General features: G+C 43.4%; 6 protein-coding genes and 1 pseudogene across 16 annotated transcripts; 5 read left to right on the forward strand and 2 right to left on the reverse strand.

Moving 5' to 3' along the window:
* Positions 1 to 12,573: 12,573 nt before the first annotated feature.
* Positions 12,574 to 16,751, reverse strand: zgc:153993 (uncharacterized protein LOC767645 homolog). Its single transcript, XM_027012266.2, has 6 exons — positions 16,396 to 16,751; positions 15,962 to 16,010; positions 15,668 to 15,829; positions 14,859 to 14,991; positions 14,385 to 14,489; positions 12,574 to 13,181 (listed from the first exon to the last, which is right to left on the reverse strand). The coding sequence occupies exons 1-6, from the start codon at positions 16,460 to 16,462 to the stop codon at positions 13,083 to 13,085; spliced, it is 615 nt and encodes a 204-aa protein (XP_026868067.1). The 5' UTR covers positions 16,463 to 16,751; the 3' UTR covers positions 12,574 to 13,082.
* A 6,197-nt stretch (positions 16,752 to 22,948) lies between these two features.
* Positions 22,949 to 47,372, forward strand: ano1a (anoctamin 1, calcium activated chloride channel a). 4 transcript variants are annotated; one of them, XM_035528964.1, is made up of 26 exons: positions 23,899 to 23,987; positions 24,508 to 24,586; positions 27,275 to 27,447; positions 31,465 to 31,785; positions 33,260 to 33,358; positions 33,454 to 33,605; positions 33,802 to 33,856; positions 34,201 to 34,252; positions 34,614 to 34,669; positions 34,756 to 34,797; positions 36,144 to 36,208; positions 36,466 to 36,600; positions 38,158 to 38,318; positions 38,823 to 38,905; positions 39,706 to 39,774; positions 40,191 to 40,265; positions 40,836 to 41,037; positions 41,166 to 41,277; positions 41,526 to 41,583; positions 41,857 to 41,957; positions 42,639 to 42,781; positions 43,735 to 43,887; positions 44,530 to 44,582; positions 44,798 to 44,976; positions 45,074 to 45,179; positions 45,298 to 47,372. In XM_035528964.1, exons 3-26 carry the CDS (start codon positions 27,340 to 27,342, stop codon positions 45,496 to 45,498), a joined length of 2,781 nt encoding a protein of 926 aa, XP_035384857.1. In that variant the 5' UTR covers positions 23,899 to 23,987; positions 24,508 to 24,586; positions 27,275 to 27,339; the 3' UTR covers positions 45,499 to 47,372. The 4 variants fall into 4 exon arrangements, with proteins under 4 accessions (XP_035384865.1, XP_026867712.2, XP_035384868.1 ...); XM_035528972.1 differs by lacking the exons at positions 23,899 to 23,987; positions 24,508 to 24,586 and adding an exon at positions 22,949 to 23,049; XM_027011911.2 differs by lacking the exon at positions 24,508 to 24,586 and having other exon boundaries at positions 23,645 to 23,987.
* Positions 47,373 to 47,817: 445 nt separating this feature from the next.
* fadd (Fas (tnfrsf6)-associated via death domain) lies at positions 47,818 to 49,487 on the forward strand. 2 transcript variants are annotated; one of them, XM_027011719.2, is made up of 3 exons: positions 47,818 to 48,050; positions 48,177 to 48,383; positions 48,747 to 49,487. In XM_027011719.2, the coding sequence occupies exons 1-3, from the start codon at positions 48,035 to 48,037 to the stop codon at positions 49,025 to 49,027; spliced, it is 504 nt and encodes a 167-aa protein (XP_026867520.1). In that variant the 5' UTR covers positions 47,818 to 48,034; the 3' UTR covers positions 49,028 to 49,487. The 2 variants fall into 2 exon arrangements, with proteins under 2 accessions (XP_026867520.1, XP_026867513.2); XM_027011712.2 differs by having other exon boundaries at positions 47,819 to 48,383.
* Positions 49,488 to 52,826: 3,339 nt separating this feature from the next.
* On the reverse strand, positions 52,827 to 71,919 carry pacsin3 (protein kinase C and casein kinase substrate in neurons 3). Of its 5 annotated transcripts, XM_027010558.2 has the most exons (12): positions 71,470 to 71,919; positions 71,292 to 71,363; positions 67,586 to 67,653; positions 63,479 to 63,576; positions 62,602 to 62,758; positions 61,823 to 62,058; positions 61,553 to 61,708; positions 59,836 to 60,011; positions 58,921 to 59,041; positions 57,680 to 57,813; positions 56,090 to 56,256; positions 52,827 to 54,185 (listed from the first exon to the last, which is right to left on the reverse strand). In XM_027010558.2, exons 4-12 carry the CDS (start codon positions 63,530 to 63,532, stop codon positions 54,067 to 54,069), a joined length of 1,320 nt encoding a protein of 439 aa, XP_026866359.2. In that variant the 5' UTR covers positions 63,533 to 63,576; positions 67,586 to 67,653; positions 71,292 to 71,363; positions 71,470 to 71,919; the 3' UTR covers positions 52,827 to 54,066. The 5 variants fall into 5 exon arrangements, with proteins under 5 accessions (XP_026866359.2, XP_035385596.1, XP_026866350.2 ...); XM_035529703.1 differs by lacking the exon at positions 67,586 to 67,653; XM_027010549.2 differs by lacking the exons at positions 71,292 to 71,363; positions 71,470 to 71,919 and having other exon boundaries at positions 67,586 to 67,761.
* A 684-nt stretch (positions 71,920 to 72,603) lies between these two features.
* csnk1g1 (casein kinase 1, gamma 1) lies at positions 72,604 to 94,130 on the forward strand. 3 transcript variants are annotated; one of them, XM_027012169.2, is made up of 13 exons: positions 72,604 to 72,768; positions 76,126 to 76,472; positions 77,833 to 77,873; positions 78,670 to 78,739; positions 85,878 to 86,029; positions 86,931 to 87,165; positions 87,337 to 87,422; positions 87,508 to 87,592; positions 87,755 to 87,903; positions 88,040 to 88,147; positions 89,381 to 89,488; positions 90,026 to 90,132; positions 92,295 to 94,130. In XM_027012169.2, the coding sequence occupies exons 2-13, from the start codon at positions 76,292 to 76,294 to the stop codon at positions 92,347 to 92,349; spliced, it is 1,377 nt and encodes a 458-aa protein (XP_026867970.2). In that variant the 5' UTR covers positions 72,604 to 72,768; positions 76,126 to 76,291; the 3' UTR covers positions 92,350 to 94,130. The 3 variants fall into 3 exon arrangements, with proteins under 3 accessions (XP_026867970.2, XP_026867978.2, XP_026867985.2); XM_027012177.2 differs by lacking the exon at positions 92,295 to 94,130 and adding an exon at positions 91,089 to 91,274; XM_027012184.2 differs by lacking the exon at positions 89,381 to 89,488.
* Positions 94,131 to 97,871: 3,741 nt separating this feature from the next.
* Positions 97,872 to 101,331, forward strand: rps17 (ribosomal protein S17). Its single transcript, XM_027010651.2, has 5 exons — positions 97,872 to 97,932; positions 98,409 to 98,560; positions 99,075 to 99,180; positions 99,323 to 99,388; positions 101,212 to 101,331. Exons 1-5 carry the CDS (start codon positions 97,930 to 97,932, stop codon positions 101,284 to 101,286), a joined length of 402 nt encoding a protein of 133 aa, XP_026866452.1. The 5' UTR covers positions 97,872 to 97,929; the 3' UTR covers positions 101,287 to 101,331.
* A 10,824-nt stretch (positions 101,332 to 112,155) lies between these two features.
* LOC113577977 lies at positions 112,156 to 112,914 on the forward strand (annotated as a pseudogene).
* The last annotated feature ends 5,087 nt before the right edge of the window (positions 112,915 to 118,001 follow it).

The raw sequence follows: 118,001 nt of genomic DNA on the forward strand, positions 1-118,001 counted from the left end.
GCTCTTAAGTGCTTTGAGAGGACAATAGGTGGTAATTATTAATGATAATAAAGGACCCCTTGTTGTTATGATTGCATGTAGGCAGTCATGCTGGTAGTCGTGAGCTTCCTCTCATGTTGGTACACAGGTAGTGTCTATGTAAAGGCCAGTGACCTCTCTGTCTAGTCTGGAGGTGAACTTGGATATCACGGAGCATCACATTACAAGCTTTAGATCAGGATGTTTTAAAGATAGAAATGAATCGGATAAACTAATTAAATTCCTTTCAAGAACAACATGACCCTGTGTGTGTGTGGGTGTGGGTGTGTGCGTGTGTGTGTGCGTGTGTGTGTGTGTGTGTGAGTGTGCGTTTTGTACATCTGTGTGGTGAAGTGTAATTTATAGAACGCTCAGCCTGCAGATCAGGTGGCCTCTATTAGCAGATCTTCCAGACTCAATTATGTTTAAGATTCTTCTTGTCCTTAATGTAAGCTTGTGCACTGTCACAAAAGTACATCAGATAGCCTCTTGGGAGACTGTGAGTATTTGTGTGTGTGTGTGTGTGTGTGTGTGTGTGTGTGTGTGTGTGTGTGTGTGTGTGTGTGTGTGTGTGTGTGTGTGTGTGTCTTCCAGGCTGCCTGGGACTTTTTAAGGCCTGATGATATATACAGCGTGCATTCGGTTTGCTTGTAACACAGTCATGGAGATTCATGACGGGTAGAAAGCTTTATTGCAGTGGAGCAGTTTGGAACAGTAATGTGTCGTTTGCAGTACTGGTTCTAAGCCAATGTTATGCCAAGACATACTTCAGGCATTGATTTGTGTGTGTGATATAATATAGATATCTAACCAAATATAATGTTTCTCTTTCTTTTTGATTCCATATACATTCAATATAAATAGCTGGTTCCTCATTATCACTTGGTTATTAACCAATTACCTGCCATGGTGAATGGTGAATGAGAGTCTATGGTGGTGTGTAATGTCCAGCGTCCCATATACACGTCACCTAAAAGCAGCTAATTTCACAGAGTAGCTGTACGTTGAATCCCACAGCCATTACTATGTATACTGCCCATCTCTCACAGCTTAGTATCCATCATGAGAGAGAGAGAGAGAGAGAGAGAGAGAGAGAGAGAGAGAGAGAGAGAGAGAAGACGAAGGTAGAGTAAAGCACAGACAGACGTAAGAACACATCTCTCACTGCAGGCAGCGGGTAATGATGTGTTCTAGGGACGAATAGAGTGAACCCGCTGAGACTCCCGTTCATAGCATTAAAGGCCCCTGGCTAGGGGTCTAACCCAAGACACCCCCACCCCACCCCAGGAGATCCAAATCCTGGGACGTTTCCAGGAAAGCTTTTCACTGACCTGCCATTTCTCTGGAGCACTGGAGAGAACAGGTGTGTGGAGAAGCTCTGGAGACCCTCCTCATTCTGGCGATGCCTGCAGATCCAAGAGAACATAGCAATGGTTGCCTTGCAGGAAATCCACCAGGCTTTTTAAAGAGCTCTGATTATTTGTGTTTGGTTGGGGCTTACAGTTATTTTGGCCTTTTTTGAAAATCCCCCGTAATGAAGGTAGGCCGAGATCCTTTCTGTTGACTGCTATTCCTGTACGCTTCAAATAAGCAAATGAATAAGGAATCTGTTTCATTTCATCTAACAGAGATTTAGCATGTAAGTGGATTCCGTTAAGCAAAGATATCCTCTAGTCTAAATATCACAGCACTACAAGGAAAAAAAGTGGAGCTGTTTAGATCAGCCCGGCGCTCTTTAGATAAACTGGTGGAATCAAATGACCATAAAACACCATTTTAAGCCAGTAATTATATTACTAGTGGTAACCTCCAAATGAAAGCAACATATTCTCAAGCCAGATCCCACATAATCACACGTAGCGTTTTATGGGCCCCACACTGTATTATTTTCTTGCAATAACCGCCATCCCTTCAAACGCTCAGTCACTGGCAATTTCATTGTACATGCACGATAAACAAGTCAGCTTTGCAATTAGCACAACACAGAGTGGTTAAGGAATACACACTTTTAACAGCTAAGACAAAGCCAGGGTCTATGAGCTTTGTGTATTGGGAGTTCTCCAAAGCCACTTGAATCTTTCATTATGTGATTAAGGGGCCTTCTCCAGTTGAGATGTCTCTTTTATTCTGTGGCTCCTAATTGGAGTCAGAGTGATTTAACAGGGTTTAATGGGGTCACAATGTAATGTCATGGAATGTTTTTGGGGGGGGGTTATATTTTTGAGATTGGTACATACGGTCACAATGTGTGTGTATCTGTAACATTCTGGGCGTGAATTTCTGGTAAATGATTTGACATCATATGAGAGAAATACTTACTGGTTAATCCTCTTTCTTGTAAACTAAATAATAGCATGCTAGTAATTGTCCACAGGCATCAGATATTTTATGAGGGGGGGAAGCACATAGCGACATGGTGAGTTACTGTTAAAACATGCCCATTAGAGGCAGGCAGAGAACACAGAGACATACCATATGGGTGGTAAACAAGGAATGATTAGACAGTTTCTTACAGAGACTGAATGGCATTTTCCTTAATCACTTCATCTTATTTAGATTTTTAAAAAGGCAAATATATATCCACGTGAATAGCCCTCCGAATTACTCCTGCAGTTGTGTTCTGCTTTTCAAAATAACCTGATGCAGGGTGCTTTGATCTTATCTAGTGTGTGTGTGTGTGTGTGTGTGTGTGTGTGTATGTGTGTGTGTGTGTGTGTGTGTGTGTGTGTGAAAGAGAGAGAGAGGGAGAGCTAGATTCAGAGAGCCAAAGGCAGCAAGAGGGAGACAGAGGCAGAGAAAAAGAGCACGTGCGTACGGGAGACAGGCGGCTGAGGCGGGCGACTTCTGGCTCTTGTTATTAAAAAACATTGTCATTAAGAATAAACACCCTGTCTGGGCCTGCCTGTGCATAAGGGGCTTCAAAAGGGACTCCCTAATTGTTATTATTGCTCAATGGGGCCATTAGAGCAGGGCAGAATCAAAGGGGAACGTGCAGTGCCCACATAAATGGGAGCTCGGCCCGGGGTCGAAGGAGATGTACAGGGGCCACCCTATGATGTCACTCAGCCCCGGCCAGCTTTCTCATGGGAAAAGTATCGCTCCTCGTCACTCGCCATAAAGGAGGAAAGGGAGCCATAACGGTAACAAGCGCAGCCAGCGCGGCCGTTTGAAGTGCCCACGTTATCTGTCCTCGTCTGGCCTTTTTGTGTTCCCATTCAGAGCGCAGACGTGACCAGCGAAGTAGGATACTCCGTCCTCGCCCGAGCACAAAAGTCTCTGCGCTAATTGCTGACACATCAAATAAGCAGCAGGGACGAATAGGATCCTTGCAACTACTCGAGGAAAAATAAAACGGCGCGTCGGCTAAAGCTAGTTAGAGGGGTTTTTTTGTGTGTGATTTTCCGTCTAAGACTAGGCTGGTGTCTGGGGAGGTGGTGGCAGGAGGCGGGGGATGGCTGAAGGACCAAGGAGGCGGTTATCACACAGGAAAGACCTCTTCACAGATTAGTTCTGCATCAGCAGCCATTCGCTATTGGATTTGGAAGCGGCCAATCCAGCTGCTGCGCCCTCTTTGTCTTCCCCAGGCAGGCAGGAACAGTGGCCAGCAAGCAGGAGAGGGCGGGAGGAGTGGGGGGGATGGACGTGGGGCCGAAAAAAAACCAAGCACGGATGGAACCTAACGTGCGTTTTCAAAGTGTAGCTCTTCTTCCCACTGTCACGGCCCAGTGACACGGTGTCTCGGGGCGCTGGGCCGCACCACCCAGAGCGAGAAGAAGCTGTCAGTTCGGCAGCCCTTTCAAAGGCGCATCACTTTTGTGCAAACAGGGCCTGAAAGTCACAGTCCATATACTCCCCAAAGCAAGCTTGCAGTCAAATAGCCATTGACTAGCATTGGATCAAATGTGATTTGTTTGGGATGCCCCCCTCCCCAACCCCCCACCTTTTTATTTATTTTTTTTTTGACCCCCAGCATTCTTGTTTCCCAATTGTGTCGTCTTTGTTGAGTGCCGAAGTTCTGCTGAAAGAGGAGATGGATGGTAGAGGGACCCATCTCGGCCGACGGGCAGGCTTGTGATCTGTTCTTTGAGCCTTCCATCGGATCTTGTCGAGGTCACGACCCAGGGCAGTTCGTCAGTGGCCACAGAGAGAACGGTGGCACCTTTATTCGTGTTAGCCTGTTAGGCTGGCCGTCACTTGAAAGCAGCAAGATAAACATATCTGCTGCCCGCGGTCCACTCTATCAATGCGGCTCGGCCTTCCAGCGGTGAACCATGCCGGTTGTCGCTCGGTGATAAGGAAGCTGTTGGATAGTCAGTGGCTGGATGATGGTGGGGGAGGGGGCTTCCGTTATCATAAATTACTTCCCAAGAACCTTCCAGATGGAATGTCTGTGCCGATGCTTGGGTCGCGTTCGTGAATGTTACCCATTCCAAAAAATAAAAATAAAAATAGACTGCACTGAAAGAGAGTCTCGAATAACCCCGTCACATCCGTGGACGTTGGTGGACAGGGACGGACACGCGGCCACTGGTGGATACAGAGATCTTAGGAGCGACAGCCGCTGTTCGGCCGTGGTGATATATTGCCGGCTTCAGCTGGTGGTCAGGGGGGGTTGCAGTTTTTCCCACCGAACTAAATATAAACACTATCAATATTCCACTGATACCTCCACTTAATGCCTCCCCATAGTGAAATCACCGACCTGCTGTCATTACAACCAACTGTTCAATAAGAGTGAGAATAAAAAAATTAGCACCTCGCTTGTCACAAATTCCCTACGGCTTTTTGGGCCTGGAGGTGCTAAACGTGGACCTCTCAGCACCGGGATGGCTTCTCCTGTTTCCCAGTCCCATGGAGGGCAAGGCTGTCTGTCCCAGCTGCACGCTCCGAGAGTCCTCCTAATCCCACGAACGCGGGTGGCGTGTGCTGAGGCTCCAGACGTGTGCAGGCAACTCCCTCGCCACTAAAAATACACACGCGGGCCATCCCCGGCCCCGACAGAAGGGCACGCTGCTTGACCATGAGAGGGTGGCACCTCTAAAAATACTAATTTTAGTGCCTGGGGCCGGTCTGTATGGGAGGAGTGGTAGGTCTGTAAGGGTGGAGGCGCAGGTCTGTAAGGGTGGAGAAATAAGAAGAGATGCATCATTCAGCGCATGTATAATATGTCTATATAGATTATATATAGATTCAATGCCTCTCTTCATAATTTTGGACCATGATTTGTTTATGGTCCAGATCGGACCAAAGCTTTCGGTGACACTGGGACAAGCGGGTCACGTGGAGCTGGACCAGTGCATGCATTTATTCCTTCAGGTTGCTGGTTTCTCACTTCAGGAAGTGAACTGCCTGTCCATCCTGACAGCAAGACGCAGTGCTTTCTCCAGACTCCCTGGATGGGATTAGCTGTGTGATAATCTCTTTGTTTGGAGTAGGCTTTGTCATCTGATTTGGGGTTATCTGGGGACAAAAAGCAAGAAGCACGTCGAGATGAGAGCAGGGCCTTTTGTCAGAGTAATAGGAAAATCCGGATTTAGGCCTCGCTGTAAAAATGTTTGCTCAGCACAGAAAGGAGTGTGTGTTTGTGCTTGTCAAGAAAAGATCACACAGTAGTGGAACAGTGATTTACTGCCTCTACTCCCACTGCAGTTTATCTTGGCCATTAATCCCCATCATTCAGATATAGACACTAACGCTGTTTAGAAAAGTCATTTCCAATGATCCTGTATGACTATTTCTCTCTGTTATATCATCAATAAGGCACAACACCTGTTGTCAGCTTTCAGACCTCAAACAACAGCCATGTTTAGGAATGTCGGATTAGTTATACTTTATTGTTGTGCAAAGGAAAATATAACAAGGCATTGTGTTCCCCTGCAGAGTATAGGTATTATATCCACTAGAGAAAGGGGGTCTGACCTCAATTTAAAGGCCTTTTGAGGTATTACCTGGGAAAGCAGTGGAGGGTCTGTTGGACAAGACCACCATGCAGCATGTCGGCCCCCCAGCAGTCTGCTGGACAACTATTGGAGGGAGGCAGGGGGCCATATTCTCCTCCAGTCTGGGAGTTAGTGCTCTGCCACCAGGAGGGAGGCCCGGCCACAGTGAGGAAAAATTATCCCAAATCCCCTAACACTAGCCCGCACAGCTGGCAAGAGGCACGGAGACAGTGGCTGAAAAGCAATCTTCAGCCAGCCTCCAACAACTGCCCCAAGCACTCAGCCCACCTCCCAAGCCCCATTCAGGGAGAGAGGGAGAGAGAGAGAGAGAGAGAGAGAGAGATAGAGAGAGAGAGAGAGAGGGAGGGAAAGAAGGAGGGAAAGAGGGAGGGAGCAAAGGAGGGAGAAGGGTAAAGCAAAGAAAGAGCGAAACGGAGAGTGAAGAGGGGCTAGGCACAGAGAGGGAGGATTATGGGTCAGAGAATGCACATTAACTCGTGTCAAACTTGATGAAGCTCAACAGGCTTAGCTACTCACTAGCCAGTAGTCCCGAAGCACGCTGCTGTACATTCCCTTTATATCACTCTAGGGGACACCGGTCTCTACCGACGAGGGTTCTGGGAATCTTGCCTGGTGCATCTGATAATGCGCCATGAGCTCATAGAACTGAAGACATTTGTTTGAGGGAGTGCGGGGGTGGGTGGGGGTGGGTGGGGGTGGTGGTGAAGGGGGTCTCTGAAAGCATGCTAAGGGCTAAAGGCTCCCCCTCAGAGGACATCTGAGTTGAAGGATTTCTCAGTGTCGATAATTTGTCTAGAATAACTGCTGTGAACTGCTTGCCTTTAAAAAGAGGAAGAAAAAAAAAGAACGAAAAAGAAACCCCCTCTGGCCAGGCCCACGTTGCTGTAGGTCTATGGAGAAGTAGCACTCCAGAACGCTCAAAGGGCTCTTTCTGTCAGAATGGAATTTGGAGTGACCACAGAACAGTTGTCTTTGCCCTGAATGTCCCTCCTGCCCAGTATAGATGGAGGTATGTTCATACAGCCTCATCTGTCGTTCTACGGTTCTCGAGCTCCTTCTCAGGCAGAAATGCTGCGGAACCATTAAAGCAGTGCATGTTTCTGCCGCAATTACCATGTTGGCCTACGGGTAACGGCATCTTGTGATGGTATAGGCTAAAGGAAATAACCATGTACAGAAGTTCAAGTGTTTAACAAATTTGCTAATTTAATGTCATTCTTCAGGAATTACATCGTCTCTACAAATTATTTTAGATGTCCATGTGTTGAAATTGTGCTATAGCTCCTTTGGCAGTGCTCAAGTATGACAAATTAACTCCTAAGGTCAAGGGGTCTTTACACAAACCAAATGAAGTGCACTTTAATGATGAGGCACACACAGAGAGAAGACCTGACTGAGATTAGCGTTGTGGATACGAGAGCTGCCTTTTTAAAGCCCAGTGGCTCGCCAGGTCATACTGACCTATAGACTGTAGTTAATGCTGACATCTAGTGGTTAAATTAGCGGTTTCTGCTACTTTTCGATCATTTCTAAGTCATAAATCAACGGAGAGAAACATTGTACTTATTCTTAGACATGGTTTTGTAAATAGCTCTCTTATGGAGACAAACATACATAAGCTAACTGTTCATAATATTTCATGAAAGTTAGGAAAGTTGTTTTGGACATTTTTTGCACCCATTTATGTCTGCTGTGCCAGTTTACTTTAGCACACAATTTCTGAAATGTGGAATTTTTGAATGGGGAACAATTGATTTCAGAAATGATCCTTTGTTTGCACATACATTGTAAGTATAGAAACTGAAGTGTAATGGCTAAATATCCCACTGTTTTATTTCTTCTGGTTTTGGACAACCATTGTCGGGATATACGTTACCCCTCGAAATCTATGCAATTTCGATCATTCATTACTCGTCCAGAGCGTTGGGTTTTTAAGTCAATACTTCCATGTACTGGATACAGTGACATTTGAACCTGCTTACCCGCTGACCTTTCAAGGACACCGGTAGCACCAGCAGACGTGCGCGAGTGTTAGCTCAGCTGCGGCCGTGGAGGGGGATGCGTCTCCGCACAGCCTGGGCTGTCCCCACAGGTGATTAGGAAACCGGCCTGTTACCAACACAGTATGAGCAGCTGGACACTCGCAAAGCTGCACTTGTAAACAGCAGAGCAGACTCTGCCAGTGTAGATGATGTTGGAAGAAGTGTATGAATTACTTATTACAAACAAAAGTGTATAGGGTAGAAATGTGCAAAAATGCCTTTCAGGAGCACGCTACAAAGGGCCTAGCCAATCTATATCCAGATATATAGATGTAGAGATATTGCAAATTGTAGTAAAATACACATGGTATACACTATATATATATATATATATATAGAGAGAGAGAGAGAGAGAGAGAGAGAGAGAGAGAGAGAGAGAGAGAGAGAGAGAGAGAGAGAGAGAGAGAGAGAGAGATTCTCTCTCAATTGTACTGAAGTACACAAGGTTTCCAGAAAAACAGGATATTTTGGACAGACGTCCTTCATCAGCTGTGCACACAAAGTGCTTCTGCTTGCACAGCTGATGAGGGATCTCTGTCCAAAATGTCCTGTTTTTCTGGAAATTTTGTATACTTCAACAGAACATTGAATATCTCTATATCAACTATCTGAAAACTTCTTCAGCTATATATATATATATATATATATATATATATATATATCCAAATTAACTCCTATATTTTATATATCACCATTATTTGATTTTATGTGAGCTTTCGGAGGAAATTCACAGGAAAATGGAAAAGCACACTCAAAAAACACTCAAAAACCCTCTTATTTTGATTTGCTTTACTTATTAGTTTTAATCCCGATTAAATGTCTACTGTTCCATGCTTTCTTAGGTAACCTTCCAAGCCCAGACATGGTTGAACGACCTCTTGCATGGCAATATTGATGTAGCGGGCCTCGTGTGAGCATGATGAAACTGGCGTGGGTTCCGGGTGGGTTTCAGAGCGGACCCGAGGCTCTCCTGCAGAACTCAGCGGCCTGGCCCTCCTCCTGCACACACAGCTGTGCAAATGGGCCTTGCACCTGATCAACAGGGGCACCAACTACAGACCAATAAGCAGGTCAATTCTTATCAGGTCCCTGTGCTGTTTTCATGGGCGAGAGTCAGACTTTCCACTGATGGCCAGTCACGTGCAGTATAATTAGTAGCATCTCCCTGCTCGACTGCAGTGCTGCAACTTCGTTTTAGCCACATAAAAGTTAGAAATATTTACATGTAGAAAATGTAGGCTACGTGTAGGTTACATGTAGGCTATGTAGTGCCATAATAATGATGCCGTCCTTAAGCTCTTTGGATGTGGATCTGATTATGAATATTTCATATGTAAGCATTTAAAAAGCATTATATATTATCAACTTACGAAGAATGCTTTAATTAGTCTTATAAGCGAACACATTTAAAGTTGGCAATTAGGCATTGTTTATAAATGTATTATTCATAGCTTACGTATAGTTCTTATGGAGTACTTCTGATCTTTAGTTAGCATTTCAGTGATGAGTGGCTTCTGATTGGACAGGAGATTGGAGGTTAATGGGATGTTATTTCCTTGAGGGAGCCACGGTGTCGTTAGACTCAGATCACAGGGGATGATCTTACCTTCTGTCTTCCTCTTTCCACAGTTTGGGTGAAACCCGTCTTTGCTCAGAGAAGGGCAACCATGGCAGTCATTTGTAGAGGACTGGTTACCAGAGTCAGATTAGAACAGGAGCTCCACGTACGGCACAGCTCAGCTCTGGAGACAGCCGGGCCGTGAGAAACGTTAACACGGTCCTCAGGCCTTAGTATGGGCGGTCAGTGTCATTCCCTGCTTGCTTAGAGAGCACCTCCAGTCATCCACAGCTTTTGAAGTAGTTTCATCCTTTATTTTATGACAATCTCTGAGTAAACTATGGAAGCAAAAGTTTGGATTCACCGAGAGGCACTGACCATAGCCTATTAGCCTGGCAAGAAGCACAGGTGTACAAAATCTTACAAGGACAATAGACTGATGTTTATTTTCCATTTTTCATCCTCCTCTGGGTATCTATGTATGTAACCTCTGTGTTGCCTTCCTGAACCCAGCATGTGTGTTCAGATACTCTGTGTTCGTAGAACCTCCTAAGCCAGTACCTGGTAAGAGGCTGCAGTCACCTTACATTGCACCTTACACTCTCAGTGGCCACACCACACAGGGACGAGGCCCTGTGAACGTTACGGTCCGGACAGCGGAGAGTCAATGCTCTTATGACATAGACTCCTAAAAGGAAAGAAAAACAACACGTGACCTGGCCACAGAAAACAAACTCATTGGCAACACCACCACCACCACCACCACCAACGTAGTTCACTAGGGGTTTCATCCTACTACATAAGAGTGTTATAATTAACTTAGTGGAATTTATGCATCATGGGAGGACAGTCAGGAGACGTGATATATAGCAGTGACTTTACGGTTGATGAGGAGGCAGTGATGAGACTCCTTGGGACAGAAAAAAAAAAAGGTCATACAGGCAACGCTAACATTCACAGCATTAACTATCTTCTGCTTGATAAGGCAAACCACTGAAAGAGCACTGAATGCAGGAAACAAATCACAGCAGACGTAGAGTAACACCACCAAGTTTTTACTCAATCACCTTGTTAAAGTTGTAACAATAAATGATGCCAACATGAACCCATCACCGTTTTTACACTAGCACCATAAATAAAGCATTTCCATTTAAAAATAAGCACATTTCTCAATTTAACCTCTTTAAGTATCATATCACTAATAAGTAACACCTGCATACGAGTGGTTTTCTTCAGTGTTTTACCCCATGTACCATTTTCTGTAACATAAAATTGCGAGCACTAAAACATCACATTCAAAGATTTTTTTTTTTAATAATTTAAAAAGATAATAAGCAAAAGATGCTACTTGAATTCCAGGGATGTTGTGGGTTTGTGTCTTTCTTCAAAGGCATAAGCGAGCTGAGCGTTCAGTGGGGAAGTGAAAGACCACCATCACCACACAGCTGTAGACATCTGGCCTTGAGTCCCAGTGAGGCAATTCCTTTTTGTGCAATGGTGCAGAAGCATAAAGCCCTGCAAAAATGCTTTTTGTTTGCAGTCAGTGATTTTCACGCACGACTCCAGCACGCAATCACGCATCTGCACCTGAGATAACAACTTTGCAGGCTTGTCTAATTAAAAGCTCCCATTGTAAGATCTACTGCTCTGGAAGTCCGAAAAAAGCCAAACTAAAGATAAACTTGACCACATTTACACCACAAACATCCATCTCACTTGTGCAGATCTTTGCTCTCCCAGAGAGCCTGCATCTCACTACGAGTTCAACCTGACACCTGGTGGTTAAAGCCAATCACTACAGTCAAGTGATGACCATGAACCTGAGCCAATTACGATAAAGTATTAAAAAGTAAATATATCTATCGCTAAGCATTTTAACCTGATAATTATTTCATGCTATACTATTCTAGGTCAATTTTAAAATACACTGATACCCATTAGGCTTTGTATTAGCAGGCTACTGAAGAGTGCGCAGGAGGGCCGTGTCAGGGCTCGAACCCTTAGCGCGTGCACTGCCCTTCCCCGAGCCTGTGTCGAGTCCATCTGCTTCCACTTATGCGAGTGCTGCCGAGAGCCCGGGACAAGGGAGGAAAAGGCCTCCCTTCGGCTCGCACATGGTGCCTTTCTAGTGGTATGCGAGGATAAAGGAAGCATGGACACACTGCAGAGCAGGAAACGGTGGAACAGTACACGTCCACATGCCACCGCTGGCCACTCCGCTGCCTAACTGTAGCTGATGTAACTGTAACGGGGCACATCGAAAGGAAGGCAGGCCTGTTGAGGAGGTGGGGAAACCGTGGGGGGGGGCTTGAAGTGCGCAGGCTGAATTGGCGGTAAATTTAGCTACAGCGAGAGCCTCGAGGCAGAACGTAGTAGTTCAAAAGCCTGATAATGCTGTCTGGTCGCGAGGAAAACATCAGCTCTATCTGCAGGCTAACAAGCGCTGTGCTGTATACCATCTGACTCATAGGACATTTACTAAGAAAATTCAACATTTCCCCCATTTATAAGAACCACCTAATTTATCAGAACATTTGATTACATTTATTACAACGTAAACAAAGACCAAGTACAGACAAACAGAACTGTCCAATTTTCCCCCATTTAGCATGATTAATTTGTATTCACATATTTTGCACATACAGTAGCTGTTTTCTTCCAAGTTTGTTATTATATATAAGCCTTATACATTTAATTTATTGCTCATTTTTCTCCCACTTTATTCTGTTTCCAAATAAACGTAGTCCACGTGTGAATGTGGAAGCTAGTGCCTGTCAAAACCATCTTATCCAAAGTCTCTACCTGTCACACGAGGTTCAAAGGTGAACTCCAGCTGCTGCACCCAGGCCAGATCACAGAAGGCTTTCGCTGGTTTATGAGGCGCGGACTGACACAAGCAATAAGACTAATATACAAACTCAGCTTTGGGTGTATCTTATCTTGGGTATATGTGTTATCTTTTGAAATAATAAACACAAACCCTGTCAGAACAAACTTCAGTTTCACACAGCTTCTGGCTATTTTTAATTATAAAATCTATACAATGTGTCCTTCAAATCTATGTAAAACCTTATGATGGGCTGTTCTCAGATCATTGATTACTTAGAGGTAGAGCTAAAACTTGATGGCACTTATTGGCTACAGGTTAAAACCTAAGGAGAAAGACTGTAGTCCCTGACTGTAAAACACTACATAGTGGAGAGTAAAATGTTAATAAATAGCTCAATGCATTACAGTATAAACACAGAGAATTGAAAAAAAAATATCAAAAGATGTGGTAGAGTCTCCATTGCATTGGCTCCAACATTCCTCAGCCAGCCTAATGACGCCATGTAAATAACCCAACAAGTTTACACACATGCAAAAATCACCTGAGGAATATGTGGTCTACGTATGTGTTGATCATTGATCAGTGATTGTATTATTGCTCGTCATATTAGTTTCCACATATGCAAATACGGGAATCAGTGTCTCGCCGTTTGGAGGACTTCAAACCATCTGGGGTCAGCGGGTCCTTCTCCAGTACACGACGGCCGCGACGAAGGCCACCGCGGCAACGAGGGCCACGGTGCGCCACCTGGACACGCTGCGGATGACGCCCTCCTGCAAAACACGGGGAAAGCACGAGCGTCAGTGCCGACGGAAGCCTTTGCTCCGTTCCACTCCCCTTTCGACACCCGTACCTGTGTTAATACGGAACCACGTTAATGTGCAACCACAGAATATTTGCCTGTGGTTTGCATGCGAGAGGCAGGCCTTTGGGGCGTGGCACCTGCCCAGACTAACAGTGTTGGGAAAAGGCATGCTAATTTGTGGAAATTTCAATGGAACAAGCCTTGCTTCTCATACTTCCCTTATTTAACCCCTGACCACAGACAAGAGTTTCTGTCGTAGATGCTGGTCTCTAGAACTCGGCTGCGTTAGGATGGCGAAAAAGAAGAAGCTGGTGTTTTCACTTGAACGAGATACTTGTGACATAACAGCCAGCTAAAACCGCCAATCTTGTGCACGCTCACACTCTCCACCCCTGGCCTCATGCACACAGCTGGGCTGAAAGGTCGAGGCCTGTTGCCAGGATCCTCAGCTCAAGCAGCATCCTCCATCCTCCATCCAGCACAGCATCCTCCATGACGCTGGGCCCGTTTGAAGACCCAGAGAGCGCTCGTACTGCTGCCTTTACGGTCACGTCTGGCGAACCTCTTCCAGGCATGGAGAGCTTTCTGGGCCACACATGCACACAGCGCATCGCTAAGGGTGGAACGGCCTGCTTCTCATGTCAGGCAGAACCATAAGCAGGAGTCAAAACAAGATATCTAGAATTTGCATAGCAAAGCAAAAAACCTGCCCACCCTCTGCTTCATTTTATCTGCCCTGCAGTAATTATTATGGTGGCAAGAAGCCTCACTACTTCTGTATGTATGTGTTTGTGTGTGTGTACACATTTCGTTAAACAAGTTGTAATTGGTTTCTGCAATTATAATGACTGTTGGAGGGGAATGAGGAGGCCTGCCAAGTTCACCCACACACAAGTGCTTGCGGTTCACATGTGACTTTTGTTTTTGTTTACTGTGTAATCCTGGGAGGGGGTAGCCATGATTATGTATACAGCACATGTGTGTCTGGTGCACAGTGGGTCAGTGGGTTTGGGCGTGTAGTCCTGAATGGAATGCGTCTGAATTTGCACCCTTTTGCTTCCTGGCACTTGAGTGGGTGCGTCTCTGTGTGTGGTGGCCTTCATCCGCGTCGACCTGTGTGGTTCTGTACGGGTGGCCAAACACACACACACACACACACAACAAAACTTACCCATCCTCCCTGCTGTCTGATCCATGAGGAAATGTTCTCCCTGATAAACTGTAATACCCAGCTAATGATGGTCCTGATGACTTCAAAGTGTTGCTGAGTCAGTGCCTAGGGGCAAACAGGGCGCTGGTTAGTCCAGTAGTTTCTGTGATGTCTATACAGTACGTTTCCTGTATCACTTTACCATGTTGGAACAATCATGAGGTCATTTCAAAGCAAGTATATGTACATGGCAATTACATGGCAATTAAACAACAAAAATAAACTGCTTTAGTAAATGAAACACAAATAAGACAAGTACCTCTTAAAAATATAAGGTTGCTCAGAAATGCCACCTGGTCATTCTTTATATCAAGTTGTTGGAGCTGCCATTATCCTCTGGGGCATCTCAAGCCAAATTCATGCACCCAAGCTGTTAGAGCCTGTCAGACCTTTAGCATGACCTAAACCTACGGCATTATGGTAGGAGAGCTTTACCTTGTAGATGAGTCGATATGCCAGGTGAAAGAGAGCCACCACACGTCCCCAGTTAATGCCATCTGTGAAGATATTCCTGGCCACCGTCATGAACACATCCTGAGCACAGTTGGCCTCCACGGTGTTGATCAGGCTGTCCACAGGCATAAGCTGATTAGTCCCAAGACCTCAGGACAGCAATACTCTGTGCATTCCAAATGAATGCTACATAATAACAATTATTAAAGAGTTGTATTTCAATATATTATAATTAATAAATAATTTAAATCATGTTATGATAAAATAAATAAGAGGGAAATCTGGATATGTTAACTACATATTAGGTAGATTAAAACTATATACAGCCACAAGTGCTATAGTTTCTCTAGTCATGACAGCTCAAGACAACTGATCTTCACCAGACTCTACAACAATTATAATTCAGCTAAATGCTTCTGAAATTGTGCCCTTGCTGTGGTTTGGGTCGGGTAGCCTTCTTGGAGGTGGTGATCACGCAGTATTTATAGTATTTCACTATTAATCAGAAGGCTGCCAGTTCAAGTTCCCACTGTTGAGCCCCTGAGGAAGGCCCTTAACCCTCAATTGCCCAAATTGTACTCAGTCATAATTGTAAGTCACTTTGGATAAAAGCGTCAGCTAAATGCCATAAACATACTGTACTATCCCCTGTTAATTTGATTTAAACAGGAGAACACTGAGAAATGTTTAGTGGCATGTTGCAACCAATAAATATGTAACAATGGCAGCTGAACTCGCACTTCTAAAACAGAAAAACCAAAACGAAACAAAAATTCGAGGGTAATTGTTACTGTTGAAGCTCAGCGTTGCGGTTCAGATCATCAGCGATCCTAAGGAGCTGATCGACGACCTCCTTCACATGGGGATCGGATCCCTCGTCGGCTGTTCCCCCGAGGGCCACCGGACTCACCTGCATGGCTGGGTTCTCCGCATTAAACCGCTCGATAACATACCTTCACACGAACACAAACCACAGGCAAATGAATGGACAGCGAGACAGGAAATGGGACCGCAACACACCATAATTTAATAAGTGAACATGTTTAAATATACAAATCTGCAATAAACAAATGTATACAATATACCCTCTCAGTACTATTGCGCCTTCCTCTATAATCCTATCATCCGTAACATCTGGAGGGAAAACAGAAAATTACAAAAATATTAATCAACTACATCACTTATATTCCTCAACATCTGTAAGTACCTCCGATATTTGTTTCCCTCTATTTGCAAAGCGACCCTTTCATCCAACAGGGAAACCTGGATCGACTACCACCTCTGGGTGTGACGTAACAACTTCCCAAATGTCATTCATTTGATACATTAGAGGGGCAGAAACTTGCGTAGACATCACAGAAACTAAGGCTGATCCAGACCAAAGACGCATTCCAGCATCCGCAACATTTTCCCTCTAATGTGTCGCCTGTGCGCCCTGAGCAGCACTCGGCCTATCTCGGCCCAGGCCGGAGAGGGGACGCCTGTGTCGACGTCTCGTTGGTTCGGTTCGAACTCTTACCTTCGCCGCCCGTGGCTCCTAACGATTCACCGTCGTCCGTTCTATCGTTTTCATGAGCGTCTGCCATTGTTGTGCTAATGTAAAGTTTTTTACGAGGCTGGACGGCCCACCCAGCCCGACTCTGCTTCGCCTGAGTCGGAGTGGAGATCTGATTTTTAATGACCGACAAACTCGCAGAGAAACAACAGAAAAACTGCTTTAAGCTGTCGTTGTCGGTAGCTAACTACGTCCACCGCTTTGGCGCACCATCAAAATAACTCAAAGTTGCTCAAAGTTAGGCGAGAGTGAAAGCGCTAGCTGGTAACTTCAGAAGTTTCGCGTCCGTTTAAGGCATAAAAACGAGGAAGTCGTACGGAAATGGGCCTGTGACGGCACGTTGGCCATGGTTTATAAGAAGAGGGCGGACGGTGTTTTACGCGTGTGTCCTCAGCTATTTATGGATCAGTTCAAATTGAATTCGTAACTTAAAACAGACTTTAGAGGTAGCCTGGCATTAGACTAGATTTCTATCGGAAACGCTGTTGGCACGCTAGTCTGCGTAGAATTCATTGCTGCTTAGAGGAAAAAGTCAAAGGATTTATAAAATTAGTTTGTTAATTTATTAATATGAATTAGCGTGTTCATTTATTAATATAAATGAGGTCGTTTAATCTTATTCTTGTCCGCACCGACTATACATAAAACAACTGTTAGACTGGAAAATCTTGCAATGAGTATAAAGGCATGCGTTCTCGCCATGTTCTGAATCTACTCAGATCTAGCATACCCAGGGCCAAAATTCACTTCTAATCAAGTTGTAAACCAAAAGCATCGTAAAACAAAGGTCATCTTTTCTTATTGGTAGAAGCATTACACTAAACGCATTCTGTTTCTTCCTATTAAGATGATATTAACTCTTAATTATTATTTTGGGAAACGAGGCCCCTAACACTTTTCAACCAGGAGCATTAATAAAAACATTTCGGCCAGAAGATGTCGCTGTTGACTCAGTAAACTGGGAAGCCCTGACATATGCCGCCATGTAACGTTGATATTGTCGTGTTTACTAAATTTTGCGGTGGAAAGAATCTGATAAACCTCCCGGACTGGGTAGCACACGGGATATACTTGTGATGTACTAAGTTAAGAATTGCTATGCGTATATATCAAATAGCAGCGGACCTAAACACTCATAGATCTGGCCACACCAAACTCATCTTTTATGCGGGTTTTCGGTCTTTCACAGAATGGACTTTTGTATTATTGGCATTATTCTTTGGTAAACAATGCAACCCTCAAACCTCAATTTCCTTATTACGTTCAACTGCCTAACTGGTTATATCATAACTCAGTAAAGCTCAGAGGCAAGCGAAATAGGTTGTGGCAGTGTACTAGTCCAGAAATCACACTTAGTACTAACTAGTGCTAGTCTAAATCTGATAGAGGATCACCATGACTAGGGAAGGAAAGCTGGGCCCATTCTATTGTTCATGTATTGGGATATTTTTGTCATTACACTGAATTAACTTTGATATGCTCAGTTATGCATCTAATTTAGTATGAAGCTCAATGTTAAATGCTGAGCCAGCAATGCTGAACAATTTTCAGAACTCAGTTTAAGTCCAGTTTTGGACAAAATTACTCATTACGGGGGCTCTTAGTCACAGATGAGATGTACTGAGTGTAATGGGTATACTGTGTGCACCCACATCTTAAAGATGGGTTTAATCCTGATCTCTCATAGCTTCTGGCCTTCTGGCTAATAAAGGGACTGTTTTATTATATAGTTCTGTGCCACAAACTGCACCAAAACTGACTGGTTAGTAGTTACAGATTTAACAGTGAAAATCAAAAGTCATAGACACAATGAAAAGATACAACCCAGGGCAGCATAAGGTAGAAACACTTGACATGAGAAGATGTCATCCCAAACACAGGAATCCCTCAGGCCAAGTCTGTCACGGCATACACAGGTGCTCCACATTGAGGTTTCACAGCCACTGTAGAACTCTTTGTCATGGGAAATGATGCAAGCCAGGCCCTTACCTAATATTTACTGTAACTGTTACCACAACTCTTACAGTCACATGCCCAGTGAATGACCGCAGTCGTGCACATCCAGATCATGCTGTCTGCACACACACAAAAGTCCCTACACCCTGATGCTGTACACCTGCATGGCGGAATCTGCCTGATGACTCCAGGTGTCTTATCTTCTCATTCCAATTCAAGCCCCCCATTGTGCCATCAGTTGTAGAGGGGGACAGGAAGTGTACATCATTTGGGAAACAGCTAATCAGCTAATGGTGCTTTTCGGGATAAGGAGGCTTTTGTGGAGGTGTTTTTGGTGGTTGATGCGGATGTGCCCCTTTCATGACATCTAGTTTTTAAATGTTTCCTTTTTAAGTAAATGTTTGATGAACTACAAGTGTAATCCTGTAATTAGACCATATTACTTTCAAGTAGTAGAAAAAAAGACTGTAGATTAACTTTTACAGCTGGGCAGAACGCTGATAAGCTACGATTCCTTGCATGGTCATTAGTGACTACTGAGTAAAGAAGAACTTGGCCAGTGGTAATGAATTCAGTAGACACAAACACCAAGTTGTGTCCTTTCAAATTTTTCCATTAAAATTTCCCTAAAATCTAAGCAGAAAGTGATGACTGGAATTTCATAAATAATCATACGTTTGGCCTTCTGGTGGCACTGTTTTCATTTTATCTAAGATAAAAAAGAATAAAATGAAAATAAACCAACAGGCCTGTTTTTATTAGAATGTGCTTTTGAGCCTCTGTCAGACTCTACAAATCAACAATCATGGAACAAACATCTAATGATAATACAAAGAATGTAAGCAATGATACAAAGAATGTACTTAACCTTACTGACCACTTTGCAATATGCATGGTGTCCTGATCCAAGATGACTTCTAAACATCACCACATGAATTCCCACCCTGTCCAGTCTCAGGCATTCTGAAGCAACCAGCTTTGGAGTGATATGTTTGCTTACCTGCTGCTCACACCTTTTTCACGTATGGTATTTCTGCGGGGTGTAATGCTTACTGTTTGATTAAAGCACTTTATCTTCACCTTTTCCTTTGAGTGTTGTTTGTGTATGTGTGTGACAGACAGAGTGAGAGAGAGAGAGAGGTTGTAAAAAAATGGTGGGAACTGGGCATACAGTTACACTGGGAGTACTAAAAAGGGCATCAGTTCAGCCATGGAAGCTCAGGGTCAAAAGGTCAGTACACTTAATATCCACCTAATTAAACTCCATTATCTGTGCGAGAAGTTATCATTTCACTGTTCCTTTCTTTTTAAAGCTTGATTTAGCAGCAAAAATGACCAATAACTGCTCTTAATGCATTATCATCTGTGTCATAATCAGTGTATAAGTCTTATCTCCTTTGTGTGTCCTTTTTTCTTTTTTGTAAAGTCTTCCTTAGTCAGTACTGTCCAAACTGTACCACCACTCTTAGACTGCTGTTGGTCAGTATCTGTTCTGTGTATCAAGTCGTCTTATCTTTTACGTAAATGCTGGTCTTTGCTTCCTGTACTGTTAAACACCATCAGGCACATATATCACATCTGTAAATGAACAACTGTGTCTGGCTCATTCCTCTGCCTTACACGCCATGCCCTTTTGCTTTGCTATTCGTTCATGCTCCTAAATATTGCAGTATACTAATTTAAGATTTAATTTGTCCCTTATTTTGCCTGAAGCCCATCAGGTCCATTCATCAACCTGTCTATTTCATGTTTAAGGCACTGATGATGACTGCTCCTATGCTGATGAACTCTAGTACTTATTGTTTATTGCACTGATCATTGTCTGAGACAGAGCTTTTTTTTGCACTTCTAGGCATAAGCATTGATCCCTGTATTTCAACAGTATTTTATTTCAGTGGTGTCTTGGAGTCTAACCTACTGTACTGGCTAGGATGTATTCTATGAATAAATGACAAAGCACTTTTGTAAGTTGCTCTGGGTAAGAGCATCTGCCAAATTCCATAAATATAAATGTAAATGAACCTGATGGGTTATTTACAAATAAGTTGGGTTTTCTTTAGAAATTTTCACTGAGAAATAATATGCTCATCAAAAAAATCCATTGTTCTACTATTACATTGTTAAACTGTACAAAAGTATTTCTGGAACTGTTATTATTATTCATCTCAGGTTTGACACAAACACTGAGCCCTGTAGTGGAGGAAAGCCCACTGGCTCTTTCCTGGCCCCAAACACAATAATCTTCCTTCCTTTGACCACCAGTAGTTCACAGCTAATGTTACACTTTCAAGTTCAAAGTGTAAATATGGCATCCCTTGTTTTGCATAAATCAATTAAAGCTTGGTTGCCAAACAGGTTGCCTGTGGGTTTACCTGAAAGCATTATAAATATAATCTGTCATGTAGAATGCCAAGAGATGAAAACTCAAAATGTTCAACTAAACATGAGTAATGAGGGAGTGACCTTGCTTACGACTGCTTCTAGCACATTGTGGAATGTAGCTCCTAATTTTTGTGGTATGCTAATTTATAATTCGTCTCTTTTGTTGCCCGAAGCTAGACGAATGTGGCGTTTACGGGCCTGTTTGTATTATCAGGACAGAGAATGAGACTGTAACGTTGGCCCGAGTGCCGCAGGGTGCAGAACAGGACGCACAGACTCCCTCGATTTAATGAGACGTTTAATGACATGGAACATACATGACACTTGTGGCACTCACACATAACAACGAACAGTGTAGACAGGAACAACGATATATCACGCTAACAATGGCGCCACACACACACACACACACACACACACACACACACACACACACACACACACACACACAGTAACAACGATCAACGATGAGGCACACACAGGCGGGGGTTTAAATAGACTGACAAACAACACGGAGGGTTTGGCTACAAACTATGGTGAAGCCCCCCTGCACGTGGCAGGCCGTACCACGTGACTCATGGGGAGGGAGCGTTCCATGAGAGATGCGCTTAACACGGAGGCAATAAGGCTAGCTGTGATAGTTTACTCCAGAAGCTGTGGAGTGGTCCGAATGTGGGGAGGGGAGGCTGGCATTGGAAATTGTCAGAAGGGCAGCTCATTCTGCAGACCGCACTGACGAGCAGAGTGTTGCTGGAACCCGGCCGCAGAGAGCTGGATGCAACAGATGGTGAAGGCAGAGGGTCTAACTGTCCCTCTATTCTGAAACACTCTCCCATAAGTTTGCGTTTTGTTGAATGTATTGACAAGAGAAGAAACTATTGTAAGATTTTGTCTATTGCAGTTTTGTTTATACCAAGGATGCTTTTTGGGTATAATAAATACATACAACATATTGGGTTGCTTTCGCTCCTGAAATTGAAAGGCCTGTTTTGGAGCCTTGCGGAACCATATCCGGGGTCCAGTTTCATGACAGTCAAAAGTCTATTCACTGGGTGTGGCCGAGTCTAGAAAAAAAAAACAAAACAGTAGCACCTTGGCAGCGTAGCAGGCAGTAGTAAGCCTAAGGCACTTTTTAATGTGTTCATATCTTACATGTATGTATTCATCCTTAAGAGTGAAAAATAGGCAATTATATAGCAGTTTTCTCATGTCTTCCTCATATATTTGTAAAAGTTGGTTTACAAAAATAAAAAATACAAAATAAAATAAAAATCCTTTGCATTTTAGCATGTTTTATTAAAGGTCTATATTTTAACTTACATTATTGTGGAAGTCTCTTCAAGTCTGTGCAGTTGGTCCATTAAAGTGAAGGCCAGTGCCACCCTCACGGTTAAGGCTGAAAGGTCAGCTATTTTGAGACAGTAATGCTGAATGTGCCTAAAAAGGTTAACAGCCCATGAGCAAGGCTTCTGTGAATTGATACATTATAACTCATATGATCGTAATACATAAGAAAACATGGAACATGGCGTGGTTAACGCAGGCTATTATTGCAAAATAGCTTGGGTTGTCTGCCATTACTACGTATTTTGTGAACTTAAGAATTTTAGGGGACTTACACTTAAATAAAATGCCTATAGACTTTGGCCACCATTTTATTTCGAGGCCTTCTGTTCATACAGTAAGCAGGGAACTAACAGCCAAACAAGAAATAGAGACACACACGACATTAATGTATTGCTGAAATGTTCAAAGTGTGCAATGGCATCACAGCAGAAGGTGGTGCTACTTTGTTCGTTTGTGGCTTTAATAAACTACCAGTAGGCCTTTATTAAAGCACGCGCGGAATTTTAACTCCTTCGCTATAACAAGCTCCTGACAGCCTCCAGTTTTGGAAAGTCACACAAGTCTGAACACGCCAGGTATAACCGGGAACAAGTATGCATTACGTTAAGTCATTATGTTCACACCTTGTCTGATACTGAATAATGTTTTCTATCGGATTCATTTGAAAGGATCCGCGAGTGGAAACATGCATATAGTTGGTTGGGTGTGTGTGTGTGTGTGTGTGTGTGTGTGTGTGTGTGTGTGTGTGTGTGTGTGTGTGTGTGTGTGTGTGTGTGTGTGTGTGTGAAAGTTTCGGTTAGTGGCGAGCCGTGCTGAACAAAGTTGTAGAACAGGTCGGCTTTTCTGCCCTCCCTCCTGGCCGTTGTCCACTGCGAAGTTGCCTGCGAGACTCCTGACGCGAATTCGCCGAGGTTCTTTTCATTTTCACAACACGTAAGCCTTTCCTCGATGTGTACTGTAATTTTATATTTCTGGATTGCAAATGAAATGCGTTTTATGCGGTAGCCAATATGTGGAGCAAAGAGAAATGCCACCTGAATTGTCTGTTACCATTTGACTCGTGATCACCGCTCAAAGCTCGCTCCTTGCTGTAATTTAAGTATAGACGTTGGGAATTAGCGCACATAAGACTTCCTATGTTCCTGCTATTTCTAGTGATGAATCAGGGGGTTGCTACGGAGCGCCCTCACGTGAGAACACTGCTCATTAACTTCATTTAGTTGGGATGCGTGGCTGGCTCAATTTTACTCGTTTTAAATAAATTAACGGCTTTTTGAAACTTTTTCGCCCCTAAGCAATGGTTTGGAGATGGTTTACATTCTACAGACAACTATTTGTAATATTTAAATAAATGGTCTGATTGCAATGTCATAGTCTGACTTCGAGTTACTTTAGATCATACTGAGTAATAGAAAGCTGGATAAACTGTATTTTCTGTGAAAGTCGACAGTCGTGGCCGCTACAAGCGGTATAGAGGTGGATTTCGCCTCCCGACGCGTGGGTGTTGCTGCTTTGCCTTTCTAAATCCTTTGGCTCGGAGTAGACTGCATAGTTGGTTGGAATTGTTATTTAGATGTTGTGCAAAACCATATTTAGTGGGTGGACCATCAACCAATTGGCAGGGTAACGCGCATCTTATCTCCATTAGTTATTAGAGAGGGGCTTATGCGAGTATCCTTTGCTATTACCCTGTGGTCATTGTCGAGGGTTTGAACACTATCGCCTAGGCACGATCCTGACCCTGAGCATTCACAGGGACCTAAACCAGACCTAAACCAGACGTGTGTTTGACTCTTGCACTCCAATGGAGGTTGAAGGCAATTCCAATACTGGGAGGACAGGCGCCAGTATTGGAGATGCGCTCGAATCTGGTGAGTTACGCGTAGTGCGGAATGCCTTCTTCTGGGAGTTTTTCTTTCTTTGTCTGTTTTTGTCGTTTATTTGGTCATTTTGATGCCCGCATCATTTACATATCACCAATTACACACCGACATTTCCGCCTTAAAAAGTACTTCACAAATACTTTTAGTGTACATTAATTCATATTTTGAAACGGTTTATTTCCATACCGAATAAGACAAGAAAAGGCTTTAAATATTAGCGTGAAAGGGCACAGTCTTGAATTTAGCATGGGTGTGCAAAACGTGCCAGCATTTCTGGAGATTATATATTAACACCGTAATCATTTGTGTGCTATGTGTGCATCGAATATTCTGTTATGAGATTAGCGAAGCCTGTATTACAAAGATAACCCGTCTTTTTAGTTCCAGCTCTCCTGTTGAAAGGAAAAGCTTGTCAGAGTCGCGCATTGCCTATAAGTCACAATATGTACCCACACAGCGAAGGAGGGAGACTGAAAAGCCGCTAGAAACCAAGCTGTGTTTTCCTCAGGAAGGACAGCGGTACCACGGGCAGGTGGTGTAGTGCTGGACCTGTCAGCAGTTGGAGGGATTCCCCGCTGCTCAGACCTGTACGGACGCGATGAACGCAGGGGGTATTTAAACACCATTGGCTGGTGGACGGAAAGACTGTGTGACAGAATTGGGATGTCTATATTGAGTACCCACATTTATTATGATCTCAAATGAAATGATAAGTGCTCACTTGCATGGGTTTGCTTTGGTTTGTGATGCTGATTTAAAACAAACAAAAAACAATGATAATAATTATCCATTGTAAAATGCTAAATAAGTAATGAAATGTATGTTTACATGGTATACTTGTAGGATACCAGAACTCCCCCAATACTAAATTCGCCTACACAGTGCTAATGTTAGTACACTTGGACCCAAGTGAATACTATAAGAGTTCATTCAATGCTGTGTTTGTTCAACACTGGTGTTTTTGCTGTGTATGCCTGGCAAATTCAAGGCGACATGTGTATTGATTATAGCTTACATGCCATTCTGTTTGTACTAAGGTCTTGGTGTTTGATTTTACCCTCATTGTGTCCCTTTAAATGCCATGCCAAATGTTTCAAGTAGTGAGCATTTTGGATGAATGTATTTTGTCTGTACTCTCACCAACAACATGATTTAAAACATTTTATTTAGAAACAGCAGCATCTGTCTATGGTGCATCTGTTACAGTTCGCATCAGCAGTCAGTCTGTATCACAGTGTCTAATGCACAGAAACACAACTAACTCATATTATTCTTATTTTCAATCCATGATAGGGATGAGTTAAAGTTGTTCAACTGCTGCCATTACAGCTGATAGTTTTAAAATATTAAAACTATGGATCATCATAAAACAGGACTTTAGGAATATTGAATGAGCAGGGCTATTCTGATTGAGCTAAGAAACCTTGGGAGAACCAAGACTTAGGAGGAAACCCATCCTCCATGTGAGACCCTGTTTGTAAATAGTCTATGCTATACTACATTATATATAGTCCATGTAGCCAGTTCAGTGTAGGTGTAGGAGTCTCAGCTACTCCAGTGGGTATAGGGTGGGCGAGCTGTTTCTGTGTCCATTGGAGTAGTTGGAGTGGGTGGAGGGATATGGCAGAATTAGTTTATCAGCGGGCATCACCAAGACATTGTGATTTGGGAAGTGTTACCCTCATACAATACCAGACCCAGACATGGTTCTTGGATACTTCTGTTATGATAATGGTAGTTATAGTAACGGTAGTTGGGAAACTGTGAGCCAGTGGTAAAACTGCAAGATTATTCAAAGCTATGGCTTCATACTTTAATTGATTATCTTTAAAAATGTCATAGATAAATGTTTCTAATTTCGTATAAAGGGGTTTAAATAATTACCAGTTAGTTTAGAGATAGCAGCATCAGTGTTACAAATTACATTCTCCTTTTATATTGAATTTACTTACCCCTTGGAATGGATAGTAACTCGTTATTGAACATGTACTTCTTGAAAAGTAAACCTCTACACTCTGGGTCAGATTAATTAAACTTTACGGTAACCGCGCCACGCAATGCAAAATGTGCGACAAGATATTTATTTCCTATTCATAAAGTTACCGGGGCGATAATTAGCGCGCCGGTTTCAACTTATCGATGCAATAAATTCTGTTGCCTTAAAATCCGCATATAGATGATCCAAGAAACAAATGATTGACCAACCCGTCGTGAGACCGATGATACGATGAAAACTACCAGTTGCATAAAAATGTAACTTTCATCAAGACGGGAATTGCATAGTTGCACTGAAATTATGACTTCCGCTCTTATAAATCAATGCACAACAGCAACATTTCTCTCCCCTCAGTCTATACCTATTTATAGTTTCTTACTCTATAACACCTGTTTGCATTTCTCATGGCAAAGGTGCGTAGAATTCTGAGATCCTTCTAAATCGAGTAATTTTCCACTTCATGTACTCCTACTATTGCAGTTGCAAAGCTTTGTCATAATGCTCACTTCCAGCAGACAATGTGTGCCTTTTAATACAGTTTCCCATTATCTAAATGGATGGTTGTATCGAATTTTGTTGATGACTTGCATGCCTGATCAAAAATTGTTAGAGAAAAGATAATCAATTCTACACCGGCGTTTCCGGAAATGTAGCGTTGGACAGGTTCGGGTAGTATTTTTGCGGAGAGTTGGTCTATTATGAATCGCCGACATCAAATGCAAATAATGAGAGCCAAAAGGCAGTCGCCAGAAATCATGCAAACAATTTTTAAAAAAAATCCACGTTTAGGAATGAGGATATGCTCGTGATACGGCGGTCACATTTGCTGTTAAGGTCACGTTATACATGTTTTATGAATTTGGGCCTATGTCTGTTTCCTGAAAATAGACCTACAGTACTTCACTCTGCAACACCTCGTCTCTAGAACAGCGAGTAAGGCGGCTATTGGCCGTAGTAACCTATGCATCTAGTACCTGTCACTGTATAAATGTCTCCAAACACATGCAGATACATTTTCATGGTTGTCCTGCAACATATATTTTCTGCCAGTGGGATTTCCAATACTGACACATATTTAAAATTCATAAACAAAACCTTTCCATTGATTTTCTAAATACAGATAAGTAATCTCTCTGAAGTATCTGTCAGTACAGATTCTCCAATGACAGTATTTTTTAGTTTAGTAGTAGACTTCAAAGACATCAGAATCAATATCTCCAAGAATTATTATAATATTTTATTCCAGTCAGTTAACGCATTCACTTTCTTCTCTTGTCAGGTAAAACCTTCTTGGTTCAGAGCAACCCGGAGGAGCAGCTCCCGGATCTGGGAGAGGAGGCCAAGATGTGGCAGAAAGAGAAGTATGACTTTGTTCCAGGTGAGGACAAGGACCAAGAAGACGTGAATCCCACAACAGCAGGGGACCTCGCGCACACTGAAGATGACAACATAGTAAGTCAGATCTGGTGAGGTACTACACCTCTCCATTAAATTCCAATTTTATTTAGCAATTTTGAAAAGCCAGTTTGTCGGTTGTCCTGACACCACTTTGAATGCTGCTGGTGAAACCGATTTGCAAGGCAAACTATGAATGGTGGAATATTTGTTGGTGTCTCTCATTGGTTGTTTTGGTTGAAGGCTCAGATACAAGCTGACATCATCTCGAGTATTTCTTCTTGTACAAGCTAAGAGGGTCGGTGTGATGGTTTCAATGTTGTAGCACTGGCCTGCTCATGCAAAGCAAAGACACTCTTAGCTAATCAAACCAATGCAAACTATTTTTGCAGGGGGGGTTTGGTCATTGTGCTCTGTTCTGCATCGTGTTTTGGGTCTATACTTTCTTTTTCCAATGCGCTTTGCCTGTTTGCTCACATGCCTTTGATTTTGCATTTAAATTTAGTGCTTTATTTGCATGCTTTTGATTTTCTCTGTCATTTTGCTTTTCACCAGCGCAAAACTGTGGAAACCCAAACCCTACAGAGGAAGTATGCAAACATAAAAATCAAATTTACCAGATGTACAAAATGCTGAATATAGTTAATTTTAGTATGTTTGCTAGCTTCAGTGCAGTGATTGCTTATGGACAATTGGTTTGGATCCCAATTACTGAGTACATAAACTCTATTCTGAATTTAAATGGAAAATAAAGATATGCGTGCAAATTTCCCATGGTAATGACTGCAGAAAAAGCACTTATTAAAGATTTAATAGACATACAAAATTCTAATTCAATGACTTAAAGGGGGGGGGGGGGGTCTTTGCAAAGAAACAGCTTCCAGAGATGTATTGCATGTCCTTATGTTCCCTATGAGGAAAAACATTTGTTCTATCTGTAGAATGGTTTCTTTTGAAAAACAGTTCCCTTTTTAGTTCAGCTTCATTGCAGTGTTGCCACCTTTCCTTCAGAAAGTCCGTCCCATCATGCAAATATGCTAAGACTATAGAATGGCCAATACACTACCAAACCATAAACTGTAATTTACTGATATTAACTCATAGTCCATCTGAAGGCAGAATCATGAATAAGTAAACCACTGGTTCCGAGACTATTTCCTAAACATCATCATTTATCCTCTCGCTGTCCCCGTCGACACGGCCATTTGTTCAGTGTAGAATGTGCAGATGTGGCGACGCTGTGATTTTCCGTGCAGAGAGCGCTGCTATATTGAGAAGCCAGGAGTGCAAGTGTCTCTCCAATGATGGATGTGCTGGCATTTTCACACTTCTAGTCTAGGAGGGGCTGAGGCTTGGCCGCTTATCCAAGAGTGATTACTGACTCATAGCTATCACCAAGCACCTGTTCGCTTTCAGATCTGTTCATGTTTGTCTTCTTTTCCTTATATGAAGCAGCCAATAGGTAATCTTACCTCTTTCATGTAGCCCTTGAGCAATCTGTCTCATTAATATGTGCCATTTCAAGCACACCTCCTGTTTTCCCCTCCAAGTAAACTTTTGGTTCATTAGTCACAGATCTTAAACCTGTGAGGTATATCTTTGCAAAAATGTACCAGGATTTAAAATAATTTGCTTTCTGAGCTCATTCTGTTGAAAAGCAAATCAAAAAATGCTTATGAAAAAAAAAACAAAAAAAACACAATGTTATTGCAGTGTTCTCTTTGAATGGGCCCATCATATCAGTTAGCAGTGATGTGCCTCCTGGTATCTAGGAATGTGCTCATGATCATATCTTGGGGGATGGGGAACATTATGAGAAAAACCTGGTGGACATATCTTTCTTCATTTGTTTAATCTGAATCAAAGTCATAACTGAACAACTGTGAAATTGCCCATTAAAAAAAAAAATGTTGGGTTTTTCAACCAAGGCTACAGCATCTTTGCACATTTGGCAGACAATCTTGTCTAGAGCAACTTATATAGTTATATATCAGATTGATAGTACATCTGCTCCCTGAGAATCAAACCCATAATGGTGGTATTGCTAGCACCATGCTACAGTGGCATGACCAGGTGAGCTACTGAAGCTAATCGAAAGCTCCTTATATTGTCACGACCTTCTGTAGGCTGGGAGGTCATAACATAGGCTTTGAATGGAAGAGCGGTAATAATGAATAATGCAAACTAGACAAACAGGTTGATGGCAAAGGTTAAGTGTATTTACAAGTTTTGGTATTCAGGGACAGAAATATACAAGAAACTGGTACTTCAGAGCTTCAGGAGTGGCCCAGGCCAAGATAACAAGCAAAACCAAACAAAACTTCACTAGTAACAAAAAGACAACTGACTAAACTAACAAAAAGAACAGAGATTAATCCACACCCACAGGACATTTTATACAAGCTACAAGAGACAACTATTAGCCAGTAGCCAAACCAATAAGGGACAAAGCAAACCATAAATCAAGGGGAGAATCCAAAGTCATACACACAAATCCAAGCAATCACAATATCAAAAAACAGACACCAAACCAAACACTAGCAGCACCAATCTCTTCTCTAACAAGCCCTAAGCTATGCCCTTTGCCCCTTCCTCTTCCTTTTCTATGGTCCTCAGATCAATGCAAAACCTGGTACGGATCAGGGTGGGGCACAATGGTGAGTCAGAGGCAAAACCTGGTACGGATCAGGGATGAGAACACTGGTGAGTCAAAGGCAAAAAAAGGGAAGTCTGACACAAACACACAGGTGGACTTCTCTCCAGAAGTTCCACATTAACAAATACATTAACAATTATAACAAATATAAAATAACAATTATAAAACATCAAATAAAACTAAGCACAGGGCTGATGCCCTGCAGCTACCAAATTCTCACTTCCCTTTTTGTGCAGGATATTCAAGTTAAACCCTTACACAATGAGGGACCAGTGCATACGACACTGGTTTGTGTTCGCCATGCGGCTAAAAAAGACGATGGGATAACGGTCAGTATATACCGTAATCGGCTGAGAATGTCCGTAAATATAGACTTCAAAATGCTGCAGCATTAACAAGAGAGCAAGTGCCTCTTTTTCTATGGTGCTGCACGATAATTGGTGCGTTACAATTTTTTTTTTTTTTTTGAGAGATAACAAACAGGGTATTCTAATTCTTGGGTATCCTCCAGCATGAGAATAGCACCAGCACCTACACTACTAGCGTCAACCTCCAATATAAAGGGCCGTGCAGTAAGAACAAGAGTATGGCATAATAAAGTTTTGATAGCATCAAAAGCATCATGGCGGACAGAGGGCCACTCAAAGGGAACTTTCTCACAGAGTAGGTTCGTTAGGGGTATAACAATTACAGAAAAATTACTACAAAAATGTCGGTAAAAACCAGCTTTACCTAGTAAACGTCTGAGACTCAGTTTGTTGTCCAGGACAGAAATGGACAGAATGGCCTGGAATTTGACATCCAGAGGACAAACCATCCCATGGCCAACCAGTATGCCCAAATAAGCTACCTCGCCCTTATCAAAATCACATTTGTCTAGATTTAAAACAAGTGACGCACCCTGAAAATTTCCACACAAAAAAAAAAATACATCATCCATGTAGGCTTCACAATTTGGGACATCATCTAGTGCAATATTCATAAGTCACTGAAAGGTTGAAGGTGCACTTTTGAGACCAAAAGGCATAACCGTGTACTGCAGGAATTCATCAGGGGTGGCAAAAGCTGAAACGTCTGAGGTGTGAAGAGTCACTCTGACATCCCAGATCTGAATAGCTTAAATGCAGGTTAAATAGAGTCTTGAGTAAAAGGTATAATTTCTTGCCATTACACTGACACAATATCATGATCTGGTGCCCATGTGTATGCCACCAGAATGCACACCAGTGAACCTCACATCCCTGTAAGGAGCATGAGCAGAATTCCACTCCTGTGCTCTCTCTTATGTACACAGGGTTTGAAAATGTGAAAGTCCCATACAGAGGGTTGCTTGGCAAATCGTCACTAGGACTATATAGTACAAAATCTAGAATTTGATAAGCTTTGTGTCTGCATCTCCCCTTTCTCCATCTCCAAAGTCGTTGAAGGGTCCACTACATTCGGACCTGGGGCCGTACTTTTGGGATGGGCAGCGGCGGATCGACTACGTCCTCACTTACAGCGTGGTGAAGGCCCCGCGGGCCCGGCGTGTGCCCTCCAACAGCTTCATCCGGAGCCTGAGGGAGAGCCTGAACCGTAGCTTCCGGCACACCCGGGCCGTGGCACCTCCTGAGAAAGACCCAGAGATCGACATGCAGGAGCAGAGGCTGGACCACCACGAGGATGACATGCACTTCCAGAGGGAGGAGTTTGAGCAGAAGCTGGCGGACATGGGTCTGGAGCTGGAGAGGGAGGAAGGGGTGAGTTCGCATGCCTTTCAGCTGCTTGGCTGTCTGCTTCGAACTGCGTTTGAGGTTTCTTTAGAGCTGGACTCACTCTTGTCCGGCAAGGGAATATGATTGGGTGCTGGAGTGTTCATAGCCTTGTGCATTGACAAGGAATATGACTGGGGAATAGGAAAGCTGGATACAGTGTCATTTGTCACAAAGGTCTGGTCATGTGTGGGTGTTGTGTTTCTGAGGACACATCCATGCATCATGTGGCTATGACTTATTTTTCTAAGACAAATTAAGTCAATAAATGATGCCGCTGTCATGTATTATTTGCTTAGTGATGCTAACATTACGATCCAGAATTAAGGGCTTTGTTTACACCTAATTTTTATTAAATGCCAGCACCGAGCTCCATGTGTCTTTTATATTCTTGGCAAGTGTCTGTGTGTGCTGCATAAATGCAGTGCTTTGGGGAACACTTCAGCAGTTCTGGCATTGTACACTAATATCACAGAGTGTCTTTTCAGCAGTAGTTCTCCGAACATGACTTTACACTAGCAGGGCTAAGCTCACATAAGTGAATCCTAGCAAACTGCAACAAACAGAAGAAACCCTAGGGACCAGCTTGCAAATATTTGTGGCATATTTACTCACCAGCCACTTTATTAGAAACATTCAGTGACCCCAGCTGTACAATTGCAGACTGTAGCTCATTTGTTAGAAAACACACCACATCAGCCAGTCTCTGGGCAATTCATCACTGGTAAATTTCCGACTACGGGATCTCTGCTGACTGCCGACAGTCCTGTGTTCAGGGCTGGAACTTTTAGTTATTAGCACTGGTAATTATTCATATATACAGAAATGGCAGGAACTACACAATTAGCTGACAGTTAGCTGATCAATGGACTGTAGAAGTTAATTAGTTGGAAGGCGAAGTGTATGCTTTTTACCAGTGACAAAACCTATATTAGTATAGTTAATTTTCCATAGTTTTCCATATATAATTGATCACCAATTCCCTTTAGTTTCTGGTTAACGCCAGTTTCTCTGGGATAATACTCATTTGTTGTGAACTAAACGTTCAGTTACATCATTCTTGTCACTTGATATTTACAGGACAAAATGCTGTGCCTGAATTGATGCTACATCACACACTCTTCCACTAATATACCTTTATTTTCCTCATTGACACTGAAGAATAGGACTTTTTTTGTTGTTGTTGACTTTGCTTGAATTTTAGTTACATGGAATCAGCTGTAACTGAAAATGTTCTGAACGTTTAAATACAAAAAAAGAAAGAGGACATGGAGATTCAGCTTGTGTTTGTGTTGTCTTTTCTTGGTCAACAGAAAAAGATAAAATGAGTCTACCTATTTCATGTTTTTATGTCATAATTTGGCCCGTTATATTACAGTGGAGGCGAAGTTAGGCCTGGCTCACCCTGCAGACTCCTTACAGCAGTGATAATGTTCTTCTTTGCTCTTCTGTGTTTTTTTAGACTAAAGTCCCAGGAGTGGGCTTCTTGAAGATCCACGCACCATGGAGCGTGCTCTGTCGAGAGGCCGAGTTCATGAAGCTCAAGATGCCCACCAAAAAGGTTTGCTCATTGCTGCCTGAAAATAACGTGCTTGGAGCATCGGGCGTATTTTACAGCAAACTCCAACCAGAGCTTTCCTGCTTGGAAATTTTCAGAAATATAGCGTCAATCCAGGAAGCAACATTGTAGAGAAAATCAATGTTTTTATCAACAAGATGACTGCACATTTCTATACCAGAGTGGAGGACAATCGCATGCACTCTGAAAAACATCTCTCCTACCCCTTCTCCAGGGAAAAGCAACACTTGTAAGTAACTCCACACTAGCCAGCAGAAGAAAAGATGTAATATATCAGGTTTCCAGAGCCACTAGAGTGAGAAATATTATCATTAATTGGCTAAGTAGCAGATTTTGGATAAAACAATTATAATAATCAACCTATAAAGGCAATTTAATACTGAGGACCACTCAGTATCCCATCAATGCCCTATGTTTCTACACAGGTTTGATCTCTCAGACAGAGATTCCTTCTTCAACAGCAAAATTCGCAGTTTAATCGTGAGTATCAGCAACTGCCAGTGGCGGAGTTCCTGTAGGGATTGATGATGTGAAGCACAGTGTCTGGTTTCACAGTGGACCTTCACTATCTCAGTAGGGAATGATGTCACCTCATATGTAGGTTGATCACACAGCACAACCTTGCAGACACACGCAAGAACAAGCCATTTATGTCGTCAGTCAATTGCATCGAATGCCAGTCGAATTCAGCTTGCACTGAGCCCTTACAACTCGGACCGAATTGTCTGAGGGTCATTTTACAGGATGTGTGTTAGCATGTCTCTTTTGAACAATACCATTTTGACCGTTGTTCTGTGGTGAAAACTCATGTTCTCCTTCATCAGGTTTTTGAGATCCTAAAACGAACAAAGTGCACAAAGGCCAAATACAATATAGGTGAGTAACGCCTTCACCTCCGTGCTGATTTAATGCCGTTGGTGGGTCTAGCCAATCATTCAGCCCATGATGAGCTATCGACTTAGCCAGTAATGGATCCACAGAGTGAGGTCATGCACCTCTGACCTTTGCATGTACTTTTATACAGGCCATCAGCCAACACACATCACCACAGTTCATACAGCTTGCGGTGAAAATGTCAATAATAGCAAAAGACTATTGCCATATTATCCCGCGAGACAGAGTGGAAGTCGGAGGGTGTGTGAAGTTGCTTGACACTCTGGTCTTAACGTTGGTGATGGCTTAAAGAAAGATGTGTGTGTGTGTGTGTGTGTGTGTGTGTGTGTGTGTGTGTGTGTAGGTATGAACAACCTAATTGCCAATGGCGTTTATACATCAGCCTACCCACTGCACGATGTAAGTAAAGTCAAAAATTGTTAAACAAACAAGCAAATAAATAAATTGTGTTCTTCATGTGTCTTTATAAATAATTCTTATTACAGGGAGAAACTGAGGGTGTTGATGTGGAGCCAAATGACAGAAAGGTAAGAAGAACTGAATGTATTCTCACAATGTCTTATAATACAGTACAACGTTAATAGAACAGAATACTGTGCTATAATGTAGTTTTGGCTTTCATTAATAGGAAATATTAAGGAAATATTAAGTCATATTTTGTTTACAAGACTGGGGGTTTATATCATTGGGATATTGCAAAAAGATCAGTAATTTACCCACTTTACCTTAAAATGATGGTAAATTGTCTCTATGCCTGTTACAAAACCAACTACATTCAAACGTACCTGTTAATATTTAAATTATTTAACTACTACATTAAATTACAGATATTATTTTTGAACAGAGTCAATAGGTCTTTGCCTTTGGTTACATCTTAATGCCCATTAAAAGACCCCCAGTGTTAGATATTTTCAGATATTTTATATAGATAGTTTCAAAACAGCACTCAGGTACTTCATGTCCTGAAACACTACTCAGCGTCTCACTACGTGCAGGAAATGGCTACTCTCCTGGATTTAAGCCGTGTGGCAATTGGCCAGTTGTCTATATGTATCCCTCGGTGACAGAAAGCCGATCGGGCTGTGGCCCGTGGGGCCTGTCCACAGCGCACAATCAGTGCAGCCCTCCCTTTAACAAATAATTGTCAGTGTGTGAGTGTCACCAAGGCAACAGGATAATTTCCCACTCCACCATCTGTGAGCAGCACTTCAGCTGGCTTGCTGGCGCGTCTCCACAAATATCAAGAAAAAAAGAAACAGAAAAATCCGTTTTCGACGTGCGAAGCAGCAGATTGCCAAATGTTGCAATTGTAAATGGGCTTGGAGGGAAGGAAGCTTATAGTTGTGTTACTATACAGACAGAGAAATAGAGTCATTTTAAAATGCCCTCCACTCCAATGGCTTTTGTTAGTTTTGTTATACCGTCTCTTGCTAGTGAGCCTTCCTCTTTCATGAAAATGGCTGGCAGATGGTCATATGTGCACTCAGCGAGCCTGATATGTGCACTCTGTGAGTGTGATATATGCACTCTGTGAGAGTAATATGTGCACTCTTTGAACTGCGTGAAACAAACACAGTTGTTCCACATATGTGCATAGCAGAGGAACTCAAAAGCGAACCTGCTGCATTCTTTCCCATTGTTATGTCCTCGAGGTGCAGAATAACAAGTCCATTACAGGCTATACAGGGGTTTTGTTTTTTGTTTTTTTGGTTTGATCATAGTTTTGAATTAATCACCACTGGCTTGCCTTCTTCTCACAGTTCCCATTATGTGGGGGAGTTCAGTCACCACATGCCTGAACTCTGTTGATAAATGGCTTAATTACTCTATATTCCTGATGTATGTCAGTTGAATTCTATTACTTTCTGCACAGCTCTTATATGAAGAGTGGGCCAGTTACAGCCTCTTCTATAAGTACCAGCCCATTGGACTGATCAGGTAGGAACTTTATCTCTATGTGTGCTGTTAGATACAGAGACGGCTGTTCCCTCTATATTCTTTATGCACAATATATGATTCCTTAACAGTGGGAACTGGCCGCAAAGTCTAAATGATTTAGGCGACCATTATGCTTACGCAGCCAATGCTGCAGTTAAGAGCTCTTGCTCTTAACCACTGTGAAAATTGTTCATTCACATTCTCTACCTCTTACTCTCTCTCTCTCTCTCTCTCTCTCTCTCTCTCTCTCTCTCAAGGAAATACTTTGGAGAGAAAGTGGGTCTGTACTTCGCCTGGCTGGGTGTGTACACTCAGATGCTGATCCCGGCATCGATCGTGGGCGTGATCGTCTTCCTGTACGGCTGTGCCACTGTGGATTCCAACATCCCCAGGTCAGAGGGCACAACTCACTCAGGCCTGACACATGTGACCAGAAAGCAGTGAGGGACAGCATTGCCGCTGCATCTGCCTTTCACCGCCTTGGTTGCACTTCATCCTCTCTCGGGTCCTCTGAGGGTGAGGAGTGTGACCCCATGTGCATGCCTCACCCCAGAGAAGCCCCCACAAGTGACACCAGCTCCCAAAGGCCCGTGCAACTGTGGACCTGACATTCCCAGTGTCGTGGGAGGGTATGGGTTGGTTCCAAGTGGCACACCTGTTATGTTCACTAGTGAACTGCCAAGTGCCTTAGAGCTTGGCACGATGCATCCGATACATTTTAAACTAGGTGGGGAACTTAAAGACATTGTCCTAATGCAAGTACGTTTGTGATCCGGCAAGTTGAAGATATCTGATTCACCAGGCTAACAGCCAGTGGTTAGCTGGAGCTTGAAGACAGCGGTAATTAGATAGACAAAAGTTGTTATGAAATTGTACGAGTCATAATGGACTCTATTATGGAACATAATGAGAGCTCTCAGCATGTGCGCTACATCCCCAGCACTTCCAAAGGTGCACTCAGCCCCATGCCAAAGGACAACATGCAGATCGGGACTTTAGAATAGACGCTGGCTGTCAGTATTCATGCAGACAAATGACAAACCTCCCACTGATCTTCTGAAGCTTTCACTGGCACACTGAGTGATTTGCTGCGTCATTACAGAATTACTTACAGAATTACTATCTTACTGTCTTATACGTTATCTTATAAGTTATTGTATGGTCTTGTGTTATAGGTCAACTTATGTTATAGGTTATTATGTGGTCTTATGCCATAGGTTATTATGTGGTTTTGTGATATAGATTATTATATGGTCTTATGTTATAGGTTATTATATGGTCTTATGTTATAGGTTATTATGTGGTCTTATGCCATAGGTTATCTTATGATCTTAAGTTATAGGTTATTATATGGTCTTATGTTATAGGTTATCTTATAGTCTTATGTTATAGGTTATTATATGGTCTTACATTCTAGGTTATTATATGGTCTTATGTTATAGGTTATTATATGTTCTTATGTTATAGGTTATCTTATGGTCTTATGTTAAGTGTTTTTTGCTTTATTTTAAAGTGCACATTTAAGTGCTCAGTGAATGAGAAAGGAGGTGAGTTTTCAGACACAGCCAGTGTCTCAATGGTAAAGATTGCCAGAGAATGTTCAATCCACCAACTTGGTGCCAAGACAAAGAAGAGTCTTGTTACACCTGTCATCTTTGTGTAATGATGTAATGTATGTGTTGTTTACATTGGCAAGTAATGAACTTTAAGCACTTCAAATCTGCATGCTCCATTCTGCCAAGGCAAAAGTACACACTTTTTTTCCCCCTTTCACTTTTCAAGAATAGGAATGGCGTATATATTTGATCAGAATATGTCTGCTCCATTTGTCATTTAAACACATTCGTCGAGATGCCAGACATGACTGTCGGCAGAAAGAAGAGTGACTCCCAGGAGCGTGGTGTGTCAGTGTGGTGTTCATCTCCTGTCTCACTTGCCCACATGCTCAGCATGGAGATCTGTGACGAGAGGAACAACATTTCCATGTGCCCACTGTGCGACCGTCCCTGCGGCTACTGGAGTCTAGTCACAGCCTGCGGCACCGCCAGGGCGAGCCACCTGTTCGACAATAGCGCCACTGTCTTCTTTTCCATTTTTATGGCGCTCTGGGGTAGGCTGCAGTCTGATCCGCCCCCCCCTTCTCTGATCTGAAAAACGCTTATGATGTTAGATGGAGTTTTAATTAGCTACATATGTGACAGACATTAGCGATGTTCCGGGACTGCAAGCTGAGCACTCTTTCTCGTCTATGTTCTCTCCCTTGTCTTACTCTCTTCCTGTCTCTCTTCTTTCTTTCTCTCTCCATCTTGGTCTTGTGGTTCTTCTTTGTACAAACCTAAATCCAAAGCTTATCCCTAGCTGAGCAGCTTAAGATTCCAAGACTTGGGGCTCTTGCCTAAAATGTGCCCTTTCAGATTCAGGCTTTTTAACAACATTCTGGTTATGTTCCCTTTTCCTGTTTTGGTTCACACCAGACAGACTTGAATGAGATATTGACATGTTGCACAATTTAATATGCATTTGCAATGTAAAATAATTAGTAGTAAATGGGATCTCTGGAGCCTTGTTTTCTCATGAACGTATGAGTTAAACATGGTGTGTCTGTGTTATTCAGCCACCATGTTCATGGAACACTGGAAGAGGAGGCAGATGAGACTCAATTACATCTGGGGTTTGACAGGCTTTGAGGAGGAAGAGGTGAGTTGAATGCTTTGCCATTAAAGGACAAAGATTGACCCCAAGAATGATCCTGTAATCTGTGGGAAGCATTTCCAGCAGTCGGTTTTGCCCTGGAGTCCTTTTTTCTGAGAAATAAAGTGTCTGCCCTGGTACTGATTTCTTTTTTATCCATGTGTTTTTGTACAGGAGGAACATAAGGTTTGACCTTTAAACACAAGGTTTATGTTCTCTCTCCCCACTCGTAGCTACTGCACACCAATAAACAGGTCCCCGAGTCTTAAACAGCTACCAGCTTCGCTCATTGCGGATTCCTTTGTGCAAAGTGTGTGTTTGCACAAAGGATACATTACCAAATCCCCATGGCCTAGATCTTCTCCGATTTTTAAAATGAATCAGGTGCTTGGTGTGTGTGTGCATGTGCACGTACGTGTGTGTGTGGAGGGTGTCTGAGTTACTCCTGCTCCCTTCTGCCGCTTTGCTGGAGGTCAAAAACTGCTCCCTTTTCACTGTCTGTCATTCAGGGTATCATTAGTGTCGAACACGGAAAAAAGCGCAACCAAAGGAACGGTGCTCAGTGCAGAATGAATGCCTCAGAGCGCACGCTAGAGTCCGCCACCAGATGCTAGGTTGCATGTGGTACGTGCTTGCTAAATGCTATCGCGACGCTTTTATAGAAACACTCAATCGCGCCGTCTGACGTAATCGCGCCCTCATGTGCGTCCGGTCCTTTCGCCGGCCTCAATTTTGATCAATATACGCCGCACGCCATAGCGTCCTGAAGCTCCCATGCCCGTTCTGAGCTGTGCTGTATCCCTCAGGACCACCCGCGAGCGGAGTACGAGTTCCACGTCCTGCAGAAAAAGCTGAAGAACGAAAACTCCTCAAAGGTAAGCCTCTGTCCTCTGAGGCCTTTGGGTGAAAAGCTCCCGTTACTCCCGCTACTCCCGTTATGAGCTTTGATCCACCTCCTCTTGACTGGCGATTTCATATACCGTTTATCAATATGGCCGGTGCTCCTGTGCTTGCCAGCTCTTGTGTGGCCAGAAAGCCTGGTGGTTCACTGGGTAACTGCCACCGTGAACACGCTGACCCAGTTAGGTGTGTGCCGAACTGAGATGTGAGCGCGTGAGAGTGAGTCATGTCCAGAAGCCACAGCCTGCTCTGGGTGCCTGGGCAGCGGGGTCACCATCCCTGCAGTCAGATCTCCTCACAAGCCTGCTGGATGACGGCCATGGCCGGCCGGGCATTCACAACAGAGCTGTGGAGCGTAAATAGATCTTACTTGTTTTTGTGCTTTTCCTAGGTCAAGCACCACAAGCTGACATGCAGAGACAGGATGCCAGCTTACATGACCATCCTGATCACCATGGTCTTCATGGTATGGTAACGATCTTCTCCCCTGAACCTACACCTGGACATGCAGCAATGCCAATTTATTATTAATGCTGTCGGAAACACTTCATTATTAGAAAAACATGGCGGGTGAATAGTTATAGGCTACAGCCAGTCTGTTGCTGTGCGCAGTTTCTGTTAGCTATCCCCCAACCCTTCATCGGTGGTCAGTCTCTGACCAGAGGCAACACCCCAGAACGCTGTTGGCTGCATAAGTTTTGGAGACTAACCACTAGCAGCTCATGCCTCTAGCAGCATTTATGTGACACTGCTGTGTTGAGAAAACTACATCAACCAAATAAGATGTGGTACTGCAGTCTGTAGTTTTACACATATAAAATGGATTTAGAAAGTCAGTGTACTTAGTAAAGTGAGCAGTGAGCGTAGATGCAAGGTGGGTGCTTTTCATAAAATGGGTGGTAAGTCTATATAGATTCTGAAATAATACAGCAAAATTGAATTACCTGACATTAACGGTTGTTATAGAAGGTAGAGTGTGGATACTTTCCTTTTGGGTCTTTTTTTTTTTACAGCAGTTGTTGCGTGCTCTGTACAGATTCTTCTCACCGTGGCCATCGTGCTTGGAGTGGTTCTGTACCGGATTTCCATCACAACAGCCCTGCAGTTGAGCTCGGCCTCCGCCTTCCGTTCCAACATCCGGGCCACGGTCAAAACCACGGCCGCCATCATCAACCTCATCGCCATCATCATCATGGACGAGATCTATGGAGTAGTGGCGCACTGGCTCACCGTGAAGGGTGAGCTCTCCTTTCTTGACCGCACTCAGATGATAGACTCTGCCACCTTACGTTCTGTGTTAATAAAATGAAATCCTGCATTCCACAAGCGCCAACTGACTGAAGTATTTCTGTCTGTGCGTCGGCAGAGGTGCCGAAAACGGACAAAAGTTTCGAGGAGAGGCTGATTTTCAAGACCTTCGTCCTGAAGTTCGCGAACGCCTTCACCCCGATCGTCTACCTGGCTTTCTTCAGAGGCAGGTGAGAACGTTCCCACCTGCCTGTCTCGCCCAGTCAGAGACGGTCTACTGCTCCTCGCCACGGCAGGGGTGGGGGAGGGGGTGGGGGTTCTATTTTGAGCCTCTCTGTAGCTTAATTATGTTTTCTCCATAGTGCTCCTGTTAATACAGTGCACGTATGCTATACGACCTGTTATATAAATTCGTGCGTGCGTTAATATGGTGGCAAGTAAAAACTTGCCTTGACCTCACTCTTTCTGATGCCCTCAGGCTTGTTGGCAGGCCAGGCAACTATCTGTACGTCGTGGGGTCCTACCGGATGGAAGAGGTAGGCGTTTGTTCAAGCTGATTCATTTTAAGTGCACAAGTCCACCTTTTCTATACCGGCACTCAGTCAAGCTGACCTGACATTGACTTGAAAAGACAGTTGTGTCATTCGTTGTCTGAAAGTGTACACCTACGTGCTTGCGGTACCACAGTCAGCGCGGGAAGGGTGGGGCTCGCAGTGCTGGGTTTTTTTCGCACCGATGTCTTAGCAGGTAACCCCAGCGTCACATTGTATCTGGCCGCCTGGCCGTTTCTCTGCTGCCCTACAATGCAGTGCGCACATGCGGGCTGCCTGATGGAACTGTGCATTCAGCTGTGCATCACCATGCTCGGCAAGCAGCTGATCCAGAACAACCTGTTCGAGATCGGCATTCCGTGAGTACAGCCCAAACAGACGTCTCTCAGAGTGTGGTGTGCAGTTGGGACTCACTTCCCTGCACCAGGACAGTGCTGGTCCAGGGTTTGGGGTTGGAGACTGTGAGAGGTGGGTGTTTGCCCTCTGCTAATATAATAGTGTATTTGCGAGTGCAGACCATGCCTTCAGTAGTGATTGGTATGGAGGTGACTGTGAGGAGTCAGGGTAGGTTGGGTGTCAGATTCATAACAGAGGAAATGAAGGGGAGGTTAGGGAGTATTAATAGGGAGGAGGAAGAATGGAATTCCCAGGCTTCAGTTATCCCATGTTATTTCCATGCAATATATATAAATAATAGACATAAGCATGTAGCAAAGCACATATAAAAAATGAATCATGTTTCATAACGGTTCAGTACAAAATTTATTTGATTTTCGATATTTTAAGAGACCTTATATTGATTCCACAGAGCTCCAATTATATAGCACAGAATGGTTTCACTCAGAAAAAATACAAACATTGTTCCAATCCAGGCAACTGAACGCCACATAGAAAACCTTAGAGGACATAACACGGACCCTCAGAGAAGGTTGATGGGAATACTGATGATATAGCTTTACATTTTGATATACTGTTTCAAATGCTCATTAGTTTTGTTTTCAATAATGTATTGAAATAGACTGAATGTCTCCATTTTATAGTAAACTGAAGAAACTCATCCGCCGTCTTAAGTCAAAGCAGAATTCTAAACAAGAAGAGGAGTTTCAGAAGACACTCGCTTGCCATCAGAAGGACTACTTCCTCAACCCTTATGTTGGCCTCAATCCAGAGTATATGGAGATGAGTGAGTCACTGCCTGCCCACACACACACACGGGAGCAGAATATACTCTGAAATGGTCGCCAAAGGAAACAGAAATCATTTTTTGTTTTGTTTGTTTGTTTTTTTTTCAGGAAAGAAGTTCTTATATTCTTGTAATTCCTTCTTTCCACGACTAACATTCGCTGGTTATTAAAGTCTTTTGAAAACCTCTGTAAAGTTCACATACAGCACAGAGAGATGCTCCGTCTACTAAAGGCCACTAATAGCAAACACAGGTTTTGGAATAGAAGTACCAGTGTGTGTATAGCACACACCATCTTTTCTTTGGTCTGTCGTCACTTTCCATCTGCATCTGAAGTGGATTTGGGTGGTGTTACCTAATCCAGCCCCAGACACTGGGTGCTGCCCTTGTGCTACCAGCTCTGTGGAACGGAGCGGCTTTCTGTGTGCCCTCTCGGCTCCATTTGCTTCGTTGCAGCGTGGGCTGCCCTCCTGCTAAGAGCGAGGCATTATGGGTCTAGAGGGGGGTCGGCAGTGAGGCATGACATTATGGGCTTTAGTTCTGGCACAGCCTTATCAGTAATCCGCCCCCGTCAGGCCCCCCCCCAACACACACACACACACACACACACACACACACACGCACACACACACACGCACACACACACACCGCTGCTACCTGCAGTAAGCCTTAGCTCATTATCAGCAAACGCAGCTACAGAAATGTTGCTTGCGGCACATTTATCAAGACGCAAAGTTTCACGTGTGCAATGTAGATTTGGAAAACAGCGTTGGCAGCTATTTGATGGCCTTAACCAAGCCCTTGGTACATATATGAATATTTTGGCAACTTGCCCATGCCATCTGATTCTTTCCTGAGCTCTGTACAGCGTGGTGCCCTGGGAGTTGGGCCTTTGTTTGAAGGATGTGTATAAGAAACGGCTGCTCTTGTATGTCCGTGTGCCCCGTGTCTAGTCATCCAGTACGGGATGGTGACTCTCTTTGTGGCTTCCTTCCCTCTGGCTCCTCTGTTTGCACTCCTCAACAATATCATCGAGATCCGCCTCGACGCCAAGAAGTTCGTCACCGAGTCCAGGCGGCCTGTTGCTGCTCGAGCCAAAGATATCGGTTAGTACTCCACGTCTGCGCTCCGCGTCTGTCCCATCTTTTTCAGGTAAGGGGGACAGTTGGACAGGGTCAAACTGGCTAAGGTGTGGTCACTATGAACGCACCAAGCCGCGCTTCTTGTTGAACACTCGTTGAGAGTGTCAGCACGAGGTGAATCAGCAAAGGAATGAACATGTTGCTGTTCCAGCTTTTGCGGTGTGGTGTTTCCCCGTTACTGCTCTGCCTGCAGTAACATAGGATTGTTCTCTCTAGAGATTTTCCATAAATAGTACAATGCATATCAAATCTGTTCAATTCAAGTCAGTATTCATTTGACAACCTCCCACTTACATAAGTTGTAACTGATTATACTAAATACTCAGTTCATCTTCTTAAAATAGTTATGATGATCTCAGATGTTTTATCACCTTTTACTTTTACAACAGTTATTTGTTTTGACATTATGAATCAAGATGATATCTCTTGGCAATTTGGAGTCATTGTCAATTTGGTCTAATATAGGTGGGTGAAAAATTTCTGGGTAATACTTTACCACCACCTTGTGGTGACATACTGGCATTGTTACATGTATTCAATATCAGAAAGGAGGAGTTCCTCAGTGAAAAACTGGCCTGTTTGTTTAAACCAGTCTCTGTTTTCCAGGTATCTGGTACAACCTTCTAAGAGGACTAAGCAAAGTTGCAGTCATAGTGAATGTAGGTTCTCAGTTCCTAATTTCTGTGCACACATACTGACAGAAATTAGTGCTAAAAAGTACCATCAGGTGACATTTATGATCAAATCAGTTATGAAACTCTCAACTGTTCACTGCCAACATTTTTTTCTCTAATTATTATTATATTGGTTGGGATCATAATAATGTTTGGGTTAGTGTTTGTAAGAGATTTCGTTGTTCGATGTCTCCCCTCAGGCGTTCGTGATCGCTTTCACGTCTGATTTCATCCCACGTCTGGTGTACCAGTACATGTACAGTCCTGATGGAACTCTGCACGGTTTTGTGAACCACTCCCTCTCCTACTTCAATGTCAGCGACTTCCAGAACAACACAGACCCACCACAGCCCGTGGGCTACAGAGTAGAGATTTGCAGGTGAAGGTCCAGATAGGATGAAGAGTTAAAGCACTGCGTTTTGGCATTGCATATGGTGTCCTTGTTGTGACCTTCACACTATGAACACTTTCTTTAGATACAAGGACTACAGAGATCCCCCGTGGTCAGACACTCCATATGAACTGTCGAGAGAATTCTGGAACATTCTGGCAGGACGCTTGGCCTTTGTCATCATTTTTCAGGTCAGTGAACGGCACTCGTCTCAAAGAAAGCATCGACGCCATTGTGTCCCAACTGATTTTGGCACTGGCCACTTTTCGGCTGTAGTTACGGTGCTCCCCTCTTTGTCTGTCCACCCAGAACGTAGTGATGCTGATGACCGACTTTTTAGACTGGCTGATCCCCGACATTCCCAAAGACATCAGCTTGCAGATCCACAAGGAGAAGAACCTGGTTGTAGAGCTGTTTATGAAAGAGGAGCAGGGCAAAAGGCTCCAGCGTAAAAGGCAGAGCACCGAAAGCCTGGTACAGTCCCGGCATGCACAGGCTAGCGACTGCTAGGCAGAGGAGGGAGCAGCACTCCCATTCCAAACCAGAGTATGCCATCACCAAGCCTGAGTCCAAATATAACACTACAGACAGGCATACGCACTGGAGCCAGAGCCAGATAGCAAAGGATGTTACAAGGCCGCCATCTTACTCGCACAGTGGAGCTTGGCTTGTTTTTTTGTTTTGTTTTTTGTGGAAAAAAATGCAGGGATATAGTTTTTATCAATATGCAAATCATGTAGTTTCAACGGCTTTGGCAACAGACGATGAGGAGTAATTTACTGTTTGTGTAATGCAGAGAATCAGATCTTTTATGTAGTTTGTGTGACTATTGACTTTGCATTTATAGGCAACAATTTATTTAATTTTATATCGATTTTATTTAAACAATATATCCAGTAAATATGAAATCTTTTTAAGATTGTCTAAAGACGTTTTACATGATGCCACTGGTACTAAATATGACATTCAAAGTAGTTCAAAATTGTTTGTAGTCATTTTAAAATAATTATTTTACAAAGTGACATTCTGTGAAATACTGTGCTTGGTAGTGGTAGCGACCTTTCAGGACAATTCAGACCATGACTGATGAACGTCAGAAGGCATGGAATATTTGAGAAAGCTTTTTATCAGTAAGCATCACATAAAAGGTTGCACAGTGATTTACTGCAGACTCTACTGTAAACTCAGCTGAGTTCTCTTCCCTGCATGTCTTGCTTCTGTGTCAGTCTAGCTGGAACTGAAAAAGAATGTTCATCAGGTATATGATCCTCATTTAATTCCATCACTCTGGCTCAAAAAAACAAAAAAACAAACAAACCTGAAATATAAGTACATGAGAAATTTTGCTGAGGTAAAATAAACAGAACACACTAGTTACAGCTCAAGAGGCCTTATCTTTCCTGGAAAGTAACTATGCTTTACAAACCTAGATTTAGAGGTCTTTAACCATGGTTTACTCCCCACCCTACACACACACAGACACACACACACACACACACACATGTAAAGTCTCTCCTGTTTTCTCTCTTTGTTTTTAAACAATTCAACAATTCCTTTGGTTTTAATCATAATCAATTTAAGGAACAATATTGTGCATGTGCATTACGAGGAAAACGTTATGCTTATAACACTTGGGAGACATTTTATACGATTATAAAAGTACTAAACTTGAAGTCAAATTTTATATGTATTTTGTTTGAACTCACAGCATTTTGTTCTCTTCAAACTCATCAAGCACAGCACTGTTTTTGAACTCTTGTTCAGTTAATCTTCTTCTGGCTTTTTCATGCCACCAGAGGTGTTTGTCTGTCATGACTAAAATACAGAATTTAAAAACATTGTAAGCACTGTTACATTGTCTACATGGTGTACTGATCTTCAGTACTTCTGAGAAAGAAATGGCTGTTTTGTCTTATTTTGAAGTGCTTCTCCAAATCTTGGCAAAAGTTCAAATCTACCACATTCCAATGACTATATCATCTGAATATATTACTATACACAACTGATTATTGAAGACAGACCTGCATGTTGTATCTTAGTTCACAGAATAAACAAATAATAAATAACAAATAATAATTGTATGATCCCAAACTGATTTTAAAGCTAATATGCAAAATAAAATAAAAGCAAAACATTTAATTTTGTTTAGTAAAGCTGACATTCTGATCCGCATGGAATCAGCTTTGTTTGCCCCTCATGTTTTTTTTCCCCTCCCGTCATGATTTACTTGTTTCAACTTAAAAGTCCCCAACTTTTACAAACCAACACTGAACGGTACTGTGCTCTGCATGATAGTCCCAAATGTAGTCCTTTCATCTAGTAGTTCATCGTGGTAAGCTTCAGTTCATGTCTTCATAATGAAAATAAAAACAGAAAACCCTGAATGTTTATATCTTTTGTATGCTTTTATTTTCAAATGGTGAGATAATGACAAAGATACCTCAAAGAAGAAAATAACAGACATTTTTACACAGATTTACATAATAAGGGCTTCAGATTTATGGCTACAAGATGTTTTTACAGTGACTATTCTTGTACAGATGCAGTGCTTGACAGGTCTATATCATAGACCTACTGTACCTACTGTAATATTGTTAAATGGTCTCATAGTCAACCTAGAGAGTAATCCCACAGGCCTGACCTCAGACGATCTTCATAGATGCTGCTTCATTTGAAGCATTTCCGCATTTCTTGTTTGCGGATCCCTGGATCATGAATTTCCTAAATGGCTAAAGAACCGAGAGGGACCTACTTGTTCTCACCGTGTCGGCGTGAGGGTTGAGTGAGTCACTGTCACTTTAAAGTTAGGAGGGACCGCTGAACAGGAAAGCGCTACAGGCGCCCCTCCGGTTTCAGTTCGCCAGTCCTACGTTCTTTGGGTGCTACATGTTACTCTGGGTAGCCTCCAGAAAAATTCGTAACTTTGGAAGTAACTCTTTAGGCGCTTTACTTTACGGTTTTAACAATTCAAGCGGACGCTGGAATTCAAATCGAAACCGAAACCAAAACCTTTGAACTCTGAAACTTCCATAAAGTTCTATATCGGATGGTAAGCGCCTTAGGTACGTTTCCAACTTAGTTGTCTTCTGCTTCCAGAAAAATTATGGATAGGTTTAATGTTATGTTGCTGCAAATATCCGACCGACTTGGAAGTGATAGCATTTCGAGACTAAAATTTTTGTGTAAAGACAAAATTGGGAAGAAAAAAACCGAAGACATCACAAGAGGGATCGAGCTGTTTGAGTACTTGATGGAGAGGGCAGAAATTGGGCCTGGCGACACGGTATTTCTACGCCAACTTCTCATCGACATCGGTCAGCAGACTGTGGCAGAAATAATCGATAACTATGAAAGAGAAGCGAGCATCGCCAAGCTGCCAGATGAAACGGAGCAAGGTTAATCACTTACCAACATGCCAAATGACCACTCACTCAATGTTTTCAGTTCACAGTGCCAGTGAATAGTTAAAACAGGTTAAACAGAGCATTGACTGGGGCTTTTGGTTACATTTTTATGTTACCAAAGGGAAAAAAAGATAAAAGAGCTCAAGGGCATAAATTTAAGTTAAGTTATCTTGCATTTGTATAGAAGCTTTCCTAATTAACAAATGTACACAAGTACTTCGTATCAAGTAAATTACTGCGGTTTTACTTAAAATTCAGTATAAAGGAGCCAAACAAAGTCCATTCCGTAATTCTCTCGTTTTGATTGCCTTACATTCGCTTGTTCGTTATATGAGGTCTGTGTCTCTGTTGCAGTGAAAATCAGCTGCGCCACGGACGTATTAGTTGATCAGCTGGGAAAGAAGTGGATGCAGTATGGACGAAAGCTTGGCATCAGCGACAGCAAGCTTGAAGGCATACAGGAGAAGCATCCTCGCAACCTGGAGGAGCAGGTTAGAGAGCTGCTCCGAGAGTGGAAGAAGACGCGCAAAGCTGAGGCCAGGGTGGACGACCTGCTCAAAGCACTGCGCGCATGCAGCCAGAACTACACTGCCGATCTTGTGGAGAAAAAACTCCAGAATCTCTGTATGCAGTGAAAGTTTCGGCGACGTTTGACCTCCGGCAACTTTCCCCGAGCGTCTGGTTGTACCTAGAAGCTGATGTATTGGGTTGCTTTGGCCAATTGTTCAGCAAAATGCAAGGCACTTTAACTTTGGGATATGTTAAAAGCGTTATTAAAATGGCTTACTGCGGGACTTAAGTGTGTGGGTTGCTTTACTCAGGTACTTTGGGGTTGGGGGAAATCTCAGTGTATTTAAATATGCATAATGTGAATCGATTCTGTTTACAAAAATACTTGTTTACTTTTTGTATTATACATTTAAAAGATTTTAAAAGTATATAAACAGTATATGCAATAATAAATAGAAGAGCTCCTTTAAATCTGAAGCATTGAGCTTTTCATTGGAAATTGTAATTGATTGGGAGACCCACATCCCTGAAACAATTTACTCTTGTACAATATATAATAAAGGAATAAAGTGATTGTTTTATGTCTGTCATTGTCTACAGATTTACACACCACTTACTGATGTTGATACCCTTTGTCTGTAGTAGTGCAGAGGTGTTTGATTTTTTTTAAATCCTGTTGACACCTGTGCTTTACAATAGTCTAGGCAGTCCAGAGAACAATATGAACATTACATGGGTATTTATTACTGCAATATTAGATTTGCAGTACTACTATCACAGACAGCTAAAAGTTACAAATAAGCCCTCTAACCAGTTTTCCAGTGTGCTGTGAGAATTCTGACCCATCGCAGACATGCCAGATGAGTTTTCTGTGAACACTGATAAATCATGGCATTAAAATGATCCATGTAAGTAATACTGGCCAACATACAAACTTAAGCCATGATTAAAAGCAGAGAAAAATACTAAATTTCCCAAAGACATATCTAGACATTCCACTATAAAGGAAATGTAATAAAGTTATGTAGAGAGTAGCTCCCTTCTGAATCCTGTAAATCCCCAACATGTTCCATCATGATCCAATAAACTGGAGTGATCTCACAAAATACATCTTAAGAAACACCAAGCATACCTGTAGCTGCAAATGTTGGGCCCTCAAAATGTAGGAAATAGATAATAGTCAGGTATAAACATGTTCAAAAATGAAAATTAAGCTTACCTTAATGGATGGAAGGGAAATACTCTTAACAGGTCAGGTAAATAGAGGCACATTGCACAAGCTGCACCATATCCTACCTTAACTTGAATCAGAATTGTCATGGCATGTTGAACGCTACTCGCCATAGAGCACTTTACTTAGAGTAAACAGAATAGATGTGTAGAATTTACACAAGAAATCTACAGCGTGTGATTCAACTACATTTACACTTCCTCCTGAAGGTGAATACACTATGTGCAAATATACAAATACAGTACTGGACTAAACAGTTAGTATAGTGTTAAATAAGTCGAGCTGATCACACTTTCTGAAACATCCTGTAGGATGAGCCGAACGATACAGATGGAGCAGACGATGTTTGCTCTGTTAGTTCTGAGAGTACGAGTTGTGTTATTTGTCCCTGGGGTGCAATCTTAGCCAGGCATCTTACAGATGGAGCGCTGCAGGTATTCAGGAATGGTACCTGATTGGGAGAGGCGGTAAGAGAGGTGTTTACCGAGGTCAGGGTGCATTTTAATTGCTTTAGTGGTGCTGAAACAACCTGCTTCCCTTCAGCTTCTTGGCCTTGCTACCCTTTGTCTAGCTGCAAAAATGTAAACTAGATCTGTAAACTTCAAGTGCTGTTATTAATGTACAGAGAGCAGAGAAAACAGGAAACCTAAAAGCATCAGATGTGCTCTTCACTGTTGGATGGGATATTAGATGGAATTATTGTAACTCATAGCGGTTTGTTAAGAACAAGGCTGAAATGGAGTTTATTAATGATTATGTGGATGTATCTGTAGCTAGTTGATTGACTGTGGACCTTTAAGATCATTACTAGCACAGACATTCTTAAACTGAAGGTCTACAACCAGTTCACATATTTACTGTGTTCCAGCTCCCATTGCACCTTATAATAAAGATCTCTGTATTAAGAACAAGCAATGCAAATTGAATCATTTGAGTTTGAATTGCTATAAAAAAAAAATTCATTCAGTCTAAAATGATCTTTAGTGTAAATATTTGTTTACTATTCTTTAATAATTTAAGCAGATATTGGTCAAAAATAAATATATGCACAGTATACTTTAGCCTACATGTAATTTATTATATACAACAGGAACTGGAAGTGAAATTAGTGTATGTTTCTCACTTTACACTTTTAAGGTAATAGGCTTCTGTAAGAAATTAAAGGGGAGAATTGATATTTTGAGTTACTTTAACACTCCGTCAACCTCTATAATGTCATTTTTACTCATGTGGGGTGTGGCATATCCGGACACATGGATTTGGTCTTGGTACAATGGTTGGCAACCTGCCACTCTTAATCTTCGTGAAGCAGCACTACCTCTAGAGTAAACAGGGTTACAGTGGAACACTCCTGCCGATTGGATCCCTGAGTCAGCAGACACTACGTATTATAGATCAAGGCCTATCCTAGATTATTCCTGTATGCATCGCTAAGGAAGAACAGAAGCTAGTAGCCACCCGTTAGCAATTATGTCATTTGTATTCGTGCAACCTTAGCAGCACTGGTGCTTTTGTCTGAATTTCTTGCAGCCACACCCTTGTCCTTGATGGAAAAATATCAACCTTGCCTCTTTCCCACCATACACCTGTGTATGTGGGCTCTGGCACACGAATGATGCCACGGTGCCACTTGCATTCATCCCACAGCTCTGGCGTCCTTTTGTGCTTTTTGAGCTCGGCCCTTCACAGCAATGTAATGAACATTTTTTTGTTTCTTTTGGGTGGAGCTAGGGCATGAGCAGTTTTAGTGGTTTATCTTAAGGCAGTTGCTGCCCTTGTTTGTAAAAGTAAGCAAATCATTAGTACCTTTCAGTGCATAGGCCTGGCTAATTTGAAATCAAAATGAACATTTTCTTATTTTTGGACAGTTCAAGCATGTCCTTCCAAATCAGATTTATTAAATTGTAATTTAATAAACAGCTAAATGCTAAATCTTCCAAACAATGCTCAATATGTCAGTTGCCCCTAAACCTTAGTTTGGGGCCAGATTGGTCCGTATGTGGTCAGGCCAGCTTAGGCCACCATGATAACCACCCGCCTATTGAAGCATGTGGGAAAGCTCCAGTGTGAGCACTTCTGCTGAATGTGTCTGTCCTTTGGAACCATTTGTGCTGGTTTGATTGGGCATGCAAATTACCCATGACAGTTTTTGTGATGCTGGAAAATGAACTAAAAAAATGTTTAAATCTCATACATTCCCAGGGGCACAGGTGGTTCTACAGCCAATAGTAAACTCTGTAAGGGGGTTTGATGTATTAGGAAATACATTTTTTGTGAGTACTGAGAAAATGTCAAACGTGAGTTTTCAATAGATTTAAAAATGTTTAGTTAATAAAACAAACATTCAACATTAAACTACTTTCCATTCTCACTTATCTTATACAATACAAAGTTATGTTATATTACTCTTTCCTTTCCCCAAACACTGATGGGGAAAATTAAGAAATTTTGGCAGACTTAACATTATTTTGAACTTGAGTGTCCTTTGTTTAATGACTTCCAACCATGCAAAATCAAAGGTCAACATTCCAGCAATATACGCTCAACCACAGATGGTGGAGGTGTTTAACTGCACAGTGCTAATCGCGTTTCCTCCAATTCCTGGATGACGTCCAATCCACTCAAATTGTGCACCAAGATGATTCGACACACACCACTGATTCCCTGAACCCTCCTGAGACATGAAGACAATGGTCAGTTCATGTGCGTTTATTTGGATTTTATATTGATTAGTATAGGATGTTCCAGTAGTTATAATACAAATCCTTATTCAGAGCTCTGCAGGCCAGAACATCAAAAACTGATTAATTCTTCTTACACATAGAAGAAATATATCCTCTGACTGACACACACACACACACACACACACACACACACACACACACACACACACACACACACACACAGCAGGCAAACATACACACACATGCAGACCTCCCCTGCTGTGCAGTTTGCCAATCGAATAAGTCAAAGTCATTTCTATTTAGTCTATTACGTTTGGCGGAAAAAGGAAGTTTTAGTCTCCAATTAAAAACAAAAAATTAATTTAAAAAAACTTAAAAGGTCTATTTGACTTTGGAACTCCTTTCCAAAAACAGAAATTACTTTAACATTTGGAAATTCAAAGGATGATAAAGGCCCTCTACCCATTTTGATTTATATATGTCTTTTCTGTACAAATCCACATTAAATCTATGAAAAATACCATTCACACTTCAATGAAAGGTTAGAAAAATGCATATGCTTTGTAGTCAGTATCAGGAACCCTACTGAAGCTCATCTTCTTATGACTTATAACTAGCATCTCTGCATAACCAGCCAAAGAAATTCATCCTAAGTTTCACCCAAGTGTCCTTGGCTGCCAAACATATTAAAGGAAACAATATGCACATGCCAACAAACGAACATTGGCCAAAACATGAATTCAAAGGAAAGCGAAGCAAATTTGATCCGATCAAAAATAAATACTTGAAATTAATGCGATAACTGACTAAAAAGACGACTGTGCAGGAAAGAAGTTACAGTAATCATCTGCTCTCCCAGTAACCTGTCATAGAGACACCCCATGTTTCTCTCCATGCAGTAGGTTAGGGTAAGCCAAAGGGTCAGCCTGGTGGCTAGTGCTACTGGTGATGCTACAGGAGACCTCCAGCTGTGTTCTGCTTTCCTCTCCGATGTCGTCCAGTGAAGGCTCTGTACCGGTAGCATCTCTGACAAAAGCGGAAGGATCTGAGTAAAAGATGGCAACGTGATCCTTATTGCTCTGGTCTGTCGACAAAGAGTTCTGAACTTCTGAGCTTCCATAGCTCTGGGAGGTTGTGGCCTCTGTGTGGCTGCCACTCCCACAACTTCCTTTTTGTTTTGTTTGTCTTATTCCATTTGGTGTGGCCTCCTTGAGGAGGGGTGGTGGGCATCACCTATGGACGGGGCTGGTCATCGTGAACCAATGACCTGGACGTAGTTAGCAGGGTAAAGGCCCACCGCACCGGTTTCCAGCTGCCCTTTACACCAGCCCTGCTCGTCCTCTTCCTCGAGTTTCAGCAGCTCATCCCCTGCAACACACCAGCAATGATGCAGAGATTACTCACATGTGTAAAACGCAGTATCAGCCAGGCCTAGAGTTGGTCAAAGTATAGGACAACAGTGGTTCCATTGCGAACCACTATTTGTTAAACTATGTTTGGAAAATAACATTTGAAAACTATGTGGGTAAAACAAAGTCACCACCAGGTGGCAGACAGCGGCACTGTTCACTCTGCAATCAAGCTTGTGCCACGAATCATGATGCTACCATTACGTGAAGATGATCATGGTTCCAATGAATCCTCTAGAGAACGTGAATGTCACCTGAAGCCAAACAACCGCTATAAAAATCCCAGGGTATCTGTCATTCTGCTCTGGTAACGTTAGAACAACAAACCCTCCAAAAACTAATTATAGTACTTATGAAATCCACAAGAAACAAATTACCAAGAAGACAACACACTTACCATAACCTTTAATGCACACACCTTCCCTCGGTACTTACAGGCTACATTTTTATTAAGCCACCCAACATACGTGCATTTCATAGGTGTACAGTTACAGACTGCAATCGAGTCTGTTGGCATGCACAATTGGTCAACCACTGCCAGTTCAGCACTAATCACATTCAGACTACAGTACCACTGTGGGCTGGATACCATTTGGATGGCAAACCATTGCCTACACATTGGTGACACTGACATAGTACGGGGTGTTGTGCTGGTCCCAGTTTCTAGGGCACAGCAGCATAAGGGTCGTGTTTTGGCCGATTGGTTGCCAGGGATTTTAACGACACGTGACTGCAGAGTGGAGACATTGGCCACTGATAGGTTGGAGAATAGCTTAAGCATGGCAACAGTGGGCTATTAGTCTCTTGATACACTTGATACATATAGCATCTCCATAAAAATAAATGTCTCCAACAGTTAGGGTGGGGAGTGTACTCGATCTGTACACACGTTTCTAGTTTAGACCAAGTTATGCCAATTTTCCCATCTGTGCTTCATAGTCCTGTGGGGTCCTTTCCCAAATGGAGACCTGTGGTCCAGTGCACATCAAACTTTCTTCAGTTAATTTTAACATCTTGTTTATAAACAAGCAAAAATACAAAACAACAACAAAATTAATGTTAATTATGCTAATCACAATAAAAATGTAAAAACAAAGGGTAACCAGTGAATTTGAGACAGGGTAGACTTCAGCGTTAAAAGTACAAAGGAATCATCCACTCTGAGCTTTACCCACCTACCTGCCTGAAGTTGTAAAAATTGTTCAGTTTAGGCTCAAAGCTGTGGTTTTACCATTTTTCACACGCATTTCTCTAAACTTCATACTTATAAAGTAACAGCATTCTAAATACGACACCCCAGTACACTGAAGATCATATTACACAAGTGTGAAAATGTGACATGCCCTTCTCATGGGCAGTAGCCAGTAAAGTAGTCAAACTGGTTTATCAGTTTGAAGACCGAGTCATTCGTTATCGAAGGTTAATGCATGCTTTTTCGAATGGCTTTGTGATGCTGTACATCAACACGATAAGACCATAAAAGGACAGATTAGGCTTTTCCGTCAGGTTTGTGTCTAGTCAGGGGCCCAGAGACACCTTGCCCTGATCTACAATACAACAGTCTCGAGAAAACCTGCGTGGATGTCCTTTTAGGTTTTTTGGTGGTTTATACCACAGAATCTAAGCAAAACACTCATGCTCCAAATCGTCTGGGTCTGATCGACGTGCCTTCTGACAGAAGGCCAGAACTGGTCTGGTCTGAGAGAAGAACAGGCGTGGAACATGCAGACCGTCTAGACGACTCCCACCACTCCGCAAGCCTTGAGCCGTGCTCAAACACATCTTGCTGAGGCCAGCATGGGTGTGTGTGTGTTTGCATATACATGTGTGCAGCATTAATAAAGCATTAGTAGGGATTAATACCTGCTTTAAAGCTCAGCTCATCAGACTCCTGCCCAGTGTAATCATACAGCGCTCTAACACGCACGCCTGCTACCTTCTCTTCATCTTCAGCCTCCATCCCATTGGCCGCGATGTACTTCTTGGGACTCTCTTCGTCAGACCAGTCCGAGGAGTAGTCTTTGGGCGCTCTGCGAACGACATTAAAAAAAAGCCATTTACAGTCACATTTGAACCTCCGTCAATGGAAAGCAACTTTTAATCACTTCTGTTTTTCATTTTAGAACATCATAAACATAGAAAGAAATAATCAAGAACCAAAGTAGAAATTTGGTAAAGCCATCGAGAAACAGGGAATTTTTTCTAAATATCTATATTTTTTTCTAATATCTAAATAATAAATGACTAGTAGTGAAAACATGCAAGAACTAATCCCCAGGGCTGGTGACGCAGCAGCAATGCGTCACCACAGACAGACAGAATGCGATCTCCAAATCCCAACATTCATTGCACCGTGAAGCAGTTCTCTCGACCGTCCTGAGGTCCCTAATGATTGGCTTATGAAAAGACCAACACCTCACAGGGCACCAGTGCAGAGGCTTCTGTCCACTTACACCATCACAGCCCTCAGCAAGCCCGTCATGGAACAGGATTCATGTCTTAAACTGACATAGGAAAAGCACCAGAGTGTGTACTGGTAAATGGTGACAAAGCATCTGGTCTGTTGCCCCCACCAATCATAAGGTCATAAAGTAAGTGTCTGTTCACTGACGTTCGCTGTGAAAAGTCACCAAAGGTCTCGTAGTGGGGATCCCCTCCATGCCACCTGTGGGTTGGAAAGAGTTACACACACACCAGACTAATAAGGGTGGCAGCTGCTGTGGTTTGGATACTTAATAACACACTCAAGCATACTTGACGTTCTGTCTGAGTATGCGTGCTTGGGCGTACGTGGTTGTGTGTATATCTATGTACCACCACCCACACAGCACATGCATGCATAAGCATGCATATGTGCACATGTACATGCACACACACTTTGTACTGAATAAGCTCATAAGACTGCTGCTGTAATAATTTGCTAGCTTCCAACTACAGCAGGAAGAAGCCTCCTCAGGGAACCAAGGTTACCAGGATAAGAAAAAACAAAACAAAACAAAACAAAACAAATAACAGCCAATTACACTGAAACGGTAAATTCCACAACAGGGTTCCAGATACAGCAGAAAAGACACTTCTGTAGGTTAAACTCTACCATCTCATAATGATGACAAACACGTCACCAGCACCCTTCAGAACAAGCAGCTCCAACATCTTTGTGATCTACAGCTTCTGAACAAGAAATTCAGGAAACTCTTCAAGTCTTCATCAAGGAGAAGCACTTAATCAAAGCAAAAGAAACAAAGCACAAATATATATATATGTGTGTGTGTGTGTGTGTGTGTAGGTAGGTGGGGGGACTGGCCATCCTATTAGGAGAAATGATAGAAAGCTATTTATTTATTTATTTATTTATTTATTTATTTATTTATTTATTATCTCCACCTGACACAATATGAGGCACAGTGAGTATCCCACCCAAACACAGAGAGAGAGGCCAACCGACTGACCGACCTGGTGGCGTTCTGTGGAGATGGAGGAGCTTCATCCGTAGCAGAGACGATGTTGGTCAAGGTGACCACGTCATCACTGGTGCGGCTATTCCTCTCTTTGCGGCCAATAGGGCGGTTAGCCTCCGGAGACCATTCCTGACACACACACACACACACACACACACACACACACACACACACACACACACACACACACACACACACACACACACACACAAAATAATGCAGCAACTTGCAAATACACAAAATTTACCACCATAGCCCCCCAGAGCCAAAGACAAGACTCCTAAGTCTAAAAGGCCACAGACTCTCTGGCCTGCCACATGCTGGGCCTCCATCCGGAGGCAACATGATAACTCCGTGAAAGCTGAATACAGGCAGGGTCTGACGCACACAAAGAGCTCAAAGGTGCTGGGGGAGAGATGAGAACAGATCCTCTGGACCCAAAATGCAGGCGCAGAGCGAGGCTTTGGCAATACAGCATGGAGCTCAGGGCTAGCTCCGTGAGCAGGAACCAGGCACCTCCTACTGCTTAAATTATGCATTCAAGGGGGTGTGTGTTTGGTCCGGCTCAAGCTGTGCAGACACAGCCACACAGCCACACACACACAGCCACACAGCGAAGATGTTGACTTTGCTACCATGCGTGTGGCATGTGTCTACAGCAGTGCTGAAAGGTGGTGTTCTCCTCGGGGTCGGTGCACTGGGGAAGAGGAGGAGAAAGGAGAGGAGGGGAGGAGGGGAGGAGCCGATTCTGGCAGAGCAAGGAAGATCTTGCATTCCAGAAAGCACTTGTGGGCCATGCCCAGACAACAGCGCATTCACTCTCAGCCCATTAGGATTCGCCATGCTTATAGCTCATGGCTCAAAATGGCTCAGCCAATCACCACTTGCATACAGCCGCACTGTTCCAGCTCCTACTGGAAATGTCATATCGCCTGCCTAAGCAAACGTTGGCATGTCAGAGCGTTTGTTCATGGCTGGAAAAATACTGGACTGACCTTTAGGGTCCACAAACATTTAATCTAAGATAGAATGGAATGGGTCTCCTAATTTTGCAGCTCAAACTGAGGTCTGTTCATACTGTACCTCAATCTGGGGGTTATTTATACTGTACCTCAGACTTGGGGTCATTTGTACTGTAGACTGGAGTCATGTCTGAACTCAAACTGGAGCCTGTTTATACTTTACTTTAAATTGGAATCAAGTCATACTGCCACACAAAGTCAATTCACACTGTACCTCGAACTGGGGCCAGTTCATGCTCATTCCGGGTCCATGGGTGTTCCTCCACCACCGCAGGTCCTCCGTGTCGCTGGCAGCATTGATGCTCTGCCTCAGATCACGGTACAGAGCCTTAAACCTGAGTGCAGACATCCCATAGACGCTATAGAATGCTCATTATTCCCTTCTGTTTTGAGGAACCAAAGTCAGCGCAGACATGCACAAAAATAACCATAGCTTTGTCAGTCTGGCTCATTCTCTCCATTCCAAAGCATTGGTCCTAACAGCAGTTATCAAAGCCAAAGTGCAGGCCCACACCACATTGCCATGAGTCATTGATGGGGCCTTTGTGGATACCAGGCGAGATGAAGAGAACACACCTTAAACAAAGCCAGAGATCAGAGGGGAGATTCCTGTGAGCAAATGACACAGGAGGATTAACTGCTCAGATGCTCGAGAGCAGCCAGGTAATCACAGCGGCAAAAATGTGGGATTATGTTGTTCAAAACAGTAACATACCTGAACATCAGTTACAACCACATCTATACAGAACAAATGAAGGCGAAAGGCAATATTGGTTCATCAGTTAAAGGCAAGTGCAAAACACAAACACTACCCGTGCCTCAACCTCTATCCCAAATGTCTCTGGTTAATAGACAACAAGAGGCGTAACATTCTTTTTTAAGTAAACAATGATAAAGTCTGTGGTCAAAGACACTTGCAGCTACTCATTAATTTTTAACATTTTTTAAGCGTTTCCACCAATTTCCTGCTTGTCACACATCACTGAGAATGATGAAAGCATGAGGGGGACTCAAACTCTGCTGTATGGAATCTGGGAAAAGGACACGCTTTCCAGCTGGGATTTTCCACCAGATCCGACCAGCTGTGGAACGTGACCGAACATTGCCCCTGAGAGGGCCACTCGCTCACCCTTCGTTGCTGGAGACGTCCAGATGCTGGTGAATGTCCAGCAGCACGTCCTTGAAGAAGAGCAGCCGCTTCTTTTCGGCATCCTGCGTGATCTCAAACACCTGCTCCATGTCCTCCATGTAGCGTGGGTTGCAACGGTTCAGCTCCTCCAGAGTCCTCTCATACCGCTCTTTGGCCTGATGCCACCCACACACACCCACACCCACACACACACACCCACACACACACACGAACTGAAGCTAGCTAGTTTTAAGGTTCGGTCAGTGTTTCAGTGACAAATCTAAATGTATGCATGGTTCATGGTGCATGGAGGGGCGGGGGAACAGAACAAAAAACAAACAAACAAACAAACAAAACAACAGGAAGCAGATCCCCTTCTCCAGCTAAAATAAATCTGTTCAACATGTACATCACAATGCTTTAGCAAGACATTTTAGCTGTGAGTTGCAGAATTTTGCTTGAAATAATCATTGCCAGTTGGGATAACTGGGAGCTTCCTGATGGTCCAAGAATTTGCTGGCACACTGTAACCATGTTCCTGGTTCATCTAGACAGTAAAGCCTCCTTTTGCTCATTAGCAAATGCTGCTTTTAGTAACATGTTCCAAGTTGAACATGTGAATGCATCAAAAACAATGGGTGTGTTTTTGGTTTGTTTTTTTGCATGGGGCTGGCACCAAATTTGTGAGTTTTTCATCTTGCCTCGGTGTTTCATCGCCTGGCATTCTGCCTTCATCGCTTTAGCTGATGGGAGAAGGGGTGCACTTAAGCTGTGTGCTTTCACTTTGGAAGGATGGAGTTCAGCTCAGCTAAGCTACTCTAGCACTGTAGTAAAGAGCCTCTCACTGCCATCCTGGGGGGCAAAAACTCCCAACTGGTCTCGGCCTGGAGTCAGACTGGAATGGAATCAGCAATCTCACCGGCTTCTGTAGGTTCAAGACAACTGAAAACTACCATTACACCGTTAAAGGACCAAACACTGTTAAAGGACATTCATGTTTTCTGTATTTGTGGGAGTGTTATTTCTGCTTGGGCTGTTGGAATGAGTACTAGTTTTAACTTGACTGCTTGGATATGGAAGCATTGTGAGGGTTTTCCCCTTCACTGTTGTTCACAACAGCTGAGAGCTTAAAGTATTTTTAAAAAAAGTAAATATTTCAGTGCATATGGGTTTAATGGAATTGTGTACAACTCTACACGGGAGTTTAATGGGTATGCTACATTCTGGAGCAGAGGATCTGTAGTGGTGTAGTACAGTATGTAAGAGAAACTGCATTTTTTTTTATTATGGTTTCTCTGCCAGAGATTGTGTCAGGCCTGCAGTCTGAGTGCAAACGGTGCTAATGCTTCCCACATCTTGTGCGTGTTGCCAAAATAAAAAGGTCTCATGGACGTTACATGAGTCACATCCATGAACTTACAACCCAATTACTGCCAATTACAGATTCATAAGAATGGCTGCCCCAATACTCAACACAAGCATGGTTACCAAACAAGCCTTGTCTTGCCCGGAGTTCACAGAAACTCTGGCATTTTACACTTCCACCCACTGCCTGCTCTGGCAGACTTTCAGCTCAACAAACTCCACTGTGCATATGCCTCACTTGCATCCATTCATAACATCAGGGACCAGGTATTAAACCAAAGCGCATAACCAAATACACAGGTAACCTTTGTATCCCGTGAGGCGCTGTAGGTAACATCAGCAATATTCCTACCTTCTCCGCTTCCTGCTTGCACTTCTCCACTCGTGCCGTGAATTTGTGCACCTCCTCCGGGGACTTGGTGGGGTCGGCCTTTGCGTGGGTCTCGCGTGTCTCCGCCGTCCTCTGCTCCTTCTGGGCCTGGTGGTAGCTCTTCTTTGAGGCCTCCACCTGTCACCAAGGGAAGGGAACAGTCAGTGGCCAGCCGCTCCGGGCTCAGAGGACGGGCTTCCGAGACACGTTACAATGCCCAAGAGACGAGGGCGGCGGTGGTGATGCGCTCACTTCCTTCAGCTTGCGGACCCAGGGTTTCTGAGCCTTGCGGAAGCCCTCGTCTGCCTCTTTGGTCTCCCGGAAGCCTCCCATTATCTGCTTGTGGTATGCCTCCTTCTGCCAGCTGCGGATCTTCTCGCTGTCTTCGGTGACCAGCCGTTCCTTCAGCTCCACATGAATCTCGCTGAGCTTGTCCGCCGCATCCATGAACGCATGCCAGGCCTTCTCCAGTGTGCCATACTGCGGGCCTGAGAGCAAGAGGTAGAGCCAAGCATAAAGCTCCTTAAACCAATAAGCTATTAGACTCATGCTAAAAAAGGCCCTCTAGTCTGAGAGATTTCAAGGTTTTTATGGTGTTTCCCTCACTGGTGGTCTCTGTGGTGCTTCAAAAAGCACCTCTAGGACACTGCAGTAACTCTTAAAAAATAAAAGGCATCTTTTATGAAATCGCGCAAACACTCCTTTGACACAGCTCCACGTCTCCGATGCGTCATCCTCTAAAAATAATGTGTGCGTCAGAGAAGAGTCTAAGACCCAAGAGTCCAGGATCCAAGTGGTAACATGGGCCTGAATGATTTGTTTTCGCCCTGCCCTTTCAAAGACAGAAATGACCTGAGCGTGCGCCTAATCCAAAGCCTCTAGTGGGAGGTAATCTTGTCCTCCATCTTCTCCTCTGTTCCCTTCTGTAGTGCCATTAATGCACTGCGATGCATGAGGGGGGAAAAAGGCGGTCCGTTCAGCCGGCCGGAACCCGCCCAGGTCACACAAGTGTGTAAGGAAGGCGGTGTCACCTTTCTCGACCACGCCCCTCCACTTCCTGGACCAGTCATATAGCTGCTGGGAGTAGGCCTTCTCGATCTTGGCTCGCTCCTGGAAGCAGCTGACCAGCTCGTTGCACAGTTTATAGCCGTCATCGACGCGCTTGACCGTGCGCTTGTAGTTCCCCGGCTACGCACAGGGAAAGAGAGTTACATTCAGAGAGGTACACTTTCTGGGCAAAGCAAGTATGAGCTAGTTCTCACCACATGCTGTAAGGTTTCCAGTTAATACAGGCCTGCCTTTCTTAGTGTTAACATTTTCAGATTAAAAAAAAAAAATCCCAGGGTTATACTGACAGATCTTGTCACCGTTAATCACGATTAAAATACTCCAGAACTAATTTCAATCCAACAAGCCCAACAACTTGCACTGACACATGTAGCCTACAGTGTGCAAGATCTTAAACCAACAGCCTTGCTATGACAAGCAAGCAGGCAAACTGCAGGGCTTTTTTTCCTCCTCCACAAGCATTTGGGAGTAAGCAACCACCCAGTCGGCAGCGTCAAGGGTGGAGGTTTTACTCCCACTCTGTCTGTCGCTCTCTCTCTCTCTCTCTCTCTCTCTCTCTCTCTCTCTCTCTCCCCCTCACACAAACAAAAAGATTTCCCACCTATGTGTACAAATGGACTGTACAAAAGCTTAATCTGGGAGTGCAACCCTAGGATAGATTACTTGTTCTGGCTACTGCTTTGTACACAAGAGGTATGTTTGTGTGTGCTTATGTGTGTGTGTGTGTGTGTGTTAGAGAGTGAGAGAGAGAGAGAGAGTGAGAGAGTGTGTGTGTGTGTGTGTGTGTGTGTGTGTGTGTGTGTGTGTGTGTGAGAATGCTTTACAAAAGGAGCCTCTCACCTCCCAGAAACTGCCATAGCTCCCAACGTCTTGCAGGTCACCGTTGGAAGACATTTGTTCGTCCTTGCAGCACAAAATGATGGCGGCTTTCAGTTAGACTACAGAAAGGGTAAAGAGGGAAGGTCTCAGAAGCTGAATAGCAAAAAAAAAAAAACCACACAAAATAAACAAACCACGTCTCCCAAAATAAACACAAGCACTCTAATGAACCCGCAAACATTAAATAAAGTGCCGATTTTGCAACTAAAACAAGTTCAGCCACATAGTGCCCTTCTGGCATACGGCCACCCAAGCAAGTCCAAAAAACTCAACCTGAACACAGGTGTAGTGCCTCAAGTCACCAGCGTAAACAAGCTCGAGTTTGCTACAGAGATGAGGTTGCTCTTACTGCGATGTAGTCCACCAACACTTCACCTTTGCTACCAGCATTCTTTCACACCTTAACATTTTGTAGATTCAATGAAGGATCCACCCTTGCCGAGAGAGAGACGAAGAGAGACGATTGAGTCGGCCTTACCTACAACCCAAACTGTGTGTAGGAGAGGGAGGAGTGTCTGCCGTCCTCTGGCTCGGGGTAACGCTGCTCAGGCTACTCGCCTGTTAGCGCCGCTGCCAGGCAGTCACCCTGCAACGTGTGTTCATATGCCCATCTGACACTTCCATCACTCGCCAAGCCAAAGGAAACTCCCGTGCGCCGCCTGCCTTGCTCACGCTCCCGAAATAACCCGTTTTATCATCGCGTCAGCTGCCGACTAGACCCCCTCGGCCTCCGTCCCAGAGTGAATTCAGAGGGTCGAAGCCAACGGCCCATGCGCAGACTTGTCGTGTGTGTTGTTGTACTTACAATGGCTCAGGGCCAGACCACGGCTCCTAGCTCTACCGGTGCAACCAAGGTCATTTGGGGTGGCCTCCTCACAGAGCCTCAACATGTGAGAGGAGGGGGCAGATGTTCATTAGTCCAGGCCAAGCATAAGCAGTGCTGATGGAATATGTAAACGTGCAAAAAGCTCTGAAAGCCCCGAAAAGCATCTGAATGGTGGCAGCTCTAGCTCTGCATCCAAAACTGCTCTAGATCCAACCAGACACAACATTACTGCTACTCTAACTCTCATTCCAAAATATTTTAACTATTCACAAATGCTCCTAAAGAAACATCTGAGATTGTGTCATTCAGGAAGTGGAAGTTTGCATCCAGCAATATGACTGCAATGGGTTTGGTTATGCTATAGAACAGTCCAATCACCTGTTGGTTTCTCACACCTTTATGATGGCAGTAGTCCCAGTCTTCAAGAGAAGATAAGATTACAGATCACGTGAGTCACTCTGGGTTGGGGGGGGGGGGGGGGGGAATGCTAAGAAATGGAGTTCAGATTACTTCCTCTGCTCTTCCTGTGCACAGTAGCAAGGTTGGGAAGAGGCAGTTGGAAAGCCACACCTAGTGCAGGCATTTCCCACAGGAATGCCGGGAAAGGAGCAAGCAAGGGAGGCCAGCTTCAGCCCAGTGAAGAGTGATCACCCTTAACAGTCAGTGGGCTGTGAAATTGTCAGGTGGCTGCAACCGGGAGCTTCAGGTGGAGAAAACTGCGACAGGGTTGTGTGATGAGGGAGCACCTCCATTTTCAGGGGCTTTGCAGGAGGCCCCTCTCTCTGTCTCTCACACACTCACACATCGCAGGACACCTCTTGCATGCCACATATTAATAGAAGCAGCTGCATCGTGCATCACACTAGACTCCGGAAATAACCAAAGCCCCCTGGAGCCATTGGAACTGGCTGGCAGAAACACGCAGTAAACTATTAACACACTGTTCCCCTTCCACAGACAACTGACTCAAACAGCTGCTTGCAGATGGGCTGAAGGAACTTGGCGGCCAGGTATAGAGACATGCTGGACATAAATGGCACAAAAGAACCCGGAGGCTGGCCAAGCATCACTGACGCACGTTTCCAAACGGCAAATACGAAATACAAGACCAGAGGGCAGAAGCTTTGTCCATAGAATCGCGGTTTCACATGACACTGCTTCCATATCAGCCAGCCACATCCAATGGTGCAGAGTTAGTCCATTCCCACTGAGAATGTGGCTAAGAAGAGAACGCAATCTAGGGACAGGTGTGTCCACAAAGACAATAATTACACAGGCTCTTTTCAGGCCAAAATGGTGCATAGGCAAGCATGTTTAGTGCATTCTGGGAAACCTAACAAAAGTTCAGAAAGGTTTTTGAGGCTTTCTGGGAATGAGGGCCAATTCTAACAAACCTTCCATTGGCCAAAATCCACTAACAGAATCTGATATTCTAAATGATTTTTTTTTTGGGGGGGGAGCTTTCAAAGTAGAAAGAATTGCCACAAAGCTCAATAAACCTCTGGCCATTATTTTAGTTTCATTCAATAAAACAGTCAACCAATTCATGTGCATGTGCCAGCTAAATGTCGTCAAAGGTTGAAGATCTAATTACAGCCCTTAAATTATAACTTTCATCCAAGAGTTACAAAAAAGGAGCTTCTAAAGTCTAAACTGTCACTGAAAGTTAAGGAACTATTATTTGAAAACTTGTTTTAAGTGCCATGACTCACTTTGCCTGCACTTATTCTGGAATGCTGCATAGGAGAAGTCCTTCACCACAACATGACACGGACTTGCTTAATATGTCTGTAATCATTTACACATTCCGATGAAAACCGAGGCCGTCATGCAGTCAGTCTGAGCTTTCTAGAAAAGTCTTCAGTATTGCTAAGAGGTAACTCAAGACAGTCATGCGTGGAGCGAAGGGGCCGCGCTTCCGTGAGGGGGCCCCCACCTCCCCTGCTGCTGGAGGATGTTTACGCTGCATCACTGGCAGGCTCGGCGTGGGCCTCCGCTGCACATCAGCGCTGAAACATCTCATGTTGGACCTGGAGTGGAGCATCCGCGGGTGACGCAGCCGGCTGCAATAAACCAGTGCAGTGTGGGACGAAGGTCAGGATTAGCTCACTGAGGGGGGACACTCGACAGCAAAAATGGTTTTCAAGGGTAGTGGAGGAGTATTTATGGTGGCAGTAGAAAGCAGTGCTATTGGCAGGCCAAAGCTGAGGCCTGGAGGAAAACAGATGGCAAACTGCACCACATTGGGAACCCATTACAGCCTTTACCAGATTTGTCAGATGTGGTTTTGAGAACAGAACTTGTGGCATGTGGTACTTGTTAGGATGGTAGTTGTATTCTCCCTCGCCTGCCGCTTCCCTTCTCCCCAGAGAAAATCTTTCATCAATTTTGCTATACCTGAAGTACACCTTAACCGCCGTGAGAAGACAGCACGAAATATCAAATCACACAAACACAGACTATTCAGAATTGTCAGCATGGCAGCCAAACAACCAGCAGAACAATGGCTTCCATTTTAGTGGAAAAAGGCCACTGGAGGCAGGGGGCAGACACACCAGTAATCCCCTACTGTGGGCAGGGGGCAGACACACCAGTAAACCCCTACTGTGGGCAGGGGGTAGACACACCAGTAAGCCCCACTGAGGGCTGACAGTCATTCATCTAATTAATGTATACAAGGTGGTGGAGCACCACAACAGGTAGCCTTGAATAGCTCCAATAATAGAACATGGAGCCTCCACTGAGATCAATGAGTTTCAAATAAAAATTGTCCAAATTGAATAATCACTCTGTCCATATAATGCAAGATGACGTTGTTTAGTGGTTTCACATTTAAGGACAATCACACTACCTCATTAAAAAAAGAAGAGCTGGTCAAAGGCATTTTATGAGCATATCCAGTAATGTCGTATGGGCGCATCTTAAGGAGATGAGAGCCATGTGGACTTCCATCAGCCAGCATCATCTGAACTACTGACATGACCCTAATCCTCACCAGTCACCAGAACCATCTGAACTACTGACACGACTCTATTCCTAGTCAGCAAAGTAGCAACACCCAACATGTAGAGAAGGAAGTTAGACTGTAATAAGCTGCCATGGGATCAGGTACAACACAAGCATCCAGAAGACAACAGTTGATGAAAAGCACGCAACGAGGACGATGCCATGAGCGCTGCCACTCCTGTCAGCTAAGAGAGCGCACTTCACATGGCTGCCCAGCAAGCACAAACAAAACTTACCCAAGTAGCGGTGAAACGTTAGGAGTTAGTAAATGTCTCCGTCCAGGTACGCTGTCTGTACAGTGGCCCTGCAAGAAAGGTGGAGATGGGCGTGGTGTTAGAGGTGCCGAACGCAAGAGGCCAGAGGGACAAGCTCGTCCTGCAACGCGGAGGATTACGCCACGCTGCCGTAAAGGCGGCAGCAAGTTAATATACACCCCTGGAACCCGAAGGTGGTACATTCCGAGGCAGCGAGTCAAATGCCACACATAGAAAAGCTGGATATTCTAAGGTACTGTAAAACTGCACCAGGACTCACTGTTAGTGCTCCCTGAACAGGAGCCGGTCACATGTTAACTGCCAAATTCAGAGTCATTCAATTCGCGCTCACAGGGCAAAGCATTAAAACCTGACAAAAAAATTAAATGGATAATGTCTTGTCACAATAAGCAAAAACTTTTTGCTTTCTAACAATTTTGGAAATCATGGCAATATTATATATAAAGTGGCGGGAACAATTTCAGCTAAACTTCAAATGAAACCTGACTACCACATGAAAAATGTCTCCAAAAAGCTTTTTTTTAAATAAATATCTAGGGATTACATGTAGCACCCCCAAAACCCTAAAACATGAGACATCACCCATTGCATTTACCACATTCTTCAAGCCTCTCAGGTTCAAACATGCTTCTCTCATTAGTCTCAGAGAACACAGCCAGCCACCCCCTCCCACCATAGCCTAGCGGCCCAAACCAATCCACAAAACACTCATCTAGAAACGCATGCAATCTGTACAACTGACTTCCGAAGCCTTCATTTGCATGTCATGCTGTGGTTGAGCACTTGAACAGGGAGCTGTGATCCGTGATGCCCTTTAACAATTGTGAATTAGGTCAAAGCTGAGCATGGAGTATTCTAGTGTTTTTAGAAGATGACTCGCAATTGCACTGGTGTCTCTGCTGTTCCCTGTAGTGACGGTGGGATGCTGGGCGCTGTAACAAAACCCTCTTTGTTCTCGACAAGCCTACATGGCGACCCAAAGTCCACTGAGCTTGCAGGAGTAGGGTATATTGAGCTATTCTAAAGGCTCAACACTGGGCTCTTTGACAACTACAGCTGGTTCACTGAACAGTTGCAGATTTGAAAATGTGGAAAAAGTGGCATGGAGAATACAGTGAGTAACTTTGCTCTGTAATATTCCTTTGAGTGTCACCAATGTGCACCAATGATTGTGACCTGGCTGACTACAGGGTTTAGGAATACAGGAAGCTCCTACAATCCACCAACAGAACCATGGCATCTGATCAGGACAAATGTTATCTGTTTACAATTTCCTGCTATGTGAAATCCATAATCTGTGTAGACAACATACCAAACACTTTTGGAATAGGAGCAGTCATCATTAACTTCAATCAATCTGCATGTCTTTTTCCATGTAAACCTACCCTACAGGTTTAGGCTTGTCTCTTTGGGTGCAGAACACCTTCACCCAAGTTCAGAAGAGCTCCACCAGTTCCTCACCAAGAAAAACGGTTTATAAATTCCATTCTCTCACAATAATCCACTGAATCATTCAGATAAGTTCTGTACCCATAGCTACACCAGAACAACAGCAATGTGAACTACAACAGAAGGCCTTTTCAAATGTAGGAACTTCTGGAATATTTTGAGCCAAAAAGCTGCTACCATGTTTAGCTAGTAGAGCAAAGCAATTACTAATACATCTACTGTAAAGAACAATGCTAACCACCAAGGAAGGTAAACCAAAGTAAAGGATATGTGGGAAGGTGAGGTGAGTGAAATTTACATACCAGCACAACCCCCAGAAACATTAACACTAGCTGCTCTCCAAGGAGAACCATAGCAGGTAAACTGACTGGAAGTAACTATAACTTAGCCATTAGTACTAGGCTTCAATAGAAAGTGTGAATGAATAACCAAGGGAAAAAAAGGCAGTTCTCCACTCCTGTTTCACACACATAGTACACACCCATTGTCACAACACCTTCTGTAACCTAGGGAGGTGTGGCACATAATTGGCATGGTATGATAAAATCCAAAATATCAGGACATTTGATAATATTAATTATACTGGCACAAGGCCCAAGCGGTACTACAAATGAGTCGGACCACACGATGGTTCAGGGGACCTTTTCAGAAACTCAGAGGGCATGATGTCTCCATCAAGACCAGTACAAGCCAGAGCTAAATGGCATAAATTGTTCCTTTACATACAGTATCTAGCATAAAAGTGACGAATGCACAGCAAGTCTCTTTTTAATGAGAGTATACCTAATGATTACACTTTACTTGGTGTTAAATGCCAAAGGTGTATGACGGTGATTGAACAAGAAAAAGGTCTAAATGTGCAACACAGGACTTTATAAGTGTCACAGCTGTAGAAAATAAGCACAAACCTTATTTTGACTTCATTATATATGATAGAATTTGGATCTGATTCCTTTCCAAAGCAAATTCCATATTTCCACCATTGGGTTTTACTGCCGCCAAAATATTCATGAGTGTTGGAATTATCTTTCTTTATGCAGGATCTTCGATATGTGAAGAGATTTGATATTCTTAGCCACTGTGCTCCTACCTTTGTTCCAGCCCAATCAGTTCAGATTTCAGTGTTTTGGGGTTTCAGAAACAGGCATAGAAGATAAGATAAATACCACTTTGTCAAATATATCGATGGGTAGTTGACATTATCAAGATCTGGTTAGATTTTTCCTGTTGAAAATCATGGACCTTTGCCTTAAAAGCACAGCCAAAATTCCATTTTGTTCTCATTTAACTTGAGCATCCAGTCTCAACTTCAAATGTTCAACAAACGTGCAGTCCAGAAGGTTAACTTTGTTTGCACTGTTGGCCAATGTGTGGCCAATTTGCAGTGTGTCCTAATAATCGATTTCAAGACCTTGTGACCCCAAGACCCAATAGTCAACAGTGATCCATTTCTTTGGACTATGGCTAACTGATCTTATGGCAAGTCTTTGGGTTTCTCTATGGTGATGAATAACTGGCATTTCACATGGAGCCTATTGCCACATTTTTGTGTCTTGGTGAAGTATGGCATGCCTGCATAGGAAGTCTACAACACTGTTTCTCCAGAAAGACATCCGTAATAAGAGTTTACTCTGTTATTTTATTACCAGTTAATTGTATGTGAACATGGACTTCATAGCCAACACAGATGCTGTTTAAATGTACTACCTCTCCATTTCACAATAAAACAACATTCTAAAGTCAATAATACCATAACTCATTGACATCGAAAGTGAAATAACTTGAGAAAGGGTCATTTTTGCACACATGTATGGGCCATATAAAAACTGGAGTGGTTACAGTGCTGTTGGTATCAAAGGAAACTAATTTTGGGTGGTTCCTGGTGAACACACTTCATAGGTTACACTGCCCTATTTACTTAATCATTATGTACTAACCCACATAGCTAATTGAATAGGAAAAATAAATAAATAAATAAAATATGAGGGGATTCTATATATATCCCCCCCCCCACCCGAATACATTGCAAACAAGTTACGAAGCTCATCAACACTGACTACACGTAGCTTTTTGTCAAACTAACACAAAACTACACTTCTTACTGTTGTAAATAAGCGATTACTTTCCGTCTAATTGTGAACGAATGAGGTCCAGTCGTTTGCTTGCGTAAAGCTCTCAATAGCTACTTTACAAGAAGTCTGTCTTGAAATCAACTTACTTGTAAGTTTGCAGGGAGCGACGACCCACCCAGGGAGCGCAGTCAACAGATCCTGCGCAAGTTTACTGCATGCTGGAACAAACAGCGGATTTATATAGTCTAAAGGTAAACCGTGTCAATGTCCATCGGTTCAGTATTCAGATGAAAATAACATTTGGAAAAGTTTAAGTGTAGGTACCTAGAGGCGAAAAAATTAGGATCCTTCCCTTCCTGCCATGGTAACGAAACTAAACGGAGAAATAATGTCCTGTGTAGCAACCAGTACGCAGGAGTTTAAAAAACCGTTAATGTACGCGCATGTAGCCTATAGGACTGGGCTACAACAAATAAAACACTTTTCCTTAACAGTAACCTATGTCAATTTATCAGGCCTGTAGAGCAGTCTTCGGCGATGTAATTAGATGTTGCGTCTCAGCATTATGTCCTTTGATCCAATTACAGAAATGAACCCTTTAGAGTAGAATAACATCCGAACGATGTTTCTTTTATCTCCGGAATTTACAACACTGGCAAAAATCATTACAGAGTGTTACAGCTCACACATAAACGATAAATAGGCCTACACAGATCCCAAATACTCCTGACAAGCTCAATCGTCCTCGATTCATCATCAGCAACAGGAAAAGACTCCAAAATCCTCTTATCCAGGTGTAGGAGCGCCCTCTGTGTGTTAATGAGAAGATAATGTGTGATCAACAGTGCGCAGTATTGCCCCCAAAAGGCACTGTGGACAGGATTCCACTTTAAACCCAGTCTCTTCGTTCGCAGCGGATTAAAAATGAATCTGTGAATGTTTTCGTACTATTTACAAATGTTGTTCAGTGTTTTCCCTCGGCCATAACGGTACCTAGTGGAATCACACTTCAGGTGTGTCAATGGGCCCGACCCACCTAGACTAAAGAAGTTAATATGCTTGACTTCACACTTCTGTTTTCTTTTTGCTATTAGGAAACATTCAAAGCCAAACAATCCCAATACAGAAGTATAAGACTTAAGCGTTTCATGAAAAAGTAGTCCAGCAGAGGGTGCTACATTCATAATAACTGGAAAACTAAAAACAAAAAACAAAACAGTTCTTATTATAGAGGGGAAAAATAGCTATAGTAAAGCCATTTTTACTACTTCTACATCTACAGTACACCACAGTTACTTCCCGTTATATGGTCATATAGAAAATGCATTAAACGTATAATGTCGTGTTTCCAGAGCTTATAAGATCACAGACTTTTACTTTGAATGCCAACGAAAGCTCGCGACCGGAAAGACCGTCTCGTTCAGCGCAGGTTCACTGTCCTCGGAAGAACAGTAAAGAAAGGAGGAGAGGAGGCAGCTAGCTAGCAGGCTAGCAAGGAGGGAACAGGCAGGGTTTTATTACGGATTTCATACACACACACACAGCCAGCGCCGAAACCTAAGCAATCGACTAAACAAGCAGTCATCCACACGACCTCGTCAGCTCTGTTTCAGCGCCGTGGAAGTAAGTTGGCTTGGATTGTTGCTATTTGACTGGATATTGGGGTCGCTAGCTAACGCCTCATAGTTAGCTTAGCAAGCTAATGATGGAGTGAATGTTAGCGTTGGTTGGTTAGCGTTAGCTGCTGTCTGACGAGCCTGTTTCATGTCGGCCAGCTGTCGTTAAATGAGTCTAAACCGTGTTGTTCGCGATCCACTGAACCGTGCTTGTCGATATACGTAGCGCTAGCTAAGCTGTCAGGTAACGTTGCCGTTCCGTGGAGTGTCGAGTGTACTCTCTCCTAACGCTAATGCTAGCTGGCTCGTTAGCAGACAGGTATTGTCGGTTTTACGCGGCCAGTTGGGTTAGGTGGGCTATTAAAGGTGCCAAGTTTCGCCACAAATGGAATCATAGTTTTGGTGTTAACCGGCCACGTAGAAGGAGCACAAAGGTAAACCGTTCCTGCTACTGTGTGTCTGCTTCCTTGCTCGCCTGCAACAGAATGTCTAATCTGCCTCTCCAGTGTCGTGAGGGGGCTTTTGTCCTCACCGGGGGGTTATTAAAGAGCAGGGCGCACAGCAGGCTCACGTTAGCTCACTCGCTACTTTATCAACTCTTTACAACCGACACAGGCGTATAATGTGCAATATTGCCACTTTTTCAGCAGTAGGGCTTGATGTAATGGCCACATTGTCTAGCGTCTTGATTTTGGTTTTGTCAAGGGAACGAAGGTTTACCTAAGTAGTGGAAATGGAAGTTGTGACAGTTTTTTTTTGTAAAGCCTGTCTGTAAGCATCGCAAACGTCTCATTACGTTAATGCTACCCAACGAGCAATCTTACAGTATGCATTTAGTCTGACATTTCGCTGTGGTTCAACCATCTGCTCAGGTTATAACATATGATTGCCATGTGGGAAGTTGAAAGTCACAGTCTTACAGATCTGTGCGTGATATTTTACGTTTAGCCATATTGCAAACATAAGGGGCATCTGAAAACTGCATGGTTAATAGGCATATGTGAGTTGAGTGTTTGTTTGGGGTCGTGGACAAAGCACTTTACAGTTGTTTGTTGTCAAAGCAACTCCAAGACAGGCCTTATAAAGATGCCCAATTTGGGCTGTTTATTAACTTCTCTTAGTATTTTGTTCTCCTCAACAGTTAAATCCATTCGTGAAGAGTATGTGCACAATCGACTCATTTTACTTTAGTAGTTATTCGCCTGTATTTCATTTGAACAAACCTAATTGCACAAATAATCCAGTTATTTGTAATGAGTTCGAGTGGCATTTACATGTATGCATTAAAAGAAAATCTTCGCATCACATTGCATTTCTCTCATTATGTTCATCATTTGTGAAGCTTATGCAAAATCTTGAAATCTGAATAAGGTATTCTTACATGTGCACTCTGTTTCTGTGCACACATTTTGCATATTCAGCAAAATGTGTATTTACTGAAAAGTTTACATGGAGAACAGGATACTAAAACTATTTTCTTGAATTTGTTCTCGTTTACCGAATATCAGTACCCTATTATGGGTCATATTTTTTATTTTCAACCATGGAAATCACCAATCCAGGTGGATGGTGACTGAGAATCTTGTCATGGAATAAACTGCACCTTTAGTCTGACAGTAAATGAGGCATCAGATTCTCCAGACTACATAAAAATATGTAGATCAATGTAAATATGATCACATAGTGATAAGATACTTCGGGAACATGGCCAAATATGCAACTTTGTATACGTTAACATTCTAGATTGCTTTTCTCACACATTGTTAAATCTTGGGGGCTTTCAGCTACACTTCTTTGTGATGTGTGAGTGCTCTGATAGTGATCACTGGCACTGCGATATCAAGATGAATAACACCATATGGATACTTTTTTTAAATTATTTTTTTAAACACTTTTTATTTCTGTAGCACCGAATGTTGAATCATCTGCCATACGTGCTTAAATTATTTTATTATTACACAATGTGACTCCAACCTACATAGTGCAAAGAACCTTATTGGTGTCAAATTTGCAGCCTTGTGCGCTCTCGTTCCCAGTTTATTGAGCTTGGCTAGGTTCTGGCACCCTCCCCCATGGTTTCTTCCCTTACCAAGGGGTCACAGGGAAGTAGTTGCTCACTGGTGGTGTCACTGTAGGAATCCCTCCCTGATGCTTGCCTTCCTCCTGAGCTAATCTTCTCTATAAAGGTTAATGACTGCAGGTCAGACTTTTAATGGCTATGGCGTGGAGCATCAATCTCACTCCAATGAGGATCACAACATATACTTAAAGTCTAGAAATATGATGCCGATTTTGATTGTTCTATTACGTTTGTTGAAAACCCCTAGCTTTTTTTCTAATAGGTAAACTAACCCTATGACTAACCTACAGAAAACTAAAGCATGCTATACCAGTCCAAGTCTCAAACCAACACATGTAATTGGGCTTAATCGGTAGGTAAAGATACTATGACTTTATTACCCACCCCCCATCAGCCTCTGAATTTCATGTATCTTGAAGCAGTCACGTCTGATTTATTTATTTATTTTTATTATTATTATTTTTTCTGTGCTATTACTAATTTGTCGCTTTTAAGAATACTGTTTGATTACCATCTTGACGGACTCATTAGAATGAAAGTAGCTGTGTTTGCTCCACTGGCTGCTTGTGAAACTTGTTCCTGTAGAGAAATCTATTTCTGGGTCCACACTCTCCCCATCCCGCACTCGTGGGTCTTGCTGTTTTGCAGTCATGTAGTCAGGGCTTTATGCAACTAGAGCTCCACAGACCTGCCTTCCAGAGTGACTGAGGCTCTGATGCAGAGATGTGTGCAAGTGGTGGAATTTATTATCCATCAACAAGTCGCTACAGCTCTAAACTTGCAGAATAGACCTAGTCTCTGAGACAAGTTATCTTGCATGAAAGTACATAGTATTGAATACTTTTAACAGATTTTTTTCTCCTGGGTTGGTGGAAAGCAATAGGCATTAACAATGTGAACAAATTCTTACAGGGAAATATTGCAGGGACCCACTTGTAAAAGCCCTTTCCATGACAATTGGACATGAATGCACTGTTTGTTCTTGGTTGTATAAAAAAGTTAGCTAGAACACCAGCATGAAGCATGTGCCGTAGCTTTTGTTTGCTTTTATATTTACATTTACAGCGTTTGGCAGACGCCCTTGTCCAGAGCAACTTGCAGAAGTGTTTTGTAATCTCTATCAAATGCGTATCCTCATGTGAACATGCATAGGTCACTGTTAAGAATACTGTCAGGCTTAATCCCTGGCTATAGAGTGGAAAAGACAGTAAAAGATATATTTATTTCTTTGTTTGTTTTTAAAGTACATAGCTAAGTCAACCCGTGCCCATTTTTTTCAAACAGTGCGGATGTCTACAAAGGGTGTCTCTTCAACCTGGCAGCAGTGACGGGCACAGTAGCAGTGGTGTGCCAGCACACGGGCGTCCCATGAGCTTTCTGTCGGCCTGAGCAGTGCACTGTGGGCACGGCCCTGGTTTCCCTGGAACTCGGCGTCCACGGCGCTGCTATCATGGATCACCCCAGAGAGAAGGAGGCTGAGAGACCAGCAAGGAGCAGTAAAGTGGCGCAAGGGCAGAGCCGGCACTCGCGGCCCTCCAGTTCTTCCACGTCGTCCGGTGTCCTCATGGTGGGACCGAACTTCCGTGTTGGGAAGAAGATTGGCTGCGGAAACTTTGGGGAGCTAAAACTCGGTAAATATCATCTGTGAGCTTTGGTACCCATCTGGCCAGTGCTGCACTGTGTGGGGATGCGCCATAATCTTTTTTTTGGAGTTCTGTCTTACAAAGTTCACTAGAAAAGTGTAAGAGTGAAGCAGTGTTGACTAATATTAAAATCAAAATAACAATGGTCACTTAGAACAGTTGAATAGTAGCACTGAGATGATTCATTGCAAATCTTGCAGGTTTCCTACACACATCCCGTAGCGGGAGGATCTCTTGCATGCTGCAGGCTATTATTAGTGCAGGATCCTTCGTTCATTCAGCTCATTCATTCTAGTGTACTTTGAGACCGTTTGGCAGCTGTAGGCCACCGTGTTGAGGCAAACTATGATTGACTCAAGATGCCATAGAGAAGACATGGGTGTATTCCCTTTCAGAGCTAGTGTGCCACCTCTGAAGGAGCCCTTACCCTAAAGCACTGTCGTTTCTGCTGTGGGAAGATTAGTGCGGAACATTTTTTGGGAGGACAAATATCGCAGCTGAATCACAAGTACTCCAGTCTGAAAGTGTTGTGCTATAAAAGTGCTGTGAGAACAGTATCAGTGAGAACAGGTTAGTTCTCCCAGCAGAGAATGAAGGTTATCTGGACAGGATAATATATGTATGGTTGTTTTGTTGTCGGTCTGTAGTTTGGCACTTTACTTCTAATACAGTGGTTTTAATACATCCAACACATTTAATGTTTTTGATTTTAGACAGTGTGTCTGCACTGTTAGAAACTTTCCACTGATTTATTTATAGAGCAGTAAGACAAATCTGTTTAAGGCAGTTTTCCCTGGAAAACAATGGAAGCTTTCTTGGAATGTTAATTTGTTATACATTTATTACTTTTTAAATGGTTGATTGTCACTGACCTAAACATTAGAAAGGAATGGGATTTGTCCACAGATCCATTCCATCAGACACGGACATGCGCTGAGAGAACAGCTGGAGTAGTAGACCTTTTAACAAAGCTAGTTTCTTTACCAAGGCTGGAAAATGGTGGCATCCCAGCCAGTGCCTGCCTGCATGAAATGTATCACTGTTCTGCTGTGCTTTCAATGCATGTGGGAGCCTGCTCAGGGCAGTGTTATTTTCATATCAGTTTGTGTTGTTTGTTTGTTTGTTTTTGTTTTTGTTCTCTCCCCCCCTTGGCTTCGGCTCTGCTCCTTCCAGGTCTGTTTTAAAGCCGGAATGTTTTGGGGTCACGCTAAGAGGTTCAAACTTCAAAGTGGTCCTGAAGTGTGAACCTGAAGAGTGCCTGTCACTGGTTTAGTTGTGAGTCACCCTTGCTGTTAACAATTGTGCTTTCTGTTGTAATTATTTGGGACCCTTTTTTCCCCCTTTTCAGGAAAGAACCTCTATACCAACGAATATGTTGCTATCAAATTGGTATGTATATTACAGTTTCTTGTGTCAACATGTTCACTGTAGGCTTGTGTAGTTTATAGTTTCTTAATAATTAGTAAGATATTGGCTTTTGCAACACTGTAGTGAAGTACACACTGTTCCAGAGGATTGGGATGTTTCAAACAGAGGTGCTGTGCAAGCAAAGTGCTTCAAAGTGCATCTCTACATATTTTACTATAGTACAAGGTCACATTTTGCCTCAAAAATAGAAATGCTGTTAAAGTTTGTTTTACATTGACATCAGTGAAATTAAATGAAGAATGAAGCAGAATTAAATGAAAGGGAAAAAATATCTAATTCAGCAATGATGAAAGCTGCAGCTTGCTTGCCAGCAAGTTGACCTCCCTTCCAAATGATAAACACTATGTCCGTGATGTTTTTTGCCATCTAATGAGAAAAGCATGGTACTAGGGGCTTTATTTCCAAAATGGGATCTCCTGATATGCAGAAGGACTGGGAAAGGCAGACTGCACAGGATCCCTAGACTTTGGCCTCTAGTGCATCATCAAAAAAACAGTGTAGCATTTGTTGGCACACACTACTTTTTAGGACTTCAGACTAAGGGGATTAAAGTTAAACAATAGCTGTTTCAAAACCTGACATAGGTAGGCTAACCTTGACCTTGGTCTCTTGAGAATGGATCTGGACCTTGGGTGACTGCCTTGGCTCTTTATGCAGAATATGTTTAGATTGTGATTGTCTATTGTTGAGTGCACAAATAGGTTGTATCCAGTATGATTTGCTTCTAATAGTTTTCCTTTAATTTTCACTGTTCTAGGAACCTGTGAAATCCAGGGCGCCACAGCTACATTTGGAATACCGGTTTTACAAAACATTAGGGAGCACAGGTAAGGTTTTGATGATTGTAATGTCCTTATCTTTGTTTTATGGTGTGTACCTTGCAGTATTTATTGGTTCACAGATTTAGTGAAACACCTTTTGTGTTGTCCTTCTTACTTCATGGGTAAAATTTGCACAACTGGTCACTATTGCATTGAGCTCTGGCATGTCCCTTAACTGAAATAGTCCGGATATGTGTTTATACTTGCATTCTTAAATGGGTTGGTTCACTTGAAATTAAAATAAAAGGTTAGTAGTGATTAATGCTGGCACTTGTGGGACATTGGTGTGGTCTTGAATGCCAGAGACCAGTGAACACACTGAGCAAGTTGTGCTCTGCTCTGCACTAGGAACAGCAGGCCATAAATGTGTTGTGAGGATAGGAGGAGGGGTAGGCTCCAGTGCCATCAGCCCCTCCCATAGATTGCTGGTCAGCTCTAACGCAGGTGCAGACACGCATCTCGACGCTGGGATGAGACATGCGGGCGATGCGAAAGTCATCCCTGCGGGGCCAGACAAATGACGAGCGTGCCTTTTGTTTCCTCTGGGATCCGGCGTGGTAAACCCGGGAAGCTTCCCGGGCATCGTGACACGGCACATCTCTCCGGTGGCACGCCGCTAATCCTTCTGCCGCTCGGCGAGGATGGTGAGCCAGCGGGTAGCTGGCAGCATGCTGCAGCCGCTTTGAAGTGCACACGCTACTCAGCACATTCTGGATTCAGATTTCAAATTCTATTGTGCCTTACAGCTGCCGAGGATGAAACCAGCACTTTTTATGGGCCTTGAAGCATCCAGGGAAGGGAAGAGGGAAGTGACATGTTTAGTTTGTCAGCTTCCTTTTCCCCATGGGGACCAGTGTTCTGCCTGATATAGGGAGCTTGTGGTTTCAGGCTACCGTGGAGGTTTTAGTCAGCAGTACTGCCCAGGCACTGTAATGCCTGCCTTTTAAGTGGCTTTCAGTAAACTTGGTGAAGCCACAGCTCATCTGAAATAGCATGGTCTGCCGTATGCTTGCTGAGGCATATGGGCAGCGTTGTGGAGAGCCGTGTCTGAACCGGAGAGGAGTTGCTCTGCTCGCGGAGTTGCAAGGAGAGCAGCGTTCATGAATAATTCAGAGCATGTTTGTAGTAGGGTCTGTCAACCTGGCTTTTAACACGCTGCCAATATGTGCAGCATTGTGTTCTGTTGTATGAATGCTACTTGCCATTAGGCCTACACACGTGCTGCCTGTTAACCTTAAAACATTGATTCTGAACCTTCCTTATAATATAATATCTCGACGTGACTCCGGTCTATTTCAGTCTCGGGCCGCAGTGTTGCTGTGTACGTGTCTCTTGTTATTGAGTGGCTGTGCTAAGGCCAGCTTTTTACACAGTTCCTGTGTCGGAGATGAATCAGCACTGCAGGGAAGATGGCATTCTGGCCAAGAGCGTTTCCATGATGCCCTCTTGGTGCTCTTAGGGCCGCTATCAAGGACGATCTAGAAAGGAGTCCACTCAGCGGGGGATGTTTGCTGGGTCTTGATATTCAAGACCCTTTGTTGTGGCAGGGCTGAAAACTATCCCCAGGTTTACAGCTATTGCCCACTGGGGCTTTCAGTACAATTAATGCTTGAACCAAATTTCATTAAATAAACCCGTGCTTGAGTCATGTCTTCTGTCTGTTTAAATTGCAGACTGCTTTTTTTTTTGTTGATGAGTTCAGTGGGTCTCTGTCAGTTCAATGCCCCAAACTGCATGTGAATCATACATTGCCCCTTCTGGTATCATTTTCACCCTTTCGCAAGCCTGCGACAGCCCTACTTGGTCATCTGTGCTGGCTGCGTTTAGTGCCACCCTCGTCATTTATGCGGGGCTCTGCCGACACGTTATCTAATAACCTCAGGACACGTCAAAGACTCAGCACAGAGGGGGGAAAGGTCGTAGAGGGGGGAACACCACCCAAAAACTCAGAACGCGCTAGTAAAGCCAGGCAGGAGGCCACTAACCGCTGACTCCCTAGCTCGTCCTTGGTAGGTCATGGGAAGAAGGTTAGGGAGCCAAATAAGAGCAAAGGTTTTTTTTTTTTGTTTTTTTTCTTTACTTTTTTAAAACTTTTTTTTACCGAATGCAAGAATTATATCTTTGGACATTTCTGCAACAATGCAGGTGATGTGCTCAGATGCTGACTAAAACATTTGCAAATGTGCTTGCAGTTCGCATTCCCACCAGCTTTACTGTGACACTTAATGGTAAGCCAGGCACCACAGAACACCTACATGTCCACAAACAGCTGAGCTAGTGTGCTCCTCACATTTCATGGTTAATGCGCTCTTGCTGATATGATCTAGGAGGCACGTCACAGAGCCCATCATCTCTTTGTAGATAGAAGCACACGCCAGACATCCAGGTCTAGTTGAATTTCCATGTCTGAATAGAGTTAGGTGATATGACAAGAATGTCATGACACAAAACATATCACAGTATTTAATTTTTCCAAGCTTTGCTGACAGGTTGCAACAGGAAAAACATAACTTGAAGCCTAGTTGAGCCATATTGTTTTGGCTGAAGTAGGAAAACAAATCAAACAATTGGTTAAAAAAATATGAATCGCATGATGAGCTAGCAACCCCTCCAGCTAACTTCTTAAATATTTATTTAAGACACTTGCAGATAGTCTGTGTTCTAGAAGTATTGGCGTTAATATGATACACCTCTAAAAAGGTATCACATTATGATGCAGTTTGACAATAACATATTGGCCTTCCCTAGTCTGATGACATTATAGGACACAGTTCTGCCTCATTAGCAGCTTCTAAAGGCCGGTGTGAGCACATTACACATGTATATTCTTTTCTTGCATAACACCTCTGATGGTCATGAAGACAGGAATAAAACCTAGTTTTAAAAAACTTGGCTTTCTGTGTGAAATGGCGAACAAAAGTAATTTGGTTGTAGTGTCTTTGTTAATGACAGCAGCAGCACGCTGCTATGAGGCCTGTGGCCTCCTAGGGACATGTGACCCTTGACATCCTCATGACCAGGAGGACCACTCCGACCCATCCCAAGGCTTGAGCTCTGGTGCGAGATCCAGCTTGAAGGAAGCCTTCCTCCTCCCTATCCCTCTACCTGCCACTGATCCGGCGGGAAAGCAGAGCGAGGCCCTAGCCTGACCATCCCTGTCTGCAAGACGGTGGGGAGTTGCTTGTTTTTCACTATGTATAGGTATGAAGTGGCCTCGGACGAGTTAGCCACAGGAGGGACGAATGGATATGAAAGCCAGGCCAGGCCAGCTGGCGCGGTGAGGCTTGACCCGGGCTGGAGCCCACTAGTCTGCTTTCTACTCAGCACTTTTAGATCTGAGTGCCTCTTCTGGGCCATTTGTGTGTTTATGGTTGTTGAATTGTCCATGTTGCGCACAGCCTAACATCTTCACTAGATGTTTGGTTGCCACAGTACAGTAGTACCATGAAATCAAACGTAAAGCTATGTTTACACAGTAGTGAAACCTATTTACATAGCATGAGTTGCAGGTGAAATGGATGCTTCATTCAAACTGTTGGTCCCAGTCACCCTCTCCTTTAAGACCCGAGCATCCTTTCCATGTCTTCTTAACGTGCTCTTAGATGGGAAAAGGTTTCAAATAACTAAAGTTTTCACCATGGTTCAAACACTCCAAATCTCCCATAATTCTCTTAAAACAGTCACCTGGGGGATTGGCTGCCTAACTGCGATAACGGCTCTACTGAAGACTACCCCTACTGACATGCCCAGACACAATTCCTGCATGAGCGCAGCACATGGCTTTATTTTTAGCTGCATTATTCATCTCTCCCTGTCACTGGAACGTTACTCCACTCTCCTCTCAGATGATCACTATCTGTTTAGGAGACAAGGCATAAGGATGCATGCTCCGGCGATGCTGGAGGTGGGGAAAAAATGGCCTTTTACCAGTCTTGTGGGAGAGTAAAGGAAAAGGGAGAATGTCTGGCCTGAATAACAATGGACTCTGCTTTTAACAGTCTGCAAGGGGCCAACTGAAAACATTCCATAAAGGTAAACTGGAATGTGCTGTGCCCTGATGTAAGCTCAGAGGGTGGCCAACGATGAGAGGATGTTATTGATGATTAGTCATCTTCCCCTGGACCCACTCAGCGCGGGAAGGCGATGGAGTGATTAGTTCATCTTTTCCTCCCTCTCATGTGCACCCGCCCTCCCTCCCTCCCTCATGTTTCTCGCATTCTGCCCGTCGCATTCGCGGGAGCCGAGATTAGCATGTTGGCAAGGTTGCGGGAGGTGGAGTGTTTGTACTCAAAATAAACACCGCGCTTAAGGTGGCAAGCTGAATGTCATGTGTTGGAATCTCCCCTCTCTGTGCTGTATGAAACCGTAGCAAGAGAGGAGGACTGACAAATGAAATGGAAACAGAGCGAAAGAGGGCCGGCGTCTATCACAGTGTGCTGGGGCGTCAAGCAGAGCGGCGCCCCCCGACGGCCCTGGGCCGACGCAGAAATGTCCATAGGGCTAATGAGCCAGCGAGGGTGATGTTGTGCACCCCGTCCCATCCCGAGACACCTCTCCTCCCCTTTTGGCCTCAGGGCTCGTCGCACCGGCCCGAGAAAGCAGGCAGCTGCTCCACGGCACAGGCCTCACCGTTGAGTGTGTGGCGGAGTGGGCGTGTAGCGCAGTGTAGGGACGGGCCGTGGGTAGGCGGCAGCTCTGCTCTCAGCCGGAGTGCTCAGCTTGGTGAATGTCCTAATACAGCTCCCGGCACATATGCAAGCCGTGTCCGTCCTCCGTCTGCCTGTCTCTAATCTCTTTGCAGGGCTTTTGCCCAGATGCGTTATGCAGTTATTCAAGTGACACCTGTCTTGTACCATTCCAAAATATGGACCAATTTCAAACAAAAAGTGAGCTTTTGTTGCTTCTGGGGTGGTGGGGAATGAACTTAATGTCCTAGAAAGGGGGGTTAACTTAACAATGTCCTACAAAGTCTCGGTGTGCTTCAAGGAAAGAGCTTTATTTCTGTTCCTCGCTGACTTTGGCCCGTCCTCTGGGACTGTGGCCATGTTTATTTATGAGGCTGGATCCGCGTGGCATCAGCAGTCCAGTAAGTGGCCAGTCAAGGTCCATTTTATCAAGCATCTCTGGGTGGCGCTGCTCCTACCTCTTCACGTAGCTGTTCGTTTGCTAGGAGGTGAGTTGTACTAACCACGGTTCAGCACTCGCACTTGAGGAAGTTTACATGTAAGCCAGTGAGATTTTATTTATTTATTTTTTTAATCCCCCCCCCCGGGAGAGTTCCATCGTCCCCCAGGTGGTCACGTGACATCCAGGCTTGTCAAGTGTGCCTGTTCGAGCCAACTGCTCGGAGCACAGGGTCGCAGCCCCACGAAAATCCCCCGCTTGCGTCGTGCCTTCTCCTCCAGCAGGAGAGCCCATCCCGCAGGGCCTGGACAGTCGGCTTTTGTTCCTGGTTAATGTGTAGCTGGTATTGTGCTGAAGTCTGCTACTCCTCTTGGCTGGTGGCCCTGGCATCGGGACCTTTAGCGAGTGCGCGTTAGCTCAGCTACTGATTCACTGGTGCTGCTTTCTACACCAACTGAGGCTCTCTGCACAGGTGTGCGGATGTCTGTGCGTGCGCTGGTTTGAGCTGCGTGCTGTGTCTTGTAGTGTACCTAAACCAGAGGCTGCGGGTTCATGTGTCTCAGTTTGGAGTGGTCGGGGGTTGGGTGGGCCTGATGGGCGTTACTCTGCCCGGAGCCTTGGGGCCTTGTTCCTAATCACCCCTTATTTTAACATTTTTATTGCAATTAGGCGCTTATCCAAATACACATAATTATAGGTCTTAGACTGCAAAGTCAATTTTTTCCAACATGTGTACACGTTGTACGGGTCCCTTAAATGGTTCCATACTGTTTCTCCACAAAGGGCGCACTCTTCCAAGCCTGTGCCTTCAGCAACTGCCTGCCCCTAACCATCCCCTTCCTGTACTGGGGTCTCCTTGTACCAATGCTGCCAGTGAAGGTGTTAATCACTGTGCCCAATGCGTGTTGTGTGCAGCTCGAACATGGATGAGTCATCGCCAGGCCAGCATGTGTTCCATTCTCAGGGGTGTTACAAACAACAAAAAAACCCACCAATCCCGTGCTGCGTGGGTTTGCTCCGCCTACCTCAGCCTCACTGCCTCTGCCGGTGCGAAGGTGATTTATGTGAGCTGGAAGCTCCCACAATGCCTTGCCGACAGGCTGTTTCACATGCTACAGGGATGTATGGAACACCGCTCACGTGGCAGATCTATTGAGGCTTGCTTTCCCATCCATTCAGAAAGGAAGTGGGATTATTACTACACACAGAGCAACAGGCGCTGTATCAGATCCTGCCCCATGTGTGCTTTCTCACTCTTCTGTCATCCTGTGGCAGGATGAATCGCTCCTTGGGCAGCTTGGGCAGCAAATCTTAATCCTATCAAATCAGCTTTGCATTTTGCAGACTGAGAAACATGCTGGTAAATAAACCATTCATAGCTGTTGATGTTGTCACATCTGCTTTCCATCTGGGATGAGTGCGCCCAAGTTGAAGACTTGTCAGTCCAAACTGAATTCACTGTCTCAAAGCTCGCACTGTTCATTTTGCCAGTGATTAACACTGATTAACGGTGTTCATGGCAAGATTTATTTTATGATGTTCTTTATGCATCAAAATGTTCAGTCTTTATTAGCTGTGGTGGTGTTTTGCAGCGGTATAAATCCACACTTGTTGGCTAATAGTTCACTTCTTTTCTGTGCATATAATGGCATTATATTTATTTGCATAGGAGAGAAATAATTGTCTAATTTCTGCTGTATGGTACTGGAAGAACTTGGATGATACATTTTTTTCCAAAAGAAACTTTACATTAAAGAAACCTGTTTTTTGTTTTTTTACTCAAATTATTTATATATAATATTTATATATTTTTGTGACAAAGAAGCACTTTAGAATATATATGCTACTTTTAGTATACGATTTCAAAGTAACCTTTGATGCTGTACAGTTTTCTTTAACATTCCAAAAAAAATAAATTCCTAATCCATTTAGTTCCTAATTGCTTGTGTCATTCAGACGGACCTGCAGGCCTCTGTGTGTAATTAACGCAGCCCTGTCTTGTTCCGCTACACGGCTGCAGCGGAGGGACTTCCACAGGTGTACTATTTCGGGCCGTGTGGGAAATTCAATGCCATGGTCCTGGAGCTGCTGGGCCCCAGCCTGGAGGACCTGTTTGACCTGTGCGACCGCACCTTCTCCCTCAAGACGGTCTTAATGATAGCCATACAGCTGGTGAGTGGACTCTCTTCAGCATGCTCTCTCCGTGGAAGACTAGAAGACACAGTAATCTGCGTGTTTTAAGTCATAGCTTTGTGGCGGTGCCTCTAAACACTGTTATTACTGTGCTTTCCGAAAAAAAAGACCAACCCAAATACAGCCGGAATTGGCACATGTAATCTGCCGTGCAGTTGTTGTCTAACAAAATAGCATACCATAGCAGCTTGCAGTGTTGGTCAGGTGGCTTCCCAACGTTACATTGTTTTTGATTACATAGAGGAGGCTGTAATTATTCACTCAGCCTGCCAACTTGGCTGTTGTGCCTTGCATTACCTGGCCTGGTTTCAGGGATGTGACTGTCTCAGAACAATCAGAGGGGAAATTATATAGCCTTGGGCACCTGTAGCTTGGCTGGCCATATGTAAAAAAACAACAAACAATAATGATAACGATGATAATGATTTTTTTTTTAAAATATTTTATGGATTTATTCACCCCCACCCCAGCCAAAAAAAAAGAAAAAAAAAAAGATTGTTTTTAAAAATACAAAAAACTCAAGCCACCATTTGGATGCCTGTTTTGTTAGTAGTTTTCACTCCACTAATATGGAGTGCCGCATGTATGTGCACTGGCCCATTCTCAAGGGTTGACGGTGTACTGTTTGCTTGTTACCATAAATGACGTCCTGCCAAACAGCGTCCTGGAAGCAGCAGCACACCCCTGATGCCCTCTCCTGTTCCCACATGCAGTCCACAGTAGCTTCCCATGTTTGAATTCAGTCCAAGTTTACTTGTATAGCACCATTTTACAAGACACACATTGTCACAAAACAGCTTTACAAAAGTGTATGTATATTTTAATGTGGTGACTGCTCCACGATCGTATGTTGATCACACCCTACGCCACTTTTCCACAGATCTCCCGCATGGAGTACGTGCATTCCAAGAACCTCATCTACAGGGATGTGAAGCCAGAGAACTTCCTCATTGGTCGGCAAGGGAACAAGAAGGAGCACATCATTCACATCATCGACTTTGGCTTGGCCAAAGAATACATTGACCCTGAAACCAAAAAACACATTCCTTACCGGGAGCACAAGAGTCTCACTGGCACGGCCAGATACATGTCCATCAACACACACCTGGGGAAAGGTAAGATCACTGTCGCCACCGTCTCTGTGTTTCCTGCTTGGTTTTGGTCAACGTCTGTCAGTAAGGAAAATCGTTTGGCTCCTTATGAGGTCTAGTGGGAAAAGGCTTTATTTATTCAGGCTGTTCTCATGGATGAGCTGTACAAGGTCTGTTCTTGCCCATTTGTTGCAGAGCAAAGTCGGCGGGACGACCTGGAAGCATTAGGGCACATGTTCATGTATTTCCTGCGAGGCAGTCTCCCCTGGCAGGGACTAAAGGTATGGCGGCCGAGCCAAATCCTGAATCACAGAATCCAAACGCTCGTTCCTCCGAGCATGCCTAAGCTGCTGTTTCCCTTTGCAGGCGGACACGTTAAAAGAACGGTATCAGAAAATTGGGGATACCAAAAGGAACACTCCTATCGAAGTTCTCTGTGAGAACTTTCCAGGTAGATTATTTGGAGGGGGGTGGTCTACGTACATGAGGCACCATGTTTATTCATGGACCTTTACTGTCGTTATGTTTACTTCTGTCGTATGTGATGATGCTCAAGCCTGCTGTGTAGTAGTTGTTCTTTGTATTAATGTGGCCCTTTAACCTGCTACTTCAGAGGAGCTGGCTACTTACCTACGCTACGTGCGGCGGTTGGATTTCTTTGAAAAGCCAGACTACGAGTACTTGAGGAATTTGTTCACTGAGCTGTTCGAGCGCAAAGGATACACTTTCGACTACACCTACGACTGGGTCGGCAGGCAAATTGTGAGTCACCTTTTTTTTTTTTTTTTTAATCCTTGATGGGCCACATCCTAGCGGTCACGTTTATTGACACCAGATAAACGAGTCATGTTTTGGGGATTCAAACTCTTCTCTTTGTTTCCTTGCATTGCACGCTAAGCCCACGCCTGTCGGGTCGGTACACGTGGACTCCGGCGCGTCGGCTGTGACCCGCGAGAGCCACACGCACAGGGACAGGCCCTCCCAGCACCAGCCCCTGCGGAACCAGGTAAGAGCCCCCTGGCCCCCCATGCTGTGTAGGGATGAGGTCAGTCTCTACTGCTTTGATTCGCCTTCTACCCTGATGCTTTACCCTCAACCAAAAAGTAATCAGATCAGCCAGGCACGGCAGAATCTTCTGTTGGCTCCGCGTTGACCGGAGGTAATTTACAGCAGTGTTTCCAGAATCTGTTCCTGGAGGTCCCTGTACTTCATCTTTGAGCCTTAGCTCTCCTCCAGAAAAAGCTCACTCGACTCCAAGCCCAACGCGAGTTGAAAGTGACCACGTTGGAGCGTGGAAATCGCTCAGCTGTGCGGCGTTGGGAGGGCCGCTCCAGGAACGAGGCTGAGAAACCCTGACGGAGAGGGTAGAATCGGCGCGTGGGCCTCTAGCGCTGCCCTCCGCTCAACGCTCTACTCGGCAGCATGCAGATTCGAGTGGCAGCGTGCCATGCTAACGCAGCACATAGGATGGTCATATTTTTCCTATTTTTTTACTTTTTCAAGTACAAAGCACCTTTACACATGCATTTGCGAGAGACCATATTTCAGTTTTAGTTCCCAAAAGGGACACTGTTCCAAGTGTTGGATTTTTGGCAGGCTTTGGGGTGGGGGACAGGGCAGATAGACTTTGAGGTATTTAGATCCCCTCAAAGGCCGCCACAGTTACTATGGGAGAGTCGGTGATGTGTCCCTGACTGGAAATGCTCTTCACGGCTTGACTGCAATAGATTGTGCAAATGACTCCAGCTGAGGACCGTTCTGTCGCACTCATGAGTCATAACCAAAGGGATCATCTTTATAGACTGTGTCTGAACTCCTACCCTGGCCCATGAATGCCACACCTTTGTGCACACGCTCCTTATCACTGGATTCTAAATGTGTTAATTTATCAGACTTTTCATCGAAATGTCACACAAGCCTGAAGCTCATATTCAATTGTAACAAAAATATCCAGTCAATTAACCTGTCCATATCTGTCAGTAGTATGCACCCTTACTGAATGTCTCAATCAAGTGGGGGAGATCCTGTTTTATTGTGTATGTGTGTAGGAGGCTTTGGTCTGTAGGTTTTCCTGGACAGATGCTCTGTCACTAATGCTGATTCCTGGCTTTGCTTTGGCTCTTTTGTTTTTTTGTTTTTGGTTCCCGCGCCACTCTGCATGCCACCTGGCCTCATGCCACCCGCTCACACACACTCACCTCTCCTCCCCACCATCCTGCACCCTTCCCCGCCCGGGCAGACGGCCGCTTCCGACCGCAGAGGAGCATGGGAGGTGCAGCCCAACCGCCAGGCAAACTCCTACCTGACCTCCCACCTGGCATCGGACAGGCACGGGGGCTCAGTGCAGGTACTTCTCCACCGCTCACCCCTCCCCCACCCTCTCCACCCCAATCCCAACCCCCACCCCACTCCCCTGTGTACGCTCACGGATTGACCGTCGTCACTGACATGCTTCTTATATCAGGAAAACCTTCCTCCTCCCTCAAAGCCGGAGGTGCCAGAGGTGCCATAGAGGTCACGCACCCTCGTAATGAGACTCTTCCTCCATATGGGACACAGGAAGGGGGGCATGACAACTGGAGGTCCATGTAGCTAGACGAAGCATTTCTAGGAGCCTGCCTCTCGGGGGGCACAAAGTAGCCGTCTTAACTCCAGGAAGTGGACAGCGGAGCCGACTTGCAGAGCCCGAGAGACACAGGAACAGAAGAACGTACCAATCAGCCAATGAACACAGTCCGGGCTGTGGTCATGTCTGCTGCTCGTGTAGTTTGTTTAAATAGGAGAGCAGGTTCTGCCTCTACAGGCCATAGTACTGCGTGCCATTAACAACATGCGAGTTGGTTGGTACTGTGAAGGTTTAGACATTTTGACTCTTGTGCCACAGGTGGTAAGTTCGACGAATGGGGAGCTGAACGCAGAAGACCCGCTGGCAGGCCACTCCAACGCGCCCATCACAGTGCAGGCCGAGGTGGAGGTGGTGGACGAGGCTAAGTACGTGTGCTCACACTTGCCTTCGGATTGTGACACTGCATTACTGGTTTTGACAGTGCTCCTACCGAGTGCGGGTTTCTATCTATTTATTTATTTATTCTTGATCCTCTTGGGCTCCAGGGTGCCTGAGGTGTGTGTTGTAGCTGTTCTTGCATGGTCAGTTTTGGAGCCTGACACGGTATATCTCAGTAGACCAGCTGGTCAGTAGGCATGGGTGGGGAATTGTAGCTTCCATGTATGCCAAGTGTGTGCAGTGTTGTTGTTGTTGTTGTTGTTGTTGTTGGTTTTTTTGTTTGTTTGTTTTGGGTTTTTGTTTTTTTTTAACAGCAGAAAATGAGTGGGTAGCAGGGTGCCTCTTAATGTGGGCTTATGGGAAATGAAGTTCAAATTCAGATATGCATGCACCTAGATGATGCATTTATTCTGCAAAAATGCATCAGTGTCATCCAACACACCCTTGAATCGGTCTCTGTTTAGCTGTGTGCGCGCGTGCTCATTTCCTGTGATTAAGGATACTTGATCTGTTTTATCAGTGCTTTGATATCTTGAATAGCTACCTATCTTTTGATTACTGATGCGCAGACTTGAAAGTAAGCAACGTTACAGGCTGGGTCCAATTAAAAGGCTGAAATAAACACGCCAGGGTTTCCATGGTAATCACACAGCATCGAATCTCATTAGGAATATTTTCTGTAACCCATCCTCTCTGATCCCTTCTTTCTTTCTTTCTTTCTTTCTTTCTTTCTCATCCATTGACTGGATCTTCATTTTCTGTCTATCGCACCTTCTGTCCCCCAGCTGTATCTCGCCTTCCTTGATTTATATATTTATTTTCTTTACACTAGTTATGTTCTTTAGACATGAAGCTACAAACTAAACTCCCTCCCTCTGACAGTCAAAATTAACGAGTTCCCCGCATTTGAGTCATCATATGTACTTTGTTCCCTCTCTTTCAGTGGAACACTGATCATAACCGATACACTTGGATAGATATCCGAACTCTACCCTGAGTGCGTCTCTCCCTCTCTCCCTCTGTCCACTGTGTGTCTCTTCCTGTTCCTCTTATGTGGCTGGCATGAGGTTTGTCTCATCGTCTCACCGCTGTGTAATAATCTCTCTGTCTTTTCTCTCTTCACACCCTTCCGTAGCTGCGTGAAAATGCTCAACCTGTGGTGAGTCCCTCTCTCCAGACCGCATCAAAAAAAAAAAAAAAAAAAAACCCGCAAGGGGAGCGGACCAGCCTAGACTGTGAGCATGTAGGCCTAGCTTACAGGAAGGCGCAGGGCCTGCGGCAGTCGCAGGGCGTTCCCAGTGAAGCCCCCTCCTTACTGCATGCTGCTAGTCTCCGCGTGAGACAGGGAGCGCTCTCCCCCCTGCGTCACATGCTGAGGTGGCAAGGGCCAATACGAATGAAATTTGAGGTTTTTCGGCCGACGTCACGTTTTCGAGAAACTTTTGAGCGCTGACCCGCTTCTGCGTTTTCCAAAGTGCTAATGCTGCAGTGTGGATGTGGAGGACTCCAGATTTTGAGAGGAAAACTGCATTTCTGTCTCCCTAAATACCATAGAGCTTCTAGTCAGTGCCTATTAATGGCTGACCTCGAAACTGACTGGCTTTGTAGAGACACGGAAACTTCATCTCAGAACCGGCAGTAGTGAAGTGTATCACTTTTCTCTGTGTCAGTCTGGAGCTGTTCTCTTTCCTCTGCATGCACCCCCAGTCGCTCCCATGGCTTTGTCCTGTCGTGCTGTTCATGTCTGAACTCCAACTTTTAATTACACAAAGTGGAAGCGTGTGTGCGTGTGTGTGTGAGTGAATTTTTTACATGTGTATTTAGTTGTGGATATTTTAATTGCTTATTTTCCATACTTGACATGCACAGACACAGACAAACTTTAACACGTTAGTGAGCGCTCTCACACAGCCGGCTGTATGTTAGCGTAATATGGCATTTTCTCCATCTAACAAAGTACTTCTTTTAATCTACCGGTCAGAAGAGTTGTGAGTTATGGTAATTCTTATGGATTAAAGCTGGCTACTGTACATACTGATGGCTCAGGCAACCAGCAAGAGATGCTTAATTGACCTCTTCCTTATTGCTTAGTTCTGATTGGTGGGAGGCTGCCTGGTGGGCTGGTATGGTAACGAGTCTGTGTCCGCAGGTGCTGTTGCTTCTTCAAGAGGAAGAGGAAGAAGAACACCCCTCGGCACAAATGATGACGCGGCCCCCTCCAGCCAGCCCTTTCCTTTTGGTTGTTTTAAGAGCGCTCAATAAAGAAATGTTATTCCAAACGAAGACAAGAGAACGCCCTCGGAAGTGAATGGCCTCAAGGGAACTCTGCCTACAGGAGAGAAGAGACGTGCACGTGTGCACGTATCTTCCCTCTCTGGAATGTAATGTGGATGGCAGGCCTCACAGACAGGTTCCCTGTGTTGGGATATATGCCCATCATTTTGGATCTCGAAGCACTGGAACAACATTGCACTCCTTCATTCTTCATGCTTCTTCTTGTTGTCTCTTCTTTTTTGTGTGTGCGTGCATGCGTGTTCCCCCTCTATAGCACCCACCCCCGCCCCCGTGCCGGGTGGCGGCGGCTCTGTGAACATGGCCACAGACACAGCAGCTCTGGAATGGTCTGGAGGGAGCATCTCATTCAGAGGAGCTTCATCCACGTTGGAGTTCACATACTAAACCTTCTCTGCTCTCCCAAACCCTGACCCCCCCCACCTTTAACCCAGGCTCATGTGCTGCCTGCTCTCCCACCATGCGATGCCGGGTGTTGTTAGCAACCGGCCTTTCCTTCATCCCGCCCCTTTGTTTCGCATCTGATCGTTTTTACCACAATTTCTGCTCCTCCTGATTGTGTGGTCGAAGCCTTAGAATATTGCTAACAGAGTTCCTTTTGTCTATTTATTGGATTGCGTCCACACAAACATCTTAAACGGGCGGTGGGAGGTAGCTAACTGTCTTAACAATGCTAACACGCCTTCCTGTGTGGCCACTGTAAATGTGTTAAGTAAGCAGCCATGTGTGAAGTGATAATAGCGGCTGCACTGGTATCTTTGTCTTCATGGCCTTTGACCCTTGTGGCGATGTGCGGCCTCGCTGCATTCTAGGGGGGAGCGCGCGAGACGGCTTGAGCCCCCATCCTGGTGTCACATGCCCGAGACTCTAGTGAATGGTATTTAAGCTGCTTGTTCTAAAGCACTCCACCCACTACGCCATACCAGCCAATCATGCTGCTTTCTCCTCTCGTGACATCGTAGCGCTTTTTCACATGAAACTGGTCTTTTCTATTAGCTGGGATTCTGAGCTGAACTTGCCAGTCAGACACACCAACTCTGCTGTGCTCTGTGGTTCTCTTTATATCAGAAACACACTCCTCAGACTCATCTGGTTTGTATGACCCATCACCTGGCTTGAATGTGTTAAAAAAAAATTAATTAAAAAATTGATTACTATTGTTATTATAATGCCATATCATTGGAAATTATTGTAACTGTTTAATGTGCCAGGGCGGCTCTTTTGCAATCAGTCACAGATTGTGGTTTTGTTTTTATTTTTTGGGTTTTTGTTTTTTTGTTTGTTTTTTTTGTCTCTGAAGTATGTGCTTGTTAAATGTATGAACAGAGAATCATATAGGTGTGACGGTTGATGGGGAGTATGCTCTGAAAATAATTCGTAACATGTAGAAATGGCTGTTGAGGAGGTCTTCGCTTGGCTCGTAGCAGTCTAAGTGAGTGCTTCCAATTTGTGTGCCCCACTCTGAACTCTGCTCTGAATCTTTGAGAGGGGAACTTTGGAGCATGTGCAGACTGCTGGTAACTCGAGCACCGTTGTCAAGACAGACGCTCAAACTGCCACTGCGAAACGTCTCGGCCCGATGCCTTAACTGACACTACACCACAGGGCCCTGGCGGGTTGCACCCAGGACTCTGCAGCAAGACACTACGGAACTCCTTGCTTGCCTTTTTTGCTAACACGGTAGATGGGCGACCCCCCCCCCCCCCCCCCCCTTTACAGCAACACAACGAGGGGAGAGGAATTTGAATCCTAAAACATAGTCAAAATTAAGCTGATTTTTTTTTTTTTTTTTTTTTTTTTAAATGTTTTTGGGGGGGTCTCTCACACCTAATCAAAAAAAAAAAAAAAAAAAAAAGCAGGTCCAGCTCTATATTTGCTGACTACTATAAACTGATGGCTTTTTTCATATCATGTCCTTTTTCTAGTTGTAAAAGCGCTTGAGAGGCTCTGAAGCAGGACAGCCCTTGGTCTCTGAGTTTTAGGATGAGGCAGTCCCTGGAGCTCAAAAGTTCCATCAGAATTGGGATTAGATTTGGGCGGCCAGCACTAGAAATCTTTATCACTGCAGAGTTTAGCGTCCTCACCCTACCACCTGTATTAACACACCTGATTTAACTCATTAAGGTCATGATAATTGTCTTATGACGGTGCAAAAACGGTGTGTGGCCCTCCGGAAGGTAGTTCCCCCCCCCCCCCCCCCCCCCCCCCCTGGAATTTTTAATCCATTTGGTGATGTGGCTTTTGGTGATATTTTTTGTTGTTGTTTTTTGTTTTTCTCTCTCCCTTCTGCAAGGCTCACCCATCCACAACATAATCACATCTTTGTGATTCTTTTAATGTAAAATAGTTGTGTGTTGAACGTGTAAGAAATGTATAACTTTTTTTTTTTTTTTTCTCCGTGTTCACCTGGCCATACAGATGTTGGGAATGGGGAGAGAGAGGGATCATGGGAGTTTGACTGCACTACATTTTCATTAACCCACTGTTTACCTTGATTGTTTCTTGCCTGTACTGTTATAAAATCTTTGTATTTTCATCACCCTACAGCCATCTCTTAGGTTAGATCACATGATGAATGGCAGAGAAGGGTGTGTGGAGAACTCCATGCTGTTGATATTGGTGAGTGCACTGTATTTATTTTGGTTTAGTGCAGCAGTGAATAACCTGCTGGAAAAACCGAGGGCCAGGATTACAAGGGAATTGTGACTTAGGAATTATCCAAATAGACAATGATCAGATGGACTTGATGGATCAAATTCAGACTTTGACAGACATTTTTGGCACTGAAGGACTAGTGGTGGTGATATATATGACTGCCCCCCTCCATCGCCTGTTTTTTCTGGGCTTCGTTGGTTAGATGTCCTGTGGTGAATGTTCACTCCGTTCATTTAGCAGGTCCCTGCATTTCCAAGTATGTGGGAGGAGAATGTTTGTTTGATTTTGTTTTTTAGTCTGTTTTTTTGGGGTTGAAGTATGATGGTTGATGTGTAAAATCCTCTTGTGCTGAGATGCTGGTTGAAATCAGAAAGGCATCCCTGTATGCGATGAAAGATGCTGACCACCATTTTAGAGGGGCAGTAGATGCAGTGCAGTTAACCTGCCACTTAACCAGTGTGTATGCAACATTACTGTGCATTGTGAGCAATATTTCAGATGTTTGATTATATAGAGTTTTATCTTACTCATCCAGTGTGGCTTCAGTCACTTTGGTTCTAAATTATTTTGTGAAAAGTACTTGAAAACTGCTTACTCTGTTGGAATCCAGTTGCCGAATTTCCTCCTCGTAGTGAAAAGGTGGAAGAGAGACTTCTTTCTCCAATTTTTATTTAAATTTATTTTCTTGAATTGCGTATTATGTGCCTCCATGTGAGTGTTTGGTGAGGATTTAGTATTTTTAGACATGTGCTGTTTGCTGCTGACAGGCGTGTCTATGTGCTCACTTAAGGACAAATGGCTTGTGTGGGAAGACAAGTCTGTCCTTAAACTCCTATCGTCCCAATACACTTCCGTTACCAGTCACTAAGATAAGGCAATTTCACACATCACAGATATTAATGCAACTGTACATTACAGATAATCAATGGTCTTGTGGGTGTTGGTAGACTTTGTGCCTCTGCCCTGACCCAAGGTCAGTGTTAAAAATGTTAAGTTAGGATTTGGGTAAGATGCAGAGGAGCTGGCAACTTCTGACCCTGATTTTCTCTGCTAATCTCAAAATGGCTGGAATTGAGGCAGGGCTACTTGTAGCTGGGATACAAACAGTTCCAGGGTTTGAGTAATAAAGTTGGTGAAGGATGCCATCTGCTGGCCAGTCTCACAACTAGTTAAAAATGATCTGCCTATACTGAAGACTGCTCTAGACACTGAAATCACAGATGTATTCTGCATATGAAGTACTTTTGAGCTTTTCAGAAATGGTTCCTTTCTACTGGGCTCTGGGTTGAGGCCATCTTTAATGACTACTAGCTTTCTCCTCAAATGACTTTCATACCACCATATGTTAACAAGCTTTCATTTTTCCCCCAAGCTTATGTGCATAGTAATCTCCGTTTACAAAGAAAGGGTGGTGAATAAAGTACATTTCATATCTTTTTTTTTTTCTTTTTTTTTTTTTTCTTTTTTTTTTTTTTTAATGAATTTTTCTTGATCAAGTTGACCTTAAAGAATCCAAACACCTTTCAAAAAGTTCAATTAATGGCTGTTTCATATACATCACTGTAGTGGAAACATCTCATATTTAAGGGGGTTAAAATAGCAGTTTGACTCATGTGATGCCACCATTAAATAGGTGGTCAGCATTTCCGCAGTTTGTGTGCATGGCTTATGGATGAGAAAGCAATGGTATACTTCTATGTGGGACTTTATTTGATGTACACTCTGGGCATGAGTTTATCTGTTCACAGCTGCAACCATGTAACATCTATAAAGGCTGCTTTAGGTTTCGACATCTTTTTAAGATCAGGTTTAGTCCAGCAAGTAAAGTCCATAACATTACTCTAGTTTGTTACTATACACTGTTATATTAATTGCCATTTTGCAACAAAGCCTTGTTTCCATCTGAAACTGACTGCCATTGTTTATATCTGACATGCTTCAATCAATGTGTAAACCTGTTGAACAAAGGATTTAATGTGAACAGATTCATCAGTCTGCATCAATGGCACATTCTTAAATGGACTTTATATTGACAGGATTTTATGTGAGAAGTCCAGACAGTACTGCAATATTTCAATTGTCAATATTTTATCACCACTTTTTTTCCTGTGATACAAGATGAACGTTCCTTGCGTCTATGATATGGGAAATGTAATTGTGCAGTGCTGCAGGTGTCATTCCCTTTCTGGTTCTGGCCATATTTTTCAAAGATACTATAAAGCATTGAATCTAAAAATTGTATCATGAATTTGTGTTGAAATATGAATGTTACTTAATGTATTTAAATGGTTTCACTTAGTCAAGGGCTTCAATTATGAGGGACCCGTCTTTGTTTATCCAGTTTAACACTTTTTTAATTATTTTTTTTTCCCAGTTGCAGAAAGATAAAGGTCTTAATCTTAAATACCTATTTTTCCTGAGGAGTCATATGAAGTACCACATTTAACCTTTCAAATTCAATTTTTAATTCCCTCCGCTCTTAAAGGGAAACTCAAGTTTGCACCCTTTTTTATGTAAAATAAAATAAATTGTCTCAACTTTGAGTTGGTGTCTTTGGTCCACTTCTCAAGAAGCAATGTAAAAAGAATAAGAAGCCTAATAATAAGCTATGACTGTAGCAGTCTATTTGGTAATCAAAAACAATCTTATAAATCCTGAGAATGCGAACTTGAGATTAATTACTTAAAACGCTGTTTTTTCTGTTTCAGGTATCAGGTACACAAGGTCATTTTCACTGAAATTATCCAGTCGATCCTCGGACTTTTATTTTCTTTCCGCCATAATATATAGACTTCCGCTTTTACCTAGACTGGATTCTTGTTTAGAGCTGAGTCAATATGGTAGGTTGTTAATGTTTGGGAGCAACATTTTGTAAATCCACTCTCATCCTTCTCTTTTTCGAATTAATTAGTGCTAATTAGATAATTTTACATACTTAAGAATCATCAACCCCGAGTAGTGTTGATGGCAAAGTGTGATTTTTGTTTTAGGAAAGACGCGGATTCACTGATTTTCGTCGGATTTGGTTAACAACTGTTAAACATGATTGAATGGACCAACACTTACAAAGGCTGTGGGTGTTGTTAGACGTAACGTTAACACAAATACTAACGTGTCCGTTTATCTCTGAATAAAATTAGGTTTGCGCATTCAGGAAAAAATGCTAAGCTATCTGGCTAACTTGCTCGAATTCAAACTTGACGCACCAGATGGTTCAAATGTGCCAACCCCCCGTGTTCTTGCTGCACAAATCCCAGCTCTGTGGCTCACTAAAGGGGATTTGGTGTTACCTTAGTTAATCCAACTTTTCGTTCAGGGGCGTGTGAGAACAAAGACGGTGAAGAAGGCTGCTCGTGTCATCATCGAGAAGTACTACACCAGACTGGGCAGTGACTTCCATGTCAACAAGAGGGTGTGTGAGGAGATCGCCATCATCCCCAGCAAACCTCTGCGCAACAAGATCGCAGGGTGAGTGCACAATGCATCAGGTGTAAAAAACAAAAAACAAAAACCATGAGCACAAAACCAGCCACCACTGATGTCGGGCTCCAGTAATCATAATCCCTCAAGATCTGCTTCTTGTGCTCATGATCTCAGCTCGGTTGGAAAATTGGGGTCTTATGTTGTGCTGCGTGTCTCAAACCAACAGCCTATTTGAAGTGTTAGTTATTTTATCAGACGGACTTGTGGGTTATTTGAGCAGACCATGCACTGGTTTGAATATGACTGACTATTTCAATACAAAGATCCACAAGGCATCCAAAACATCACAGTACAAAGGCCAGGATGGCTTTTAGATTATCTTAATAGTCAATTATGTTACTGTTGCTTGGCTGGATTTGTTCAAGATTTGTTCGCACAAGTTTGTATATGCAGTATATATATTAGCCAGCCATCATCATGGATTCGGTACAACGCTGGAGCCACTAGGATCTCACCGTGATGTAGTTGTCATGTTAACACGTGAGCTTTGCGTGACCAGATATGTGACCCACCTGATGAAGAGGATCCAGAGGGGTCCTGTTAGAGGCATCTCCATCAGACTGCAGGAGGAGGAGAGGGAGAGGAGAGATAACTACGTTCCCGAGGTCAGCGGTCTGGGCCCAGGCTGCCCTGCTAGAATAGTGCTTCTTGCTGATCACGTTCCCATGTTTATGCAAACACTCTGAGGTTTTGATGAATTGTGGTCAGATTAATGTACTTCGCGTGAACTCTTCCTCTTTGTGGTAGGTCTCTGCCCTCAGCCAAGAGATCATTGAGGTAGATCCTGACACCAGGGAGATGTTGAAGATGTTGGTAAGTCATATAAAATTATCTATTCATTTGTAATCATTTTAAAGGCCCTGCCCCTTGTTTTGCTATAAGGTGAGAAAAGAATGGTTACATGACTATCTGATCCACAGACTCAAGCACAATTTGAATGGGATTCGTTTTCTCATATATATATGTGTGTGTGTGTATGTATGTATGTATGTATGTATGCATGTATGTATGTATGCATGCATGTATGTATGCATGCATGCATGCATGTATGTATGCGTGTGTGTATGCGTGTGTATGCGCGTGTGTGTGTGTGTGTATGTATGTATGTATATATATATATATATATATATATATATATATATATATATATATATATATATATATATATATATATATAAGGGTGTGTGTAAAGTAGTTTTACCACAGGACCTCTAATGGTATAGAAAAATCTAAGGATATAATGTAGCTTTCGCATAACACGACTACAGTACATTGCTGCATGAAATATTAATAAAACATTATCTGTCTTTAAATTATCTAAAAGTTATTCTGAACTAGGAGTATTTGGTCTAAATTCCTCTCTTACTTGTTTAACCTCATATACATAATCTGTGCAAAATGTTATTGTTACTACAAGTGGTTTATTAAATAACTTGGGTTTCAACATTAGAATTAGAATTTGCCAAAAGCTCCCAGAAAACTCAGTCATCTGAGAAGACCTTTGGTTTATGCATCCTCAAGGGCTTCTAACACACAAACTCCTTTACCACAGTAAGTGATGGAATATTTGCTGACATGGCCATTCATATGGGATTAACAAACTCGAGTTTTAGAGAAGCTAAAAAGTGGCAGAAAAAAGACATGGCAGATTCGGATGGGACCAAAATTGGCAAGGAATGCCAATAATCACTTTTCACCAAATCCCCATGTAAAACAAATCCTGTCCAAATGGTCCTTAAGGAAGAGTTCTGATTGTCAGGCTACATTTAGAGAATAAAGTGACGGTCTTGATGGGGTTTTTTTGTTTGTTTGTTTTTGTTTTGGTAAATCGATTGGATTTTTGAGGTGATGTGTAACTAGGTTTGATGGATGCTATTTGGAGTCAGGAACCTCGAATATATATTTTGGGGGGGTGTTGAAAATGTTGATGGGTACTCAGGAGGTATGTTGGTCTAAACCTCTGCAGGGTTTAGTCCCAACACTAATCTACCCCCCTGGACCAGTTAACCAAGCCCTTTAGTAGCATCTTAATATCGGAGCCAGGCGGATTGGAGTGAAACTGTACAAGGCAGTATATTCTCGGGAGTAGATAGGTACCTCTGTCTTAAGGAATTCAATGTTCACTACACACAGTCAGTATGCAGGTGCTATTCCAAAGCTAATGTGTGGCTTTGAAGTTAGAACACCTGCAAAGATCTCCTGACTCCTGACCTTGTCCGTTTGGTCCATGCAAAGATCGAGGGCCGTGAAGTGGGGATCCCTAATCTTGGGGCTGAACTGTGACTCTCATGCTCTTATTCTGAATGCAAAATACAGTACTGGCAAAATCAGCTCACTGTAACAGAAGAAATCCATCCAGATACCAAGTTATATTTTTGCCAGTTTATTGACTACATTGGCCTGTCTCATGCTTATTAAAATCATAATTTTGTTGCAATCTGTCTGTTCCTGCCATTTGGGTCGAGTATAAGATTCCACTGCATTCTACAGCAGTTTGACAACCACTGACTCTAGATGGTACTGAGGTAGTGTTCTAAGGCTATTGAATACTGCTGTAGTGCTTGAAACACTGCCTTAATTCTCAAGAACTGTGCAGAAAGAGATCTAATAATGAATTGTGGTCTTTTACTTTGCAGGAGTTCGGCAGCCTCCCCACTCTACAGGTGACCCAGCCAAGCATTGGAATGAACTTTAAAACCCCCAGAGTCTAAGTTTTACCAAATAAGAAATAAAAACATGGGGGGAAAAAAAGGTTTCAAATGTTTGAAATGGTCATTTTTAAAGAGCAAACATTTGGATAAAAGTAGAGTCTGGACAGGACCAAACATACTTTGTTACATGTTACAGTAGGGTTCCTTACTGGTCTGATCCTAACACCTTTCATCTTCACCTTCTTCGTCACCTACTGAAGAAACACACTCCAGTCCAACAGCAAAACATCTGACAGATTGACGTTTATGCAGATTTAAATGCCATGCGGAGTAGGCTTGAAGCTCTCAACTTCTGTGTGCTCCTTCAATTTTAAGCTCCTTTTTAAATGATCTGTATTCTTTAACACTAATTATCTGAAATTGTACATATAGCACAATGTTCATTCAAGCTGAAGTAGACACTTGGGCCAAGACATCATTCACATCCAGCCCCCCCCCCCCCCCATCCTTTAGGTTCCATATGAGCGCATCTCAAAATCAAGAAGGGCATTTATTTGGGAGATTTGTAAATTGTACGTGGATTGCTGGAGATGAAAATTTGTCATGCTCTACATTCCTGATTCACCAGGGTCTTGTTAGATACAGTGAACAATTTTGAGCGCGCACATAAGTACTCAGGAGCTTTTCATTCCTAAGTGCCCAATCAGCTAGTTTTAAAGTTCAACATTCAAATATAAAATAAAGATGCAGACTTCAGAATTAGTTAAGGAGAATAACTGGTCACGTCATGACCTTCTTTTACATATTAGTGTTTTCATTTACCTCCATTACATCCAAACCATACATTAGTCAATACATGCAAACATATTCAACACCCACACTCGTTATAACCTGTTAGCACTACATTCCAAGAAGACTTCTCTTGACCTCTTATCCTAAAGCGATTGTTTTCCTATATGGTCTTGAGCCTGATGGAGATATAATATATCTTATACTGGTGTGCTGAGGCCTATCCACAATCCTTTGGAGAAGCCTGTGGAGGCTTTTACAGAGGCTTCTGCCCTGTACACAAATCATTCTGAAACAACACAGAATCTCGCTCATACCTTATGTTTTATGTCTAATTCAATGTTAAACCTCTTTTCCCTATAAACACTTTATTACCTCAAGCACCAGGCCTGAGGGATTTGCACAGTCTCAAGGAGTGTGTGAAGTTTATCACTCAGTGGAGATGAGTGTGCTATAGCTGCAGTAATGCCTGGGGAGGAACACTATTGCCAACACATTTTTCAGTGGGCCAGCCATCTCAAAGCTGTTGATACACTGTGCAGTCAACAATAAGGACAGCAGGAGAGAGAAGCATCCCAAGAAGCGAAGGAGACCGAGCAGAGAAACATGGAATGGGCTAAAAAAAAAACAAAAAAAAAACTAGACAATCTTGGAGCAGTGTGGCCTAATGAAAGGAGCAGTTGGCTCAGACTTTCAGGCAGTTGGAGCTTAAGAAGAAAAAGAAGCCAGAACCTGTGTTGCCTTTCCTGGAGTTCATCATGTGTTCTCTACTCAAACACGACTAGGATGTAGCATCAGTTTTGGCTCCTCAGTAAACAGTGATCCTGGAGATCGGAAACTTCAAAATACATTCCAAGTTCAGTGTGGAAGTGGCTCTGCCGTGCTGTGGCCTTGGAGCCCTTGACAAATCACACGATGCTGCTGCTGATGAGTGTAAAAGGGTTCAGGAGTCACTCTGGTGGAGCACAGCCGTTGTATGCTAGCACCAAGCCTGAGAGCCCACTGCTCCTGGCACTTGTGCCTTAGGAGGAGGAGCAGCTTTCTATAATGTGGAGACGCACTCACATATCTACACATTTATTACAAACTTAGGCAAGCTTGGTTGCACATTTTGTCCTAAAACGTAAGATGTCAGTTGTTGCCATAATATATAAAATTACCCCCCAAAAATTCAAAGTACTTGTGGCTAGAGAAATGCATGGCTAATGACATAAACGAGAAATGATTGCAGCGGGTGTTTCAAATGTGCACAGACACTTGAGAAGCACCTAAATGCTCACACAAAGGCGTCCGCTTGCCAGAGTTCTGCAAGTTCTGCAGGAAGGGCTTTGGTGAAACAGGCCACATGGAGGAGCAGAAGAGAATCCACACAGACGAAGAACTCCGTAGCTGCCCAGTATGTTAGGATCCACACGGGTGAAGAACCCTGTAGCTGCCCAGTATGTCAGAAGCAGTTTGTGCAGGTGGGTAATGAGTCACATTCGTACCTGTTCGTACGTGATGTTGGGAGCAAAATGGTTGAAGACTTGAAAAGTATGTTAGCAATCAGTTAACAATCAGAATACTGTTGTTCGGTTGTTTATAATAAGAAACATATTAGCCATTGTTTAGTTTATGTCTATGCTTGATCTATTTTTGTCGGATTTGGAGCTTGTCTGGCAAGTGTGCTTAAAAAGTGGTTTTGGTTCTTTTTAGGGGGTGGTGGGTGGGGTTGGTTTTGTTTCTTTTTATACAGTGTTTTGTTTCGTGATGTCCATTATCCCTTTCAAATTTGTTATACTGTTTAGATTTGATTGCAAAAGTGACCAACCAATCTCTGCATCTTTTATTTTGCATTTACAGAACATTTGCAGTTTGAGCCCAGTCCACTGATCCAAAATCTGGCCTGTTAGAAACTGGTTCAAAGTGACCAGTCCTTCAGGTTCGTTCTCCTCTGCCCTCCGTCCTCTGTAGCCGCATCAATCCGGGGAAGTCAAGAGACACTGACACCAGGGTAGTGAATCAAGAGAGTTCCACTTTATTGAGGAAAGCACAGAGTATATATGTGTGCTATATCTACTATTTAAATCTACAGGATGACGGCATGTTCCACTGCCTAAGCTAAGGGTCTATGAAGAAAAGAGAGAAGCAAGGTTAGTAAAGATGACCGAGCCATGAGCTGTTCCCGTGCCAGCCATGAGCTACTCCTGTGCGTAGAGAGACAGGGAGAGAAAAAGACAAAGGGAGGGGTGAAGAACACAAGAAGAGGGAGCGGATGACCTCGGGCCACCAGCTCGCGGTCAAGCAGTCATGTCATGGCTGATGAGCAGAGACCTTGCATTGGGTGCCTGAAGACAGAAAGGCTCCAGTGTCTAACATTCCTATTGGAACCAAAGGGGGGAATTGTATATCAGTATAGAGACCTTTCTCATATGCAGGCACCAAGGCAACATTAGCATGATTCATCACAGAGGTAGAGATGCAAGTTATGAAAGAAGACAGCAGTGACAATTAGCAGGGGCACGTTATCCCTACGGTAAGGTTTTGCACGCAATTATCAGGAAAACGAGAGAAAAAACCAACGAGTCTGCAAAGAATATTAATAGGCAGATATGATATCTATTAATTTATAATACCAATGCTAAAGTGTATTTACATCAACAGGGCCAAGGAGTACTTCCTTGGTGTGTGTGTGTGCAGCCGAAGGGTGGTCCCCCAGCATGAAATCATATAACAAGTCTTATACTATATATGAATGTGTTAAGGTGTCTTTGGCTTGGTGGACGGATCAGCCACTGGTGATTTCTTCACCGCTGGCATGTATCCACTCTGCTGATCCAGATGTTAGCACAGCGGTTCAGGTCACTGCAATCATGGTTGTTGGGGGTCTGTATGCAGCTTCACCCTCCTTCCAAGGGTTCAATGATTTGACCTCATTCACCCGGAATAAATGGATGAGTAGGCTTGTCTGTGGGAACAGGGAGAGCACAAGAGACATTACCATGCACAATGTTCAATTTCTCAATCAACATTTGGGTGTAATCCACCACGATCACGTCCATGTCACCTGAATAAGAAACACTCTCTTTGGCTAGGATTTTAACCACAGTACTGGCATCATCTTTAGAACAAGGTAACACCTCAGTCCACTTGGAAAACCTGTCTACAATCACTCGCAGGTACTTCAACTGACCACAAGGTGGCATGTGCATAAAGTCTATCTGTAGACACTGAAAGGCATATGCAGGAGCCAGCAAGGCATCATGTTTGGCTTGTGTTTTACCCTGGTTGCTTCTAGCACAGGTTAAACAGCTATCTCGGAGTTTTACGTGTTTCAGATATACAAAACTGTTTTTGAATGTTAGAAGTCACCCCCCCTTGTGCGATATGTGAAATCCTGTTAAAATGACACTCAGTAAATGGCAAAATGCCCCTCTGGGTCACGGATTAGACCATCTTTATCAGGACTACATCCTTGGATCAGCCCAGTGAGATCAGTTCTGTTGTGTACCCTGAGTTTGTCAGAAATGCAGATCGATATCAGTTGGCATCAAGCAATGAGAAAACACGGAGACAGCTTGATATGTCGAGGATATAGAAAATGGGCGTGAGGGGGCGTTAACAGCTGCCCAACGTGCAGCCTCGTCTGCTAAGGCGTGGCCAGTGGCCTTGTCAGATCCAGAGGTTGTGTCATGACCCCTGACCTTTACGATAGCCAGCAGAGCTGGTAGTTTACATGCAGACACTAGTCCTGAATTAGAAATGGGATTACCATCCGAGGTGCGGAACCCCTTGGAGTGCCAAACTTTACCGAAGTCATGAGAAACCCCAAAAGCATAACGGGAATCAGTGTAAATGGTGACAACCTGATCCCAGAATTGATGACGGGCCCTGGTCAACACCATCAGCTCAGCTACTTGAGCAGACCTGTAAGGGAGAGAGTAACCTCCCAAATGAGGTTGGACAGAGAGCAGACAGAATAACCACAGGAAAATTGGAGTCAGACGGTTTAAAACATGAGCCATCAACAAAAATGATAGCTGCCTTCGAACGGCATGCTAGAGAGATCAGAGCACATGCTCGAAGATTCAAGGATAGCCTCCATGCAGTTGTGGGGAACAGAGTCAGGAGAATAATTTAGCGACGTCAAAAGACATAGTAACAGATTAGCAGGTGAGCTCAGGGTCGTGTGTGATTTAATGGTTAAATTCTGAGTGGCGCAGAGGATGGCCTCATAGCCCGAACGTCGCTGTGCCATCATGTGCTGTGTTTTGATGTTATTCAGAATAGAAATAACGATGTGAAGTGCGAAGAACCATTGGATGAGAGAGTGCCAATTTTTCCGTTTCAGTGACCAGCAGGGCAGAGGCAGCCATGGCGCGTAAGCAGGCTGGCATGCCTTGAACGAATGAGTCAAAAGTTTTGGAAAGGTAGGCCACAGGGCGATAACTGCCAAAATTCAAACTCAGTTCTTACAAACTCAGTTCCCGGGCCAGGACGGCCACAGCTGTGGAGCTGTTTTCAGAAACGTAAAAGTGGAAGGGCAGATTTTAGTTCGGCAGGCCAAGGGCTGGAGCAGAGCACAAGGCCGATTTCAGAGTCCTGAATGGGTGATACATACGTTGGTCTGGACTGAACCTCAGGACAGTCTTTTCCACAGCCCTGCCTGAGGATGCCAATCCAGCACCCATTGGCGGCAGTAGTTAACCAGACCCAGAAAACTCATCGTGGCTTGTTTTGTGTTGGGCGGAGGGACAACACATATGACTACCCAACGGTCATCAGAGAGGCGGCGTTCACCAGCAGACAGCAGAAACCCCAGATATGTGACAGATGGTTCGCACCACTGGAGCTTAGATGGTGAAACCTTAAAACTGCATGAAGCCAGATGTTTCGATAATGAGCAAGACCCCATCACGCAGCGCTCCTCTGTTGTTGATGACAAAAGGATGTCATCTGCGTAAGTGATGATGGTAATTACTCACTACAGGTGTAGTTTTGCCCTGACCTTAGGTGTGAATTGAGGGGCAGGCTCAGCATGTATAATCAACATCTGGAGGAGGTTTGGTGGTGTTCCCAATCAGTTCATCTACATCTCATCTACAGGACTTCACAAACTCAGCTAAGTATCTTCTCATATTATCTCAATCCTTTATCCTTTATACATCCACAAATCAAGCATCTGAAATGTGCTTCACAATTCCTGTCCACATATCCCACAGGTCTCCTCGACACAATCATAGATGTCACAATCTCAGCAACCTCACTGACTCAACGCTTCACACCATTACATATCGTGGTGGCAGGAGGGCTCTGGAACTGCCAATCCCATTCTCCGAGGCGTCTTGGCAGGGGTGGTGGCATGGGTTTACTAATGTCTCGAGTGGCGTTTCATTCCACTTACCTTCCCTACACTTTCCATCTCCTCTTTTGAATTTCATGCCATTGCAGTGTCTTTCCCCACCAAACTTCTTATCATTGTCATCTACCGCTCTCCAGATTCCCTAGATCACTTCATTGATGAGCTTGACATCTTTTTGAGTCAATTCCTCATTGAAGGAAATCCATTCATTCTCCTTGGTGACTTCAACCTTCCATCAGACAAGCTGCATTCCTCCTGCATCCTTCTGCTGTTGCCAGCATTTGACCTCACCCTCAACCACTCTCCTCCGAATCACATTCTACACTCTCCTACAATGTTCTGGACCTGATCTTCACCCGTACCACCACAACATCAGACATCACAGTCACCCCCCTCCACCTCTCGGACCATCACTTTCTATCCTTCTCTCTCTCCTTTCCTTCTTTTTCCATCCAGTCCTCTCCAACAGTTTCCTGATACAGCTCAGATGTGTTTGTCGCCTTCGACACAGAAACATCTGCCTGAGCAGCAGCCTGTGTCATCAGTGCACAATTCACAAGCGGAGGAGGGGAGCTGTGTGGCAGCAGTAACGGCTATTTCAGACCCAGGCGTCTTATTGGGTTTTACACCATGCGCCTTGTCCCACACCGGCTTGGCCTTATTCCAGGCCTGCCAAGAATTCTTCATATATTGATAATCCCAGCTAGGGTCCCTATATCCTTCATAAATAAACATAGCACTAAGCACTATAAACTCCCTTTCAAATGAGCCTGTACGTGCATAGTGTCTAAACCCAGCACATTCAGCCCAACCAGCCAGACAATCAATGTACGGATCACATTATGAGCCCAGACCACACTGGGGCATCCAATTCTTCGGGGTTTCCCCCTTTTTGGGATTTACATAACTAACACCAGATCCCATGCGTCACCCAGCAAAGATCACAAGAAATATACGATTATACAAAGATCTATCAAATAAGTACAGAGGAGAGAGGGTTCACCAATAAACAATAAATTGCATTTCAGTACGTCTCAGGCAGGATAAAAAGTATTTCAGTACTAAAACATTACACAATGTACACAGAATTCAGCTCATGCCAACAGACTTTTTCCACCTTATCAGAGACAAAAACGTTCCTAAACTGAATTTAAACCAAATTTAACCATAGAGATACTGAGCAGGGAAGAAGACACATTAAATGGGGTGTCACTTACCTGCGCAGTCTCTCACTTCTCACACGGCTGTTAGAAATTGGTTCAAATTGACCAGTCCTTCAGGTTCGATCTCCTCCAAGTTACCCTATGCCCTCCGTCCTCTGTAGCCGGATTGATCCGGGGAAGTCAAGAGACACTGACACCAGGGTAGTGAATCAAGAGAGTTCCACTTTATTGAGGAAAGCACAGAGTATATATGTGTGCTATATCTACTATTTAAATCTACAGGATGACGGCATGTTCCACTGTCTAAGCTAAGGGTCTATGAAGAAAAGAGAGAAGCAAGGTTAGTAAAGATGACCGAGCCATGAGCTGTTCCCGTGCCAGCCATGAGCTACTCCTGTGCGTAGAGAGACAGGGAGAGAAAGAAAGACAAAGGGAGGGGTGAAGAACACAAGAAGAGGGAGCGGATGACCTCGGGCCACCAGCTCGCGGTCAAGCAGTCATGTCATGGCTGATGAGCAGAGACCTTGCGTTGGGTGCCTGAAGACAGAAAGGCTCCAGTGTCTAACATGACCCAGATGCATCTCTTCACTGCAAATTTGAATGATTTCTGTGCTCTGCAGCTAAGAAGCGTTTGGTTACTATCTGATGAATTAATATAGGTTTGTTGGTAGCAAAGACATCACTAAAGTGTACAGAGTAAAGGTACTCCAGGACCAGGATGAGTAAATAGCATCTTAATTAGTGGAATCTTCTGAGAGACATAACAGGACATCTGTCTTAAATGATGCGCTAGAGCAATTGAAAAACTTTCTTTTAAAATTGAAAAACTTGAAAGTGGAATGAAATACCAATAAACAAATCCACTAAAAGTGCACCGTTGGTTAAAATGTTTGTCTGCTAGTCTGATTTTGTTCCAATAATCTAATGTTCCCTGGGGAATAGGTGGTTCAAGATTATATTGGTGTTGCTTTATTTCTGTGACTTTTTCTTTTTAACCATTTGTTGTCTGTTTATTTATACTGTATACCAAATGCAATACTGAGTAGTGAAACACAGACACAATCCCTATGTGTGCCAGACATTTGTAATAATTTCAACAAGCTACTGTTTAATTCAAGAGGGCAGCACCATTTTGAAGTCTGGTTTCCTTTCTCTGTCACACTTACTGGAATTTTTATGTCTGTGTTTTTATTAAACTTTAAAATGGAAAGGATATCTCCACTCCACTTAATGGCATCTCATCCAATGAACTGCTAGTGAAAGTAATGCTATGCAGATGATTATGTTTAACGGTTTCACTGAGATCATTGTCTGAGGTTAATATTGTGCAGCTCATGCCCAAGGTTGCAATCAGGATGTTTAACAGTGATGTGCCACATAGTTGTCTGTAGTGTTCTCTATGAACATCACAGACAACTGCTAAAATTTTACCTCCATTGGCATATTTGTATATTATACTATAGCAGCAGTATAACTTTATGATGCAATTAAAAACATTCCCCAACCCTCTGAATACCAATTACGTTACATATGGTCTCGCCAGTTGTCTGTTATTCAAACTAAATAGCCATCCAATTAGTTAAAATGATAAGATTACCTAAAATAAATTATTTGTTTTCAGTTCTTCCTACCCAGCCACACCAACCTGGCTTAAACCTTTGGACACCATCATAACTGGATTCTACTGGAAAAATAAATCAAAGTTCAAAGAGGTTTTAGTTCAAAGTGGTTTTGTTGTCATTTCAGCTATATACAAGTACACAACAAAAACGAGACAATGTTCCTCTAGGACCATGGTGCAACACAAAACAACAGTGCAACAGACAACACGCCACACAAGTGTAAACACAGACTCAAACTCACATGGTCACACGATAGCCTTGAAGCCCCCAGTTTTTTCCATTCATTATTCATTTTATCAGACAGAATATGGATAGACACTGAAGAAACATTGGGCAGAGATATCAAAGTCGGACTCACCATTTATCAGTCAAATCAATGAAAAAAACATCCATGTTTCAACAGTTTGACGGTGGCCATGACACTAACAGCCTGGTGGAAATTCCACAAGATAAACTCCACATGCACATAAACTATTCATTCTCCCATCTGGAACAATCCAGACTTTACCAGCAACAACAAAAAATTTTAACTTTATATCTTCTATAGAAAAAGTCCTATTTATCAGAACACTATTTTCATGTCAATTCCACAACTAGCCCAAAAGAATGGTATAGAAAGCACCCATTTCCTAAAATACCATCAGATAAGATCAAGTACATGTTCAAAATTCAGATATATTAAACTTACCTACACATATCAGAATTTATAAACATTCGTAATACAAAAAACCTATTTTCTAAGATGTACAAAATAAAGTTCAATCAAGCCACATAATTATACTCCCATCGAGACAATGGGAGGAAGATTATTACTAGCCCCTGATACCAACATTTGGATTAAAGTGTGAAATAATAATGACCACATGACCAGCAACACTAATCTACAATGCATTCAGTACAAAATAATACATACAGTACATTATACTACACATAAGATGTTTAAAATTGGTTTTCACAAGCTCAGCAATCTGTACACACTGTACTCAAAAAACACAACTGGCAATTACACTCACGCCATATGCCAGAGCACACCTATCAAGCAAATTTGGCAAGAAGTCATTACCCACATATCCCATGCTTTAAATAACCCTATCCATCCAACACCATCTTTGTGTCTCCTAGGAGACACATCATCAACCAAAATGACAATTGAAAGAAATAGGATACTATATATAACATTAATAATTGCCCCCAGAATACATACTTATGAATTATCACCCAGTGGAAAAATCTATTAATAGACTATATATCGATGGAAAAATTATCAGAATTAATCAATAACCTAGATTGGACACCTTTGATAAAAACCATACAGAGCCACTCTATGAAGTATAAATATCCCACTCTAGTAGATGTGCATATCCAGTCAGACACACATGCACTCATGCTGGAATGTACTGAGCACGTACAAAGACAGAGTCGCTCGCAGTAAGATGAATGCAGCTTTATTAGAGAACGCAGTCGGAATCCAAAAACAGGCCAGGGTCGAAGATCCAGGAAATTAGTCCACCACGCAACCAAACCAGACAGGGAACAGGCAAAGAGAGTAGTCCGACACACAGGCGGAGAGTCAACAAAACAGAAGCAAGAAACACACTGACAAACGGCTCAGAAAAGTAAAATGAGTTGACGACACTTCGCTACGACTGAACACAAACACGGGGTTTAAACCCAGAGACTCAAATGTGTGGGGACTGAACTAGTTAGGGGTCCTGGCCAAAAACACCAAAACAAGGACACACGAGGAAACATCATCAGAAAGTAAATAAACGGGGGCGATACCGTGGGAACCACTACGCCAATACACACACACACACAAAAATTCCCGTAATTTTGCAGGTGGCTAATACTTAAAAATATTCTATATACATTTCCCGTTTGTCTGTGTCTCTCTTTTTTCCGCCTCCATCTCTCCTATTCCCGTTTCTCCCACCTTATTTATGTCTGTTCATGCATTTTATATGCCCTTATAGTTGTGGGGGGTGGGGGGCTCACCAACCAGTACATGGCCAGCATGAGTGTGGTGCCCAACCTCATGCTCAACCCCTACCAGCCCGGCCCGCTCTCCGGCTACTTCATGGAGGATATTCCACAGGCTCAGAACTGGGCTGCCTACTACCCAAGCAGCCAGCTGGCACAGCTCCACCCACGTCCACCCACAGCAATTACAGAACATGTTGAGTGCCATCAGTCCCGCAACACCCTGCCCGCAGGCCTTCAGCACCATCCGACCAACCACTACCCCCCTGGTCCCACACGATGGCCTCTCAGACCATGGCATCTCAGCCTCAGGGGCCATGGCTGGCCAACGCGGGAGCTGCCACCGGGGTGCCAGGGGGAGCAGTACCGCAGTACAAATACACCACAGGGGGTTCATAAACCAGAGCAGCACCTGGGCGCACAGCTCCAGGCGCCCATGCACCTGGCTGGGGTTCATGTGCAGGGCCAGGATCCTCTCAGTGCCTCCATGCTGGCTGCTGCACCTCCACAGGAGCAGAAGCAGATGCCTGGTGAGCGTCTGTTCCCCCTGATCCAGAACATGCAGCCCACCCTTGCAGGGAAGATCACGGGTATGCTCCTGGAGCTGGACAACTCGGAGCTACTGCATATGCTGGAGTCTCCTGAGTCTCTGCACTCTAAGGTGGATGAGGCAGTTGCTGTGCTCCAGGACCAGTGCGCGCAGGAAGCCGTTCAAAAATCTTTAACCAGTGCTGCGGTTCCCGCTGTCTGATGGAAGAATAAGTGAACCTGCAAGTCAGCTTCAACAAGGCAGGAAAGGGGGGAAAAAAACCCAAAACATTTTAATTGAAAAATATAAACATTGAAACTGAAACACACTGAAAATGGAAATATTTTTGCCATGTCTGTAGACTCCAAGTCCAGGCCTTGATTATAGTAAACTTAAAATGAAAATGGAAAAAAAAAAAAAAAAAAAAGTTTAAATGATTTTGACATGATCAGTTGATCATTCTTTTCTTTTTGTTCCTTTTACTGTTTGAAAGCTCAGATTGTCAATTCTTGCAGGTGATAGCTGAGCATTAGAAAAGTGTATTGGGCTGCATTAATAAAAATTTAAGATGGAAAAAAAAAAAAAACCACATAGTGGTTTTTCCTTTAAGTTTATGTACAACACAATTGTAAATGACCTTAGTAACAATCCAGTAACGACAGGACGAGATGGAAAAGGAAGCAAAGGTCGCTTACATGCATTAAATCTAGAAGCAAACAAACTGTAGCAGCAAGTGCCACTCTGCCATTCAGTTCCACACTGGGGTCCGGTGAAGGTCAGTTTGCGGGAGCTTCTTTTAACTTGTCTACTGAAACGGTGAAACTGACCAACCAAAATGAAAAGCATTCTGAAGGAGAAACAACTCCGACTTCCGCAGTCAGAGAGTTCCGGTCAGAGTAGGTCTGTTGGAGCAGTGCGATGGGCCCAACCATGAGCTGTAAGCCCACATCTCTGCACATAGCAACAGCATGTCGTTCCTAAGTGCCCAATCAGCTAATTTTAAAGTTCAACATTCAAATACAAAATAAAGATGCTGACTTCAGAATTAGTTAAGGAGAATAGTTGGTCACGTCCTTTATTGCGGTTAACATTAACAAGCATTATTAAGGCACCCTCCGGAGAACGTCTAAAAATCACACAGAGAACCCACATTTTTATACAGTTGTCAGGAGTTATTATGTATTCACCCCACCTTCTTTTACATATTAGTGTTTTCATTGACCTCCATTACATCCAAAACATACATTAGTCAATATATGCAAATTGATATTCAACACCCACACCAGTTGGAACCCGTTAGCGCTACATTCCAGGAGAAGACTCTCTTGACCTTCTCTTCTCCGAAACAGAATGTTTTTCTATATGGTCCTGAGCCTGCTGGAGATATATCTTACACTGAGGTGTACTGAGGCCTACCCACAATCCTTTGCAGAAGCCTGTGGAGGCCTTTATAGCGGCTTCTGCCCTGTACACAAATCATTCTGAAACGATACAGAATCTTGCTCATCCCTTGTTTTATGTTATTAATATGTCTAATTCGATGTTAAACCTCTTTTCCCTGTAAACACTCTTTTTATTACCTCAAGCACCAGACCTGAGGGATTTGCAGTCTCAAGGAGTGCGTGAAGTTTATCACTCAGTAGAAACAAGAGGTGGAGTGTGCCTGTAAGCCTGATGAGGGTGCTGTAGCTTCATCCAGCAGCAGTAATGACTGTGAACTGAGGGCCCTGCCCTGTACACAAATCATTCTGAAAGGACACTGAATCTCTACAGTCCCTTGAGATGTCCAATTCCAGCTTAAACCTCTCTTTCCTGTAAAAACTCTTTTTATTACCTGAGGCGATACAGTATTTTCCACTAGGCATCCTAGACATCTCCAAAGTGCACATAAACCTTTCCAAATGCACAAAAAATCATCAGTATTGCTCTGCAGGTTTTATAATAGGCAGAGTTGTTCTGAGAGCACAGCTGAGTCTGCTCCTGGTGAGATTTGCATTATATCATACACTACTAGTCCAGTTTTCCACTGCAACAATGGAGTCCATCGCAAGCGAGGGGCAAAAAAATACCATCAGTTGTCGGCTTCCCCCCATCGAAGACCTCAACGCACCTAGACCAAGGACGAGGGCAGGGTCCATCATGGCTGACCCTTCAAACCCCATTCACTCGTTCTTCCAGCGGTGTCCATCACAGTGGACACCAAACGCGAGAGCCCTAAAGCCTCAATCACCACCTCCACAGCTTCCCTCCCTCAGTCTCCGAGTTACCGCCTGTTAATCAGCTCATTACGTACGCTGTAGTGCACGCAACCACTGGATGTACCAGAACTTAATCCTTCTGAAGAAGAATGCTTTTCCTCCTACTGGATTCAGTGCACATATGCATTTTAATTTGATACAATATACACATCCTGTAAAAAAAATGTTTATATTAGCATTTGTATTTATATTACTGCACAATTCTCTTACCTGTACGTATTGCATATATGTACCTCAGCACTCCAGTACTTGACTTCATCTGAACTTCACACTGCACATACTTTACCTGCTGCTGCTGACACATTTATATATTTAGATATTTTTACATTTATACTATTTTGGATAGTATACAGCATATATACAGCTCCGAAAAAAATGAGACCACTACAAAATTATCAGTTTCTCTAGTTCTACAATTGATGGGTGTGTGTTTGACCAGGCTGAGCAGTTTAAGTTTTATTCTATAAACTACTGGCAACATTTCTTCCAAATTCCAGATAAAAATATTGTATTTTAGAGCATGTTTTTTTATGAAAATGAATAATGGTCAAAATAACAAAACAGTTACAGAAATTTCAGACCACAAATAATGCAAAGAAAACAAGCTCATTCATTTATAAACAAAGGATGAGTCAAGAAATCAATATTTGGTGGAATAACCTTTCATGCGTCTTGGCATGCTTTCCACCAGTCTTTCACATTTCTGTTGGGTAACCTTACACCACTCCGGGCACAGAAATTCCAGGAGCTCGGCTTTGTTTGATGGCTTGTGACCATCCATCTTCCTCTTGATCACATTCCAGAGGTTTTTAGTGTGGTTCAGGTCTGGAGATTGGGCTGGCCATGATAGGGTCTTGATCTGGTGGTCCCTCATCCACACTTTGATTGACCTGATTGTGTGACATGGAGCATTGTCCTGTTGAAAAAAAACAATCATCAGAGTTGGGGAACATTGTCAGAGAAGAAGGAAGCAAGTTTTCTTCCAGCACAGTTTTGTAAGTGGCTTGATTCATGCGTCCTTCACAAAGACAAATCTGCCTGATTCCAGCCTTGCTGAAATACCCCCAGATCATCACTGATCCTGCAGTAAATTTCACAGTGGGTATGAGAGACTCTGGCTTGTAGGCCTCTCTAGGTCTCCATCTAACCATAACAAAACCAGGTATTGGACAAAGCTGAAAATTGCACTCATTAGAGATGATGACCTTACTCCAGTCCTTTACTTGCGGTCTTTCGCAAAACTTCAGTCTGGCTTTTCTTTGCTTCTCATTGACAAATATCTTTTTTCTAGCTTCGCACGACTTCAGCCCTGCCTCCAGAAGCCTGTTTCGAACTGTCCTTGCTGTGTGTATGCCATTCTTTTTGTAGGTCACTTGACGTCACCTTACAGTTAAGTGACATTCGAATGAGGTGGCGATCATCAGTTGGTAGAGAGTAGTTTTTAACCTCTGCCAGTCTGTAGCTATTGTCCCATGTGTTTGCTGCTTGACCTTATTCTTATGAACCGTAGCTTTTGAAATTTTCAAGATAAAAGCAACCTGACGCTCACTGTATCCTTCTGCCAGTAAAGCTACAATTGAACCTCTCTTTTCTACTCTTCTGGCACAGTCTGTAGCTGTATTTTGACTACACTTCATTTTTGGGTATTCCTAGCACTGCTTTTCCCATCCAGCTGGTTCTATAACAGGAGAATAGTGATGACAGCAGCAGTGGTTTTCATACTGTTGCTCGTTAGAACAGGATTCTGTTCAGGTGATCACCTATTCAGCATCTCATTAAGAAGAACTAGATGTCTGTGAAGGAATTCAACAAACACTTGAATGGAATGGCTGCTGTACATGTGGAGATGCTGATTTAAGAAAAAAATTGGAGTGGTCTCTTTTTTTCTGGAGCTGTATATACGGATAGTATACAGCATTATATATATAGTCTACAAATAGTGTATATAAAGTTCATCTTTCTCTATCACACTGTATTTAATCTTATATCAACACCTGCACCAAGAGAAATGCCTTGTACACTTCCTACTTGGTGAATAAAAGATCCAGATTTTTATTCTTATTCTAATTCAGGAGTATACAGTGATGTCTGATCTCAGAGAAGAGCAGGATGTGTAGGGAGAGACACTGATCTCATTCAGCCATTGAGTCACTTTTTCAGGTACCTCCGTCACTTTCTGTTGGACTTCAAGCAAATGGCCACCACATACCAACCACAGCAGGACTACTGGCTAACTGATCAGTGGATCAAAAAACAATTGGAAAGAATGTATAAAACATCCAAAGAGCTGGCTCTTTGGTCCAGTGGTCAGCACTCACGTTGACCTCCTGTCAGACCTGGGTTTGAGTCCCAGGGTAGGGTGGCTGCCTTCAGCCTTTGATACAACCTGACACAGTACTGTAGCCATTAAAGGGTGCTTTGAAATAAGGAACACTAGTGTTTAATATAGAAAATGCAAGATGACCCAAAATCTTTTTTTTTTTTTTAAAGAATTTGATTTTTTTTAAAAAGCCACAGAGTATTCTACAGACAGCAAAAAGATCTTTTGTACAGAAATAAGCAACAATAGAATTTGTAGTCTGCAACACAGTAAAACCTGTCGCTTCAGTACCATTTCCAAAAAAATCAAAAGAACAAAGATCAGCTGCCTAATGCTAAGCTATGACACTACGTTACACAAATAGAGCTTTATATTCAAAACACAGGATATGTAAGAAATGTCATTTTCCCGAAGTTGTTGAAAAAGTGCAATAAAAGTCTAGATTGACTGTCTACAACATATTAGTTTATCCCAAATAGGTAATCTGGCCATTTTCACCAAGCTTTTTAACAGGTTCCTATAGTAACTCTAAATTTCTTACAGCTGTACTGACATTCAAGAGGATGTAAAAGATGACACATTAGAGTGATAAAGTACAGCAAATAATTGCAGTAACCTTTTTTCTTTTCTTTGGGTACAAGAGGCAAAGGTTAAATATTTCCAGCAGGGGAACAGCCTTTTTTTTTTTTCGCTTTTTCACATTGAAATTCTATACAGAATAACATTTCTTCATATAAAACAACTACATTACAGGAAATGGAAAAGAACAAAGG

Source organism: Electrophorus electricus, chromosome 1, assembly GCF_013358815.1.
Source record: "Electrophorus electricus isolate fEleEle1 chromosome 1, fEleEle1.pri, whole genome shotgun sequence".
NCBI classification, from domain to species: domain Eukaryota; kingdom Metazoa; phylum Chordata; class Actinopteri; order Gymnotiformes; family Gymnotidae; genus Electrophorus; species Electrophorus electricus.

What these genes read in the sequence shown, in the direction of transcription:
- zgc:153993 (XM_027012266.2), bottom strand. Translation starts at nt 16,462, where the DNA reads ATGGCAGACGCTCATGAAAACGATAGAACGGACGACGGTGAATCGTTA. An exon ending in CGCAACGCTGAGCTTCAACA is followed by an intron (nt 14,992 to 15,667) that starts GTAACAATTACC and finishes GCCTGTGGACAG; the next exon opens with CCTGATCAACACCGTGGAGG. An exon ending in CATATCGACTCATCTACAAG is followed by an intron (nt 14,490 to 14,858) that starts GTAAAGCTCTCC and finishes GTTTGCCCCTAG; the next exon opens with GCACTGACTCAGCAACACTT.
- ano1a (XM_027011911.2), top strand. Translation starts at nt 23,921, where the DNA reads ATGGAGGTTGAAGGCAATTCCAATACTGGGAGGACAGGCGCCAGTATT. An exon ending in TCAAGATGCCCACCAAAAAG is followed by an intron (nt 33,359 to 33,453) that starts GTTTGCTCATTG and finishes GGAAATTTTCAG; the next exon opens with AAATATAGCGTCAATCCAGG. An exon ending in CAGCCTACCCACTGCACGAT is followed by an intron (nt 34,670 to 34,755) that starts GTAAGTAAAGTC and finishes TTCTTATTACAG; the next exon opens with GGAGAAACTGAGGGTGTTGA.
- fadd (XM_027011712.2), top strand. Translation starts at nt 48,092, where the DNA reads ATGGATAGGTTTAATGTTATGTTGCTGCAAATATCCGACCGACTTGGA. An exon ending in GCCAGATGAAACGGAGCAAG is followed by an intron (nt 48,384 to 48,746) that starts GTTAATCACTTA and finishes TCTCTGTTGCAG; the next exon opens with TGAAAATCAGCTGCGCCACG.
- pacsin3 (XM_035529703.1), bottom strand. Translation starts at nt 63,532, where the DNA reads ATGTCTTCCAACGGTGACCTGCAAGACGTTGGGAGCTATGGCAGTTTC. An exon ending in GGGTCCGCAAGCTGAAGGAA is followed by an intron (nt 61,709 to 61,822) that starts GTGAGCGCATCA and finishes CCTTGGTGACAG; the next exon opens with GTGGAGGCCTCAAAGAAGAG. An exon ending in GCAAGCAGGAAGCGGAGAAG is followed by an intron (nt 60,012 to 61,552) that starts GTAGGAATATTG and finishes GGGTGGCATCAG; the next exon opens with GCCAAAGAGCGGTATGAGAG.
- csnk1g1 (XM_027012169.2), top strand. Translation starts at nt 76,292, where the DNA reads ATGGATCACCCCAGAGAGAAGGAGGCTGAGAGACCAGCAAGGAGCAGT. An exon ending in CTTTGGGGAGCTAAAACTCG is followed by an intron (nt 76,473 to 77,832) that starts GTAAATATCATC and finishes CCCCCTTTTCAG; the next exon opens with GAAAGAACCTCTATACCAAC. An exon ending in ACCAGCCCCTGCGGAACCAG is followed by an intron (nt 88,148 to 89,380) that starts GTAAGAGCCCCC and finishes CCGCCCGGGCAG; the next exon opens with ACGGCCGCTTCCGACCGCAG.
- rps17 (XM_027010651.2), top strand. An exon ending in CTGCGCAACAAGATCGCAGG is followed by an intron (nt 98,561 to 99,074) that starts GTGAGTGCACAA and finishes TTGCGTGACCAG; the next exon opens with ATATGTGACCCACCTGATGA. An exon ending in GAGATAACTACGTTCCCGAG is followed by an intron (nt 99,181 to 99,322) that starts GTCAGCGGTCTG and finishes TCTTTGTGGTAG; the next exon opens with GTCTCTGCCCTCAGCCAAGA.